This window comes from Coffea arabica, chromosome 3e (assembly GCF_036785885.1).
Source record: "Coffea arabica cultivar ET-39 chromosome 3e, Coffea Arabica ET-39 HiFi, whole genome shotgun sequence".
Classification (NCBI taxonomy): Eukaryota; Viridiplantae; Streptophyta; class Magnoliopsida; order Gentianales; family Rubiaceae; genus Coffea; species Coffea arabica.
In genome coordinates this window covers 11,745,651-11,866,700 of record NC_092315.1, presented here as the reverse complement: position 1 = coordinate 11,866,700, position 121,050 = coordinate 11,745,651, and the positions used below count along the sequence as shown (strand labels likewise).

The following is a 121,050-nucleotide window of genomic DNA, read 5'->3' as shown; positions in this document are numbered from 1 at the left end:
GTTCAGATTCAACTCATTTAATTTGTAACACTTTCAAACTTCGGGTCATGAGGTTCAGGTTAATAAATGTGATGATCATACTCAATTCACAACATATTTCGGTTTTGAGCCTTATTCAGGCGTATTTCAAGCTCAGTTATTGCTCCTCAATTTTCTTATATAATTACTATAACTATTGAGTTGTAAAGCTAATTTAATATTGACAAGATTACCACATTAAAACTAAACATGAACAAGTAATAGTTCTTAAAAAGCACATAAATCAAGAATTTTTTAACAATATTTATATCTAATTCGTTCAAAATACATGAAAAATAGTAATAAAACATGCGGTCATAAGCCAATACATTTTCAAAAGTTGAAACTTCGTCATACCTTTGTGACTTGAATCCAAACATGCTTGATGATTTATATTTCTAGACCAAAAAGAAATCAACCAAAAAATTTGCTCAACCAATAAGAAAAGTTAGAATTTCAATTATGCAATATCAATATTGGCTCTCAAGAAAGTTAGTAGATAAGTCTTCAAATGTATTTTTGTGTTTTGAAATTTGTATATATTTAATATTTAGTAATAATATATTCGAATGTATAATTAGATTACATACATATCCTTATATATATAGCTAATTTAAGGGTTGGGCCTATATAGAGTTTGAACTTAATGAGGTCCAAACTCGACTCATATTTAATTCGGACATAATTTTTAGACTCAAAATCATATCGGCTTAGTGAAAGGTTGGGCTCATCGGATTTTTTTTGGGCAGAACGAGCCAAGCTCGGGTGGCTTGGCTCCGGTGACAATCCTAATCATAATAAATATAAACACTAAGATAATAAACATAAAGAGTAAAATGATAACGTTCAAAATTAATGAGTGCATTAATGTTACCAATATACAATGGTCAAAGAAAATGATTAAATTAAAGAAGTAAAAAATTCTACTAATTAGCAGCAGTACTTTTTTCAAGAGTCAGGACATAAATCCATACTAATTATTTATACTAATTTATCTATGTATCATAGATATATTTTTCAATTATCTTTTTATCTCATATATATTATATCAAAAAAATTGAGAAAATATTTTTAAAAAAAATCATCCGAGATAATCTCCTATCTAGACGCAAGTATATGCCCATTTTAGTGTTACTTGGGCCATTGGAAATTAATTGAAAGTCTTCTCATTAGTATTTCTTCAACATTGAGGGTGTCCATTTGGAAAATTAGAGAGAAGGGGACTGGCTGCTCTTCGGGTCAAACACGACCAGAGAACCCTCCCTTTCCTTGCTTTTTAACACAGGGTTCATGGCTAAGGCATACTCATATTTTTAAATGTTTGATATCAATTCTTCTTATTTACGTAGAAAACTTCCACGAGTTGACTGAGAATTAGGTCCTATTTGATAATTCAATTCAATTCAATACTTAAATTTAATAGATTCAGATTTTAACATGTTTAAACATATTTAATAATAAAAAATTAAACATTTGAATTAATTAAGCAGTACTATATTTTTTTTGGCAAAATATATACTAGAAAATAAGTGATAAGTTATTCACTTATCACTTAATATGACATACATTCAAATGTATTAGATTTAATACTTAATAATCACTTATCACTTAATATGACATACATTCAAATGTATTAGATTTAATACTTAATAATTTAATAATTTTAAAATTTCAATTTCAATTTTATCAAATGCATCTTGTGTCATAGTCTCAAGAGTCAGAACTTAAATGCACGCTAATACTGCTTTTGTTTGGATACCAAATTTTTTTAAATAATATTTCACTTCCATTACAAACATATTTTCAACTCATCTTTTTATATTTTCAACCACCTTTTCATCTCACATACATCACATCGTAAAAAATGCTACATTAATTATTCCAAATAATATTTTAAATAACACTCTATTCAAACAAACCCAGCTCTATTAGAAATCAATTCAACTCTTAATATTAGTCTTTCTTCCACATTCGGCGGGTCCATGTGCAGAATTCGATAGATTGAATGAGACCGGATACAACCACAGAGCTCTAGCTCAGTGGCCACCACTGGCCACCACCACTCTTGGTGGGGTGGGAGGTCAGGGGTTCAATCCTTGCCTCCCACCAAATTGCCACTTTAGGTGGCAGCTTTAATTAGTTTTTTTCGATGGAGTCTCTACTCACATCGAATCCCCCTCCCCTTTCCCCTAAATTAGGATAGATTAGGTTATAGAAATTCTACCGTTTCGACAAAAAAAAAAAAGAAAAAAGAAGGAGACCGGATAGTGTTCTGGTCAAGAATGGCCACTGGACGGTCCCTTTTCCTATTCCTTAATTGAAGCTTTAGCCTTTAAGGGGCAATGTTTTAGACGGGAGAAGATTTCATTCACAATGTGTAACCGATCTCTAGCCTTGTGATTCTAACCTGCTCCATTTTTTATATGTGAGCAACTATATTCAGGTTTTCGGGGACCTGAACAATTTTGGGCTAATTGATATATGTCACAAGAACATTTTCATATTCTCTTGTGGTTAAATTTAATAATATTATAGACAGCTAATGAGTTGATAAGACTTTTATAGTGCTATATTTATCTCTTAGATAGGACTACAAACGAATCTTGCAAGCCAGCTTTTTAGCAACGAAACTGCTTCAATATTGGTTGACTGAGCTCAAGCAGTTAGATCAAAGTATCAAATCAAGTAGTTTGATTAAGAAAACACTCCTAAACTTCATGATATGTAGACATTCTTTTTAACATTAACACTGATCATCTATTTTAAATTCCTTCAAGGAAAATATTATAATTAATACCTACTTACATATGAGCTCAATTAGATCAGATCTATGCAAGTGGAGGTCATCTCCATCTCTTATAATGCAAGGCACTTCCTCAATTTCACTCTCAAATTTTTAGTGTAGCACAAGGAGAAATATTAACAAATGTCGCATTCTCCAGAACTAGCAAGTATTTCTCTTGTGGAATATTCAATTATTCAACAAACAAACGGAGCAAGAAAGAAAAGGTTAACAAATAACAACGTAGCAGTGACAATTAATGTTGGAATCACGAGCAAGTCGCATCTCGGTTTGGAAAAGCAAAGAATTTTTTTTATTCATTACTTTATGGTTTTTGAATGAATTATTTCCCTCTCATTTTGCAGCTAAGAAGCACCAGCGTCGGCATTGTCCACTAAGAAAGGGACATACACCTAGACCTTTTTTTTAATTTAAAAGATTTTCGCTTTCCATAAGGAAAGACTTTCTTGGAATTTTCGAGAGAAAAAGAGCATATAAGGGGCCAAAAAAAAAGAAAGGAAAAAATTAAAGTCGAACAGAAATTTTTATTATCACGAAAATAGTTTCTTTCATTTTCAAGTGCAAGGGAAAAAGAGAATGATAATTTATAATTAGTGATCTATGTTAGCTTTACTTCGCTTTTTTTTCTTTTCATTGAAAATTCAAGCATTGTTGTTCAATATGCATGCTCCAAAAATCAATCCTATAATCCAAAAAGCAATACTTAGTTTTTATTTTCAAAAGAAAAAGGTAAAATGACTTCAATAGAGATTTTATTTCGATGGAATCAATAGAGTTTATACAATTACTAACAAGGGCTTTAAGCCATGAACAAAGAGTAAAGAGTAGTCGTCGTGTACCTGATAGACGACAGATTGTTTTTTAATTTTTTTTTAAAAGCAAGTGAAAAGGGTTGCAACTTAGGACTTGGACAGTAATTTTAAAATTTAATAGTGTACCTACCTTTTAACTTTTCGTGTGCTTTTAAGGTATCATATGGGGAAAAAAAACCAACACCATATAACTTCAAATGCAAGAAGGTATGGAATTTGTCAATATGTCAATGTCAATATACATTGATATGTAAAAAGTGCACAGTTTATCACAAAGATATTTATCCTAATATTGAGTCATTTTTTCGAGAATTCAACTTGTTCATGCAAACATGTAATCAATATGCATGAATAAATAACATTAGATGAATTTAAACCAAGTAGCCTTCAAATTTAAAATATTTGATTTCATAAATGTGCATTTGCAATTTAGAAAAGATACTTTTCAAATGGCAAATCCAGAGAGTAACAAATACTCCTACTTTATTTTGATTTCAAATCTTCTTTTGACTTATCAAAAAAGTGAAAACATGAAACTAATAATGGGTCAGATGGAGAGGAGTATTAGAAATTTGTTTTCCAAATACTTTGTTCACCCAGTTTTTTCAACGGGTCAATTTCAACCATTATGACAGTCTTGTAAATGTAGGTTTACCAGGCTTTGTAGTCCACAACATGGATTGGATATGTCGATTAGCTCACACCTTGCTATTATTATTATTGTTGTTGTTGTTGTTAATCAACAATATCTATTATACTCCTACTTCAACTCCTATTTTAGCCTATTCTAGGGAAAGGGGAGGTTCAACTGGACCAATTAGAAAATTGACTGTGACTGAATCACTATTGGACCAGACTGGTGCATTACGCACATGTATGAATTTTGGAGAAGTTACATACAGTGGTACAATGATGGAGGTAAGATTTGAATCTTGACCTCGTATTCCACTAAGATCTGAAATCTTTAGTGGTGGCCAACCGCCCAAAGAGTTGTTGGTTAGCTCCCACCCTATTAGGAACTAGAGGTTTTCGACCTTCTAAAAAAAAAAAAGTGTTTTTGTTTTTTGTTTGGGAAAATCGCCAATTTCGTCCCTAAATTTTTTTTTTCTGTCGATTTAGTCCCGATACATTATTTATAGCCAATTTAATCCCTAAACTTATATTTCGCTTCCAATCAAGGAGCTTAGCGGCGGAGCCACCGCACAATTTCCTTCAAGCTCCCAATTGAGCAACCCAGAAGGGGTATTTTAGGAACTTCCATTTCGGAGCCATTAACCAAAATTAACCGAAACAAAAGTTGCATAAGAAATACCCACTCAAAACCCAAAATGAAAACAAAAGAATTTCTTGCTCAGCTCTCATAGAAGAGGGGTGGCGGCCTTCAAGCCTGGCTCTTTCTTCGCCGTCTGGTTCTCCCTCATCGCTGCTCAGATCGCCTTCTTCTTCAGCTCCTCCCTCCTGCTCTCCACCTTCAATTCCGTCTCCCTCGGTCTCCTCGCCTCCTTCGCCTGCGCCCTTACCAATTTCTTGATAGGGGTCTTGGTCTCCCTCCAATTCAAGTGGATCCAAATCGAGTATCCCACCATCGTCCTGGCCTTGGAGCACCTCCTGTTCGCGTGCGTTCCCATCATGGCTTCCTCCATCTTCACTTGGGCCACAGTCTCGGCTGTCGGAATGGTCAACGCCTTGCGTTTTCTACTGGATTTTCTCCATCCCCCGTGTGTCGTCGTTCAAGATGAAGCAGGAGGTCAGCTACCATGGAACTGTAGACACCGGCTGGAGCCGTGGGTGGACCCGCTCTACTTCGGTAACTTGATCCAAAGCATCCCAACCGTGGCTTGAGTGGAGGAGCTGCTGGGCAACGACCCGTCCTGGGGTGCGGATCGGCTGCATCGAAATGTGTTGGCGCATGACGATTCCACGGTGCGACGGGGTGTCGAGGAATGGGAGAGTAATCCAAGGCTGTTTCCGCTGGGGAACTTTGACGGCGCGATGATCATCATGGGAAGCTCCCCAAGCTCCCCAAGGTTTCCAATGTATGATAATGATTTTGGGTGGGGACAACCCATTGCAGTGCGAAGCGGTAGGACCAATAAATTTGACGGCAAGATCTCGGCATTCCCAGGGCGTGAAGGAAATAGGAGCGTCGATCTGGAAGTTGTTTTAGCACCAGAGACTATGGCTGGACTTAAGAAGGATGTGGAATTTATGCAGTATGTATCCTCAATCCTGACCGACTCAATTCTAGTGACTCCTCCAGAGGCGCCTCCTTCTCCGTGCACCTGCATCATGAATATTGGACAAAATTTAAACACCCTTAAACGGATGCAGGATTGCAGCCAAATTTCCTCCTCCAAAACAGAAAAAAAAAAAACCTTAGTCGAGAAGGAGAGAACAAATAAAAGATTTTTTTTTGTTTGAAAAAAAAATTACCGAAGAAAAAGACGTACTATAATATAGGAATAGTAGCATACAATATCTGCAAATGGTTGAGATCTCAAGCGTGGTGCGTTGAAAAGACAAGAACTTTAATTTTTGTTACGGGCCCACCATTGAAATTCCAAAAATACCCCTTCTGGGTTGCTCAATTGGGAGCTTGAAGAAAATTATGTGGTGGCTCCGCCGCTAAGCTCCTTGATTGGAAGCGAAATATAAGTTTAGGGATTAAATTGGCTATAAATAATGTATCGGGATTAAATCGACAGAAAAAAAAAGTTTAGGGACGAAATTGGCGATTTTCCCTTTTTGTTTTTTCAAAAATTATTTTCATCTATCACCAGCAGCCGGCAGCTATTGGTCATTCATCAAAGCATAGATCCGAACAACCCCTCATTCCTTCTAGTATCCTTTTTATGAATTGGATTCATCTATTTACGAGTTATAAAATCACATTTTAAAAGTTCTTTTTTTTGCGAAAGTGTTATTATTCAGGACGTAAATGATAATTTAAAAATTTTAATAGTGGACCTAAAAAAACAACTTTTAAATTTTACATGTGAGCCTGCCTACTTTTAAAATAGAGGGAGAAAAAACCACATAACTTCAAGTCCAATATTATATGCAATTTGTCCAATAAATAGATATTCATAAATCATAATATCATATACATATGTTAACTAGAGGTGTCAATCACAACCTAATCATATTGATCCATTCAAATCTGTTCACTAAAATTGAGTCGGTCAGGATTGAGGACACCTCTAGATTGAGTAATCCAAATTCGGCCATTGACATTAAAGAGTCTAAGTGAATACCTAATTAAACCCATTTAATTGGTTGGGATAATTTCAGAAACCTCCCTTGAGATTTTTAGTAATTTCAGACAGCTCCCCTCATGTTTTGAAAATTACACATATCTCCACTAGAATGTAGGTTGGGTTTCACCTTGATGATGTAAGACAAAAAAGTATAAAAATGCCCAAAATTACCCTCATCTAACTTTCCTCAATATGAATAATCATTAATTTTTTTAAAAAAAATCGAGAATATACTTGTATACTACAAAAATTACGAGTTTTATTGTTTAGTCAATGTCTTGATATTTTTCATCCCCATGATTTTTTACATCCATCCAAACTTTTAAACTCTTATCACTTCTTCTTCTTACGAACAAACTCTTTGTTTTAGATACCAAAATCCACCGTCGTAATTCTTACTTTCACAATCTTTACCACCCTATAGGTTTCTTCCATATATTGCCTACCTAACCATTAGTCATAAAACTCATAATCCTTACCTTTTCCCCACTCAAATGGCCAAGTCCTCAGTTACCAAAATTCTTCTAACCTCTGCTCTCAACATTTGGGTTGGTCATCCTAAATCAGTTACTTTTTTTTTTTTTTAATTGATACAATTTTATTGAGAACAAGTTTGATGTCTATTAAGTGGAGCCAGGCATAACATCAACAAGGTGCAAGTTTGGGGTAGTAGTTTTAGTACAGTTTATCAAATTATACTTTTCCATTAACCAGTAGCTTTTTTGCACTCAATGATATGAACAATTGGGTTGTTGGCAGTGATGATGGCTTCCATCATTATCAACAACAGTAGCATATTTAAGTCATAGAAGAAGGGAGACATCTACCTTGATTAGTATATTTGAGTGATAAAAAGTTACAATTCAATGGTCATGGCTGAAATAGTTTGGCCACAATATATGACCTGGTCAAGAAGAATTGTTTTTCTTTTTTCTGTTTTCTGTTCCCTTTTTTATCAATGGCTTGTCTTTTGAAAAATTATGAAGGTTATTATAGTTATTGTCTATCATCAAGAGAGGTAAGTGTAATATTAAAAACCTCAAAGAAGGTTTAGTGAAATTGTCAGAAACCTCAGGGGAGATTTCTGAAATTATGCCTTTAAATTTTCTTAACAGTTTACAACAAAACTCAGCCACTGTTCCAGCCTCGATAAAGAAGCTTGACAAGAAGTTGCAAAAACTTGATTCGCCACAAGCTTCAGTCATTTAATCAAAGATTTGCCAACCTGAATAGCAAATATCATAACAAAAATAGAAGATAGGAAATTAACACGCTAACCACAAATTGAACTATACCTTCAAAATATAACTGCGTCACACCTTTACAGTGAATTTATCCGCCGTAACTTCAAATAGCGGCGCAGCCTAATAATTGAATGACCATAGACTGTAAAATGAGTGCATTTCTATTTTCTAGTATGATTCTATTTGGCCCAAATTAGGAGAATAAAAAATGATATACAAGCTAATTAATTACAGTCACAAATAATTAATGAATCAATTCAGTTTATTTAGAATTAATTTATAATTATTAGGTTAAATTTCTAATTATTAGGGTACACATATAATTTTATTTATATTTATTTAATTGATGCAAGGGATGGGATGGGATAGGGAATGGGGCGGCGAAGCACCACTGCCCCTGGTGCCATTTAAGACGGGGCACAAAAATCGCCCCGTCCCTACCCTTGCTCCGCTTCATCACCTATCCCCATGCAAAGATCTTAGAGGGAGCCTCCGAGAGAAAATAAGAAACCCCATGTCCCATATAAGCAGGAAAGAAAGGAAAGGTTTATAAGTGGTGATTTTACACAATTTATTTGGACCATGGATTTGGAATTACATCACATCCAGAACTTGGAACATGACTCTATTGTACTTCATGATTACTACAAAATCCAGGACGTAACACTCTTGTACCTCAAGATTACTTCCCAAGACGTCAAAGCTAAAATAAAACAGAAGTCCACGAAATCTCAGACCAAACAACCAAACTTGCATTCAATGTGTTCTTCCAAGCCAAAACTAAAATAAAAGTCCATCAAATATCAAACCAAACTTGCTCTTCATGTGCTCTTCCAGGTTGACAAAGGTGGAGTGTCGGAAGTTTTCCAAGTGTTGGCGTCAGTCGCATATCTATTACCCTTGACAGCGGCTGCAATAGATTCGAGTTCCGCCTTATCCTCTGCGGACAGTTTTACAGACAAAGCTCCTATATTCTGATCGAGGTTCTGAATCTTGGTAGTGCCAGGTATGGGGCAAACATCATTGCCTTGGTGATGGACCCAGGCCAATGCTAGCTGTGATGGAGTACAACCCTTCCTTGACGCAATGGCATTGACCCGCTCATACAAGTTCTTGTTGTGCTCCAAATTCTCTGCCTGAAACCTTGGCTGATACTGCATTGAATGAATTTCAACATTTAAGCAACTGTAATGCCAGAAATTCAAAAGCGAGCAAAGCATGTGTTGTCTACAAAAGAAGACGTTACGAATAACTTCAAGATATTCGATTATATTGTTTGAGGTGCACAAAGTTCCGGGGAAAGAACAATCCTGTAAGGTGGACTGAGAACTCCAAGAAACATCAATTGCGGAAGGTAGATCCTGATGTACATTTCTCATTAAAGAAGGAACTCAAAATAGATATCAAACACATTTTTGAACTATCAGGACAGGATTATCACAGTTAAAGGATGTATAGGAAAGGGAGAATAGCAATTTGAGAGGACAATGCACAACTTTTGTGCCCTAGACCAGACGATGACATTGCAATGTAAGTCCATTTCCCCTCAAAATTGTAAAGAGACTATTACCAAAAAAAAAAAGAGATAGTTTCTTCCTTTTTTCATGTCCAGGATATTTTTGCACCACAAAATAGAACACTCCCACTGCTTGTGATAGTTGACAACGCTAGTGATATCTTTAAATCTAACTAAATACAGAGCACACAATTTCTATCCTGTCTGTACAAAAGGTTCAGTTTCAAACAATGCCAAAAACTGCATTTATTGGAATCCAAGACTACAGGACTTGTCAGATAGAAAAAGCTTGTTGTGTCGCTCTGTTGGATAGAAGTTAATTAAATTAGACAATTTTAGGAAAGCTCAACCAAATTATTGGACATTAAATAGTGCAGCAACATGTAACAGAGAGACAAGAATAGGGATATTGAGCAACAATGCTGCTGAATGTGGTAAAATAGATGACAGAATTTCATACTAACTATACATATACTATACTAGAAACTAATAATCTTTTTGGATATTCACAAACCTTTCGGTAGTCACCTTCAGTCAAATTCTCGATCAGCTTTGGACCTGAAGAGAAGAATCCTTGTCCGAGTGGACTGTATGCAACAATCCCTATGCCAAGCTCTCTAAAAGATTACACCAAAGTGAATTCAAAACATGTTTCTTCTAGACCATGTAGAACTGACGCAGAATAAATGCACTACCTGCAAGTGGGAATGATCTCTTCCTCAACATCTCTGCTCCACAATGACCACTCCAACTGTATAGCTGTTATTGGATGAACAGCATGTGCTCTTCTAATTGTTGAAGCTGAGGCCTCGGAAAGACCTATATACTTTATTTTACCCTCTTCAACCAGTTTCTTAAGTTCTCCTATCTGGGAGAAGGAGAATTTTTAACGGACAAGAAAATTCTAGCTGATTTACTATATTCCATACCAAAGAATAGAATCAAAATTATACATGCATAAACTAAAAGTAGTACTCGTTCTGTGCAGTGGCAAAACTTGGTCAAAGTATACATCAAATTGAAAGCACCATCTTAAAAAAATGGCAACAAGCAGCCATAGTACTTCTCTAGATGACATTGTCATTAACCCCACTTGTTACTTAGCTCTGCTGGACCATGCATAACGTGATGCTCGGCCAATATCTTCTTTTTTTCAATTTTTTTTTAGGAGTGGCATTTAAGAAGAAGGAAGGGAGGAAGGGCTATTAGAACTTGAGAATTGTAAGTCTTGAGGCCTCAACTTTCGCCATTAAACCAAGACCTCCACAGCGCTTGGCTAATATCATTATATGACATTGTTGATTCTTCTAAACAAACTAACGGCAATACATATGAAAAATGTTAGTCATCAATTTTGCTGGATTTCATTCATACTACCGGTATTTTGAGTGATCATAGTGTAAGAAAATTTCTTCCTACCATTCAGGAAAAGTAAAATATTCTCCGCTGACTGCACTAAAAAGACCATACAGAAATCGTTCTACAAAATGTTCAGTGTTATAACAAATGAGCATCATGTACTTAAGATATCAAATAATGAATGCCCATCTGCATTGCTTTTGACACTGACTGAAAAGAAGTGATAAGGTAGATAAATAGCATATCTATACTGAATCAGATAGCCTATCTCAAATGAAAGACAGAATGCACAGGTCTTCTGGTTCTAAAGGAAAGGTATACAATCTATAGTACAATATCCAGCTATATCTCTCTCAGGGCCTCAGCAGGGCTGTCAAGTTAATATAAGACAACTCTTTTGGATGCTTGTAATTTTTGGGATGCCCCAAATTAGCATAGACCATAAGGGCAACAAACTTTTTTCTGCAATTTTTGAAGCAATTGCAAAAGAAATGGAACTCAATTATTCTCCACAAATTTCAACTACTTTGATCAAACTTTCATTTCATCAAGAATGAGGTGCAGCTTAAATTCAGGAAAGGAAACAAGGAGCAAACCGTGACTTCAATGGGCACACGTGTATCAATGCGATGCTGATAATAGAGATCAATGCAGTCCACATCAAGCCGCTTCAAGCTGGCCTCACACGCTGCTCTCACATAGGCTGGATCACCATGTATAATAAAATTCCCATCCTCAAAGCTCAATGCAAATTTTGTTGCTAGCTCCACTTTCTCTCTCAATCCTTCCTTCAAGGCCTAAAACCATGCTTTCATAACATCAATCATCGAGGACATACACATCATTGCATGTTATAGCAAGGCGATTTGTGATCCATGCATGGCACAATCAATCTGAGTTTTTCCATCGTTTTCATTTTTAAGACTAATATACTCCTCCTTCCTTTTGAATATGGCAGCATGCAGAATGAAAATTATGTAATCTATGGACTTTAGAAGTTTGACTCTCTTAAAGAGGCCAATCCCTTTTCATTTTTCTGTTCTTCTTCCTGTTTCTTCCAATACAAATTCACAGTCAACCTCTACCATTGATGAGATTTGATGCAAAACATGAACATATACAGACTCGTATACGTGAACCTCAATACAAAAATAAGAACCTCATACTTAATCAAATTATTAAGGTGGATTGAACAGTGCCCTATTAGGAACCATAAGGGTTCAAGGGAAGGAAAAGGAATGAAAACATCCTAGTGAAAAAGAAAGAAAAGGAGACCAGAGGAGTACAGTTTTCCTATTGTCTTGTTTGGAGTAAGACATGGATGTGATAGAAAACCTAAAGATGTTGTTTGGTTATCTGATAGAAAAGAAAGGAATCAAATCTGAAGCCTAAAATTCGGGTATTCGAGGCATTTTAATAGAAAATCACTAAAAAGAATTCCTTTCCCTCCGTTTCTATCCACTTTTGAATGGAAATGTAATTTTTTCCACATTTGAATGGAAACAAAACTCAAGCAAAACAACCAATCTTGTTCCTTCCTTCCCTTCCCTTATCTCCTCTCCTTTCCCTCCTCAAAATATCAGTCCAAACACACAGACTCTTGGTTAATATTCCATCATAATAAAGATCCAAGCTTTTTGGATTGACAAATGGACTTTAATCGCTGGCAAACAAAATTAAGAGGGACAAAATGATACAAGCTTTTAATTGCCTGGGATTAAGTGTGATTTACCTGAATATAAATTTACAAATATGATCAAGGTTACCTTGCCTATGAGGATTTCGTTGATGTGGGGTCCATAGAAATCGGAGGTGTCAAGATGGGTGATACCTCTGCTAATAGCATGGTGGATGAGTTTGATCATATCAGGCTCGGGCTTTGGCGGCCCGTAGGAGCCTGACATGCCCATGCAGCCCAGCCCTTGAGCTGAAACTTCAAGACCTTGCGAGCCCAGCTTGATTCTTGGTACTTTAACTCGCGCTGCCATTTTCAGACAAGAACACAAGACACAGAGGAAAGAGTTGAGTGCAGCAGAGCTTATTCTTTAGTAGCTGAGGCCTGAAGAAGAAGTATGGACTAGACTGAGGGATCCCTTTATGGAAGGAACGCGTTGACCGTTCCTGTCGTAGATAGCAGTACGAGAGATCGACACGTGTGCTGGACAGAAATGGAGGCCAGTCCACGCGCACGCAAGAAGAACAAAAACGAACATCGCGCGCTATACGACAAAAGTAAAATAAAAAGAAGGGATAATTTCAGAAACCTCTCTTGAGGTTTTTAATAATTCATTTAGCTCCCTCAAGATTTTAAAAATTACACATACATCTCTTTTTATTTAAAATGACAATACTACCCTTCAATATTTTAATAAAATTCCCTTATTTGGCATGCTTATACTTAGAATGACTTTTAAAATTATTTTTTCATTATTTTTTCTCTTATTCCTTTTTTTTTAAAAAAAATTGCCAATAAAACTATAGAATTATCACTATTATCTCTAGTTTCTATTTTAACCAAATATCGAACTAGTGATTTTTTATGATTTAAATTATATGTAATCTAATGTTTTTGCAGATCTTTGTTTTCTATTTTGTGGTATTAAAATTAATAATAAATCAAAAAAAAATTGCCCAAAATCACTACTAAATTATGATAATTTCACTACTCGAAAAATTTATAAACTCTAAATAAATTATTTCAACATTTTTTTTCTATCTTACAAATCTAAATCCATAATAAAATGTCATAAAAAATATTCTATCATAGTGATAAAATTATTATTATAGTTGTTTATCAAACAATAGGTATAGATATTAAAATTTTGGCACATTTTTCTTAAAATTATACTAGATAATCTTATAACTATATAGGAAAATATATTAAAACTCGTTATATAAGAGCATTTTTGGATATTCATTTAAAAATTTGACCAAGTTAATATTATTTTAATATTTTGTTATTAAAACTATCAAATCAAGAGAGGTATGTGTAATTTTTCAAATCTTAGAGGATCTTAGTGAAATTGTTGGAAATCTCCGAGGTGGTTTTTGAAATTATCCCTAAAAAGAATTGTGTTGAGTGAGGGATCGGTTGGGGCAAATACGAAAGAAGGTGGTACGATAGTGAAGTATTTGCACCATCCTTCAGTGAAGTACGGATAATGTGACTAAGCCCCCTTTTAAGGTAGTTGTGTGATTAGCTTGGAAAAACTGTTTTAGTGCTTGCAAGACAACGTTTGATTTTCACATATTCTCAGAACTAGCACTAGAAAATGGGGGTGGTTGAGGATAAATATTTTGTTTGGTTATATCATACTTTGAGAATTCCATAACAATTTGAAGTACATATGATTGCATATAAAAGAAATTGAAATTGTAATCCCAAATTTGTTTTGGATAAATATATTTTTAGATAAAAATAAAGTACGAATGCAAAAAAATAGAATAACACACAAATGGAATGGTAAGCAAAATAGCTGAATGATTGTTTAGTTAGGTTGGAGTGTGATTGTTTAGTGAATATCGTACGATTTATATGGCGGTTCTACTGGACGTGAAAAGGCGTAAGAAGTGTTGGGCGTGTGTGCGTGGCGTTACAATAGAAACGAATTGCTGAATGGGGCTATTTTTTGTTTTGATTAAAAACATAAAAAGATATTTGTAGAATACCTGAATAGGTTTTCGTCAATCCTAAACAACAATCATAAAATGACATACGTATTCATTTTCATGTCATTATTTCGTGTTAAGAAGTTAGAGGTGGCAAAATGGGCGGGATGGGCGGGATTTGCTTGGGTTTGAGATGGAACCGAGTCATATGGGTTTGGGCCCAACCTTACCCATATGTGTTTTGGGACTAACTTGGGCGGGATCATTTTGGGATGGGTTTAGATTGATCCCGCCCAATACCCAAATCCATTTTCTACATATTTTTTTTCCTTTAATTCATTTTTTATTTTTATATAATTTTAATATTTTTGATTTATTAAATTTCTTTTAGTTTTATTAAATAAACATGCAAGTGCTTTATACTCAAGATTCCCACCAAAAATTGGATTAACAAATAAAGGAAAAGATAGATATACAGCCATATTCCAACATATATCAAGATGGCCAAGATCCTGAGGATGTTGAATATTTATCCTTATCATTGTCCAAGGATGACAGGTCTAAACTAACTGAAATGCTGGAAATTCTTGTGGATAATGACTAGGAAGACTACTAGATTATATTCGCTGGTATGACTATAAAAATTGTTAAAGATAATTTTTGAATCTAAGATTCCGTTTGGATTGACTATTTTTTCAAAAAATAAGTTTTTCAAATACAATGTTACAGTAATATACAATAACTCAAGAAACATCCCATCCATATTAATATATCAAATATTTCAAAAAAATTTTATAGTAAAAATTTTTCATATACACTGCTACAATAAAATATTTCCAAAACACCTACCAAAAACAGCTAATCCAAACGGAGCCCTTGCCATTTGAGCCCAATGGGTACCCAAGTATTTCCCATCCTTTCCCATTCATTAATGGGTATAGTTGGGATGTGTCCCAACTTAAACCCAATACCAAATTATAATACCCATCCCGCCCAAAGTTCCTTTGGGCATGGGTAGCCCATTGGGACTTGGGACAAATTGCCAGCTCTATAAGAAGTTTACATTTATATTATGTGTTTTCGCGACTTCTTTCAAAGTTCAAACTTGTCGTAATTACAAATTGTATTATGTGTTTTTTAAAGTTGCAATGTGTAATTACAAAAAATGCGATTTAAAATATTAACTGACAAAGTGTTAATCCCAAACACATGAAATTTGTAGCACATTAGTATTCTGATTATCAATGACAAAGCAATTACAATTGGATTGTAGTTTGTAGAAATGTTTTGTGATTTGTAAGATTATTGGTTTGTATGTCGTTATGCAAAGTATGCCGAACACAAAATTGATAAAGGTTAATAATTTTTTGTAAAGTGGTTATGAATATCGTAGAAGTATATGACAATTAAAAGTAGTGTGGATTTTCTCCGGTTTTCAGTTATACAGAAATATAAGTGATATGAAAAAGTTTGTGATTTGCAAGTAAGTGAATGGTTAATGTGCAGACTTCACACCCAGAGGGACAAGGGGCACAAATGGTTGCAGGTGCAATCGTTTGTGGCAGTTTATACATTTTTCAACAGCGCGTAATATTTTTTGCACGTCGCGTAACTTTCTTTACACACAGAGTAACTTTAGAACAATTTTTTGTGAACCTCACATATGACGTGAAAATCGAATTACATACTGTAATCTGAGCCGCATAAATTTTTGAGACTACATCGTGACCGTGAACCTTCAGGAACGATTGTCTCTGACAACCGTTCCTGCCCCATTTCCCACCCAGAGACACCCAACTTTACAGCCTTTGCTTTTACTACATTAGGCCTCGCATGCCCTCTTTGCCAGGCACGTGGTCGGTGGCTGCTACTCCAAAACCCTTTACCACCACAAGCGATGGCACATTGGACAGAATATGGCGTGTCCATTTGGATTTTTGACACGCACACCCAGCATACGGGAAGGAACGGTCAACTCGTTCCTACCATAAAGGGCTCATATTGTCAAAAGCGTATGCACCCAATCAAAGCTTTGAAAAGAAGACTCGTGAAAAGATTCGCCATTGACGGCTATCATGTCATCTAATGTTATGTCACTGATTACATACTTTCATGAAATTATAAAATTATAATATTTTTGTAATGAAAAAATGATTATAATATTGAGATAAATAAGTACCATTAATAGGTTTGTCTGTATTCAACATTATTTTTCCAATTTTACTTGCTTACATCATCATTACAATTTTTAATACATCTTTTTATTTTTCGAATTACCTTTTTATCTCACATACATCACATCACAAAAAGTGCTACAGTAAAAATATCCCAAATAACTTACAATCCAAACAAACCTGTGATCAATATTTTTGATCACACACAGCCTAAGTATCAATATTTTTGAAATTATCAAATATCTTTGTGATCAATGGTGCACTTGTCACACGTCAATATATATTAACATTAGATGTGTCAAAATGGGTGATCTAGACGGATTTGAGTGGATTTCTATTCGGCAATGAGTATAATTGGATCAATCCATTTATACCTATTTAATAAATGTATATGGGTATACTCAATTACCAATTTATGACTCATTTGAAATTCTATTTATTATTTTTTTTTATTTTTTGTATGTTGTTTGACAAGAGAGAACGATATTTTATTGTTATTAGATTCGTAGGAAATTCAAATTTATCTTTTTAACATTTACTAAAAATTAAGTTTAAATGTATATTTATTTTTAAATGGGTATAAATTGGTGAGTTGAGTCAATCCACTATCCACCAATTAAATGGGTTTAATTAGGTACCACATAGACCTATTTAAAGTTAAAGAGCGGATTTGGGCGAGCAATTAGTAGGCGGATTTGGACAGGTTAATATAATTGGATTGTGATTGACACTTCTAATTAACATGTGTACATGAAATTATGAATTATGAATATCTATTTATTGGACAAACTGCATACAATCTTGGACTTGAAGTTATGTGGTGTTTTTTTTACAATCCTAATTCAAAACCAATAAAAAAAATAGTCAAGAACGTATTCAATTGGCCTAATTTAATTGACAAAAAAAAAAGAGCATTTAGGACTCTTCTGGTCAACAAGTAGGGAGTTTTTAGCTCCAATCGGCATAATAATCATAATTAGCTTACAATACATAGCACATCACCACCTAATACACCTCACAAATAAAGGTAGGTCCTCATCACCCGTTAAATATTAGACATAGAAGACACACCTGGCATTGTCACATAACGACACCTTAATTAGTTATATTTATCCCTAACTCTTTTCTTTATCACAACTAAACATTGTGGTAGTTGTTAGCATCCTTACAAGGTAACGCGTAGGGTCATAGACCTTTCCTTTTGGCACTGCTGAGATGTGTTATTGGTCATTAGGATACATAGGTCTGCTATGTATTAATTGCAGGAGACATTATTGATAAGTCTACAAATCATTCAAAGATGTTATCGATTGAAACAAGTGGATAAATTGAATAAGGAAAAGTAATTGACTTTAAAGGCTCAGTTAGACTTATATGTTCAGGGCTGGAAGATTGGGCACTGACTTGGATGATGTAAGCACAAAGGTAAGCATTTTCCTTTTTTTTTTTTTTTGGTTTCATTTCTGGTATACTCATAAAATTTTTCCAAACTTTTGGATTTTATTCAGTGGTGCATTACCCTTCCATAGACATCGGGGTTGCCAAAGGTGACCGATGCATCTGTTGAATAGCAAAATGGATGGGCCTGATCGTGTCAAATTCGGGCTTGGGTAGCCCGCAGAAGGCTGACAAAACCCTGCAGCCAGAGGCATGTCTACACATAAGGCAGTGGTGCCTGGCCAAAGAAAAGCTTAAACTTTAGGTATATAAATTTCATAATAATTTTGTTTTGACTCTGAAAATCTTTATATGTGCCCCCATTGAGAGAGAAAAAAATGTAGTACGTTTTAAGCAGTAGATTTTTTAAAAAAAAAAAAGAAAAAAAAACTTTCTTTTCACCCCAACAATTCATTGTATGCCAACATATTTGTGTGCAAAAATCCCAGTTTAGTTCACCAATGAGTTATCCAATCTGTCTTTAACTTTGTAACATATTATTGAAAGTCTACTTCCTCTTACTTGATATGTAGATTATATTATCTAATTCTATAAATAGAAGTAAAAGAATCTTATTCAATAGTAAGCAAATTCCTGTTTCTTTTCTAACATAGTTATCATATCGGGTGCTTAATTTTCCAAAAGTATTATTTTTTTTTTTGTAAGCTCTATGACTCCTAAAGAAATTATGACAAGCTTGCGAAATATAAAATTTCAAAGTGAAAAATGAAACAATGACGACAACTGCAACATCAAATGTTAGAAAAGAAACTAAATAGTTTGACAAACAATGAATAATTTCTTTTATATATAAATAGCAGCTAAACTAATTAGCTTACCAGCTTTTGTTGTAGATCCAAATTAACTTGCAACTACAGTTGAAGAAAAAGCTATTGATTTCAGCTCATTGCAGTCAATACTTTGTTGTCCTTTTTTTTTATAATTCAGTTACCTTTTCTTTTTGAAAAAAAACATATGCATAGAAAATGAGAATTATGAACCTTTTTTTGGGACAAATCACACTTTACCCTCTGTAATTTAGTGTTTTTATACATAATTCCCCCTATAGTTTCAAAAGCAATCATAACCTTCTCATGGTTTGGATCAAAGTGTCAAAATGATGAAATTTGCAATCCATAACGAAATCACCTAAAATGTCACAAAATACCCCTATGTAAAGTTGAAAATTATTTATCAACTACAAAAAGGTTTATATGTATATTTTGAAAATCATAAGAAGATTATATGGTAAAGCGTTAAATTATAAGAGAGTAATATGCTAAAATATAAACTCATACAGGGTTACTAATGTGTCATGCATATTATGTTTATATATTTTGATCACTTCAACCATTTTAATTTTTAAATAAGGATAATTTCAACATTTTAATAGGTTTCGTTACTAATGATAATTTCCGTTTGTTTGACATTTTATTCTAAACTATGAGGAGGTTAAGTATAACTTTTGAAACTATAGGGGGTTATGTACAAAAATATTACTAAATTATAGGGGATAATATGTAATTTGCCCAAAAAAATGAAAAAAAGATAACAGAGTCTCTTGCCAGTCAAAAACCAACCATTTTGCGGCCGTACCTTCGTACATTGTCCCTATTTTCCAAGTCCCAATTCAGCAAATTCATACATGTTTGAAAAGAACTAGCACGCAACCATGACTAAATTCAGCAAAACGAAATTACACAAAATACGCCAACAGCAAATTATCTGAATAACCTTTATGCTGCCGTGCAGATTGATCAAACGGTGCACGTTGTACGAATCTCATTAATTGTTTCCGCCATATCTTGATAAGAAAAGAGTCATCGATCCTTTCCAACTTTTACCTCCATCTTCTACAAAAGCACCAAAGAAAGTCAGACCTCACGGATGACCAATTACAATCTCAAGAGGAAAAACTAGCGTAGCACTCCCTGATGATATCATTAAGGAAAAATAGAGCAATAATTAGTTATTTGTTCATCAATTTCAATATGCTCGCGCATGCATTACAAGCAATTGAAGTACAAAAAAAATTACCTGATATTGCACCAGCTGATGCCCTTCAATATTTTTCATAAATGATCTTCAGATTCTCATTCCCATTATATTTCTGTGCTTCTTCAATTTCCCGTACTAAAGATTTGACACCATCTCCGCAAAAATTCACCGTAATTGTTTCAAGAGTAGATATAACCCCTAAACAAGCAGGCATCATTTTCAAATTAGGAATTCCTTCGAGTTTTAATTGCTGAAGGCACGGGAAGTAATCATCACTGTCAGGGTCTGTCTCTATCCACTCAACAATCAGTACATATTCCAAAGTCAAGACCCTGAGTTTAGGGAATCCTCCTTCCATCAGTTCCCACCTTTGGCCCTCCATTGACTGGACTCTTAATTTGAGTACTTCAAGATTGGGTAGTTGTTCAATCAATGACATTTCACTACAGGGAAGACCCAGATTATAAAGACTCAACTTCTTCAAATTCATGGGAAAAGACTCCCGCGAACTTGAGAAGTGGCATAACAAGGTGAGTGACTCCAGGCATGCTAGTCGACTCATGTTGCAGCATACTCTGTTTTGTCCCCCCAAATCGAGAATTTTAAGTCGGCGAACGTTGGGAATCCTTCTCAATATGTTCTCTCCCTCTTCATCAAGATCAAGATGCAGAGTAGAGAGTGTGTCTAAATTGGGTAAAATAGAGAGGTTTTCAACAACGTTGTTGTTGGAAGAGAAAGGAATAACGACGCCATGCCTCACATGTACATGCCTCAACTTCTTCATGTTCCAGATGCTATCTGGCAATGATACCGTCACACCAGAAACGAGACAAAAGGTTTCCAAATGTGAGAGCTTGGCTATAGATGGCGGAATGAATTTCATGTACCAAGCTGTAAGGGCTAAGTACCTCAAACAAAGAAGTGATTCGACTTCAGTTGGAAACTCCTTCAGCCATAGGTTAATGCCCTCTAAATTCAAAACTTTAAGATGTTTGTAGATGCAAAAAAGGAAGGAGATATTAACCAACCGAAACTCATATCCTGGAGTAACATAGAAGAATAGCAGAGTACCTAAATGTGGACAAAATAGCTTTGACTTTATAAAATCTTCTACACTGGAGCGAATGGACAACCGAGGTAGGTTGGGAGGCTCAATAAAGATAGAAAGCTCATCATACCCTTGCAGGACCCGAAGAAATTTCTTTTCTTTCGCCTCGTCCTTACAGAACTCAAATATCAAATCATGAATGTAACAAGTTTTGACTCCACCAATGGATCCGCTTTTACTTACCATAACTAAGTTTCGACCAATAAGGTCCATCAGATATTCTTCTGCAATGACCTCTGATCTCTTTCCTTCAATTTTTTCCACAAACCCTTCTGCAATCCAGAGGCGCATCAAATTCTTGGCACCAATTTTTTCATCTTCTCGAAATGCTGCAAAATACAGCAGGCATGCCTTCAAGTGATATGGTAAATGCTCATAACTGAGCTCCAATGACTTCTTCCACTGGTCTGTACCAGACACCGTGGTCGAACTTAAACTTTCAGCAAATTCTTCCCAAACCAAAATATCATGCTCTATAGTTGCTAGAATTCCAGCAACAACAACAACTGCAAATGGTAATCCCCTGCACTTTTTGGCAATCTCCATTCCGATTCCACGCAATCCTTGAGGACAATCTTCTTTTCCAAAAACCTTCTTCAGCAGTAGTTCAAAACTTTCTTTCTCACTGAGTGGGTGAAGATAGTGAGGTTCTCCACCATATTGAACCTCTGAAGCTACATTAGAAAATCGACTCGTAAAGATGATTCTACTTCCATTCTTGTCATTGGGGAATGCAATTCTCAGCTCATTCCATACCTCAATGTCCCAGACATCATCAAAAACAACAAGATACCGATTCTTCAATAGCCTTTGATAGAGCTTTTCAAGCAACGCATGTTCATCCAGATTTTGAAACTCATCCTTCCTAGAATGTTTGCCATCAGAGCACAAAATTTGAAGCAACACATTTTTCATGTTAAATTCTTGAGAAACAGTACACCAAAGACGAATGTGGAAGTTACAGATTACTGACCTATCATTGTAAACTTTTTTGGCTAAAGTTGTCTTACCAACCCCAGCCATTCCCACAATGGGAACAATTTCCACCTGTTTTGATCCGCTTACAAGTCGTTCAATTACTTTTTCTGCCTCATCATCAAGACCAACCATGACTTCGTGGGTTATTGGCATTTTACCTTTTGATAGCATGCGGCTGGAAGTCTTGCTAACTTCTGGTGCTCTTAAGCTATGAACGGAAGGAATACTTTCAATAATGCTTGAGCCACTGATCTGATCCTTAAAATGCTTGATATGGATGTTGGTATTAGCCAGCATATCATAACAGTCAAGGGCATCTGTGGACTCTGAGAAGCTAACTTCTCCTCCTTTCACTCTGTTTAGAGAAGGCGAGCAAATTATAATGCCTGCCTCACTAAGAAGAGCACCAATTTTTTCGTTTTGTTCATCCATTTTCTCCTGATGCTCCCTTAAAATGCTTCTCAAGAATCTCAGTCCTGCATAGAGTATTCCCATTTCATCTTTCATAGAATCCATAAAACTTGAACTGCAGCAGAACAGCTCCCAGAGACAACCTATAAGAGAATCATTGAAGTTGTTCAATATCTGCTGATCCATCATTCGATAATGCAATGATTTTGAGGATCTTGTAGCTCTAAGAACTTCCATGTAAATCTCATAGACTTGAAAATCAACAGCTCTGATCTTCTGTTGTTGTTCATATATCATGGAGTAGAACTCAGGATTGTGCATTTCCTTTGCATCATCCCAATAAGAAAACATGTAAGAGAGGCGTGCTGCGTTCAAAGCCGCCACTTCAAAGTGCGCCAATAGCAAGGCAGGAATATCTGCAGTTCCTCGCATTTTGGCAAAGGGAATGAAGCTTTTCAAGAACGTCAGCTTTGCTTCAAGGGCTTGGACTTGAGCACTCAAAATATACGATTCACTAATTTCCCAATTCATATAGTAATTTGTCAAATCTGCTAGATCTTGCAGGATGAGGTCTATGAATTCCAACAGTTCATCATCTGTCATACAAGAATTTGATTGCAATGACCTGTTGCTTGCCAAAGCAAAGTAAATTTGGATGATTTTTTGGATGATTTCTTGCTTCAGTGATTTGATCTGTTTCTTAATTTCGAGGAACACTGCAAGATTAACAGTATTTTGGGCATTTTTGTCTGTTTCTAATCTAAGGGAAAGAGAGTGAATATCCTCCTCATATTTGTGAAAGGTATCTTCAATGCAAGATAAGAAAGATGGAAGACTCACCTTCTTCACAACATTGTCAGATTCCAAGTACAAATCATTGCTTTGGCTCCACTTTCTTGCACACATAAGAAATGTTTTGAGAAATTTCATGTGTTTGATTGCAACACGAACATCGTAAGGAACAGTCCAATCAAGTAAGACACGATATATGCTGCAAGTGGAGGCCATCTCCATCTCTTATGCAGGGAATTTCCTCAGTTTCACTCTCAAATTTTAAGGGAGAAACAAATCTCACTAACTGCAGAGCTAGCAAAGTATTTCTTTCCTGAAAATTACTACTTCTTTGCTTTTCTTATTTGTTTCCTTCTGGTGAGTGGGTGGACCCCAGACTGTGATAATCAATTACTCAACTAGGTGGAATTGGAGGAACGTGTTGGATTAAATTGGCTTCACCCAAAATCCAAATTTATCTTGAACTAATTACAAATGGAAATTGATAAAATTAAGTTGACAATCTGTCATCAACATTTTATTAGGGAAATTTGATACGACAATCTCTCATGATCACAGGAAATTGCATTCTTGAAACATTTTCTTTCCAGCAAGTCTTAAATAGGCCAGCAAGTCTTTCTTTCCTCAAATTTACTTTCCTTTTATTTTATTGTGTTTTATTATTATTATTATTATTATTATTATTATTATTATTATTATTATTTTTGGTGGGATAGTGAAGAAGAGAAATCAGATACTCAATTGTTTAACAAACAAACGGAACAAGAAACAGAATATCAGCAAAGTAAAGAGAAAATGCTGGAATTATCATAAAGCCATCTTATGTTTAGAAAAAAAAAAAGTTTTCATTGGCTACTGTATTATTTTTCTACTATTTGATACTCGTATTGTAGTTGAGAAGGACTACTCTGGTATGTTCCATTGGCAAAGGGTCCCTGCACCTATACTACAGAAGCACAAAAATTTAACCATAGCTGCTCAATTCAGACTTGTTTTACTTTAATCTTTAATGGATTGTTTCTTCAAAAAATTTAACCATTGTTGTTGCTCCACATAGTCCCATCATATTATTACATGCATAAATTCTGTGAAGTAACTAGTTTCATTTTAGTTACTATGGAAAAAGTAAAATGACTTTAGAGGTTTTAGTTTAATGAATTCTTTCAGTTGAATGAAAACAATTACAACTGAGCTTGTACAAGCATTGCCTATTTTGCAAGCACAGAGTTGAGTCTTTTAATTCATCCATGTTTAAAATATGTCAATTATAGTTAAGCTATTATCTTATTTAGTGTGGGTATATTGGGAAGAACAAAAAATAAAGAAACATCAAAATATAAATGATCCAAGAGACTTTTATTGGGAGTATAGAGATATAAATACAAATACAGCTTTAGCTGGTTTCTTTTTATTTTTTATTTTAGCATGAATGTTCAATCTAGCTCCCTAATTTTCTTCAATTATTTTCTTTCTTGAGCAAACCACTAAATTTGATCACTTTCTCTTCTAATTCTCTCGTATTAATAATCATGACCATTGATCTTGGAGATTAATAACCATGGCCAACAAAGTAGGGAATGCAGAGAATTGTGGGATTTCTGCAATTACTAGTGTCAATTATATAATAAAATATATCATTACCTTAATAAATGTAAACGCTAAGATAATAAATATAAACAGGAAAATGATAACGTGCAAAATTAATGTTACTAGCGTGCATTAATGTTACCAATATACAATGGTCAAAGAAAATGATTGGATTAAAGAAGAGGAAATTTCTACTAATTAGTTGTAATACGTCTTACAAGAGTCAAGACTTAAATCTAAACTAATTATTTGTACAAATTTATCTTCTTGCATCATAAATATATTTTTTAATCACATATTTTTATTTCACATATATCATATCAAAAGAGTGATATAATTTTATTTTATTTTTTGTAAATTATCCCAAATAATCTCATATCTAAACACAAGTATATGCCCAATTAAGTGTTACGTGGGGCCATTGGAAATTAATTCAAGTCTTCTCACTAGTCTTTCTTCCACATTCGAGGGCAATGTTTTAGATGGGAGAAGATTTCATTCACCGATCTCTGGCCTTGTGATTCTAACCTGTGCCATTTGTTATATGTGAGCAACTATATTCAAGTTTTTGGGACCTGAACAATTTTGGGCTAATTGATATAGGTCGCAAGAACATTTTCATATTCTTTTGTGGTTAAATTTAATAATATTATACACAGCTAATGAATTGATAAGGCTTTTATAGTGTTGTATTTATCTTTTAGATAGAACAACAAACGAATCTCGTAAGCCAGCTTTCTAGCAGCGAAACTGTCTCAAGATTGGCTGGTCGAGCTCAAGTAGTTTGATCAAAGTATCAAATCAAGTAGTTTGATTAAGAAAATACTCTTAAACCTCATGATGTATAGGCATACTTTTTAACATTAGTAATGATCGTCTATTTTAAATTCTTTCAAAAAAATATTATAATTAATACTCCCTCCGTCTCATATATTTAGTCATGTTTGGGGATATGTGTTTTTTATGCATAGTGCATTCTACCAAAAAAAATTTCTTTTGCTCTACTTTTGCCTTTAATCATGTGTTGGTCAAAGTAAAAAGTAGAAAATAATCTCATCACATTTGTTTTTATGTATCATTAATGAAGGGTATAAGAAAAATTTCAGAGTATAAAATAGTGAGAAATGTCAAATGTGATAAATATTTTGTAACAGTCAAAAAAGAAAAATATGATACTTTCGTTGGGACATTGGGACGGAGGAAGTATCTACTTTCATATGAGCTCAATCAGATCGGATCTATCAAGTGGAGGTCATATCCAACTCTTACAGTGCAAGGAACTTCCTCAATTTCACTCTCAAATTTTTGTGTAGCATAAGGAGAAATTAACAAATCTCGCCATCTCCAGATCTAGCAACTATTTATTTTGTGGAACATTTAATTATTCAACAAACAGACGGAGCAAGAAAGAAAAGGTTAACAAATAACAACGTAGTGGTGACAGTGTTGGAATCACGAGAAAATCGGATCTCGATTTGGAAAAGCAAAGAAATTTTTTATTCATTACTTCATGGTTTTTGAATGAATTATTTCAGACACATTTTGCAGCTAAGAAGCACTAGTGTCGGCATTGTCCACTAAGAAAGGGACCCTGCAGCACCTAGACCTTTCCTTTAAAAAAAAAATTACTAAAAGATTTTTGCTTTCAATAAGGTAAGACTTTCTTGGAATTTTCGCCTAGGTTGAAAGAGAGAAAAAGAGCATATAAGGGTCCAAAAAAAAAGAAAGGAAAAAAATTAAAGTTGAACAAAAATTTTTATTATCGCGAAAAGAGTTCCTTTCATTTCAAGTGAAAGGGAAAAAAAGACTGATAACTTTTTATTTCATTGTTTTTTTTTTTCTGTTTGTGGAAAATTCAAGCATTGTTGTTCAATATGCATGCTACAGAAATTAATCTTACGAGATAGCTAGTTCTTATTTTCAAAAGAAAATAGAAAAATGACTTCAATAGAGATTTTAGTTTGATGGAATCTTTGACTAGAGTTTAAATACTAATTACTAACAAGGGCATTAAGCCATGAACAAAGAGTAAAGAGGAGTGAGCATCAGTCCCTAATTACATTTCATCGGTCTGAGTGTCCTTTCCCTCTAATAGCGAATTGCGAGAGGACGTGCTCACTTGTCAATCTGATCTACTATCTGAACCACATATTAAAATCAATTTGGATATCCTAAATTTACGGTTCAGATCGAATCAATGTTTAATATTTTTTGAATTTCTCCAATCAAAATAAACAACCTATGTTACGTAAACTTGCAAATTTTTATTATTGAGGGTCGGTTAACTAGTATCAACATCAATTGGGTAATCATGGTTTCTAGATCCAAACCTCAAGTCTTCCGTTTCTCACTTCCTTTTTGTAAAGTTTAGAGTCCTCTCACTCAATTAATTAATTTTTTTTAAAAAAATGTATCTAAAATGTTGCAAACCAATCAGGATTAGAGTTTTGCCACTAGGCCTTTGGCCCGGTGATCACCACCAATTTTATGGTGTTGGAGATCAATGGTTCAATTTTTGTTTCCCATCAAAATTTATTACAATATGTGGCGGCCTTAATTAGTTTCTTTCGATAGAGTCTGTACTCATATATAATCCCCTTCTCATTCCCCAAGATTAACTTACAGGAATTTTACCGTCACGACAAAAAATCATGATTAGAGTTTTAGATCGTTCAGCATGTAATTGGCATCAAAATGGACCCACGCAACGTTAGACATTGCCAGCGAAGAAGTCACTAGGCAATTATAAAAGCAAAAAAAAGATACTTAAAAGCATCTCAACTGACAGATCGTTAATTTAAAGGTCCCTCACTTCAATGTTAAAAAAAAAAGAAAAAGAAAAAAAGTCCCTCATTTCGATGTCCCAAAAACTGAATAAAAAAGGAAAAAAAAAAGTTAAAGCCGGATGAATTGCACTAAATCCCGCTCCAGAATTTGTGTAACCAAGAATGATGGCCTCCTCTCTATTATATTTGCCTGATACAAAAACTAAATAAAAAATAACGAAAATAACGAAAAAAATTTCCTTACAATCCATCCATTACACAGAGAGGGACTTTGGGTCTGACACAGCGGGATGGCAGGGACAGCCGCGCCTGCAAAAGTTTTCAGAATTTTAAAATCTTTACTATAATTCTAGTTGTCAACTAAAATTATATTATTATTTTGGCTCTCTTAAATATAATTATCAGTAATTTTATTTGTTATTTTGTTTAATTTCTTTTGATAAAGTGTCCTATACCAGACTAACAATTAACTTTCTCAAAAAGTATATGATTGGTACCTACTTACCCTACGATTAGTATTACTTTTGAATAATAATTATAAAAACATTATGTGACGTTTGGATTGCTATTTTTAAGAGTTTTTGTAGAAAAATGTATTGTAACGATTTGATATATGTGAGGTAAAAAGGTGATTAGAAAATGTGTTCATGAAAAACGTAAAAATTTTTCTATGAAAAATCACAATCCCAACTTTTTAAACCAAATTTCTTATAATGAACGAACTCTTAGTTTCTTTGGTTCCTATAACTTTAAAATAGCAATTAAGGTAATATTGTACACTTTACATGGGAAATCAAAGGGAAAAAAAAATTCAACTATCACATAAATTGAAGAAGTTTCAATTATGGTTATGAATGCCTCACATTCATAGTAAATATAACACTATAGAGTCTAATTTTTACATTTTTCTTTATATTTTGTTTTTATGTTTTAAAAATTTCTTACTCCTAATTATAATCTAATGAACTTTCACTTTACATTTAGTATATTTTATTTGCTACCATCACCGCAAAGGGTACTTGGAGGCATATGTAAGTAGGGGGCTCACCGCTTGTGAACAAATTTTTTTTTTTTTTAATAAAATGAAAGAGAGAGCTACATAAATTAAACTACAAATGAGTCAAACACAATCATTTTAAGAAATTTAATGCTTAAATGTGACCAACTGAATTTGGTGGAGTAAAACTCTCCTCCAATCACAAATGATATGAGAAAGTACATGATGGTCAGATGATTAGAAGAAAGCAAATAAATTATAATCCTCGAATCATGTTTGATAAGAAGATGAGTAAATTGGTTTTGAATAGTAATCTACAGTCCATCTCGTCGTCCATGCCTCTTCCATATTTGTTTTGCCTTTACCAATAATGTTACTGCTGAAGCCCATGATCCATTCACTTACAAACTGATATTATTCATGTTTTCTAACTGGCCTCTCAACGCTAGGCCCCAAATGAAGAAATTCAGCAGCAACGCTAACAGAGAAATTAATTAGATTTTTGGGTCTATTATAACTATCAAACAAAAATTAATTTATTCCTATAATTCCATAGAACCCAACAGACAACGGGAAAAAGAGGAAACCAAAGAGCATCAAAGCTGTTAACAGTTGAGAATTTTTTACAACCAAAATTTATCCAACTAATGAAATCTAATTGAGCCACCCAAGGGGAAATGATAGGAAAAGACGTAGACATCCAAAGACAGAGCTTTAGGACACCTCCTAATTATATGTTTAGAATCCTAGCCCGTGAAAAACGCAGGAGCTGTCTTGAATGATATTTCTAATGACAAGGAGTTCTCTCGAGGCAAGTCTGTTTTGAGAACACAACCAAAGAAAATGCTTGCCTAATCTCATCTGAATCATGCGGCGGTGTGGAATTCCAAACAATTGGGCATAAACAAACATTATCTATGGGTATAATTGAATTTGAAACCCATATCTAAAGCTGTAAACCATTTACCAAACACCGCTTAAATATCCATTCAATCATATCACCTTTAAAGCTCCCTGGAGAATCAATTATTTTACTAATTTCCTCTCCAGCAATTAACTCAAGAAACAGAACACCAAGTTGTAGACACCCTTCTCACCCTGTTAGTATGGAGGATTTTTCTACAATGGAGTTTTCTTGAGAACATAGAAAATTGCAACCCAATCCTAGATTTCGTATGTGGTGCTTGTAGTAATTTTTTGATCTTCATTTTTGTGCCCTAAAAAAATCAAGAACAAAAACAAAACTAGGACGCTTTCACAAATAAAATATCTTGTTTTCATATAATATTCATGATTCCGTTCTCGTACTATTAATTTTTAGCCTTGATTAGTTTTCTCTTTATTTACTTTATGCCTCCAATTTATTTATTAAATTATAAACTTACACATTAAACGGATCAGATAGGTCAACCCATGTTTGATCTGATTTGGACTTGTTTGCCGGGTGGTTGTTCAGGTCTAACCTGATTTTGACCCGAACGCATGAAGCGTAAATCCATACGCGCTAATTTTGTATTAGATTGGAGTTATATTTTTGAGTCATGTTGAGAATTGCCATCCTATGATTAATATGTTGATATGCACCACTATATTGGCTTCTCAGTTATGTTGGGGATTTATTTCTTAAGAATTGTAAATAAAATGAGCAAATGCATATCTTTTAGTGCACTTTCATTTGCAATATGAGTTGTTTGGACTTGTAATGGTTGGGGATTTGATGATCCAGCCAAGGAACAGAAAATATGGAAAGGAGGGAATAGAGAGAAAAAATGATAGGAAAAGGGAGACCAGAATGAATGAAAAGAGGCGGGAAGTTGTATTCTTCAATGATCAGATTTTGCATGCCTTCTTTACATCAGTATTCGCCTATTAATAGAAAGTTTCCTCCACTAACTAACAGTAACCGACTTTCTCCAAGTTGTTGCTGTTATAACAAATCCAGCAAGGCAATATCTGGCTAACAAAATTTGGCTAACTATTTTTGTCTTATTTCCTGCGGAATGATTACAATTGCCCCTTCTTGAAACAATCCTCGTCTCTAGGATTGAAGTTAGGGAATTGACTCCTGATGATAGACAAGTCTTCCTACATTGCATCTTTATTTTCAAGTCCTTCCACTGTACCAAAATCTGCTCCACCTTGTGTCCACCCCTATCAATCCATCTACAATCCAGTATAGAGGAAGGAATGATGGAGAAGAAGCCTTCATCACTTGGCTGGGGCAATATTGTACTAGCTGGGGCACCTTTTGTGGATGGTTTCAAAAGCGACACATGAAATATCGGATGAATAGCAGCTCCTGGTGGCAACTTGAGCTTATAGGCTACTGCTCCAACCCTTTTTTCAATCTGATATGGCCCATAATACTTAGCCGCTAGCTTCAAATTTTTTCGAACAGCCATAGTGGTTTGTCTATAAGGCTGCAACTTAAGGTAAACCCAATCCCCTTCAGTAAATGTCCTGTCAGTCTTGTGCTTATCTGCAAATTGTTTCATACGGTTCTGAGCATGCAACAAATTTTCCTTCAGTAGGGAGTTCCAATTCACCCTCTCAGATAACCAATCTTCTACAGCAGCTACTTGGGTGTTGTCTGGTTGTAGGCATAGCTGTTTTGGTTTATACCCTTCAGAGTGCTTGGAAAGGCGTCATCTGTAAACTTGAATGGAAATTAGTGTTGTACCACCACTCAGCTACAGGCAAGCATCTTCTCCAGTGGCCAGACTGTTGCAAACACATAGCCCTCAAGTATGTTTCCACACATCGATTTACTCTCTCAGTCTGTCCATCAGACTGGGGGTGATATGAGGATGAGAAACTAAGGGTAGTTCCCACCTGATGAAAGAACTCTTGCCAAAACAAACTTGTAAAAACCTTCTCCCTATCAGATACAATATCCACTGGCAATCCATGCAGTTTATAAATCTGTTCGAAGAACACTAGTGCAACACTCTTTGCTGTGAAATGAGACCCCATGGATATGAAATGCGCGTATTTAGTATGCCTGTCTACTACGACCATTATGACATCATGTCCCAAAGATTTTGGTAAACTTTCAATGAAATCCATTAAGATATGTTGCCAAGCCTGTTCTGGTATTGTGAGAGGCTGTAGCAAGCCAGGGTAGCTAGCATGCTCACTTTTGCTCCTCTTGCAGATGTTACAAGCTTGTACATATGCTTCCACTTCCTTTTTCATTCCCAGCCAAAAGAAATATCTCTTCAACTTTTGGTAGGTCCCTTGGTTGCCAGAGTGGCCTCCAACTGCCGAATCATGCATACAACTAATAAGTTGCCTCCTAAGTTCAGTGGTAGTTCCAATGTATACCCTCCCCTTGTATCTGATAATCCCTTGATGGTAGGAGTAATCAGGTGTACTAGAGCTGTCTATTGCGAGTGTTGTTAATAATTCTTTGATCTTGTCATCTCCATTGTAGCTCTCTGATACCTTGGACAGCCATAGAGGCTTGATTGCAGATGTAGAATGAACTCCCTTGTCACTTTCCTGATTGCTTCCTCCTGCAGAACCACCTTGCCTCTTAGAAAGAGCATCTGCTACTGTATTATCCTTGCCTATCTTGTATTGGATTTCATAGTCCAGTCCCATCAATTTTGCAAGCCATTTCTATTGGAAGAAAATTGTGATATTTTGTTCTAGCAAGTATTTCAGACTCTCATGGTCTGTTATGATGATGAAATGAGAACCCAATAAGTAATGCCTCCATTTCCTCATAGTAGTGATTAAAGATAACAACTCTTTCTCATAAATGGACAGTGACTGATTTTTTGTCCCAAAGCTTGGCTCATAAATGCTAGTGGTCTCCCTTGCTGATCAGTACTGTCCCCATGGCTGTTTGGCTTGCATCTATTTCTAACATAAAGGGCATAGAGAAGTTGGGCAAAGCTAGTACAGGAGCCTGTGTCATAGCCACCTTGAGCTGCTCAAAGGCAGATGTAGCTACTCCACTCAATACGAAACTGTGCTTTTTAAGCAACTCAGTTAGGGGCTTTGCTATTTTCCCATAGCTCTTAACAAACCTCCTGTAGTACCCTGTTGACAGGTCGTCAGCCTGTGCAATAATAAGTACCTACTCGAGAAAAATACCGATTTTGTATATAGCGGTGAGTAGGGTCGAATCCACAGGGACTGGGGATAATTCGTTTCTTCTAGAGTCCAAGGTATGGGGGGTTTTGGATTAAATGCTAACTAAATAAATTAAATGCAGAAAATAAATAAAAGGAATAATTATTGGAGAAACTCTAGCCAAGGGTACACTTCAGAAATGGTTCAGGCACTGATCATTGATTCACAGATAATTCCACATTTATTAATAGATTAGTTATAGTTGTCATGCACGCGATAAACAACCAACCCTTCCTTAATTTGTCGATAGCCAAGGTACGACCGTTGACTATTTCTCTAATCAGGAAACAACTCTAGGTACGACCGTAGGATTTAATTTTCTAGATTTGCATTAATAATTAGAAATGCCCAATCCTAACTAACAAACACGCTACGAGGGTTTGTTTAAATTAGATCGTATGTTCCCCTGTCATAAACCCAATTACGCCAGTTGCTACTGAGATAGGGATAACGAACAATTACGGATTCAATTACCCCTATTTAGTAAAATAGCCTATATGAATAATTAAATATTGCGCATCTATTCAATCACTCACACGAGCTATAGAAATTAAAAGCAGGAAACATATAAATACCAATAAATTAAGGAAGCAATTAAAATAAATTAGATCTCACAGTAATTGTTGAACCAAATCTTTAGTTGTTCCCTTGACTAGAAAAGCTTAACCATGCCTCATGAGAAAATCTCCCCGTTGGGGAATATTGTCGAGTACCTGGCGTGTGTCAGAGGCCAGTCCAAAGAAAGAAAACTAGAACTAAACTAAAAAACTAAAACTAAAGCCCTAGATATCTTTTGCTTCTGTACGTTGTCCCCTTTTAAATCAACAAAAGAAAGATGACTAAAAGCTATCTAGGTGGTCCCCACACATGTGGACAAGGCCTCCCAAGTACTTCTTGTTCCAAGTCTCGTTGCTTTCTTTGAAGCCCAAATGACCAAATGCCTTTCACTAGCTTGTGGTCCCCCACCAATTCAAGGGCCCAAGGATTGAAGCCCTTAGAAGTCTCCATATTTTTCACAAAGTCACTCCTTTTTGGTAGTTTTCTGCTTCATTCCTGAAATTGATTCCAAATACCAAATATGAGTAAATATCAGCAATTAACACAATATTTGTCAGGGATAGAAGGGAAAATTAATAATAAAAATACTAACAAATTATACCTTATCAATTCCCCCCACACCTGAATCATGCTTGTCCTCAAGCATAAGAACAACAATTGAACACCAAAATTTTGACAATGGCTATTGCTCTAACTATCATATTGCCAAGATACCCAGAAAAACATATATCAAGCATCACAGTTAAGATCCAAGAAAAATCACTCCGGTTAGCTTCTCAACCACCAACTCCTCCAATTTAAAGCAAACTAATCTAAGAAAAAGGAATGGTTGCTCACATTTATCAGCAAATGGTCCAACTATTAACCAAAATCTCGACATTAAGATCACAAACCGGCAAGCTGACTTATTCACATACTAACACAATCTTTATTTTATTATTTTTTGTTTTGTTTTGTTTTTGTTTCTTTTTTTTTTTTTTTTTTTTGAGGAACCAAAGACTTAGTGTATAGCCCTTAGAGCCTTTTGACGCGAACTCCAACATTTGATAGATGGAGGAGCCCGGTTACTCAGCTCCAATCGCTACAGGACCACGCACTCATAGCAACTACTACCTTTTGACGCGAAAATCGACACTTTAGGTGAAGATCCCCGGTTACTCAGTAGTAACTACTAGCAGAGTACAGTCAGCTCTTATTTACAACCATTCAACACAATAACTAAAAAAATAACACAAAAATAACAGCAGCCAACCTCAAATTTCCAAATATGGAGAACTAAAATTAATAACTGGACCAATTCACATGAAAAATGCCAACAATCATTCCCTATGCCTAGAAAAGTTAACCAAAAATTAGAAAAGTTAAGCAATTACCGATATCCACCAGAGAGATGTTCATGAACTCAACCACATTAATTTAATACCCTTTTATTAATAAAACTTGGCAATAGCATAATTAGAGGCAACAATCCAGCATCAAAACTTGGTATTCATTTAAGGACTGACCACTAGAAAGAACAAGAAAATAAAATAAATGAAAGATAGGCAAAAACTAACTAAAAATAAAGGAAAAGCCCCTAGAAATCGAAAACTGGAAATACTAGCACCCAAACTGACCCCCCCACACCTAATTCACACATTGCCCTCAATTTGATAAATAAACAATAATAGTAAGCAAAAGAGCAACGGTACTTCCCTGAAATCACGGGGACCATGATGGGGCCACAGCAGTGAGTGAGGCGGGGAATGGTTGAGTTGGGTTGGAGTAGGCTAAGGTCAAGAGGTTCTGAACCTAGAAGAGAATTTTGATCTCACTATTGCCGCTAACAAGTAACCCAATCAATAGAAACAAAATTGCCAACATATAGAGGAACAAGTAAATGCAGATCAGTAGAAATTCATATCCTCTAATGAAGTCAAAAATCAACCCAATAAGCTCAGGTATCTCCCAATTCAAAAGGGTAGTGCATAATAAATGGCTCACCAAATTAGCAATTTAAAGCCCTGAGCAATTTAAGCCCAACAAGTCAATCAGTACCAGAAAACCACTCCAAACAATGTAACAGTTAAACTCCACAGGCAAAGGACGTCCAACCAATTTCACTCAAGCAAACTAGGAGCAATGCGACTGATTAAACAAAGTAACGAATTTCAGCAAATGGACACATAGCCACCCAAAATTCCAACAAATGCCCCCAAGAATTCAGCAAGTCCAGTAAGAGCAGGTCAGAATATAGGCAATAACAACTTAGTCACAAGCTCTGAGCTTCCAATCAAGCAGCCAACCAAAGAGAATGAATGAATGTTAGGCAAACTACCACAACCAGTACCACTGGTGCACGCACAGAGAAGAATTAAATCAAACGGCAAACTCAATTCACTGAGAAACCCCAAACAATCAACTTAGCAACCAACTTAATTTATGGGAACAATCAGTGTAAAAATTGACAATCTGGCCTCAGCTAAGAAAGTAAAAATCTGTCATCTGCTAAACAAAAATTAAGAATCTGGCCTCAGCTAAGAAAGTAAAAATCTGTCATCTGCTAAACAAAAATTAAAAATCTGGCCTCAGCTAAGTAACAGGAAGTTGAAAAAGAAATCACCAGAGTCTTGGAGGAGGAAAAAGGCACCGCGCGTACGTCGCACGTGCTTGGACAGGCCCGCTGAGCTCCACGTGCTGGGCCGTTGCCTGGCTGCGCGCCTGAGCTGCGCGCACAAAGGGGAAGCTACTGGAGCTCCTGGTGCTGGGCTGACTCGCGTGGACTGGCGAAGTGCGAGGGGGGTCGCGCGAGGGACAGAGGAAAGCTGAGACGGCGCGGGCTGGTGGAGAGTTGGTGGCGCGGCTGGCGAAGTGCGGCGGGCTGGAGGGGGTTGCGCAGGAGAGGCTGCAGCGTTGGGCTTAGGGCGGCGTGCAATGAAGTGAGGTCGAGGTGGAGCTGGGCAGAGAGAAGCCGCGCGCGCAAGGTGGGGCAGATCGGCAGGCGGCTGCGCGCTGGGGTTGCGCGCGCTAGCAGTAGTCGCGCGACTGAGGAGGTTGCGGCCGAAGTTGGCCGCGAGCTGGTGGTGGGGTGGGGTCGATGGTTGCGGTGAAAGAAGCGGCGGCTGAAGCAGGCGTCGTGCGATGGTGGCCTGGTCGCTGGAACTGCGTGGGAGGGGTAGAGATCTGGTGGCGGAAGCACGCGGAGAGAGAGAGAGATGGCGGCGGACAGGTGGGTATGTTGGGTGAATGGGTGAAGAAGAAAAGAAAAGGGGAAAAGAGAAAGCAGCGGGGAAGAAAGAAGAAAGAAAGGAGAAGAAAAAAAAAAAAAAAGAAGAAAAGAAGGAAAGAAAGAAAAAAGAAGAAAAAAAAATGAAAATTTTTTTTTTTTTTCAAAAACTATCCGAACGTAGATCTGAAATCTGAAATTATTTTTTTTTTTGAAAGTAATAATAATAAACAATAATAATAATAATAATAACTTTTTTTTTTTTTTGGATAAAAAACATGGTTTGGGTCGTCCAATACCGCGCGGGCACGCCAAGATTGGTTTTCGTCCTCTGGTCTCAGAAAACGTAAACACCGCGCGGGCACGCCAAGATTTCACTTCCTGGTCACAGTGGAGGTGATATTAGCCTTGATACTACCCAATGGAGAAACGACAAAACGAAAGAAATAAACAACTAAAACCAATAAAATCAATATTCGGGTTGCCTCCCAAACGAGCGCCTTTCTTTAATGTCTTTGGCTAGACATAGCCTGTTTATTCATGGAGGATAAAATCGCGTAGCTCGCTTCAATGCTTCATCTTCAATATGATCCTGGTAACCCTCATAGATGGAGTAATCTTTGAGCACACGAGTTACGGTCTTCCATGGAGTAGTTGAGGGCGCCAAATAAGTCAACAATGATCTGCATTCTCCACTCACTCCTCCATCACACGCATTCATTGGTTCAAGATATTTTGCCATCTCCACTCTTAACTTATTCCTGTCATGAAATTTTAAATTTTCTGGTATAATAAAATCAATTTCAGTAACAGGTGTTGAAGAATAGGAGTCAGGAAAATATTGATTAAGGAGTGGAGAAGATGTCACCGCATTTGGAGATTGTCCACTGGATTCATTCACTTGGATGGGTTGCGGTTGGGGTTCCATTTCTTCATTTTCGACTTCTTTTTCAACTGCATCTGTAGATCTCTTATTTTGACACTCTTGCATCTCCTCATCACTAGTCAAGCAAATTGCACTCTTATTTTCTTCAAAATCAACAATGGTTTTCGAGGGCAATTCTTCAATTTGAGAAGCCACCAATCGATTTATTCTGGATGTCAATAGACATATTTGATCTTCCAGATTACTCATTGCATCCTTCATCATCTCATTTCTCATTCGTGTCTCCTGTTGGAATTGATATGTATTAGTAGCTAATGATTCAACTATTTCTTCAAGAGACATGCCTGACATAGATGATGATTCTTGAGACTCATACTGTTGAGAATTCATTGGCCCTGTTGTATAATCATAACTGGAGTTATCCCACCATCCTTGATCATACTCGTTTGGATTAGGGTTATACCACGTTTGAGACCAGGGTGAAAAATCTCCATAATTATTGAGGGGGACACTCAGATTATCTTGATATTCGGGGCACATACCGGTTGAATGATCCCTGGCATAACAAATTTTACAGGTTGCAGCAGCCATTCTTTCTCTAATAGAGTTTAGTGCCTCTGAATATGCAAACTTAGAAAAGAAACTAGTCTCATCGCCTTTCTCGGAAACAAAATCCAGTCTATCACCAAAATACGGAGTGTTAGAAGCCATAAACTATATAAAAATTAAGAGAAAAATAAATAAAAAAAAAATAAAAACAAGATGAACTCAAAAAGAAACAAATTAATCTGGCACCAGTCCCCGGCAACGGCGCCAAAAATTGACAGGTCGTCAGCCTGTACAATAATAAGTACCTACTCGAGAAAAATACCGATTTTGTATATAGCGGTGAGTAGGGTCGAATCCACAGGGATTGGGGATAATTCGTTTCTTCTAGAGTCCAAGGTATGGGGGGTTTTGGATTAAATGCTAACTAAATAAATTAAATGCAGAAAATAAATAAAAGGAATAATTATTGGAGAAACTCTAGCCAAGGGTACACTTCAGAAATGGTTCAGGCACTGATCATTGATTCACAGATAATTCCACATTTATTAATAGATTAGTTATAGTTGTCATGCACGCGATAAACAACCAACCCTTCCTTAATTTGTCGATAGCCAAGGTACGACCGTTGACTATTTCTCTAATCAGGAAACAACTCTAGGTACGACCGTAGGATTTAATTTTCTAGATTTGCATTAATAATTAGAAAGGCCCAATCCTAACTAACAAACACGCTACGAGGGTTTGTTTAAATTAGATCGTATGTTCCCCTGTCATAAACCCAATTACGCCAGTTGCTACTGAGATAGGGATAACGAACAATTATGGATTCAATTACCCCTATTTAGCAAAATAGCCTATATGAATAATTAAATATTACGCATCTATTCAATCACTCACACGAGCTATAGCAATTAAAAGCAGGAAACATATAAATACCAATAAATTAAGGAAGCAATTAAAATAAATTAGATCTCACAGTAATTGTTGAACCAAATCTTTAGTTGTTCCCTTGACTAGAAAAGCTTAACCACGCCTCATGAGAAAATCTCCCCGTTGGGGAATATTGTCGAATACCTGGCGTGTGTCAGAGGCCAGTCCAAAGAAAGAAAACTAGAACTAAACTAAAAAACTAAAACTAAAGCCCTAGATATCTTTTGCTTCTGTACGTTGTCCCCTTTTAAATCAACAAAAGAAAGATGACTAAAAGCTATCTAGGTGGTCCCCACACATGTGGACAAGGCCTCCCAAGTATTTCTTGTTCCAAGTCTCGTTGCTTTCTTTGAAGCCCAAATGACCAAATGCCTTTCACTAGCTTGTGGTCCCCCACCAATTCAAGGGCCCAAGGATTGAAGCCCTTAGAAGTCTCCATATTTTTCACAAAGTCCCTCCTTTTTGGTAGTTTTCTGCTTCATTCCTGAAATTGATTCCAAATACCAAATATGAGTAAATATCAGCAATTAACACAATATTTGTCAGGGATAGAAGGAAAAATTAATAATAAAAATACTAACAAATTATACCCTATCACCTGTCATTCCCAGGAAACCTCTAAGAGCCTTAATGTTATCAGGAACTGGCCAGGACAACATTGCCTCTACCTTTGCAGGGTCAGCAGAAACACCTTCAACAATAACTACATGTCCCAAATACTCAATTTTGTCTTGACCAAAGGAACATTTAGACATCTTAGCATATAATGAATGGGTTCTCAAGATGTTAAGGACAAGGGATAGGTGTTTAAGATGGCTATTCAGGTCTGAGCTGTAAATAAGAATATCATCAAAAAATACAAACACAAATTTTCTGATGAAAGGTTCAAATATAGAATTCATTAAGGCTTGAAATGTAGCAGGAGCATTTGTGAGGCCAAAAGGCATCACTAGGTATTCATAAAGGGCAGAATGAGTTCTAAAGGCTGTTTTAGGGACATCAGAGGGGTTCATACGAATTTGATGGTAACCTGACCTTAGATCTATTTTAGAAAATATCTTTGCATTATATAGTTCATCAAGCAGGTCATCAATGATAGGAATGGGAAATTTATCCTTGATGGTAAGGTTGTTGAGCTGCCTATAATCAATGCACAACCTCCAGCTTCTATCTTTTTTTTAACTAGGAGAGCTGGGGATGGAAAGGGGCTATTGCTGGGTTGTATGATACCAGATTGCAACAGGTTTTTGACTTGTCTTTCTATCTCTGATTTCTGCAAGTGGGGATATCTGTAGGGATTGATTTTGAAAGGTTTGGCATTAGGTATGAGGGGTATTTAGTGGTCCAATTCTCGGATGGGGGGTAAGGATGTAGGTTCCCTAAAGATGTCTTGATATTGGTCAAGCAATTGAGTAAGTGACTTTGATATAGGAGTTACCTGACTGTTCTGTACTTTGATCATGCAAGAGTGTTGCAAGGAAGTCCTGACTTTATCCCTAATATACCTCTGTGCTGCTGTCCCTTGCCTCATCCTCACTTTGGCCGTATGTGAATCACCTTACAGCAACACAGTTTCACCTTCTTTATCAAAGGACAATGTCAGCTCCTTGAAATCAAAAGTCATTGGACTGTAATGTTTCATCCAATCCACTCCAAGGATTAAGTCATACGGCTCTAAGTCCAACACATATACATCCTGAGTGAAGTTATGTCCCTGCATTTCCCATTTCATATTTGGAATCCACTGATTGCATGTTAACTCCTTTCCATCAGCTATCCTCACCTTGAAAGGCTTATGATCATGTACAGAATCAGGATGTAGTTGAGCAATGGCTGATCTAATAAAACAATCGGTACTCCTCCCATCTAGCAGAATGGATAAATCATGCCCCTTAGTGCCCTATCATTTTAATGGTATTGGAAGACATGTTTCTTGAGACTGAGTGTAGGGAGAAGACTACATCCTTGCCAGACTTATTCCCTTGATACTCAATGATTTCTCCTTCTTCCTCATCTACTTCAGTGTCGAGCAATCCTTCCTCATCTGCAAGTACTAAATGTATCCCTCTATTCTTGTAGATGTGTCCAGGGGAAAATTTTTCCCCACACCTGAAACACAGGTTGTGATCCTTCCTATATTGAAATTCTGTGGGGGAGATTCTCTTATAACTTGGAGGAGAATCCTTCTTAATACTGTTCTCAAACACCTGAGTTGCAGGTTTCTTGTGGCTCAGGTCATTAGGGTGGGTGTGTTTGTTTCCAGAAGAAATTGGTGGAGGTACCTTCATTGGTGCTTTAGTTTGCTTTAAGATGATGCTCAAGTACTGTTCTTGCCATCTAGCCTTTTCGAATGCTACCTGTAAGGTCTGAGGCATGTGTATTTTCACAGCAGGCTTGATCTCCTCCTTCAGTCCACTCAAGAAGCTAGAAACATAATATGATTTAGAGAGGAGGGGGAGTTTTACCATGACAGCAACCCTTAATTCTTCAAACTTCTCTTGATATGCTAAAACTGATAAATCTTGATACAATTTGTTGAACTCCTCTACCACATCTTCTCCCCATATATCCCCAAATCTTATACAAAGTTCTGAGCCAAAATCTACCCATTGCACCACTCCTCTATCCTTCTTAAAGCTTTGATACCATAGATCAACCTTGCCTTCCAAATGCAGTTCAACCACATCCATCTGTTGGCCTTCTGGAATCAGGTATAACTGAAAAAACTTCTCATATTTTCTGATCCATTCTCGTGGATTGGAACCTCCAAAGCTGGGGAATTCCAGTTTGGGAACTCCTATTGGGAAACGACTCTTCTCTCCCAGAAATGGATTGCTCCCTTCTAGACTTCTGAGCATTTGATTCGGATGTCGCTCAGATGAGTTAGGAGATTGGCCTAGAATTCCTTTTTCCCCCTGTAAGTTCCTCATGAAGGTATTGAACTGAGCACTCATCGTGACCATGAAATTCTTCATTTCTTCCTTTAACTCAACGCTGTTTGCTTCTACCAAAGCCTTCATGTCCACGTAGTTAGACTCCATCTTTTCCTCCAAAGCTTGACGTTCGATTGTACTGGATTCGAGGATAGCTTTGATCCTTGCATCTTACTTCTTCAATGACTCCTCAAATTCCTTTCATTTTGGTGCCTTCCGCCATTGTTGCTTAGACTGGAGCTCGCAATTCCAAGGAACGCAAGCTGTGATACCAAATGTAATGGTTGGGGATTTAATGATCTGGCCAAGAAACAGAAAATATGGAAAGAAGGGAATAGAGAGAAAAAATGATAGGAAAAGAGAGAGCAGAATGAATGAAAAGAGGCGGGAAGTTGTATTCTTCAATGATCAGATTTTGCATGCCTTCTTTACATCAGTATTCGCCTATTAATAGAAAGTCTCCTCCACTAACTAACAGTAACCGACTTTCTTCAAGTTGTTGCTGTTATAAAATCCAGCAAGGCAATATCTGACTAACAGAATTTGGCTAACTATTTTTGTCTTATTTCCTACGGAATCATTACCGGACTAATCTGAGACACTTTGACAGATTTTAGGGTCAAAATTAATAAAACAAAAATGAAAGATGCAAAGTGATAATCTATGTAAACTTAAAGCATGGAAGCGGAATTTAATAATATGGGCCTCTGCAAAACTAATAACCTTAGACGTAGGTACAATTGACACCACGAGTCAATCCGAATAAAGTTACCACAGTTTTGGGTTGTTTATTTCATAATTTAAAAAATATGAAATGAATCTGACAGGTGCCGAACCTGTGCAATAATAACAATAAAAATAGAACCTAACCACCACTAAAAGCAGTCAAAAATTAATCCTAGGTACTGGAGCAGGGACTCTAGGTGTGCAATGGGTTACTTGATTCACCCTGTTCCCGAAGAGTTTGCTTAATCCGATATACCAAAATTAATTAATTGACGAAATTTACTAAATAGTAGACAGTGGCAAGTAGGGTCGTCTCCTCAGGGACTGAAGATATTTGTCCCTTTTAAATTCCAATTGGTAAGAGGGATTTTATCGGAGTGAAACTAAAAACAATTAAGCAATCCAACTAAAAATAAATAATTAACTAGCACAAATATAGTAGGAATTAAATCAAGAATAAATAAAGTCTAGCCAAGGATACAACTATTCAGACACAATCCATTTATCCGATCATTGATGCAAGAGAGGCTCACTCAATTTATTAATAGGCTAGTTATAGCCGCCGATGAACTCTAACAACCAATTTTTCCTTAAATTATTGATAACCAAGGTACGACCATTGATCACCCTTAATCAGAAAATACTCTTAGGTACGACCGTAGGAATTAATTTTTCAATTGCATTAGTAACTAGAAAAACCTAACCCTAATCAATAACACGCTACGAGGGTTATTCAAATTAGATTGCATGTTCCCCTAATGTGTAAACACACCAGTTGCCACTAATATTAATCAATCAAACAATTACGGATTTAATTGACTAAATTGGCACGAGATTAATAAATCACATTGAACATCGGGCCCTTGACATCCAATTAATAAAATAATCCCATGAAAATTCAAGCAGACAACGTGCAAATATTAATAAATCAAGGAACGCGCGAAAACTAATTAGATCTCACAGATTTTCGGGACTGCGCCGTCGAGTTGACTCTTGACTAGATGGAAGGCTTAGCCACGCTGCATAATTAAATCACCACACGAATTAATTGATTGCAAAGGCATTGCGCTTTTACTAGGAAGCAAGAAATAAAAGATATTTTTCCCGTTGGGGAATATTGTCAAACACCTGGCGTGTGTCAGAGGCCAGTCTCAGGAAAGAAAGAAAGAAGACTCAAAAAACTGACTAAAACTAAACTAGAGCCGTCTAAAGAGTAAGTCCCCCCTTTTTGCTTCTGTACGTCCCCTCTTAAAGAGCCAAAAGAAAGATGCCTAAAAGCTATCTCCGGTGGTCTCCACACATGTGGACAAAGCCTCCAAAATTATTTCTTGTTCCAAGTCTCTCTACGTTACTTTCTTTGAAGAGCCCAATTGACTAAATGCCTTTCACTAGCTTGTGGTTCCCACCAATTCAAGGGCCCAAGGGTTGAAACCCTTAGAAGTCCCCATTTTCCCATAAAATCCCTCCTTTCTGGTAATTTTCTGCTTCATTCCTGAAATTAAATTCAGATATCAAATATAAGTAGATATCAACAATTAACACAATATCTGGCAGGGATAAAAGGGGAAATTAATAATAAAATTACTAACAAATGATACCCTATCAATTCCCCCCACACCTGAATCATGCTTGCCCTCAAGCATGGAAAAGTGCACAGACACCAAAATTTGATAATGGCCATTGCTCTATCTACCAAACTGCCAAGATATCAAGAAAAATCATATACCAAGCACTAGTGATTAAAATCCGAGAAGCATCCCCCCAGTTTGCCTCTAAACCACAAATTCCTTCAATTTTCAAATTAGCTAATCTAAGAAAAAGGAATGGCGCATAACATTTATCAGCAAACAATCCGAATATCAACCAAAGTCTCCATATTAGGTCCATAAATCGGCAAGCTGACCTCTAACACACTAACACAACCTGCACTATTTTTTCCTTTTTTTTTTCTTTTTTCTTTATTATTTTTATTGTTTTTCCATTATTTTTTTTATAATAATAATAACACAAAAAGACTTAGTCTCTAGCCATTGGAGCCTTTTGACGCGAATTTCAATATTTTTAGATGAAGGAGCCCGGTTACTCAACCCCTACCGCTATACGACCACGTACTCATAGAAAGTACTACTTTTTGACGCGAGAATCGACACTTTTAGGTGCAGATCCCCGGTTACTCAATAGTAACTCATAGCGGAGTACAGTCAAGCTTATTCACAGCTAAAAAAATGCAAGAACGCAAAATAATAGCACTAAAAACCAAAAATAGGAGCAGCTCGCCTCATTTTTGCCAAACATGGAGAACTGGAGTCAATATTGGACCAGTTCACATTAAAACGCCAACAGTCATTCCCTATGGCTAGAAAAGTTAACAAAGAAATCAAGAGAGTCAAACAGTCTGATATTCACCAAGGAGATATCTTGGACCCAACTACATTAACTCGATACACTTTTATTTTAAAAACTTGGCAGAAGTAGAATTAGAGATAATGGTCCAACATCAAATTGGACACATTCAAATGAGAGCCAAACATCAAAAACAAAGAAAGGAAACAAACGAAAGACAGACAAGTAACGAACTAGAAATAAAACTAAAAACAAAACTACTAAAAACTAAAAACTAAAAGAAAAAAAAACATAGGCACCCCCTTAGAGCCCCCCCACACCTATAGGACACATTGTCCTCAATGTGACAAACAAACAACAAAAGTGGGAGAAAGGACAGCAAGACTTTCCTGAAGTCAGGTCAAAGTGGTGGGCGAGGCGGAAATGGAGGAGGGAAACCCGCATGATGCAAAAATTGCGCCAAATTCTGCGTTATGCCGGCTACATTGAGATCGACGTTGAGCATCCGAGCCTCCAAATTCTGAACCTGCTCCCGGAGTTGTTGCCATTCAGGAGCCCCAGGTGGTGGAGGTGGTGGGGCGGTGATAGACGGTCCAGCAGCGTCCTCGGCCGACCCAGGGAATGAAAAGAGCCCCGCCTATGTCGAAGGCTGCGTACCCGGAGCTCGAACTGGTCCCGGAGGGGTGAACTGATGGAAACCATTGGGCAGACGCTCGACTACTCCCAATTTCTCTAAGCAGTCCACGTCTAGGCGCTCCATCTCGAATGCCAAATGGAGGTCGTGGTCATCCAGATTAAGAACTCCCAACTGGGTCGCCAAGTGGGTGATGTAGGACCCAAGAATCAAATGTTTGTTCTTTTTGGTCAAAACAGTCTTGAACTGTGCCGCCAACCAACACCCCAAGTTGACCTTGATATTGTTCTTCTTACTCCAAAAAAAGAAAAACTCAGGTCAAGAGAGTATACCGGAGCTGTCCTTGCGCCCTGAGTAGCTGTAGGCTAAGAATTGCTGAACATATCGGGCACCAGGATCCTTAAGAAATGAGCTCCTAGACCTAGAAGGGTCGTAGCGGTGCCGATCGACTGACATGTCCTCCCACACATCATGGTAGTGGGAGAGAAATGGCTCTACGTAATCACAGGCACTCTCCGCATACTCCCTAGTCTCAGTATACTCTCTAGTAATAAATCTAAAATGCCAGATTGAACTGGGTAATGGAGAAGTTGAACTCCCGACCCATTAGACGGAAATGAATGACATTCGGTGTTTCAACGGTGTATCTCGTAGGCAATTCGAACTCAAAGGTAGAGTAAAACTCCCGAATCAGCTCAACAAAAGCTGGGCAAGAAATATGGAAATACGGGCGCCACCCAATGGCGGTGAACATCTGCTCAACCTCCTCCCGGATACCAAGGGCAGTCAGAGAGAGTCTATCACAAGACTTACAGGATATGATACGCCTCTCACAGATCTTAGCGTATCTCTGCTGATCGGCGGGTCTGGTGAGGGTCAAGTGCCCCCCAAAGTGAGTTGGGGTATCTACCTGAGCCCCCTACCCCTACCCAAGCGGGTTCGAACACTAGAAGAGGAGGGTAGGTTGGTAGGTGTATTCACAGGAATGGAGGCTTGTGGAGGGGGTTGAGACTGAGAGGCCCTAGACCTAGAGGAGGATTTTGGTCTCACCATTTCGTCTAGCAATAAACGCAAACCAACAAGAACCCAAATATAGAGTTGCTAGCACACAAAGCAAGTAGCACAGGCAGGGCAATAGCAAAGCAGTAGTCACTGAATATGTACTCAACCACCAACAAATATGAAAATCCAGTGCCAAACATTGAGTCAATCGGGGCAGCAACTGGCACAATTGAATAGAGCAAAAATACAAATAGAGTCCCTCCAATTCAGAAATTGAACACAGCAACCAAGATGTTATCAAGAGGTCGATAAAACACTACTAATGCCAACAAGGAAGTCAGTTGCCGAATTAACTCAACTAGAATGTCAACAATCACTACCCTGGCCGAGTTGCCATCCAATTATCACCGACACTTGTAAAATCCACCCCACCCAAAAACCAAACAATTTCACCTCAAAAATTGAACAAATGTCCCCAGTAGTGCACCCGTAGCAAGAGCCCTAAGGAGTCAAAAATCTAAGCAAGAATAGTGCAGAAGCCAACAATAACAACTGAATCCCAAGCTTTCAGCTTCCAATCAGTGAGCCCATAGAGTAGATTAAAACCAGCGAAGTCAAAATACCCACAGAGTCGAGGAAACAATTGCAACAGCTGTCCCATAGTAATGAAAATTTCCAACGACGGCAAAGAAAAATAAGGAGTTGGGAAATGAGTGACAAATACCCCACTGTTGAATATTTGAAGAAGGAGGACTGGTGGTAAATCGAAGAGAGGAGAGCTCGCGCGAGGGCTTCGAGTCACGGCCAAGGAGGAACGCTGCGCGCGGGCTGGTCGTCGCTGGTGGGGCTCGGCGCGCGGACAGCGGAGCGGCGTGTGCAGAGCAGTGGCGGCGCGCAACGGCCGGCTGTCGCGTGAGGCTGAGAAGCTGGGTTGGAGGTGGGCTACTCGGACGGAGAGAGAGCGAGCTTCGGAGGAAGAGCAGTGGCGGCGCGCAACGGGCGGCAGCAATCACGGCGTCGGCGTGCTCAAGCTGGTCGTCGCTGGTGGATTTCGCAAGGGAGCTGCGGAGGAGAAACAGAGTGAGGCGCGAGGGGCTAGGGGAGCTGGTGGTCTGGTGTGGGACGGCGACGGAGCGCGCGGGTGGGGCGCGCGATGGTGGAGGCGCTGCGCGAGGTTGGCGTACACTGGAGGTAAGTTGGGGCAGAGGCGGCGGCTTACGGTGATGAATCGAAGAGAGGAGCTGGCGGCGCGCGGTTGGGAGAAGCGGCGGACGAAGGGGAGCCGCGCACTGACAGAGCGCTGGGGTCGCGGGCGGCACGCGATCGGAATGGCGGTGGGTAGCGAACAACGCGAGAGAGAGAGGGAAAGATGCGGCGGCGGGCGAAGCAGAGAAAAACAGAGGAGAAGAAAGAAAGAAAAGAGAAAGAAAGAAGAAGAAAGAAAGAAAAGAAAGAAAAGAAAAGAAGGAAAAAGAAAAAGAAATTCCTTTTGTCGAAAATTTAGGCTACGGTGAAAAGGAATTTTTTTTTTTTACTTAAATTTTTTTTTCTATAACAATTGCAAAAACCCAACCTTTAGCTCTCTGACGAAGGCACAGAATGAAAACGGGGGAGCTCTATAACCTTGAACTCTTCATGGGTCATGATGCGGGCACGTCATGAGGGCAAGAACCCCTTCGAAGGATTCTGATCGTGAGCTCTCTTGACATCATGATGTGGGCACGTCATGGGAGCCGGAACCCCTTCGAAAGATTCTGATCGTGAGCTCTACTGACGTGTCATGACAAAAAGACATCTACAAATCATCAAAAACGAAAATTAAAACCCGAAATCAGTCAAATTCAAGGAAAACATATTTAAACTATCACATGAAATCAAAACAAACAATTAAAAGAAACAATTGGGTTGCCTCCCAAAGAGCGCCTTTCTTTAATGTCTTTGGCTAGACATGGTAAAGTGTCACTGATTAGAACATGGCGGTGCTCCTAGCCTTATCATCTCCACTTCTCCATTTGGAAAACCTTCGTAATAATGCTTGAAACGGTGTCCATTGACCACAAATTTGTTCTCCGTCCTTAGATTCTGGATCTCCACTGCACCATAATCAAAGACATTAGTTACAACAAAGGGACCGATCCAACGAGAATGTAACTTACCTGGAAATAACTTCAATTTCGAGTGATACAGTAGAACTTTTTGCCCACATTCAGACGTCTTCCTAGAGACCTGCTGGTCATGAAATATCTTATTCTTCTCCTTATAAATCACAGTATTCTCGTAGGCTTCATTGTGAATCTCTTCCAATTCTTGTAATTGTAAATTCCTTTGAATTCCGCCCTCTTTGATATCCATATTGCATTGCTTAACCGCCCAAAATGCTCTATGCTCGAACTCGACGGGGAGGTGACATGGCTTCCCAAATACCAAACGATAAGGGGACATGCCGATTGGTGTCTTGTAAACCGTTCTATATGCCTATAAGGCATCTTCACGTCTCATACTCCAATCCTTTCTATCGGGTCGAATCATCTTCTCCAAAATCGACTTGATCTCTCGATTTGATGCTTCAGCCTGGCCGTTTGTCTGAGGATGATAGGAAGTGGAGACTTTGTGCAAGACACCGTACCTCCTGAAAAGTGCAGCAATCGTCTTGTTGCAGAAATGGGTACCCTTATCACTTACAATTGCTCGCGGCATCCCAAAGCGGACAAAAATATTAGATTTGACAAATTCTGCAACCACTTTAGAGTTATTAGTACGGGTGACCCTTGCGTCCACCCATTTCAAAACATAGTTTACGGCAAGCAATATATATAGAAAATCATAAGACGAAGGAAAAGAGCCCATAAAGTCAATACCCCAAACGTCAAAAATCTCAACAAAAATCTTTGGAGTTTGGGTCATTTGATCCCTACGAGAAATATTACCTACTCGTTGACACTTATCACATAACTTACAAAATGAGTAGGCATCCTTAAAGAGGGTCGGCCTATAGAATCCACTCTCTAGAACCTTACGAGCCGTTCTCTTTGGTCCACAGTGACATCCACATGCAAAAGAGTGACAATAAACTAAAATAGATTGGAATTCATTTACACTTACACATTTGCGAATGATTTGGTCGGCACCACGTTTCCAGAGGTAAGGGTTATCCCAGATGTAAGACTTTGCGTCACTGCTTAACTTGTCCAGTTTTGCCTTAGGCCATCCTGCAGGAAACTTGTCAGTAACTAGAAAATTAACAATATCTGCATACCAAGGCAAAGATAAATTAGTAGAAAATAAGTGCTCGTCGGGGAAAGCTTCTCTCAACGGGACGTCGTCCTTGGTGACTTGTACCCGACTCAAGTGATCTGCTACCAAATTTTCTGCCCCTTTCTTATCTCTGATCTCCAGGTCAAACTCCTGTAGCAACAGTATCCACCTTATCAGTCGCAATTTTGCTTCTTTCTTGGTCAACAGATACCGCACGGCTGCATGATCAGAGAAAATAATGACTTTAGCACCAAGTAAATAGGATCAAAATTTCTCTAAAGCAAAAACTACAGCTAAAAGCTCCTTTTCGGTGATCGAATAGTTCAACTGAGCTCCGTTCAAGGCTCGAGATGCGTAGTAGATCGCATGGGTTGCCTTCCCCACTCTTTGACCTAGCATCGCGCCTACTGCGTAATCGCTGGCGTCACACATGATCTCGAATAGCAGGTTCCAGTCGGGCGGTTGGATAATAGGTGAGGAGATCAATACCTCTTTCAACCTATCAAACGCCTTCTTACATGCTCCATTGAACTCGAAGGGCACATCTTTCTGCAAAAGTTGGAACATGGGCGCTCCAATTTTTGAGAAATCTTTGATAAACCTTCTGTAGAAACCTGCGTGAACCAAGAAAGAACGCACTTCCCGCACACTCGCAGGGTAGGGTAAAGTAGATATAACATCTATTTTTGCTTTATCAACCTCAATACCCCTAGACGACACCACATGACCCAAAACTATCCCGTGCTCAACCATGAAATGACATTTTTCCCAATTAAACACGAGATTAGCTTCTATACACCTTATCAAAATTAATTTCAGGTTATCTAAACAATTATCGAAACTTTCCCCATATACACTGAAATTGTCCATAAAAATCTCAACAATCTTCTCAACGTACTCCAAAAAGATACTTACCATGCATTTTTGGAAGGTAGCAGGTGCATTGCATAACCCAAATGGCATCCTCCGATATGCAAATGTTCCAAACGGGCACGTGAAGGTAATCTTCTCCTGGTCCTCGGGGGCGATAGCAATCTGGAAATACCTAAAAATCCATCCAAAAAATAATAGTAAGCTCGACTTGCTAATCGCTCTACCATTTGATCAATGAAAGGAAGGGAAAAATGATCTTTTTTCGTGACGGCGTTCAACTTCCTATAATCTATACACTGCCGCCACCCGATGGACTTTCGAACTGGTACGAGCTCGCCCTCCTGGTTTGACTCTACCATCACCCCCGCCTTCTTTGGAACCACTTGTATTGGACTCACCCAGGGGCTATCTGATATAGCAAAGATGATCCCCACATCCAGCAGTTTCAGGATCTCTTTCTTCACTACTTCCATCATAAGGGGATTCAGTCTCCTTTGAGCCTGCCGAATAGGTTTAGCATCCTCCTCGAGTCGAATCCGATGCATACATACTGCGGGACTAATTCCTTTGATATCGGCGATGGTCCATCCTATCGTGTGCTTATGGTCCCTCAAAATTCGAATCAATTTGTCCTCTTGGACTTTTGATAAACTCGCGGAGATGATTACCAGGAGTGTCTCCCCCTCACCCAAGTATGCATACTTGAGGTGTGTCAGCAGGGGTTTCAACTCTAGAATAGGTGTCTGCACCACAGATGGAAGTAACCTTTGGTGAGATTCAGGTGTAAAAACGGGTGCGAGACCATACCTTATTTTTGTGGTTGGCAACGTCTGCAATGCTCCAATCACACGTTTTAGTTCTTCATTCAACTCTACTCCAGATGTCATCTCTGACTCGAGGTGCCTGGTCAAGACGACTTCCAACTCATCCCTACCTTCAATTTCAAAAACTTCTCGTACAGCAGGGTCAATAACATTTATAGAGAAAATAAAGCCAGCATGTGATTCTGAAGGATATTTCATGGATTCGAAAATATTAAAATGAACAATCTCACCATCAAATTCCGTAGATAGGGTGCCCTTATTTATATCAATTTTAGTTCGACCTGTGCTCAAGAAGAGTCTTCCTAACAGTAAAGGTGATGGGTCGTGAGAGTGTTCATCATCTATGTCAAGCACGTAAAAATCAGCAGGAAAAATCAATTCGTTAATTTTCACCAAAACATGCTCAATCAAGCCGTCAGGGTATGCATTGGTTCGGTCAGCCAGTTGGATTATTATCCCGGTCTCTTTTAAAGGTCCTAAATTCAAAGAAACATATATAGACTTGGGCATCACATTAATCGAAGCTCCTAGATCCAACATGGCCTTCCCAATCAAGGTATTACCTATCCTACAGGGAATGGTGAACATACCTGGATCCCCGCATTTCGATGGAAGTTTCCTTTGTAACATTGCTGACACGTTTTCCCCCACCACCACTCGCTCATCTCCTTTCAACCGCCTTCAGTTGACACACAAGTCTCTCAAAAACTTTGCATATCGAGGTACTTGCTTGATCGCATCCAGTAGGGGAATGTTGATCTCCACCTTGCGAAAGATCTCCATGACTTCTTTCTCCTTGTCCTGCTTCTTTGGTTTTTCTAACCTGCTAGGAAAGAGAGGTGGATTAGTCCTAACTGCAATGATTGGATTCAAGATTACCTTTGGATTTTTGGTATCTCTGCCTTCCTCTTCCAACTCTTTCTCGATTCGTTCCTCATCCTTGTCCTTAGGAGTCACAGGGTCGGGTCCTTGGATTTCCTTCCCGCTCCTTAGGGTCATTGCGCTTACGTTCTTCGGGTTTAATTCAGGCTGAGACGGCAATTTACTTTGGGATTGGGACTCCAAACGGTTGATTGTTGTGGCCATTTGACTCATCTGATTTCTTATGTCCTGCATTTTGGAGTCCGTCCTCTGCTGATTTTGCGTAATGATTGCCAACAGTTGTTTCATCATCTCCTCCAGAGATGGGCCAGAGCTTGGGGGCGGAGGTGGTCGGGGTTGGTACTGTTGCTGGTACCCTGGTTGCTTATTTGACACGAAATTAGACTGCTTGTTCGGTGCAAAGTTGGGCTGCCTATTCCCTCCATAACTGAAATTCGGGTGGTCCTTCCAGCCGGGATTGTACGTATTCGAGTACGGGTCATAGGGCCTTCTTGGCGCGGGCGCGTGACTAGCAATATTCACTTGCTCTGCACTTTCTTCCTGAATCGCTGGGCACATGTCTGTAGAATGACCCATACCAGTGCAAATCCCGCACAACTTGGCCTGAGATGCATTTTCCACAACCAGTTGTCTAACAAACGAGGTCAACTCAGTTAGCTGCTGCTGGATAGAGGATGTCTCAATCTCATTCACCTTGCGTACTGGGACATCCTCCCTCGTACCGAACTGTTGTGAATTCTCTGCCATCCCCCCTATTAACTCCCTTGCTTCCTGAGGGGTTTTGTTCACCAGTGCCCCTCCATTTGCAGCATCAATTATGCTCCTGTCTCTGAAAAGGAGCCCCTCATAAAAATACTGTATGAGCAACTGCTCACTTATTTGGTGCTGGGGGCACTTGTTGCATAACTTCTTGAACCGCTCCCAATACTCATAGAGTGACTACCCTGAGTGCTGCTTAATCCCGCAAATTTCTTTCCTTAGACTTGTAGCCCTGGACGCAGGAAAATATTTATCTAAAAATTTTTTCTTCAATTGTTCCCACGTAGTGATGCTACCTGGTGGCAGGTAGTACAGCCAGTCCTTTGCAGAATCTTTCAAAGAAAAGGGAAATGCCCTCATTTTTATTTGCTCTTCTGTGATTCCCGGGGGTTTCATACTATTGTACACGATATCAAACTCCTGCAGATGCTTATACGGCTCTTCACCTGGTAAACCATGAAAAGAGAGTAAAAGATGAATCAGACCAGATTTTAGTTCAAATGGAGTGTTATCATTTAAGGTAGGGAAAGTAATGCATAAAGGCTGCTGATTTAAATCAGAAGCAGCCAATTCCCTTAATATTCGTGCATTAGCCATGGTTCCTTCCTCCTGGTCAGAGTCACTCGAAGTGTCTCCAAACGAATCTGTTGGTTCAACTCCTGGCTCAGGTCTCTGAGATGCAACACTGGACTGCTCCTCTCTGAGCTGTCTGGTTTCCTTTCTCGTTCTACGCGCGGTTTTCTCTACTTCAGGGTCAAAAATCAAATCACCTGTACGAGAAGACCGAGACATACACTAGAAAAAATACCAGAAAATTAGAACAAAAAATAAATTTAAAAAGAAACAAATAATAACGCCAGTCCCCGGTAACGGCGCCAAAAATTGACAGGTGTCGAACCTGTGCAATAATAATAATAAAAATAGAACCTAACCACCACTAAAAGCAATCAAAAATTAATCCTAGATACTGGAGCAGGGACTCTAGGTGTGCAATGGGTTACTTGATTCACCCTGTTCCCAAAGAGTTTGCTTAATCCGATATACCAAAATTAATTAATTGACGAAATTTACTAAATAGTAGACAGTGGCAAGTAGGATCGTCTCCTCAGGGACTGGAGATATTTGTCCCTTTTAAATTCCAATTGGTAAGAGGGATTTTATCGGAGTGAAACTAAAAATAATTAAGCAATCCAACTAAAAATAAATAATCAACTAGTACAAATATAGCAGGAATTAAATCAAGAATAAATAAAGCTAGCCAAAGATACAACTATTCAGATACAGTCCATTTATCCGATCATTGATGCAAGAGAGGCTCACTCAATTTATTAATAGGCTAGTTATAGCCGCCGATGAATTCTAACAACCAATTTTTTCTTAAATTATTGATAATCAAGGTACGACCATTGATCACCTTTAACCAGAAAATACTCCTAAGTACTACCGTAGGAATTAATTTTTCAATTGCATTAATAACTAGAAACCCTAATCAATAACACGCTACGAGAGTTATTCAAATTAGATTGCACGTTCCCCTAATGTGTAAACACACCAGTTGCCACTAATATTAATCAATCAAACAATTACGAATTTAATTGACTAAATTGGCACGAGATTAATAAATCACATTGAACATCGGGCCCTTGACATCCAATTAATAAAATAATCCCATGAAAATTCAAGCAGACAACGTGCAAATATTAATAAATCAAGGAACGCGCGAAAACTAATTAGATCTCACAGATTTTCGGGACTGCGCCGTCGAGTTGACCCTTGACTAGATGGAAGGTTTAGCCACGCCGCATAATTAAATCACCACATGAATTAATTGATTGCAAAGGCATTGCGTTTTTACTAGGAAGCAAGAAATAAAAGATGTTTTTCCGGTTGGAAAATATTGTCGAACACCTGGCGTGTGTCAGAGGCCAGTCTCAGGAAAGAAAGAAAGAAGACTCAAAAAACTGACTAAAACTAAACTAGAGCCGTCTAAAGAGTAAGTCCCCCCTTTTTGCTTCTGTACGTCCTCTCTTAAAGAGCCAAAAGAAAGATGCCTAAAAGCTATCTCCGGTGGTCCCCACACATGTGGACAAAGCCTTCAAAATTACTTCTTATTCCAAGTCTCTCTACGTTGCTTTCTTTGAAGAGCCCAATTGACTAAATGCCTTTCACTAGCTTGTGGTCCCCACCAATTCAAGGGTCCAAGGGTTGAAGCCCTTAGAAGTCCCCATTTTTCCATAAAGTCCCTCTTTTTTGGTAATTTTCTGCTTCATTCCTGAAATTAAATCCAGATACCAAATATAAATAGATATCAACAATTAACACAATATCTGGCAGGGATAAAAGGGAAAATTAATTACTAAAAAGTCCTAATTATCACCACAAATAATTGTAGAACAAGTCCAAGTACTGGAGTAGGGACCCTAGGTGTGCAATGGGTTACTTGATTCACCCTATTCCCGAAGAGTTTGCTTGATCCGATATACCAGATTAGTCTATAAGAATATTACTTTTGTGTACAATGGCAAGTAGGGTCGATTCCACAGGGAGCGGGTAAAAAATTATTTCTTTCCAAATTAGTAGAATGGAATTGGGGGATTTTCAATGGGAGGCAAACAAATAAAATAAAAATAAGAATAAAAATAAAGCGAACTAAATTCAAAACCAACTCACAAAGCACAATTCACTAAAAATAGCAATTAATAAAATTCTACCCAAAGGATTAACTGCTCAGGCACGGTCCAATCAAATGATTATCGATGCAAAGATATCTCATCCATTCATCACTAGGTTGGTTATAGTTATCAACAAGCTCTGACAACCAGTTCTTCCTTACTTTTTCGACAGTCAAGGTACGACCATTAACTGCTTCCCTAACCAGATAACAACCCTAGGTACGACCGTAGGAATTTAATTACCCAATTGCATTAAAGGTAGAAGAACCCAACCCTAACCAATAAACACGCTAAGAGGGTTTATTTAAGCTAGATCTTACGCTTCCCCATCATAAAGCCAATTATGGTGGTTGCCACGAGGTGTTAACTAAATGAACAATTACGGATTCTATTTAATTAACGTGGCAGTAGGCTATTAAATTAAATCAAATACCCGGTTGTTGATATTCAATTAATAAAATACCCATGAACAATTAATTAAGGAAATGCACGAATAGCAATAAATTGAAAGAAATAATGAAGATTCGATTAGATCTCACAGATATTATGGACCGCGCCCTCGCGTCAACCTTCGGGTAGAGGAGGAAATTAGCCGCTCCTCATCGTATCAACCTCACGTGATTTAATTGAATTCATTCAATTATTTGCCGAAGAATTGGGGTCGCAATCGCAAAGCAGAAAACCAACGCGAATTGTCTCAAGCAAGAGTAACAACTCAGGAGTCAAAGCCGTACAAGGCAAAAGTTAAAGAAAAGAAATACGTCTGACCGAAAGAGAAAAAGAAGAGAACTCAAAGCTAATCTAATTTCGGCCGACCGAGACAAAAGAAAAAGAAAAAACGTCTGACCGATCTTGCAAAAAGGTAAAACTAAGGCTAAAAGTAGTGATCCCTCTGAATCTCGCTTTTTCTTCTTTATAATGCTGCCGCCAGGAGCTCTCAGACGTCTGGCCCAATTCATTGAAACAAAAGCTAGCCTTTTGGAGTTTTTATCCCATGCTTCTCGCGGTTCACGTGGACCGGAGTCCGGCTTTCGGTAACGTCTACCTTTTAAGGCGTGGCCACGCCCTGAAATGAGAAGTCTTCTGGAAATTCACCTCAAGATATCATTTTTAATGCTAACCACCTACAATTCACACAAATATCAAATATGAGTGAAATTCCATTTCTTAGCACCATGAATAGCCAAAATTAGGACAAGATGACAATGCAAAATGTGCCAAATAACTGCTCTATCAGTAGATATCAACAATTAACACAATATCTGGCAGAGATAAAAGGAAAAATTAATAATAAAATTACTAACAAATGATACCCTATCAGAATCCCCAAATCTGAACCACCAGCCTTTGGGCTGGTGGCCACCACCTAATTGAACCCTTGCCTCCCACAAAAAATGCCACATTTAAGTGGTTTGTTTCTAAAAATTTAGGCGGGTATGTTATGCACCCGTTTGGTCTGGTGGTGATTCAGTCCCTTCCGAGTTACCCTTGAGTCGAATGAAACCGGCACCAGAATGGTTTAGAATGATAAAAATCTCTACAGAAAAATCTAGCTGTGCCGATTTCATTTGGCTTTACCCAAGGGTCAACTCTTTATTCCCTCCGTCCCACTTAAAGTGTCATACTTTTCTTTTTTGGTTGTTCCAAAATTTTTGTCATGTTTGATATTTCTAACTACTTTATACTTTGAAATTTCCTTTATACCCTTCATTAATATTGCATAAAGACAAATATGATGGGAATGTTTTTTACTTTTTATTTTGACCATGATAGGGTGTTAATTGTTAGTAATTTTATTGTTAATTTTCCTCTTTGTCCTTGCCAAATATTGTTTTAATTGTTAACATATACTTATATTTGTTGTTTGACCCTAATTACAGGGAGGGGAGCAAACAAGTGCAAAAAAGGAGACTTTCTTGAGAAAAATGCTCCACACGTGGGAAGCTTCTAAAAGATCCACAACCGGGCCCCACATTGTACCACAAACAGATTGCCTTTCCTTTTGCTAATTGGTAGTTGACTAGTAATAGGTAGTTTACTAGCACTAGAATTCCGAGACAGAAGAAACATTTGCGGGCCGGCTTTTGCTCTTGTTATCTTTTTGATTGTGGAGATTAGAGACAGTTTTAGGGCTCCTTTGGTTTTGGGGGCGTCCAATTCCTCTATTTATTTTTTTTCCTTTTTTTCGTCTCTTCTAGGAGGATGACAGGAACATAGCTTGTTTTCGAGAATTACTTTTGCAATTTTGCATGGGATTTCCTCCATGAAGATGAACTAACTCCTTTTTCTAGTCAAGGGTTAATTTGAAAATGCGGTTCCATATATTTGTGAGATCGAATTATTTTACTTATTTCTTTTATTCATTGGTATTCGTACATTTTCTGGTTTAATTGCTTATGATTGTTTTGTTATTTGAATTTCAAGGGTCCGATATTCGATTAATTTAATAATCTACTGTCATATTAATTGATTGAATCCGTAATTGTTCTATTGATTAATACCAGTGGTGACTAGCGTGATTGGTTTCATGTTAGGAAAATGTATGATCTAATTTAAACAAACCCTCATAGCGTGTTTGCTAGTTAGGGTTGGGCTTTTCTAATTTTTAATGCAATCGAGAAATTAAATCCTACGGTTGTACCTAGGGGTATTTCTTGGTTAGAGAAATAGTTAACGGTCGTACCTTGACTATCAAAAAAGTAAGGAAAGGTTGGTTGTTTATCGCGTATATGACAGTTATAACCAATCTAGTAATGAGTAATTGAATAATCTTTGCATCGATGATCAGTTGAATGAACCGTATCTGAAAAGTTGCACCTTTGACTAGAATCGTATTGGCTATTGATTAATCCTTGTTTAATTCTATTAGTAGTTTCATTAGTTAGTTAATTAGTTATTTTATATTCTTCAAAAATCCCCCATACTTTGAATTCTGGAAAAAACGAATTATCCCCATTTCCTGTGGATTCGACCCTACTCACCGCTATATACAAAATTTGTAATTTTCTTGAGTAGGTAATTATTATTGCACAGGTTCGACACCTATCAGACCATCACATAATTAAGGGCAAAAGTGAAACAAAAGAAAAAACCTTTTTATGGAGGGTACTATGTATAAAAAGCATATATCCTCAAATATGACTAAATATCTGGAATGGAGGGAGTATTATTTTGCCTCATGAATAATAGCCAACTCTTTATTATTTTGCCTGAAATTAAAAATAAGGGAAATAGTGGACAAAAAAATTTTTTTTCTTTAAAGCTGAAGGATAGCACTGCATTGTTGACAACGAAACATAATTTAGTTGATAAAACGCTTCACCTTGAGTCACATGCACTATACTGTCAATCTCTCATCGATCCCTTATATAAAGGGCATTTGGAGGCCCATGTAAGTGGTGGGCTGAGTGGTTCAAAACCTCTACAATTGGATCCGGTTCTAGAGAATTAACGCGTGCCCATATTTTTCTTAAGGAGAATTATATACCGGTCATAGACATCCTTCTTAAAGGAACCACGCTCCCATATTTCATTATTTACCGCAATTCTCCTCCTTGAAGAAGTAAAATTGTTTCTGGAAACTTTTGCACTTTCAAAAGTTGGACATCTTGGGGTTAAAAAATATGACAGAGCAATATACATGTTGAACAAATGCTGCGATAGAACTACTCTGATCTGATGAAGCCACGCAAGGACTTTCGCTATCACAATTGCAAACGTTTTTAGATCATGCTATGCCCTTAACCGTTTTGAGCAGAAAAAAGATGATCATATATAGGTTTCCATATGACATGTATTTGTAGATCAAAGGTCTGCTGTTAATCTTCTAGCTGAATCGTGTTAGATTGCTGCGGTCTCACTCTTCCAAGAGCCATGAGATGAGACATAAATTGATCAATCCAAGTAGTGTGATTTATGGAGTTTCTACCTCCTAGAAAAACAAAAGCTCGGAGAGCTACAGGTTTCTTGACGGCAAAAAGCCAACCATTTTGAAGTTTTCCAATGTACATTGTCCCCGTTTTCTAAGTCCCAATTCAGCAGATTGAATGAAACAAGTCTGAAAGAATTAGCACACAACAGTCGCTAAAATAATCAACACAAAATCCATGCACAAATTTGCTTCTTCAGCTGTCTTTTTCTTCACACTAACAGCAAATTGTTTGCTCATCAGGCATAGCTGTTAAACCATCATGCTGCATTGCTGACCAGTAACTTGATAACATGGCGCAGTGTGGAAAGAGCTCACTGATTGTTCTCACCATCTTGCAAATTTCAGTTCCATAGGAACAGCTGTTATTAATCTTGTTGTGGATCAACTGGTGGTCATGTAAGACACAATTAACTCAAGCGGAGAACCAAACCTCATCTTCTGCAGAGCTAGCAAGTTTTTGGTTCCAGATTCTTCTTCTTCTTCTTCTTTTTATCATTATTGTTATTTGGAAAGTGAGGTGGAGAACTGACATATTCAGTTATTCAATACAAAAACAGAGCAAGGAGCAAAGTACAAGACAATTGAGACAATGTTAGAAATGATCGAAATTGGCGTTAACATTTTAAATTTAAAACTCAATTGCTACTCGATTTAGGAAGTAGAGAAATCCACAGGGTGTACACAAACCGATGTGGAACCTGTTGCTGAAATCTGGGCCTCGCGAGATCATTGCAAGGTGAGTTGAGGGCGAGGAGGAGCCTAAATCGTGCAAAAGCTTTAAACGACTATAACTTTCAGTTCCGGAGGAACTTATCGGCTTATGGTATAGCCTTAGGTTCGTCTATGAGAGCCCAGTTTCGGGGTCGAATTCCGCAATTTTTCGAACCCCATTTCCTGTTTGTTTGGTAGTTTCCTTGTTTTAAGCCTGATGTTGGCAACTCTTGAAATGGTGGAATTAGATGGATCTGGCTAATCACGTTATAAAATGTATACACTAACACAATAAATAAAATATAGACAAGCACCTGTTGTTGGTTCTGATTGCATTCTTTTCGAGGCCATATCCAAGTATGTAATCAAGCTTATTATAGAGGGAACAAACACGGTTAAGAAAACTTAGATGGGATTGAAAATGTTTGCTTTGCTTTCTAGAGTGTGAATTAGCGCTTTAAAGTATCCGAATCATACTGTGTAAGCCTGTAAATAAATTGAAGGTGATCCTTGTAGAATAAAGCTACTACAAATTCATCACTCACATAGCAGATGAAGAGTACTACACAAAAAAGTCCTATTAGTTTCCAGATTGACCTCAACTTGCTAAGTGACAATAAAGTTTTTACATTTCAATTCGGTTTCTCAGGCATAAAGCTGAGGAGCATAATTGACCTCAACTTTGGATTCTTAACTGCTAACTTATTGACTTTGATATGTAAATTATTCAAAACTCTCCACCACTAAAAGTATCAACTTAGTTAAACCGTCATCATATAGCATTGTAATTGCATGCATGGAATATTGCCATCTATTTAGTATAGGTTTTTTTTTTTAGCTTAGTACAGCTTGAGAACAAGTGAGGATTTAAAATTATTTGAATCTCAATTTTTTTATTCATTTTATTATTTGTCTAGGTTAATTTTGTTCGAATTTTACTACTCTTACATCTGTTATAAATTGTTGTACTATTAACAATGGAGGAAATTGTTTAAATAATATTATTGTTTAAATGCCATTTCAGTATAAATTAATTAGCAATTCTTAAGTAAGTACTAGTTTTTGTGATTTGGAGTTGTGTATTGTCTCAGATTTGTTCGTTATCCTCTAGTAAGCATTTATAACTCTAGCCAATTATGTCTGTGTGTTTATATTTATATATACACATTAAGTTTTAAGACTTTGTAACTAAAAGTGCAGTGGTCTCCACAAAAATAATGCAAAATGATCATTTACTATGCCCCCGAGAGAGGGGGGGGGTAATCAGTGACGGAGCCAGGATTTTTTCTTTGGGAGGGCCAAAATTTTTTGGAACAAAATTACCTTAATATGTTATGTTCAAAATAATTTTCATTTATTTAAATGTATCAAATATTAATTTTAATTATAAAGGTATGACTATTTCATAAATATGTAACGTAGTCATAACTAAAATTAAGACAAGAAATAACCTTTGATTAAATATCTTGTAACATCACAAACCACCTAGGTTGCACATTATGAGAAGATGCTCCAATATGTCACTTGTGCAAAAACAAAAATTTAACTATGCAATATAAATATAATTATTTTCAATTAATAAAAGATAAAAGTTATGTTAGCATACCTTGAATTTCAACCTCTTTTCTTAAAGTAAACTGAGCTTTACGTTCTTTTATAAAACTAAATTCATCAATAATTGAATCAATACTAAATTTTTGAACAACTTCCTTTTTTTTATGTAAATTGTTAGACAATCATTCAAGAAATTATCTTTTATCTTTATTTTGATTATATTCATAATTGAAAATGTCCGTTCTATAGTTTCAGTTGACATAGGAAGAATGATAACAAATATAATCAATCTGTCAACAACAGGATAGATCACTTAATTTCTTGTTTTCACCAAGCATTCAAGTAATTATTTGTATATTTGTATATGGGTCAACAAGAGTATAGATCACTAATTTTAAATTTTTTATCAATTAGGTTAAGTTGTATATTTGTATATGGACCAATAAAGTAATTATTTTTGTTTTAACCCATTGATAATTATGAATTGAGCCTTTTATTATAATATATCAAATTGGGTCAATTTACTATGGATTATCAAATTATATGTTTAATTTTTTGAATGTTAAATAATTAGCACAATAAAAAATAAATAACTTTTTTTGAAGAAAAAATTAAATCGAAGGTGGCTAATTCATACACACACACACACAGATATATATATATATATAAACTCTCATAATATAAACTAAAATTGTAAAAAATTAGGGGGGGCCAACTTTGTCTTATACATATATTTACATATTATAAATTAAAATTTTCAAAACTTAGGGGGGGCCATGGCCCCCCTCAGCCCCCCTTGGTTCCGTCATTAGGGGTAATTTTGGTATTCAAGTTATTAGAGACCATGGGCTTTGGATCTTTATGTCATCTTTAACCAAAAAAAAAAGGGTGTGCAGTACGTGAAGCTTTTCTGAAGTGCAAATATCATTTCCTTTTTTCCAAATTGACTTCAACTTAGTAATTAAGTGACAATGAAGTTTTTACATTTCAATACGGTTTCTTAAGCAATGCACTGAGTAACATAATTACTTGGGTATATGATGACAAGGAAGCAGAACATAGTTAATTTTTTTTTTCTACTGCAAGATTTAGAGGAAATAAAGTCTACTATTAAACCGAAAGACTACTTGATTGTGTTTGGATATAAATATTTCGTAGTTAAATTAGATAGGAGATTACATAACTACACCTTAATTAGTTATATTTATCCCAAACTCTTTTCTTTATCACAACTAAACATTGTGGTAGTTGGTAGACCTTTCTTTTTGGCACTGCTGAGATGTGTTATTGGTAACTAGGATACATATGTCTGCTATTAATTGCAGGAGACATTAATAAGTCTACAAATCATTCAAAGATGTTATCGATTGAAACAAGTAATTGACTTTAAAGGCTGAGTTAGACTTAGAGGGCTGCAAGATTGGGCTCTGACTTGGATGATGTAAGCACAAAGGTAAGCATTTTCCTTTTTTTTGGTTTCATTTGTCGTATACTCATAAAATTTTTCCAAATATTTGGATTTTATTCAATGGTGCATTACCTTTCCATAAACATCGGAGTTGCCAAAGATGACTGATGCATTTGTTAAATAGCATAATGGATGAGTTTGATTTTGATCACTCCTAAAGAAATTATGACAAGCTTGCGAAATATAAAAATTCAAAGTGAAAAATGAAACAACGACGACAACTGCAACATCAAATGTTAGAGAAGAGACTAAATAGTTTGACAAACAATGAATAATTTCTTTTATATATATAGCAGCTAAACTAATTAGCTTTTGTTGTAGATCCAAATTAACTTGCAACTACAGTTGAAGAAAACGCTGTTGATTTCAGCTCATTGCCGTCAATACTTTGTTGCCCCTTTTTTTTTTTTTTTTTTCATAATTCAATTACCTTTTCTTTTTGAAAAAAACATATGCATAGAAAATGAGAATTATGAACCTTTTTTTAGGGCAAATTACATTTTACCCCCATGTGAGTTAGTGTTTTTATACATAATTCTTCTATAGTTTCAAAAGCTATCATAAACTTCTCATGGTTTAGATTAAAATGTCAAAATGATTTTTTTGCAATTCATAACGAAGTCACCTAAAATGTCAAAAATACCCTATATAAAGTTGAAAATTATTTATTAACCATAGGGAGGGGTTATGTGTATTTTTTAGGGCAAATTACATTTTACCCCCATGTGAGTTATTGTTTTTATACATAATTCTTCTATAGTTTCAAAAGCTATCATAAACTTCTCATGGTTTAGATTAAAATGTCAAAATGATTTTTTTGCAATTCATAACGAAGTCACCTAAAATGTCAAAAATACCCTATATAAAGTTGAAAATTATTTATTAACCATAGGGAGGGGTTATGTGTATTTTTTAGGGCAAATTACATTTTACCCCCATGTGAGTTATTGTTTTTATACATAATTCTTCTATAGTTTCAAAAGCTATCATAAACTTCTCATGGTTTAGATTAAAATGTCAAAATGATTTTTTTGCAATTCATAACGAAGTCACCTAAAATGTCAAAAATACCCTATATAAAGTTAAAAATTATTTATTAACCATAGGGAGGGGTTATGTGTATTTTTTAGGGCAAATTACATTTTACCCCCATGTGAGTTATTGTTTTTATACATAATTCTTCTATAGTTTCAAAAGCTATCATAAACTTCTCATGGTTTAGATTAAAATGTCAAAATGATTTTTTTGCAATTCATAACGAAGTCACCTAAAATGTCAAAAATACCCTATATAAAGTTGAAAATTATTTATTAACCATAGGGAGGGGTTATGTGTATATTTTGAAAATTCTAAGAGGATTATATGATAAAGCATTAAATTATAAGAGAGTTATATGATAAAATATAAACCCATACAGGATTACTAATGTGTCATGTATATTATGTTTATATATTTTGATCACTTCAGCCATTTTAATTTTTAAACAAGAGTAACTTCAACATTTTAATAGGTTTCGTTACTAATGATAATTTCCGTTAGTTTGACACTTTATTCTAAATCATGAGGAGATTATGTATAGCTTTTGAAACTATAGGGGATCATGTACAAAAATATTAAATCATAGGGGGTAAAATGTATTTGCCTAAAAAAATGAAAAAAGATAACAGAGTTTCTTTGCCAGTCCAAAACCAATCATTTTGCGGCAGTACCTTCGTACATTGTCCCTATTTTCCAAGTCCCAATTCAGCAAATTCATACATGTTTGAAAAGAACTAGCACGCAACCATAACTATTTTCAGCAAAACAAAATTACACAAAATACGCCAACAGCAGATTGATAAAACGGTGCACGTTGTACGAATCTCATTCATTGTTTCCACCATATCTTGATAAGAAAAGAGCCATCGATCCTTTCCAACTTTTACCTCCATCTTCTACAAAAGCACCAAAGAAAGCCAGACCACACAGATGACCAATTACAATCTCAAGAGGAAAAACTACCGTAGCACTCCATCAATTTCACTGTGCTCGCGCATGCATTACAGGCAATTGAAGTACAAAAAAATTACCTGATATTGCACCAGCTGGTGCCCTTCAATGTTTTTCATAAATGATCTTCAGATTCTCATTTCCATTATATTTCTGTGCTTCTTCAATTTCCCGTACTAAACATTCGACACCATCTCCGCAAAAATTCACCTTAATCGTTTCAAGAGTAGATATAACCCCTAAACAAGCAGGCATCATTTCCAAATTAGGAATTCCGCGGAGTTTTAATTGCTGAAGGCACGGGAAGTAATCATCACTGTCAGGGTTTGCCTCTGTCCACTCCACAATCCATGCATGTTCCAAAGTCAAGACCCTGAGTTTAGGGAATCCTCCTTCCATCAGCTCCCATTTTTGGCCCTCCATTGACTGGGCTCTTAATTTGAGGACTTCAAGATTGGGTAGTTGTTCGATCAATGACATTTTTCTACCAGGAAGACCCAGATTGATAAGACACAACTTCCTCAAATTCATGGGAAAAGAAAGCTCAACATGTTCCCGTGAACCTAAGAAGTAGTCGTCCCTTAAGGTGAGTGACTCTAGGCATTCTAGTCGACTCATGTTGCAGCATACTCTGTTTTGGTCCCCCAACTGGAAAATTTTAAGCCGGCGAACGTTGGGAATCCTTCTCAATATGTTCTCTCCCTCTTCATCAAGATCAAGATGCAGAGTAGAGAGTGTGTCTAAATTGGGTAAAATAGAGAGGTTTTCAACAACGTTGTTGTTGGAAGGCAGATGAATAACGACGCCACCCCTCAAACATACATGCCTCAAATTCTTCATGTTCCAGATGCTATCTGGCAATGATACCGTCACACCAGAAACGAGACAAAAGGTTTCCAAATGTGAGAGCTTGGCTATAGATGGCGGAATGAATTTCATGTACCAAGCTGTAAGGGCTAAGTACCTCAAACAAAGAAGTGATTCGACTTCAGTTGGAAGCTCCTTCAGCCATAGGTTAATGTTCCCTAAATTCAAAACTTTAAGATGTTTGTAGATGCAAAAAAGGAAGGAGATATTAAGCAACCGACGCCCATATCCATTGGACAAAATAGCTTTGACTTTATAAAATCCTCTCCATTGGAGCAAATGGACAACCGAGGTAGGTTGGGAGGCTCAATAAAGGTAGAAAGCTCATCATATCCTTGCAGGACCCGAAGAAATTTCTCTTCTTTCGCCTCGTCCTTACAGAACTCAAATATCAAATCATGAATGTAACAAGTTTTGACTCCACTAATGGATCTGCTTTTACTTACCATAACTAAGTTTCGACCAATAAGGTCCATCAGATATTCTTCTGCAATGACCTCTGATCTCTTTCGTTCAATTTTTTTCACAAACCCTTCTGCAATCCAGAGGCGCATCAAATTCTTGGCACCAATTTTTTCATCTTCTCGAAATGCTGCAAAATACAGCAGGCATGCCTTCAAGTGATATGGTAAATGCTCATAACTGAGCTCCAATGACTTCTTCCACTGGTCTGTACCAGACACCGTGGTCGAAGTTAAACTTTCAGCAAATTCTTCCCAAACCAAAATATCATGCTCTATAGTTGCTAGAATTCCAGCTACAACAACAACTGCAAATGGTAATCCCCTGCACTTTTTGGCAATCTCCATTCCGGTTCCACGCAATCCTTGAGGACAATCTTCTTTTCCAAAAACCTTCTTCAGCAGTAGTTCAAAACTTTCTTTCTCACTGAGTGGGTGAAGATAGTGAGGTTCTCCACCATATTGAACCTCTGAAGCTACATTAGAAAATCGACTCGTAAAGATGATTCTACTTCCATTCTTGTCATTGGGGAATGCAATTCTCAGCTCATTCCATACCTCAATGTCCCAGACATCATCAAAAACAACAAGATACCGATTCTTCAATAGCCTTTGATAGAGCTTTTCAAGCAACGCATGTTCATCCAGATTTTGAAACTCATCCTTCCTAGAATGTTTGCCATCAGAGCACAAAATTTGAAGCAACGCATTTTTCATGTTAAATTCTTGAGAAACAGTATACCAAAGACGAATGTGGAAGTTACAGATTACTGACCTATCATTGTAAACTTTTTTGGCTAAAGTTGTCTTACCAAGGCCAGCCATTCCCACAATGGGAACAATTTCCACCTGTTTTGATCCGCTTACAAGTCGGTCAATTACTTTTGCTGCCTCATCATCAAGACCAACAATGACTTCATGGGCTATTGGCATTTTACCTTTTGATAGCATGCGGCTGGAAGTCCTGCTAACTTCTGGTGCTCTTAAGCTATGAGAGGAATTAGGAAGACTCTCTATAGTACTTGAGTCACTGATCTGATCCTTAAAATGCTTGATATGGATGTTGGTATTAGCCAGCATATCATAACAGCCAAGGGCATCTGTGGACTCTGAGAAGCTAACTTCTCCTTCTTTCACTCTGTTTACAGAAGGCGAGCAAATTATAATGCCTGCCTCACTAAGAAGAGCACCAATTTTTTCGTTTTGTTCATCCATTTTCTTCTGATGCTCCCTTAAAATGCTTCTCAAGAATCTCAGTCCGGCATAGAGTATTCCCATTTCATCTTTCATAGAATCCATAAAGCTACAGCTGCAGCATAACAGCTCCCAGAGACAACCTATAAGAGAATCATTGAAGTTGTTCAATATCTGCTTATCCTGCACCCTTGGTGTACGTAATGATGCTGGGCAGTATGAAGCTCTAAGTACTTCCATATAAGTCTCGTAGACATGAAAATCAACAGCCCTGATCTTCTGTTGTTGTTCATATATCATGGAGAAGAACTTAGGATTGTGCATTTCCTCAGCATCATCCCAATAAGAACACATGTAACAGAGGCGTGCCGCGTTCAAAGCCACCACTTCGAAGTGCGCCAATAGCAAGGCAGGAATATCTGCAGTTCCTCGCATTTTGGCAAAGGGAATGAAGCTTTTCAAGAATGTCAGCTTTGCTTCAAGGGCTTGGACTTGAGCACTCGAAGCAGGAGAAATATACGATTCACTAATTTTCCGATCCATATAGTAATTTGTCAAATCTGCTAGATTTTGGAGGATGAGGTCTATGAATTCCAACAGCTCATCATCTGTCATACAAGAATTTGACCTGCTGCTTGCCAAAGCAAAGTAAATTTGGATGATTTTTTGCATGATTTCTTGCTTCAGTGATTTGATCTGTTTCTCAATTTCGGGGAACACTCCATGATTAACAGTATAATAGTCATTTTTGTCCGTTTCTAATCTAAGGGAAAGAGAGTACTGAAAGTCCTCCTCATATTTGTGAAAGGTATCTTCAATGCAAGATAAGAAAGATGGAAGACTCACCTTCTTCACAACATTGTCAGATTCCAAGTACAAATCATTGCTTTGGCTCCACTTTCTTGCACACATAAGAAATGTTTTGAGAAATTTCATGTGTTTGATTGCATCACGAACATAGTCAGGAACATCCCGGTCTACATCAAGTAAGACACGATATATGCTGCAAGTGGAGGCCATCTCCATCTCTTATGCAGGGAATTTCCTCAGTTTCACTCTCAAATTTTAAGGGAGAAACAAATCTCACTAACTGCAGAGCTAGCAAAGTAGTTCTTTCCTGAAAATTACTACTTCTTTGCTTTTCTTATTTGTTTCTGGTGAGTGGGTGAAGAAGAGTATTGAGATTATCAAGGTGGACCCACAGAGTGATAATCAATTACTCAACTATGGTTGGGTTAAATTGGCTTCACCCAAAATCCCAAATTTATCTTGAACTAATTACAAATGGAAATTGATAAAATTAAGTTGACAATCTGTCATCATCAACATTTTAATAGGGAAATTGGATACAGAAAAATGCATTCTTGAAACATGTTCTGTTGGGTCATTTCGGTAACCAATGTTGTATTAATTGGAGTTGATAAAAAATTTTGTACGCTTTCAACATGGATGGCCTATTTTAAAACTCTAAAAAATTCAAAAAATCTCATCCTCAAATGCATGCTTGTCTACTCTTATGCAAGGAGTTTCCTCAATATCACTCTCAAATATTAGTATAGAATAAGGAGAAATAAATCTCACCTTCTCCAGGGCCAGCAAGTCTTTCTTTCCTTTTATTTTATTGTGTTTTATTATTATTATTATTATTATTTTTGGTGGGATAGTGAAGAAGAGAAATCAGACACTCAATTGTTTAACAAACAAGAAACAGAATATCAGCAAAGTAAAGAGAAAATGCTGGAATTATCATAAAGTCAACTTTATGTTTAGAAAAATAAAAAATTTTCATTGGCAACTTTATTATTTTTCTACTATTTCATACTCGTATTGTAGTTGAGAAGGCCTACTCTGGTATGGTCCATTGGCAAAGGGTGCCTACACCTATACTACAGAAGCACAAAAATTTAACCATAGCAGCTCAATTCAGACTTGTTTTACTTTAATCTTTACTTGATTGTTTCTTAAAAAAAAATTAACCATTGTTGCTCCACATAGTCCCATCATATTATTACATGCATAAATTCTGTGAAGTAACTAGTTTCCTTTTAGTTAATATGGAAAAAGTAAAATGACTTTAGAGGTTTTAGTTTAATGACTTTAGAGGGCTTCTTTTAAAATTGTGGAAGCACAGAATTTGGGATTTCTGCAATTACTAGTGTCAATTATATCATAAAATATATGCATTACCATAATAAATGTAAACGCTAAGATAATAAATATAAACAGGAAAATGATAACGTGCAATAATGTTATTTGCCAGCGTGCATTAATGTTACCAATATACAATGGTCAAAGAAAATGATTGGATTAAAGAAGAGGAAATTTCTACTAATTAGTTGTAATACTTCTTACAAGAGTCAAGACTTAAATCTAAACTAATTATTTGTACAAATTTATCTTCTTGCATAATAAATATATTTTTTAATCATATTTTTATTTCACATATACCATATCAAAAGAGTGATATAATTTTATTTTATTTTTTGTAAATTATTCTAAATAATCTCATATCCAAACACAAGTATATGCCCATTTCAGTGTTACGTGAGGCCATTGGAAATCAATTCAAGTCTTCTCACTAGTCTTTCTTCCACATTCGGGGGCAATGTTTTAGGTGGGAGAAGATTTCATTCACAATGCGTAACCGATCTCTGGCCTTGTGATTCTAACTTGCTCCATTTTTTATATGTGAGCAACTATATTCAGGTTTTTGGGACCTGAACAATTTTGGGCTAATTGATATATGTCGCAAGAACATTTTCATATTCTCTTGTGGTTAAATTTAATAGTAGTATACACAGCTAATGAATTGATAAGGCTTTTATAGTGTTGTATTTATCTTTTAGGTAGAACTACAAAAGAATCTCGTAAGCCAGCTTTCTAGCAGCGAAACTGCCTCAATATTGGTTGGCTGAGCTCAAGCAGTTTGATCAAAGTATCAAATCAAGTAGTTTGATTAAGAAAATACTCTTAAACCTCATGATATGGAGGCATATTTTTAACATTAGTACTAATCGTCTATTTTAAATTCCTTCAAAAAAATATTATAATTAATACTCCCTCCGTCTCATATATTTAGTCATGTTTGGGGATATGTGCTTTTTATGCATAATACATTCCACCAAAAAAATTTTCTTTTGCTCCACTTTTGCCTTTAATCATGTGTTGGTCAAAGTAAAAAGTTGAAAACAATCCCATTATATTTGTCTTTATACATTATTAATGAAGGGCATAAGGTAAATTTCAGAGTATAAAATAGTTAGAAATGTCAAAATTTGGAACAGCCAAAAAAGAAAAGTATGACACTCTCAATGGGACGAAGGGAGTATGACACTTTTCATTGTTCTTTTTCTTTTTGTTGAAAATTCAAGCATTGTTGTTCAATAAGCATGCTACAAAAATCAATCTTATGAGATAGCTAGTTCTTATTTTCAAAATAAAATAGTAAAATGACTTCAGTCCCTAATTACATTTCATGGGTCGAGCGTCCTTCCCGTCTAATCGCTTTGTAATCCGAACCAGTTCTATTGGTTCGACAAAAAAATTAAATTATAACTGTGTCCCGGAGGTACCGGACTTAGTACCTAAGTTAAAAAAGAAATCATAGTTTTAATTGAGAATTAGAAAATAGTTAAACGTCTAAAAGACTTTATTTAAACGTAATTCATTACTTGTTAAGAAAGATCACATTACCATCAATACTTGCATATTTAAGGTAAATTTTTTTTTAAATATCACTTATTCTCAACAACAAAAGCTAAATATATTATATAATTAGCAAGTTAACACTTTTATATTGTTGAAATAGTAAAGTATGTCATCTCAAATATAAATATTTGATGAAAGATGATTAGATATTCCTCTATTAATTATAGTTTTAATGGACAAAATTATAAGTATACCCTTGTATATGAATTGGGTTGGGTATCTGCGATTTTCAAAGCCTTTGAATTGTGAGAGGACGTGCTCACTTGTCAATCTGATCTACTACCTGAACTACATAATAAAATTTGCGGTTCAGATCGGATCAATGTTTACTATTTTTTTGGATTTATCCGATCAAAATAAACAACCTATGTTACATAAACTTGCAAATCTTTATTATTGAGGACCAGGTTAACTAGTATCAACATTAATTGGGTAATCATGATTTCTAGATCCAAATCTCAAGTCTTCCGTTTCTCACTTCCTTCTTGTAAAGTTTAGAGTCCTCTCGCTCAATTAAAAAATTTTTAAAGAATTTTAGAGCGTTCAGCATGTAATTGGCATCAAAATGGACCCACGCAACGTTAGACCTTGCCAGCGAAGAAGTCAGTAGGCAATTATAAAATTATTTTGTGTCACAAGAACCACCAACACAAGAAGCTGCACCTCAGAAAAGCAAAAAAGTCCCCTTAAGGTTTGTTATCCCACATCGGATGGGGGGGTTGGGTATTTACTTTCCTGGATTGACTTCAAGAGTTATTGGCTTTTGGAGTTCAATTTGGGATTAGGGTTTAAGTAATCAACAAAAGTCTATTAATGGAGTTAGAAAGAAAAAAAAAATACACTTAAAAGCATCTCAACTGACAGATCATTAATTTAAATGTCCCTCATTTCAATGTTAAAAAAAAAAAGAAAAAAAGTCCCTCATTTCAATGTCCCAAAAACTGAATAAAAAAAAGAAAAAAAAAGTTAAAGCCGGATGAATTGCACTAAATCCCGCTCCAGAATTTATGTAACCAAGAATGATGGCCTCCTCTCTATTATATTTGCCTGATACAAAAACTAAATAAAAGAATAATGAAAATAACCAAAAAAATTTCCTTCAATCCATCCATTACACAGAGAGGGACTTTGGGTCTGACACAGCGGGATGGCAGGGACAGCCGCGCCTGCAAAAGTTTTCAGAATTTTAAAATCTTTACTATAATTCTAGTTGTCAACTAAAATTATATTATTATTTTGGCTCTCTTAAATATAATTATCAGTAATTTTATTTGTTATTTTGTTTAATTTCTTTTGATAAAGTGTCCTATACCAGACTAACAATTAACTTTCTCAAAAAGTATACGATTGGTACCTACTTACCCTACGATTAGTATTACTTTTGAATAATAATTATAAAAACATTATGTGCCGTTTGGATTGCTATTTTTAAGAGTTTTTGTAGAAAAATATATTGTAACGATTTGATATATGTGAAGTAAAAAGGTGATTAGAAAATGTGTTCATGAAAAACGTAAAAATTTTTCTATGAAAAATCACAATCCCAACTTTTTAAACCAAATTTCTTATAACGAACGAACTCTTAGTTTCTTTGGTTTCTATAACTTTAAAATAGCAATTAAGGTAATATTGTACACGTTACATAGGAAATCAAAGGGAAAAAAATAATTCAACTATCATATAAATTGAAGAAGTTTCAATTATGGTTATGAATGCCTCACATTCATAGTAAATATAACAGTATAGAGTCTAATTTTTACATTTTTCTTTATATTTTGTTTTTATGTTTTAAAAATTTCTTACTCCTAATTATAATCTAATGAACTTTCACTTTACATTTAGTATATTTTATTTGCTACCGTCACCGCAAAGGGTACCTGGAGGCATATGTAAGTGGGGGGCTCACTGCTCGTGAACAGCTTTTTTTTTTTTAATAAAATGAAAAAGAGAGCTACATAAATTAAACCACAGATGAGTCAAACACAATCATTTTAAGAAACTTAATGCTTAAATGTGACCAACTGAATTTGGTGGAGTAAAACTCTCCTCCAATCACAAATGATATGAGAAAGTACATGATGGTCAGATGATTAGAAGAAAGCAAATAAATTATAATCCTCGAATCATGTTTGATAAGAAGATGAGTAAATTGGTTTTGAATAGTAATCTTCAATCCATCTCTTGTCGTCCATGCCTCTGCCATATTTATTGTGCCTTTACCAACAATGTTCCTGCTGAAGCCCATGGTCCATTCACTTACAAACATTATTCATGTTTACAAACACAAAGAGCTCTAGGACACCTCCTAATTATATGTTTAGAATCCTTGCCCGCAAAAAACGCAGGAGCTGTCTTGAATGGTATTTCTAATGACAAGGAGTTCTCTCGAGGCAAGTCTGTTTTGAGAACAGAACCAAAGAAAATGCTTGGTTCTAGATGAGGCTTTAACTTTCCAAATCCATGCAAGAGGACTCCTAGTAGAATTAAGAATATTGCTACAAGTCAAAGCAAATTTGTATGCTGTAGCAGAACCAATCTTACCAACAGGTGAAAATTACCTTGACTATAACTCTGTTTAGGAATGGCTTGAATCCTTCGCTTGATAAAGTCAGGGAGTACAAATGATAAAATAGAGAAATCCCAAGTGCTAGAACTAGTGTTAGAAAGCACCTCCTTCACTAAAATGTTACCATCTCCTACAGACAAGGTTCATGAATGATGTTTCTAATAGGGTGATAAAAGGTGCTGCAATATGCTACCTGCATTGCTTGGTCTTGAACTAGCGAGAACTTGCAGCAGAATTTGTCGAGTTGGTCCGCCGTGTTGGCTTCATCATCAATATAAGGAAAATTCGCACTACATTCCCTCATGATTCAAGAAAACATCCAATCTTGGGGTTTACTTGGTGGATTTCACAATAGTAATTTGAACATCAACACGAAAATCGTCCAGCTAGCTGAGCCAATTTAAATGCCTGTACCCCTGAATCATTTGCGAGCTCCCTATAATTTTGCTAAACATTTTGTACAATTTTTGCATAGACGGCCGTTTTCTGAATCAACATGAATGCATTCAACTGCAACTTTGTCAAACTCAAGGATCTCATTCTCAAATGCTTGTTTAATCTCATCTGAATCATGCGGCAGTGCGGAATTCCAAACACTTGGGCATAAACAAACATTATCTATGGGTATAATTGAATTTGAAACCCATATCTAAAGCTGTAAATCATTTACCAAACACCTCCTAAATATCCATTCAATCATATCACCTTTAAAGCTCCCCGGGGAATCAATTATTTTACTAATTTCGTTTCCAGCAATTAACTCAAGAAACAGAACACCAAGTTGTAGACACCCTTCTCACCCTATTAGTATGGAGGATTTTTCTACAATGGAGTTTTCTTGAGAATATAGAAAATTGCAACCCAATCCTAGATTTAGTATGTGGTGCTTGTAGTAATTTTTTGATTTTCCTTTTTGTGCCCCAAAAAAATCAAGAACAAAAACAAAACTATGACGCTTTCACAAATAAAATATCTTGTTTTCGCATAATATTCATGATTCTGTTCTCGTACTATTAATTTTTAGCCTTGATTAGTTTTCTCTTTTATTTACTTTATGCCTCCAATTTATTTATTAAATTATAAACTTACACGTTAAACGGATCAGACAGGTCAACCTATGTTTGATCTGATTTGGACCTGTTTGCCAGGTGGATATTCGGGTCTAACTTGATTTTGATCCGAACCCATGAAGAGTAAAACCATATCTACTAATTTTGTATTAGATTCGAGTCATATTTTTGAGTCATGTTGAGAATTGTCACCCTATAATTAATATGTTGATATGCACCATTATATCGGCTTCTCAGTTATGTTGGGGATTTATTTCTTAAGAATTGTAAATAAAATGAGCAAATGCATATCTTTTAGTGCACTTTTATTTGCAATATGAGTTGTTTGGACTGATCTGAGACACTTTGACAGATTTTAGGGTCAAAATTAATAGAACAAAAATAAAAGATGCAAAGTGATAATCTATGTTAACTTAAAGCATGGAAGGGGAATTTAATAATATGGGCCTCAGCAAAACTAAAGACCTTAGACGTAGGGTACAATCGACACCATGAGTCAAGCCGAATAAAGTTACCTCAGTTTCGGGTGGTTCATTTCATCATTTAAAAAATGTGAAATGAATCCCCAAATCTAGCTGTGCCGATTTCATTTGGCTTTACCCAAATGTCAACTCTTTATCCCTCCGTCTTATTTAAAGTGTTATACTTTTTTTTTTGCTGTCCCAAAATGTTTGTCATGTTTGACATTTATAACTATTTTATACTTTGAAATTTCCTTTGTACCCTTCATTAATAATGCATAAAGACAAATATGATGGGAATGCTTTCTACTTTTTATTTTGACCAGCACATAATTAAGGGTAAAAGTGGAACAAAAAGAAAACCCTTTTTATGGAGTGTATTATGTATAAAAAACACATATCCTCAAATATGACTAAATATATAGGGCGGAGGGATTATTATTTTGCTTGAAATTAAAAATAAGGGAAATAGTGGACAAAAAAATTTTCTGTTATGAAACAATTAAATGGGAGTGAATGTCCATTAAACTCTCCTATGTTTATTAAGCTTATTTATTGCTATTGAATCCATCCAAAGATAAAAGAATATGGATGACGGTTTGATCTCCCTATACAATTAATTTATAACCCCTCAGTGTATCTATAAATAGATGTGCATTCTTGATTGTTTTGGTGTGAATAGAAGAAATATAGTTCTCTACTTTTATCGGCTTCTCCTTATTTTATTTTACCCCACATCTTGTTATTTCATTAGTTTTATAATACGTTATCAGTACGAGACTCTATTTCTGAGCAATTGTGAATCACAAGACTGTCGAGATTCTACCAATTTCGAATCAACAATTGGGTATTTTCTCGAACAACTTTTGACTACATATTGAGGTAAATTTCTAACTTATAAATATATTTTAATTTCTTATGACTAATCTTCCAAAACAAGAGTTCGTACCTCTTAATATTTCTGAAAAAAATTATTTATCATAAGTATCAGATGTTGAAATTCATCTTGAGGCAATGGGTCTTGATAATACTATTATTGAAAAAAATGAATCTTCAAACCAAGACCGTGCCAAAGCTATGATTTTCCTTCGTCATCATTTAGATGAAGGATTAAAAATAGAGTATCTTACTGTTAAAGATCCTCTTGTCCTTCGGAGAGATTTGAAAGAAAGATTCGACCACCTGAAGTTGATCGTTCTTCCAAAAGCCCGATATGATTGGCTTCACTTACGGCTACAAGATTTTAAATCTGTCAACGAATATAATTCAGTCATATTCAGAATTACTTCTCAATTATCATTAAGTGGCGAAAAAGTCACTGATGAAGATATGTTAGAGAAGACATTTTCTACTTTTCATGTCTCTAACATGCTCCTGCAGCAGCAATATCGAGAGAAAGGATTTAAAAAATATTCTGAACTTATCGCATGTCTTCTCTTGGTTGAACAAAATAATGAATTATTGTTGAAAAATCATGAGTCCCGACCAACTGGTGCAAGTCCATTCCCTGAAGCGAATGCGACTCAATTTCAAAATTCTGGTCGAGGTCGTGGACGTGGCCGTAGAGGTAGCCGTGGAGGAGGCCGTGGACGTGGTCGTGGCCGTGGACGTGATCGTAGTAGATTTGTGCCCCGTGAAAATTACAACCACGGCAAACAACAAAATATTTCTCAAAAGAGGAATAATAACTACGATCAGAAAAATGGAGAAAAGAAAAATTATGAAGAAAAATGCTATCGGTGTGGCATGGAAGGTCATTGGTCCCGTACCTGTTGTACGGCTGACCACCTTGTTGACCTTTATCAAGCATCTTTGAAAAAGAAAGACAAAAATGTCGAGACAAATGTTATCGACCAAAAGAATGATTATGATGATGGTGATGATGCTGATATGACACACCTCAATGTAGCTGATTTCTTTGAACATCCTGAAGATGTCAACAAATATCCTATGATTGTTTAGATATTTTATGATACTTTATATCTTTCATGTAATTTTCTTTCTATTTAATATTTATTTTCGCATCTTTAGTAATCTTTATTTTTGTTTGAAATTTTCTTCCTGAAAAAGAAATGAATATCAAATATTTGGAATTAAATAATAATGATGATGACATTTGTCACATTGATAGTGCTACCACGCACACTATATTGAAAATTAAAAAATATTTTTTTTATTTGAAAATGGGAGAGACAAATGTTAATACCATCAGTGGTAATGCAAAATTGATTGAAGATTCCGGAAGAGCCATTCTATTTCTCCCTGAAGGAACTAAAATTGTCATAAATAATGCACTACTCTCTCCCAAGTCTCGAAGAAATTTATTGAGTTTTAGAGATATCCGCCAAAATGGATATCACATCGAGACAATAAATGAGACAAATGGTGAAGTTTTATTAATTACAAATACCATTTCTAGGGAGAAATGTGTATTAGAAAAATTACCTTCACTTTCTTCTGATTTATATTATGCACAAATTAGTGCAGTTGAAATTCATCATTTAGTAGACCAGAAGTCTATTCATCCCAATGATTTTATAATTTGGCATGATCGTCTCGGATATCCTGAATCTATAATGATGAGACGAATAATCAAAAATTCGCATGGCCACTCATTGAAAAATCAAAAGATATTAAAAGCAAATGAATTCTCCTATGTTGCTTGCTCCCAAGGAAAATTAATTATTAGAACATCACAAGTTAAAGCTGGGACTGAATCCCCTACATTTCTAGAACGAATTCATGGTGATATATGTGGACCTGTAGATCCACCATGTGGACCATTTTGATATTTTATGGTGCTAATTGATGCATCAACGAGATGGTCACATGTATGTTTATTATCTACTCGCAACCTGGCGTTTGCGAGATTGCTCGCTCAAATAATTAAGTTGCGAGCACAATTTCCAGATTATCCAATAAAGAAAATTCGTCTAGATAATGCTGGTGAATATTCGTCACATGCTTTTGACGAGTATTGCATGTCCATTGGAATAACTGTTGAACATCCTGTAGCCTATGTTCACACACAAAATGATCTAACCGAGTCATTTATTAAAAGGCTTCAATTAATTGCTAGACCATTGTTGATGAGGTCTAAGCTTCATTCATCTGCTTGGGGACATGCTATATTACATGCAGCAACATTTATGAGGATTAGGTCGACAAGTTATCATACTTATTCTCCCCTACAATTGACTTTTGGTTATGAGCCAAATATTTCACATTTACGAATATTTGGTTGTGCAGTTTATGTTCCAATTGCACCACCCCAACATCGCAAATTGGGCCCCAAAGAAAATTGGGGATATATGTCAGATATGAATCACCTTCAATTATTAAGTATATAGAACCATTGACAGGTGATTTATTTACTGCAAGATTTGCAGATTGTCATTTTGATGAATCACATTTCCCGACATTAGGGGGAGGAAAAGATCAACTAAAAAAGAAAATTCCTAAAAAGGAAATCATTTGGAAAATTTCATTAGATTTCCTGGATCCTTGTACAAAAGAATGTGAACTAGAAGCTCAAAGGATCATACATTTGCAAAATATTGCAAATCAATTGCCGGATGCATTTAGTGACTCCAGAAGAGTCACCAAATCACATATTCCTGCTGAAAATGTTTCAATTAAAATAAATGTCCCTGAAAGACAAATCACAAGTGCTAATGTATCTAAAGCACGCCTGAAGCGTGGGAGACCTCTTGGTTCTGACAGGTTGTCGAAGCCTGTGCAATAATAAATATCTGCTCAAACTAAAAGTAATTTCTGTAGATAGTGGTGAGCAGGGTCGAATCCACAGGGATTGGGAGTAATTGTTTCTTTTCAAATTCACAGTGACAAGGGTGTGTTTTTATGCAGAAGGTGACAATAAAAGAAGTTCAAATAAAATCTAAGAAACTACTAAAACTTAAATAACAAATTACTAAAATCAAATGAATGATAATTAAGGATCTAGCCAAGGAATAACTTCAGCAATGGTTCACCTAATTGATCATCGATAAGCAAAGGCAATTCCAATTATTTACTAATAAATAGGTTATAACTGCCAAACAAGCGATGACAGTCAACCCCTCCTTACTGTGTCGATGATTAAGGTACGCCCGTTAATCACTGCTCTAATTGAGAAATAATCCTAGGTACGCCCATAGAATTTAATTCCCTAATTGCCTTACGTATTAAAGGAGCCCTATTCTAATCAAATAACGCACTACCAGGGTTATTTTAGATTAGCTCGCGTGTTCCCCTGACATAAACCCAATCATGCCAGTTGTCACTATTTTAGAGCAATTAAACAATTACGGATTTAATGCCCTAATTGACAATAGATTACCCAATCAACTAATTATCCGGATCCAAGATAATCAATTAATTAAATAACCATAAGCATAGCAATCAAAGAATATGCGAATACCAATAAATAAAAGAAAAAGATAAAATTAAATCGATCTCACAATTTCAGGCAAGCCAAAGCTTCCGTTGTTTCTTGACTAGACAAAGGGATTTAGTTCATCCCTTGTCTACTCCTATCGAAAAGAAAAGAAAAGTAACAACTCCAGATGAAAGGAAAAGTCAAAAGCTCCTCCATCCGAGCAGTGCTCCTGACTTGCGCAGGAGCAACTACTAAAAGACGGAAAACGGCCAAGTCAAAGTGTAAAGCCACCCACCCCTCCAGTAGTGCTCATTCCCTCTTTTTACATACGAGAATTGAAGATTAAGCCAAAAGCCCATAAGAGAAAAGTCAACAAAAGCAATCCAAAAGTGACCCTTCTCTGCGGCGGCCCACCAGCAAGAAGAAAACCCTCCAGCCGTCCTAGCCTTTGCGGTAATTACCAAATTGGGTTGCAGTGTTCCTTTTCCAAAAATGCCCCTGGGATAAGCTCTATTACTTGGACTCTTTTCTTGTTAAATTGGCACTTGTTATCATATTTTCGTTCTACTCCCTGAAATAAATGTAAAATATCAAAAGTGAGTAGAATCTAACAATTAATCCACATTAGGTCAGATAATAGGGAGAATTAATAATAAAATAAATGATAAAATTGCAACCTATCAATTTCCCCCACACCTAAACCATGCTTGTCCTCAAGCATAAGAGTAGTAAACGAACACCAAAATTTGATAATGGCCACTGCTCTATCCACCAAATTGCCAAGATACCAAGAAAAATAATAATCAAGCATCAATGGTCAAGTCCAAGAAACATCACTCCTGGTTAGCTTCTAAACCATAAACTCCTCTAATTTCATGTTAACTAATCTAAGAAGAAGGAATAACGCATAACATTTATCAGCAAATGGTTCAACTATTAACCAAAATCTCAACATTAAATCCATAATTCGGCAAGCTGACTTTCATTACACACTAACACAACCTTCACTTTTTTTTTCACATTTTTTTCTACTTTTCTCTTTCTTCTTTTTTTTTTTGATTCTTTTTTCAATAGTAACAAAAGATTTAGTCGCTAGCCATTTGAGCCTTTTGACGCGAACTCCAACATTGGCCAGATGAAGGAGCCCGGTTACTCAGCTTCTATCGCCACGTGGCTACGTACTCATAAGAACTACTACCTTTTGACGTGAGAATCAACACTTTTAGGTGCAGATCCCCGGTTACTCAGTAGTAACTAATAGCGGAGTACAGTCAAGTTTATTCATAGCTAAAAATCATAAAAACTCAATATAACACAAGAACCAAAAGAAAACTTGCATCAGCTAGCCTCATTTTCAAACATGGAGAACTAAGGTTAATAACCGGACCAATTCACATGAAAATGCCAATAATCATTCCCTATGCCTAGGATAGTTAACCAAAAATTATAAGAGTAAAATAATCATTGATATTCACCAAAGAGATGTTTTTGGATTCAACCACATTAACTTGGTACCCTTTTATTATTAAAACTTGGCAAAAGTAGAAATAGAGGCAATAATCCAACATCAAACCTTGGCATGTACTTACGAGCCAATCACTAAAAAGAAGAAAAAATGAACGAGAGGTGGACAAATAACAAACTAAAAATAAAGAACTAGTATAGCTGTCCCCCCCACACCTAGATCCTACATTGTCCTCAATGGAGGGAATAAAGCAATTAAAGTGAAAAGGACAATGAAACTTCCCTCTCGAGTGGCTAAGGGGTCGGCGGGAACAGCGGAGGGGCACCGATGTGGTGAGACATCAAGTCAACCAGCAAATGCCAAACTCTGTCCACCCAAATCTCAACAAAGTCTCCAATAATGTGCTAAATCCAGCAATATCAGTTCAGGACTTTAGTAATAGCAGCGCAGTCACAAGCCCTTGGCGGTCAATCAGATCTCTAACCAAATAGAGTTAACAAGTACTCGCACCCTTACCATTGGTGCAAATCGCAATTCAAAATCAATGAGATTGCTATAGCAAAGCAGATCAGTAGTAAAGCAATAACCCCAAGTGTTAATCTAGTCACAAGAAAGATTCTAAATCTCTAAAGAAGAGCAACAGGCGACTAGAATTCCAATGAATAGAGCAAGTAGAGGAACCGTAGGTGGGAACCCAGTCCACCGAAGTCAATAAACAAACGCAGGAAACAAATAAGTTCGTAAATGAGTCAACAAACAATATTTCAACTGGCATGCACTGAACTGGAATAAGCAATGTAGAGGGTATAGAAGCCTCCCAATTTAACAAACAATATTTCAGCTCACCCAAATACTCAACAAATGGCTCCAGTTGGCCAGTAGAAGTCGCAACCCAAAATCAGCAATTTCAAAGATAACAGCTCAGGGCTTGGACAATAATCACTTAGCCAACCAAATAGAAGTACCCAATTGAGGTCCAATCACCCCACCAGTACCACTGGGGTAAAACGTAGTCCAAAATCAATGAAATTGCTATAGCAGAGTAGAGCAGTAGTAAAGCAAAAACCCCCAAATAAGTATTCACCCACCAAGAAATACAAATACCCAACTTTCGACAGCCAGACTGCCCCCCCAATAGATCAATTTGAAACTAGCAACAACAGCAAGTAAATCATGTGGCACAGGTCTCCCAACTCAACATACAATTTCCAAATTACTTCAACCGAAATCTCAATAGAAACCTCAGCGAGAGTAACTATTCAAGCAGAATATTCAAGCAATTCACGTAGATGCACCCAACTTGAATAAGCAATGTAAAAGGCATAGAAGCCTCCCAATCAGACAAACGAAAGCAGGAATAGCCCCACTAAAGTGGCAATAGACGATCCAAGCAGACGATACCCAAATTAATCTCCACAACTGACCTCAAGTTACTCAGTAATAAAGCAGCAGAGTGGGTCACAATTGATCACAAAAGTTGTCCACGCACTCGAATTTGCAAAGTCACCAACAAGAGTTTCTGGATACGTTAAAGAGCAGGAGTTAAAGGAATACCTCCACCTTGACAACTATACGGAGCGATGGTGCTGCAAGGGGGAAGGCCGGTGGCGCTGCGGCTTGGTCGCGGACAGGAGCTTCCGACGCACAGGTGGGGAGCGGCGGCAGGCATGTTCTGTGGGAAGAGCTGCAGTGGTGGCGTGCGGAGCTGTGCGTGGCCGTCGCGTGGCTGCCAGCAGTTCGGGCGGCGAGGTGGGAGTTGCGAAGAGAAGAGGGAGGGCGCGAGGGCAGGTTGCGGTCTCCGTGCGGACAATAGGTGAGGTGGAGTGAGGCGTGCGAGGAGCAGAGGAGCGAAGAGGTACAAGACACGCGAGCTCCAGTAGCGGCGGCGCGCGGCTGCTTGGCATGGCTAGGTGGAGGAAGCGGCGGCAGCGTGCGCAGGTGAAGATGCGAGGAGCGAGGAGAGGGAGTGAGCTGGTCGGAGCTCTGGTGTGCGGTGGAGGTGAGCTGGGGCAGAGGTGGCGACGCGCTAGGCGTTGGTCGCGGGTGAAGGAGATGGCGGCGGGCATGAGGTGTGCTCGGCCGACAGAGAGGAAAAAGAAACAGGGGAGAAGAAAGAAAGAAAAGAGAAAGAAGAAGAAAGAAAGAAAAGAAAGAAAGAAGAAAGAAAAAGAAAGGATTTTTTTTTTTGTTTTTACGTTGACAAGTCAAGGACTAGCTACGGTTAAAGAGAAAGAAAAATTCTTCCTTTTGATTCCGTATTACTTCCTCTTTTTTTCTTTTTTATTTTTTTATTTTTTTCAAAATTTTTTTATTTTTATTTTATTTTTTATTTGTTTTCTTTTGTAACAAAAAAGAAAAGAGGTAGCTACGGTTAAAAGAATTTTTTTTTTTGAATCCTTACCTTTCCCGCGAACGTGACGCGGGCGCGTCATGAGGGCAAGAGAGCTCCCAGAAGTTTCTGATTATGAGATTCCTGCACATCACCACGCGGGCGCGTCATGACTGAAGGGCACCTATAAATCAGCAAAAACGAAAATTGAAACCCAAAATCAGTCGAATTCAAGGACAATACATCTAAACTACCACACGAAAATGAACAAACAATTAAAAGGAACAATTGGGTTGCCTCCCAAGGAGCGCCTTTCTTTAATGTCTTTGGCTAGACATTATCATGTTTTGCTCATGGAGGATAAAATCTTGTGGCTCGTCTTACTACTTCATCCTCTATATAGTCCTGATAACCCTCGTAAATAGAATAATCCTTGAGCATACGAGCTACGGGCTTCCATGGACTAGTGAATAGCGCCAAACGAGTCGATGATAATTTACATTCTCCATTCACTCCTCCCTCACTTGCATTCATTGGTTCAAGATATTTTGCCATCTCCACTCTTAACTTATTCCTGTCATGAAATTTTAAATTTTCTGGTATAATAAAGTCAATTTCAATAACAGGAGTTGAAGAATAGGAGTCAGGAAAATATTGATTAAGGAGTGGAGAAGATGTCACCGCATTTGGAGATTGTTCACTGGATTCATTCACTTGAACGAGTTGATCTTGGAGTCTCATTTCTTGCACTTCAGCTTCCTTTTCAACTGCATCTTTAAATCCGTTTTCTTGAAACTCTTGCAGTTCCATGTCATTTGGCCGGACAATTGCACTCTCATCTTCCTCAAGATTGATATTGGTTTGTGCGGGCAATTCTTCCATTTGAGGAGCTAATCGCTCTATCCTGGATGTCAATTGACGCATTTGATCCGCCAGGTCACGAAGGCTCGCTTGTGTCTTCTGATGAAATCGATTTAGCGCTTGTGTCTCCTGATGAAATCGATTTGTATTAGCAATTAGTAATTCCATCATTTCTTCAAGAGACATACCTGACACGGAGGATGATTGCTAAGACTCTTGCTGTTGAAAATCCATTGGCCCCGTCGCATAATCAAAATTGAAATTATCCCACCATCCTTGATCATACCCGTTTGAATAAGGGTCATGCTGCGTTTGATATTGGGGTGAAAAATCTCCAAAAGTATCAATTGGAGCACTTAGATTATCTTGAAATGCGGGGCATGTGTCAGTTGAATAACTTGAGTCAAAATAAGTTTCACAATTTGCAACAGCCCATTGATCATTAGGAAAAATATGAGTCTCATAACCCCATTCAGGAACAAAGTCCAGTCTATCATCAAAATATGGAATGTTAGCAGCCATAAACTATAAAAAAAATATATAAAAAAATAAGAGAAAAATAAATTAAAAATGAGAACAAGGTGAACTCAAAAAGAAACAAATTAATCTGACACCAGTCCCCGGCAACGGCGCCAAAAATTGACAGGTTGTCGAAGCCTGTGCAATAATAAATACCTGCTCAAACTAAAAGTAATTTCTGTAGATAGTGGTGAGCAGGGTCGAATCCACAGGGATTGGGAGTAATTGTTTCTTTTCAAATTCACAGTGACAAGGGGGTGTTTTTATGCAGAAGGTGACAATAAAAGAAGTTCAAATAAAATCTAAGAAACTACTAAAACTTAAATAACAAATTACTAAAATCAAATGAATGATAATTAAGGATCTAGCCAAGGAATAACTTCAGCAATGGTTCACCTAATTGATCATCGATAAGCAAAGGCAATTCCAATTATTTACTAATAAATAGGTTATAACTGCCAAACAAGCGATGACAGTCAACCCCTCCTTACTGTGTCGATAATTAAGGTACGCCCGTTAATCACTGCTCTAATTGAGAAATAATCCTAGGTACGCCCATAGAATTTAATTCTCCAATTGCCTTACGTATTAGAGGAGCCCTATTCTAATCAAATAACGCACTACCAGGGTTATTTTAGATTAGCTCGCGTGTTCCCCTGACACAAACCCAATCATGCCAGTTGTCACTATTTTAGAGCAATTAAACAATTACGGATTTAATGCCCTAATTGACAATAGATTACCCAATCAACTAATTATCCGGATCCAAGACAATCAATTAATTAAATAACCATAAGCATAGCAATCAAAGAATATGCGAATACCAATAAATAAAAGAAAAAGATAAAATTAAATCGATCTCACAATTTCAGGCAAGCCAAAGCCTCCGTTGTTTCTTGACTAGACAAAGGGATTTAGTTCATCCCTTGTCTACTCCTATCGAAAAGAAAAGAAAAGTAACAACTCCAGATGAAAGGAAAAGTCAAAAGCTCCTCCATCCGAGCAGTGCTTCTGACTTGCGCAGGAGCAACTACTAAAAGACGGAAAACGGCCAAGTCAAAGTGTAAAGCCACCCACCCCTCCAGTAGTGCTCATTCCCTCTTTTTACATACGAGAATTGAAGATTAAGCCAAAAGCCCACAAGAGAAAAGTCAACAAAAGCAATCCAAAAGTGACCCTTCTCTGCGGCGGCCCACCAGCAAGAAGAAAACCCTCCAGCCGTCCTAGCCTTTGCGGTAATTACCAAATTGGGTTGCAGTGTTCCTTTTCCAAAAATGCCCCTGGGATAAGCTCTATTACTTGGACTCTTTTCTTGTTAAATTGGCACTTGTTATCATATTTTCGTTCTACTCCCTGAAATAAATGTAAAATATCAAAAGTGAGTAGAATCTAACAATTAATCCACATTAGGTCAGATAATAGGGAGAATTAATAATAAAATAAATGATAAAATTGTAACCTATCAGGTTCCAAAGATAAAAATCCTAGAAAGAAAAGAGAATCAAATGAATTCATAATTAGTGACAAAATTCAACCTCCTGAAGAGGTTGCTCCTGAAGAGCCAACTCTTGAAGAGAATGAAATTATAGAAAATTTAATAAACTTTGTCACTACAAGAAAAAGTTGGAACCGAAGAGAAATAATTATTGATGGTACTTTTGCATATAATGTAGCACTTGATATTATGGTAGAGGACGAGGATCATGAACCTACATCGATTGATGAATGTCGACATAGAAATGATTGATCAAAATGGAAAGATGCAATCTAATCTGAATTGGATTCACTAGCTAAAAGAAAAGTTTTTGGACCTGTAGTCCAAACACCTGAAGGTGTAAAGCCAGTTGGATATAAATGGGTATTTGTGAGAAAAAGAAATGAGAAAAATGAAATTGTGAGGTATAAAGCAAGATTTGTAGCTCAAGGATTTTCACAAAGATCTGAATTTGATTATAATGAAACGTATTCACCTGTAGTGGATGCAATCACATTTAGATATCTTGTGAGTTTTGCAGTGCATGAAAAACTAGAAATGCATCTGATGGACGTTGTCATTGCTTATTTGTATGGAAATCTTGAAAATGATATTTACATGAGAATCCCTGAAGGATTCAACATGCCTGAAGCATGTAAATCAAATCCTAGAGATGTGTATTCTATTAAATTACAAAGGTCTTTGTATGGGTTCAAACAATCTGGGCGTATGTGGTATAACCGCCTCAATGAATGTTTAACTAAAGAAGGTTATATCAATGACCCAATATGTCCATGTGTTTTTATCAAGAGAAATATGTCAAATTTTGTGATAATTGCTATATATGTTGATGACCTAAATTTGATTGGAACTTCTGAAGAGATCCAAAAGGCTATTGACTATTTGAAGAAAGAATTTGAGATCAAAGATTTTGGAAAGACAAAATTCTGCCTTGGTTTGCAAATTGAGCATTTAGAATGTGGAATTTTTGTCCATCAAACTGCTTATACCCAGAAGGTATTAAAGCGATTTTATATGGATAAGGCACATACATTAAGCACTCCAATGGTCGTCAGATCATTAGATCCTAATAAGGATCCTTTTAAACCACGAGAGGAAGATGAAGAGATACTTGGTCTTGAAGTACCATATCTCAGTGCAATTGGTGCGCTAATGTATCTTGCTAATTGTACGAGGCCAGATATATCATTTGCGGTGAATTTATTAGCAAGATTTAGTTCCTCGCCTACAAGACGACATAGGAATGGTATTAAACATATTTTTCGCTATCTCCAAGGAACAATTGATCTTGGTTTGTTTTATTCAAATAAATCCAAACCTGAATTGCTTGGTTATGCTGATGCTGGGTATTTATCTGACTCACATAAAGCACGATCTCAGACTGGCTATCTCTTTACTTGTGGCGGTACAGTCATTTTTTGGCGTTCTACAAAACAATCCTTAACTGCCACTTCATCAAATCATGCTGAAATAATTGCAATTCATGAGGCCAGTCGAGAATGCGTTTGGTTAAGATCAATTACCCACTACATCTGGAAGAGTTGTGGGTTATCCTCCGAAAAGGAAAATCCTCCAACAATTTTATATGAAGATAATGCAGCTTGTATAGCTCAATTAAAAGGAGGATATATTAAAGGAGATAGGACGAAACACATTTCACCAAAATTTTTCTTTACTCATGATTTACAGAAGAATGGTGAGATTGATGTGTTACAAATCCGATCAGATAATAATTTGGCAGATTTGTTTACCAAGGCATTGCTGACTGCTACATTTGAGAAACTGGTAAAGAATATTGGAATGCATCGGCTAAAAGATCTCAAATAATGTTTGCATCAGGGGGAGAAATTATTACACAAGAATAGTGTACTCTTTTTCCTTCACTAGGGATTTTTGTCTCACTGGGTTTTTCCCTAGTAAGGTTTTAACGAGGCATATTGTTTGTGTAATGGACATCCAAGGGGGAGTGTTATGAAACAATTAAATGGGAGTGAATGTCCATTAAACTCTCCTATGTTTATTAAGCTTATTTATTTCTATTGAATCCATCCAAAGATAAAAGAATATGGATGACGGTTTGATCTCCCTATACAATTAATTTATAACCCCTCAGTGTATCTATAAATAGAGGTGCATTCTTGATTGTTTTGGTGTGAATAGAAGAAATATAGTTCTCTACTTTTATCGGCTTCTCCTTATTTTATTTTACCCCACATCTTGTTATTTCATTAGTTTTTAATATTTTCTTCTTAAAAGCCGAGGGATAGCGTGGCATTGTCGACAACGAAACATAGTTGAGTTGATAAGACCCTTCACCTTGAGTCACATGCGCTATATTGTCAATCTCTGATCCATCCCTAATATAAAGGGCATTTGGAGGCCTATGTAAGTGGTGGGCTGAGTGGTTCAAAACCTTTACAATTGAATCCGGTTCCAGAGAATTAATGCGTGCCCATATTTTTCTTAAGGAGAATTATATACCGGTCATAGACATCCTTCTTAAAGGAACCACGCTCCCATGTTTCATTATTTACCGCAATTCTCCTGCTTGAAGAAGTAAAATTGTTTCTGGAAACTTTTGCACTTTCAAAAGTTGGACATCTTGGGGTTCAAAAATATGACAGAGCAATATACATGTTGAACAAATGCTGCGATAGAACTACTCTAATCTGATGAAGCCACGCAAGGACTTTCGCTATCACAATTGCAAACCTTTTTAGATCATGCTATGCCCTTTAACCGTTTTGAGCAGAAAAAAGATGATCATATATAGGTTTCCATATTACCTGTATTTGTAGATCAAAGGTCTGCTGTTAATCTTCTAACTGAATCGTCTTAGATTGTTGCGGTCTCACTCTTCCAAGCATGGTTCAAGGACTTGGCCGAGACCGAGATGACTCGGCTGAGTCGTCACTGTCTCGGGCCCTCCCGATACGATACCGTGATGAAACGATACCGAGATATTTGACTCGGCGAGAAATCGACCGAGACGTCACCGTGACGGGTTGAAATGGCCGAATCATTCCGAGTTATCCCGAGTCAACTTGAATTCAACAAAAAACCCTTAGAAAAAATGGAAAAAAAAGGATTAAAAAACCCGGAGCCATTGGAGTAACAACTACAGCTAGATCCCAACACACGAGAAGGAGAATTCAATATTGAAATCATTCATTGGGAAATAGAAACAAATTTGCCAAAATACTGATCGTGTGAAAAGATGCGGTAATATTATTCCAACTTGGTTCATGTATCAAGTATATGTACCTTCACTTTACTTTTCTTTCAAAGGCTATCACTTCCAACTTTTCTTTTCAAAAGTTATCACTTTACTTTTCTTTCAAAACCGGCAAGCATCCAAGGTGATAGAAAAAGTGAGAGAAGGAGGTTTAGAGGAGAAATGCCCAAAAGTGAACTAGAAGACCATCTCAGTCATAGTACTCTTCTTATGAACTCTTATGCCATGGTGGGATTCGCTTGGAGTTTTGTCTTTCAAATGGGATGTCCATAATGCGATTGCCATTCTTATATTGGCTTTGCTTGGCTTTCTCCTGCAACTTTCTGGAGCTTTGGCACTTGGGTACAAAACTCCTTAAATAAAAGACTAGACTAGTCATTTTATGTGTCGGTGCAAGAGTCCACAGATTTAAAATTTTTATGCTTTCTCTCATCTCTGTTCTTATTTGGACGTTCTTAGGGAAGCGAGATAGTACCTAAAATAGCAGGAATCAACTCGGAGAACTGGGATTTGTAATTACCGATCAAGCTTCTCTTTCCTATCAGAAACAGCTAGTCGTCAACTTTAGTTGCAGCACCGGTCCTTCATTGCTCTCCCTTGGTCTTTCCTTTGAAATAAGGACTTTTCCCGTGGGTTAACAGCTATGAATTTATTTCTTTAAGTTTTCTATACTTATTAGTAAGTGTGAATTAGAAACATATTTGGATTAATTATAGCCCTTATGTAATAGGCCAAGGTTGGATTAATTATGATTGTGTCAAAAATAAAATTTAGAAATTTGGATTTATCTAGCTAATTTGTGTTGTTGGAATTTATTTTGGGCCAAACACAAGTTTAACACTTATCTCACATATAATTCAAAGTACATAATAAATTAGTTCAAATTCATTTGATATTTAGTGAAAATATTAAAATAACTGTTATATCTTTTAATATAAAATTTCTTGCTAGTAATTCATTTTACAAAATAAATATTAGTAGAAGTTTCATCTTTATTGATTTTAGCTATAATAGTAATTAATTATACTTATAATCATAACGATCCAGGTATTTGAATAAATTTCTAAAATGCAGTAATAATTTTAATAAATATTTAAAATTTTGAAGTTCTTTTAATAAATAAAAAAATGATCATTGTAGCAGGTTTACATTATAGATTAGATGTTTAACTTACTAATATAATAGAAATAAATTATTACTATTATAAAATGTTTGAAACTACTTTTTGTATTATTTTCATATATCTTTAATTATTTTGTGATGAATTAATTATTTATATTGATACGTGTAATAGTTACAATGACGAGCAAGGATATTGGTTGGGAATATGGTAAACCCGTGGGTGGGAATAGAAAAATTGTGAGACACAATTATTGTGGAAAAGTAATACATGATGGCATTACAAGGTTGAAAGAACATGTCGATCATGTCACGAGACAAGTTGAACCTTGTTCAAGGGCCCCAAGAGAAGTTTCAGATGTAATAAAAATGCATCTAAGGGCTGGTAAGATTCAAAGAGCTACAATAAAATAGAAAAAAGAAGAAATATTGAACTCTCTGCAATAAGAAAATATGTATAGTAATTTCAACATGGTTGGCGATGAGGAGGACGAAGACATTTTTGAAATTGATGAAGAAAGTAGGATGGCGTTGGGAAAAAAAAGATGAAGCAAGCAATTTTTAGACAAACAATGAAAGCATTCAGTATTTGGGAGTCGATCTTCTATGTTTATGTCAAGTATCATTTGTAAACTAAAATATTATAACAAATTTGATATCATTTTATTAAATATAATTAAATAAAGTTGTAATTTATTTATTCATTTTTTATTTGTTAAACATTGTGAATTCTAGGGAATATGGGTGTTGGCACTTCAAAACCAATGACTTCTGAAAATAGAAGAGGATTGTCACATAATTTTAGTGTCAGACAAGCGGATGAAATGACAAGCAGAGGAATTGACTCACATATGTTTCCTTCGAAACAAAAAAAACACAGTCAAATCAATGTTTGCGGGGGAAAATATAAAAGAGTTGGTAAGGCAATTTCAAAGTTTTTTCATTTCAATGCTATGCCATTTCATGCAGCTGACAATCCTTATTATCAATCGATGATTGATGAAATTGTCAAAGCTGGTTCTGGTATTAAAGGCCCTTCAGCTTATCAAATTGGAAATGAATATTTAGACGAAGAATTTGAAGAGCTTGAGAAATATCTTAGAGATATTTATGATAAATTTTACAACTTTTGGTTGTATACTTATGTGTGATGGGTGGAGCACCCGTACAAAACATCCAATAATAAATTTTATGGTATATTGTGATAGGCACATGATATACTATAGTTCAGTTGATTGTACCAATGTCAAGAAAACTGCTGAATATATTTTCAAGTTAATGGATGAGGTAGTAGAGGCTGTGGGAGAAAAAATGTTGTGCAAGTTGTGACAGATAGTGAATCTAGTATGAAAGCAGCTGGACAACTGTTGATGAAAAAAAGAAAAAATCTATTTTGGTCACCTTCCGCTGCTCACTGTATAGATTTGATGTTGGAGGATATTGGAAAAATAGATAATGTAAAAGAAACTATTACTTAGGGGAAGAAGATAACAAGTTTCATATATAACAACGACAAAGTAGTGAATCTGATGAAGACATATACAAGAAAAAGGGAACTGCTACATCCAGGTATCACTAGATTTACAGCTGAATTCATTTCTATCAAAAGTCTTCTTCGGCATTCTACAGAACTGAAAAAAATGTGCACCTCAGATGAATGGACAAAGTTCAATAACACTACCAAGAGAAAAGCAGAAGCTGTTAAAGTAGCTGAGTTGATATTGTCAGAGAAGTTTTAGTAAAAAGTTAGAAATATGTGTTCAATAATGGAGCCTCTGGTCATAGTTTTAAAAATTATTGATCAAGATAATAAGCCAACATTGCTAATTATTTATGAGGCAATGGATAGAGCAAAAATGGCTATTCAAAAGTCGGTGAAATCTTGGAAAATGATTTGGGAAGTGATTAATAATAGATGGTATAATCAACTTCATCGTGATTTACATACGGCAGGTAATTTAAAATATTACATCCAATTTAAATATGTAATATATATGTATTTATTTATTTTCTAATTTTGTTATTTTATTGTATTTAGCATATTTTTTGATCCCGATCCTTCAATATTTTGGAACTTGTAAGTTTAATCTGGATGAAGTTCGAAAAGGGTTGAAGAAAGTTATTACAGGTTGGAGCCAAATTTAGATGCACAAGTTGATTCAATAAATGAGGTATTCTTTTGATTATTTTATTTATTTATATTGATGAACAAATTTTAAAATTTTAACACCTGTGTATATATCATTTTTGTAGATCAAAATTTTTGTAGACAAAAAAGGAGGATTTGGAAGTGCTATTGCAGCAAGAGCGTTACCAAAATCTTTACCAGGTTTCAACTTAATTCATACTTACATAAACATCTAAATCATATTAATGAAGTTAATATTTTTATAATTTTAAAATAATAATAATAAATTATTATTATTACTTTGTTTGTTTAGCTGAATGGTGGCTTAACTACGGTGAAGATGCGCCAAATTTAAGGAATATTGCAATAAAAATATTGAGTCAAACTTGCACATCCTCTGGTTGCAAGCGAAATTGGAATACATGGTCATTAATTCATACAAAACTATGTAACCGTTTGGCAGTTAAAAAATTGCATAAATTAGTTTTTGTACATTACAATTTGTTATTAAAGGTGAAAAATTTGATGCATCAAAGAGATACTAATGATTTCTACAACCCAATTGACTTGAATAACATTTTTCACCAAGATTATATATTGGATAATTGGACAAGAAAAAATGAACAACCCACATTGTTTGAAGATAATCTGGATTGGTTGGATAAGGGCATTCATCAAACTGAATCAAAAAGTAGTGAATATCAAGAACATGACAATGATGGTTTTGGTAATACATTGTCCCAATATATTACCGAAAAAAAATGAGAAAGGTCTTGCTGAATCATCAAATAGGAAACAAAAAAGTAAGACTAAACAAACCAGTAAGCATACAGTTTCATCATCTTCGAATAAAAGTGACAGCGGTAATGATGACGATGACAATGGTGACAATGGAGAAGGAGGGAACAATTCTATCAAGCGTAGTGGTGGCTACAACCAAGATAGCCAACAAACAGAAGGTATGTCATGGGTTCAAGGACAAGATAATTATTATGCCACTCAAGATACTAATTATGGCTATCGTCCTAGCATAGAAGCAGAATGTCAATTCCTCAATAATTTAACTCAATTTCAAGTGAGAATACTTCTCTCACCATTCAGGGTCACAAAGATATAGAGGAGTCGATGATCAGATGCAAAATTTGGGTATACACCCAACCTATGAGCATGAATCTAGCCAAAACTGCAATACTAGTCAATTGGGATATGGTTATGACCAATCATATGGAATCACTCTTGACTATTACAATGGATATCAGCCATTTGATAAATCTGGACAAGTCGAAAGGTTTATCAGCATTCATGGTAGTGGATACTAAGAAAAAAAATAGATAAATCTCATGATGGTTCTTCTTTTGATTCCAATAACATTGGGTTTTATGGTCATGATTCTTGATAGGTTGCAATTTTATCATTTATTTTATTATTAATTTTCCTTATTACCTGACCTGATGTGAATTAATTGTTAGATTCTACTCACTTTTGGCAATTTGTATTTATTTCAGGGAGTAGAACGAAAATACCATAACAAGTGCCAATTTGGCAATTATCAGGAAAGAGTTCAAGTAGCAGGGGCATTTTTGGAACAAGAAGACGCAAGCCCTTTCTGGTAATTTGGCCGAAGACAAAAGGACGAAAATGTGGAGTTTTCTGAGGGCACGAGCCGCCAGACAGATTAGAGGCAATGAGAATAGGAAATAGCAGAGGCCATTTAGAGAAGAACGATTTTACATAGCAAACATGGAGCACTACTTTGAATTAGCTTTTGACTTTTCTTCCTTTTAGATCTTAGTAGCTTTCTTTTCCTCTATATGTCAGAAAAAGCAAAAACAATCAATTGCCTCCGGTAGCTTGCTTTTCTTATTGAATACAACGAATTGAATTTTCCCAATTCTTGGACACAATGGCTGTAACTTTACGTGGGTTTTTCGCATCAGATATGAATTAATTTCTTCACTCTAGTCAAGGAACAACGGAGGCTTTGGTTCGCCTAAATATTGTGAGATCAATTTAATTTTATCTTTTTCTATTATTTATTGGTATTCGCATATTTCTCTAATTACAGTGCTTATGCTTGTTCGATTAATTGATGGTTGACTGCCATCGTTTGTTTGGCAGTTATAACCTATTTATTAATAAATAATTAGAATTGCTTGTGCATCGATGATCAATTAGGTAAACCATTGCTGAAGTTATTACTTGGCTAGATCTTTAATTTTTATTGCCTTGATTTTAGTGAATTGTCATTTAATTTTTAGTTGGTTATTTTATTTTTAGTTGAATTGTTTTAATTGTCATCCTTTATTTAGAAACGTCCCCTGTGTTATGACAGGGTGTCGAGCCTATGTAATAATAAAAATAGAACCTAATTACCACTAGAAACAATCAATAATTAATCCTAGGTACTGGAGCAGGGACTCTAGGTGTGCAATGGGTTACTTGATTCACCATGTTCCCGAAGAGTTTGCTTAATCCGATATATCAGAATTAATTAGTTGACAAAAATTACTAAATAGTAGACAGTGACAAGCAAGGTCGTCTCCTCAGGGATTGGGGATATTTATCTCTCTGAAAATTCCACTTGAAAAAGGGGGGGTTTTATCAGAATAAAGCTACGAATAATTAAGCAATTCAAATAAAATGAATAATTAACTAACATGAATGTAGACAAGAATTAATTCAAGAATGGATAATTCTAGCCAAGGATACAACTACTCAGACACAGTCCATTTATCCGATCATTGATGCAGGAGAGGTTCACTTAATTTATTAATAGGTTAGTTATAATCGCCGAAGAAGTCTAACGATCAATTTTTTCTTAATTTATTGATAACCAAGGTACGACCATTGATTACCCCTAACCAGAAAATACCCCTAGGTACGACCGTAGGAATTAATTTTCTAATTGCATTAATAACTAGAAAAACCTAACCCCAATCAATAACACGTTACGAGGGTTATTTAAATTAGATTGCACGTTCCTCTAATGTGTAAACACACCATTTGCCACTAATATTAATCAATCAAATAATTACGGATTTAATTGACTAACTTGGCAGGAGATTAATAAATCACATTGAACATCGGGCCCTTGACATCCAATTAATAAAATAATCCCACGAGAATTCAAGCAGACAACGTGCAAATATTAATAAATTGAGAAACGCGTGAAAACTAATTAGATCTCACAGATTTTCGGGACTGCGCCGTTGAGTTGATCCTTGGCTAGGTGGAAGGCTTAGCCACGCTGCATAAATAAATCTCTACGAAAATTAATTGATTGCAAAGGCATTCCATTTTTTACTAGAAAACTAGGAATAAAAGATATTTTCCCCGTTGAAAAATATTGTCGAACAGTTGGCGTGTGCCAGGCAAGGATAAAGAAAGAAAGAAAGAAAGAAAGAAAACTAAAACTAAACTAAAACTATCCTAAAGGCTAAAACTAGAGCTATCTCTTCGGTACGTTTTCTTCCTTTTTAAAGCCAAAAGAAGTAATTGACCAATGCTATCTATCCCGTGGGCCCGCCGAAATTGAGAGTCAAATTACCAGGAGCACTGCCTGCCGAATTGCTTATTGTTTCCTATTCCCAGTAGAGCTTTAATCTCCTAATCAGCAAGCAAATACAGTCCGTCTCTTCCTCTCCTTGTGGGCCAGGTCGATGGAGCCTTCTTGAAGTCTCCCACTTATGGAGCAAGTCCCTCCTTTTTTGTAGTTTCTTGCTCCAATCCCTGAAAGTAAGTCCAAATACCAAATATAAGTAAATATTATTAATTAAAACAATATTTGGTAAGGACAAAGGGAAAAATTAATAATAAAATTACTAACAATTAACACCCTATCATGTTACTTTGGATTTCTAAAGAGACAAATATTCTCAATCTCTGAGGATACTACCCTACTTGCCCTGTCTATAAATTCATAATTATTTGCGAAAAACAACCCCATTCGAGTATATCGGATCAAGCAAACTCTTCGGAAACAGGGTGAATTAAGTAACCCATTGCACACATAGAGTCCTTGCTCCAGTATTTGGAATCGGGTTTTGGTTATTTTAACTGACAATTAGGTTTATTTTTATTATTGTACAGGTTTCGACAACCTGTCAATTTTTTGCGCCGCTGTCGGGGACTGGTGCCAGATTAATTTGTTTCATTTTGAGTTTATCTTTTTTTCATTTTTTTATTTATTTTTCTCTTATTTTTTTATATAGTTTATGGCTGCTAACATTCCGTATTTTGATGATAGACTGAACTTTATTCCTGAATGGGGTTATGAGACTCGTATTTTTTCTAATGATCAATGGGCTGTTGCAAATTGTAGAACTTATTTTGTCTCAGGTTATTCAATCGACACATGCCCCGCATTTCAAGATAATCTAAGTGCTCCAATTGATACTTTTGGAGAATTTTCACCTCGATTTCAAACATGGTATGACCCTTACCCAAACAGGTATGATCAAGGATGGTGGGATAATTTCAATTTTAATTATGCGACCAGACCAATAGATTTTCAACAGCAAAAGTCTCAACAACCATCATCCATGTTAGGTATGTCTCTTGAAAAAATGATTGAATTACTAGCTGCTAATACATATCGATTTCATCAGGAGACACAAACGAGTATTCGTAACATGGCGGATCAAGTGCAACTATTGACATCCGGGATGACAGATCAAGTGCGTCTATTGATATCCAGGATAACGCAATTGGCTTCTCACATTTGTGAAGAATTACCCTCACAGACTAATGTGAGGACCCGTAATTTTCTTAATTTTTAGGTTTTAATTTCTTTTAATTGCACGTTTTTTCACATTTTCTTTATTCAAAAATTTTAAAAATAAATTTTATGAGTAAATATAGTTTTAAAATGATTGTTCTAGTATCGGTTAGTTTTTGAGAAATTAAGAGTGTATACCGGACGTGGGACCCGCTAGTGCGGAAAGTTCGATAAAATTCGGCCAATTAGGTTAAGTGTTGGATACCGAATTTATTTTAGCAGGTGTTAAGAGATAATTAGAAGTTACCTAGATGAATTATTGTTGGAGAGACAAAAGGATAGAGATGTATTAAATGAAGTGACAAGTGTCACTTGGAGATTAATTCTTGCTTTGACCACTATTCACTACTTTACCAATTTAAGCAAAAATGACCCAAAAATCATCCTTAATTTTGCAAGCTTTGGCCGGCCCTCCCTAAGGGAAAAAGAAAAGAAAGCTCTCCAATTTCTTACCTCCAATCTTGTTCAATCTTCAATTCCAACCGATTAATCTTGAATCTTTTCCATAAAACCTCTTAGTTTAGTGATTGTGAGGTGATTAGTGAAGTGGTTTGAAAGGTTAAGGTACTAAGTGGTCTCTTTTCTTGAGTTGCTAAGGTGAGCATCTAAGGAACTCCTCTTTTGTTCTTGATGATGTATAATTAATGGTTTGTGATAGCCTAAGAGGTGTTTTTGTGGGTTATTTCATGATTTTAGTGAGATTGATGACATTTTTCTATTTATTCATGATTTTTCTGTTTTAATATGATTAACATTGTGTGGCCATGTATGATGGTTGGAAATAATCTAGAATGGAGCTGGAATGCATAAATTGTGGTTGTTGCGGAAAATTTCCGCATTTGACGGAAAATTTCAGAAGTTAGGGTTTCATGTAATCACATTCTGTCCAGTACTGTTCCTCATAGTTAGAGGCCGAATTAGTCTTGGGTTAAAACATGAACATTGTAGGGAATGATATTTTATAGTTGGCTGAAAAATTTCAGGCCAATCGGAGCAACGTAGCCTGTGAAAAGACTGAAATACCCCTGCTGCCCTGTTTCAATCCGAATATGCTAATCAGCCTCTGTAATTGGTTGATTTGATTAGGAATACTACTGATTTGATTGTCGATGTCTTCTTAATACTTATATCCCTGTCTCTTAGCTTTCAAATGGCTTTGGAATCACTTGAATTGGAGTTGTATATGCTGAGATATGACTGAATGAATCAGGACTGCCACAGTGAACTTTGAACTGAAAAAATCTGAGGATGTTTTGGTAACTTTGACCTAGTTAGGACGAGAACTAGACTAAGTAGTCTCATCAAAGTTATAGCCCTCTGTCTTAGTTTCGAAACGGTATAACTTTCACTTCAATCCAATATGCGTATGTTCGGTTAGGTCCGATACGCTAAGAAGCGGCAAATCTGCCTTTTTTTTCGTAACTTAGATTTCATTTCCGGAAATGTTTCTAGCTTGATTTTTGTATTTATATGACTTTAAGCCTAGTGAACGACTTTTGGAAATGAGATTATTTTTTATGAGTTGTTGGGACTGATTTGAGGAAATAATGAAGCCATTAATGGCTGGAAAATAGGTAAACACAAGGGATATGCTGCCCGAAATTTTACTTGAAGGTTAGTTGGATTTACTTGTGACTTGAGCGAAGGGTTTTAGGGTTGTTCATGTCTTTGATACCAACCGCTACCTTTTACTCCAAAATCACATTGTTATTTCTTTGCACTGGTAACTAATTTGATCAGGCACACGACTTATAGTTGAGTCTTATTTATGCATTTCGTGTACTGGATTCGTGAAAGTGGGAATCATAATTGTTTCACTTTGATTATTTTAGGGTTTCTTGGTGATTAAAGCTCTATTTTGGGCAAAAACTTTTGAAGTATCTGTACTGAAACCGGTGAGTGTACCACTCCCCTTATTTGTTACTTAACTTGATTTCTGCACTTGCAATCTGTGATCTGAATGATTGTACTATCTGTTTATTCTGTTTGAGACGAGAGTGTATTTTATCACACTCGTTCTCTTGTCTGTCCATATGCCTATTTACTGTGAATAATCTGTTAACTGTATCTAAATTTGTTCGGACGTCGTTTGGAGGCTGGTATCCAACGACCTTTCTGTGACCTTTGAGCTCAACACCTGTGGCTAGGACTCAAGTCGGGCCGGCAAGGGCCTGATCGATTAGATAACGAATCACAGTAGTTTGTTCTGGGAATCTTTGGGTATTGAGACTCTTGATTCCGGTATACTCGAATATTACCATTTCTGTACTGTATGGAGTTTGGGCCCCGTAGGGGTGTGTTTGGTGGACGAAAATTGGTGTAAAGTGGGGTCTACAGATATGTTGGTTCTATCTACGTTGACGGAGAGTCAACGGGTTCGAATCAAGTACTGAAAAATGGAAATCTGACTCTTGAGAGCCACCCGTATCCTTTCCCTTTGAACCACGGTATTTAAATACTTTCCTCTATATCTGGTATATGTATCTGATTGATTCAACGTGAAAGGCCATGATTTTACCCCTATATGTTTGGTACCTCATTGAGCGTAAACTCACCCCTTTCTGTTACCTTTGTTTTCCTTACAGGGAACCACTTTTTGGGAACTGTGATTTTGAAGCATGAGTTGAGCTAGTTTAGATTTTGTATAGCTCCTTAATGGTTGGAAGCCCTAATTGTATTTTGTGTAGTATGAATACCTCGGATTGCACTGTATCTGAATTTGTTCAAGACTCCAATGTAAATATATGTATAAGTGTTTAATCGACGTCCCGTACTTCCGTATGATTTGGTAAGCTCTGTTTAACCCTTGGTGGTCTCCAATTGTTCATTTTCGTTGAGTTCTCACGCGTACTATATAGGGTTTGTGTGAATCGACTCCGTAGTCCTGGCGAGAGTTGGGCAGGCAGTCCTGGCGAGAGTTGGGGCTGTCACACTAACATCAACCTTGAGGAAGATGAGAGTGCAATTATCCGATCAAATGACATGGAACTGCAAGAGTTTCAAGGAAACGAATCTAAAGATGCAGTTGAAAAGGAAGTTAATGTGCAAAAAATGAGTCCCCAATATCAACTCGTCCAAGTGAATGAATCGAGTGAACAACCTCCAAATACGGTGACATCTCCTCCATTCCTTAATCAATATTCTCCTGACTCTTATTCTTCAATTCCTGTTAATGAAATTGGTTTTATTATACCAGAAAATCTTGAATTTCATGACAGGAATAAATTAAGAGTGGCGATGACAAGATATCTTGGACCAATAAATGCATGTGAGGAAGGAGTGAATGGAGAATTCAAATTATTGTTGACTTGTTTGGCGCCATTTACTAGTCCATGGAAGACCGTAACCCGTGTGCTCAAGGATTACTCTATTTACGAGGGTTATCAGGACTATATAGAGGATAAATCATTAAAACGAGTCACAAGATTTTATCCTCCATGAACAAATATGACAATGTCTAACCAAAGACATTAAAGAAAGGTACTCATTGGGAGGCAACCCAATTTCTTTTAGTCATTTATTCATTTTTATTTGTTAGTTTAAATATGTTTTCCTTCAATTTGACTGATTTCTGGTTTCAATTTTCGTTTTTGATGATTCGTAGGTATTTATCTGACATGACGCGCCCGCGTCAATTGGGCGCGTGGCACATTGCGACTTCCTGGTGCTTAGTAAAAAGGGTTTCAATCCCCTTGAAGTACCCGCGTCAAGTCATCCAGAGAGTTTATCATCAAAAGGGATCTGGCCCTCATGGCGCATCCGCGTCAAGTCACCTAGGAAGCTTTTCACTTCGTGCTTTCATGACGTACCCACATCATATTCGCGGGAAAGATAAGTATTCAAATTTCGAGAAAAATTTTGATTTCCTTTTAATCTCTAATGTTGAATTTCAAAAATAAATTTTGTTAATGATAATACAAAAAAAATAATAAATAAAAAATAAAAATTTTTTAAAAAAATTATTTAAAAAAAAGAAAAAATTTTCTGTTTAACCGTAGCTTCTGATTTTCAAATTACAACTTTTTAACTTTACAAAAAAAAAAAACCAAAAACTATTTCTTTCTTTTTCTTTTCTTTTCTTCTTCTCCGCTGTTTCTCCTCTCCTCTTTCGACCGAAGCTTCCGCCGCCTCCCTCTCCCTCTCTATCTCTCGTGCGCCGCGCCACCACCTCGCTCTCCCTCTCTCTCCTTGTCACAACCATCCATAGCCCGCCACCGCCCTCCCCAATCACGCGCGCCTCGTCTCCCTTGCATCCCCCTCTTTCACACAACGGTGGAGATATTGACTCTTCTTAACTCCCACCTGATTAATTGGAGCACAAGTTGCTGGGTTTGATTGTTGGATTCACTCTTCTCTTCGCCTCTCTCTCCACTCGATTTCCATTGCTAATTTCATTGGCGCAATTGTTGAGATTTTGGACTGCATAGATTTTGTTTTTGCTTGATAAATTGGGAGACATTGGTGGCCATTGCTTTGTTATTGCTCTGCTCTGCGAGTTGCTTTGTTTGTTGGAAATTCTATTCCTTAGTTCACCACGTGGGTGAGAGAGTGACGAACATCGCCAATCAGGTGGCTCAAATGTCTCAGGATCTGGCCGCGTACTTCCACCACATTGGCTTCACTCCACCGTTCCCTCCTATTCCTTAGCCACTCGACAGGGAAGTTCCGTTGTCCTCTTTGCTCTCTTTGCTTTATGATCTCCATTGAGGACAATATCGGATTTAGGTGTCGGGGAGAGCTGTGGTACAGCTAGTATTTCTAGTTTTTAGATATTTTTTTCTCTTTATTTTTCTATTTTTCATTTATTTTCTTTTTACTTTTATTCGTGATCATGTCTCCTATGACTGTCAAGATTTGATGATGGTTGTTGACTCTATTTCTACTATTGTCAAGTTTTAATAATAAAAGTGTATCTAGTTAATGTGGTTGAACCCAAGAACATCTCTTTGGTGAATATTGGTGATTATTTGACTCTTCTAATTTTTGGTTAACCTTTCTAGGCATTGGGAATGATTGTTGCCATTTTCATGTGAATTGGTCCAGTGATTAACTTTAGTTCTCTATGTTTGAAAAAAAATGAGGCTAGCTGCTTTTTCTTTGTGATATTGTGAGATATTGTGTTATCTAGTTATGAAATAAAGTTGACTGTACTCCGCTATTTGGTACTACTGAGTAACCGGGGATTTTTACCTAAAGTGTCGATTCTCGAGTCAAAAAGTAGTAATTTCTATGAGTACGTGGTCGTATAGCGATAGGAGTTGAGTAACCGGGTTCCTTCATCTGGCAAATGTTGGAGTTCGCGTCAAAAGGCTCCGATGGCTAGAGACTAAGTCTTTTGTGCTATTGAAAAAAATAATAATAAATAAATAAATAACGAAAAAAAGAAGTGAAAGTTGTGTTAGTGTGTGATAAAGTCAGCTTGCCGATTTGTGGATTTAATATTGAGATTTTGGTTAATAATTGGACCATTTGCTGATAAATGTTGTGTGCCATTCCTTTTTCTTAGATTAGTTAACCTAGAATTGAAGGAGCTTGTGGTTTAGAAGTTAATCGGGGTGATGTTTCTTGGGTATTGATCACTGATGCTTGATATATGTTTTTCTTGGTATCTTGGCAATATGGTAGATGGAGTAATGACCATTGTCAAATATTGGTACTTGTTTGCTGTTCTCGTGCTTGAGGGCAAGCATGGTTTAGGTGTGGGGGGAATTGATAGGTTACAATTTTATCATTTATTTTATTATTAATTTCCCCTATTACCTGATCTGATATGGATTAATTGTTAGATTCTACTCACTTTTGGCAATTTACATTTATTTCAAGGAGTAGAACAAAAATATCATAACAAATGCCAATTTGGCAATCATCAGGAAAGAGTTCAAGTAGCAGGGGCATTTTTGGAACAAGAAAACACAAACCCTTTCTGGTAATTTGGCCGAAGACAAAAGGACGAAAAATGGGAGTCTTCTGAGGGCATGAGCCGCCGGACAGATTAGAGGCAATGAGAATAGGAAATAGCAGAGGCCATTTAGAGAGGAACGATTTTACATAGTAGACATGGAGCACTACTTTGAATTAGCTTTTGACTTTTCTTCCTTTTAGGTCTTAGTAGCTTTCTTTTCCTCCGTATGTCAGAAAAAGCAAAAACAATCAATTACCTCCGGTAGCTTGCTTTTCTTATTGAATAGAACGAATTGAATTTTCCCAATTCTTGGACACGATGGCCGCAACTTTACGTGGGCTTTTCGCATTAGATATGAACTAATTTCTTCACTCTAGTCAAGGAACAACGGAGACTTTGGTTCGCCTAAAAATTGTGAGATTGATTTAATTTTATCTTTTTCTTTTATTTATTGGTATTCATATATTTCTTGTTTGCAGTGCTTGTGATTATTTAATTAATTGATTGTCTTGGATCCGAATAATTAGTTAATTTGGTAATCTATTGTCAATTAGGGCATTAAATTCGTAATTGTTTAATTGCCTTGAAATAGTGACAACTGGCATGATTAGATTTGTGTCAGACGGATACGCGGGCTAATCTAAAATAACCCTGGTAGTGCGTTATTTGGTTAAAATAGGGCTCTTCTAACACGTAAGGCAATTGAGAAATTAAATCTTATGGGCGTACTTAGGATTATTTCTCAATTAGAGCAGTGATTAACGGGCGTACTTTAATCACCGATACAGTAAGGAAGGGTTGACTGTCATCGCTTGTTTGGCAGTTATAATCTATTTATTAATAAATAATTAAAATTGCTCGTGCATCGATGATCAATTAGGTAAGCTATTGCTGAAGTTATTTTTTGGCTAGACCTTTAATTATTATTGCCTTGATTTTAGTGAATTGTCATTTAATTTTTAGTTGGCTATTTTATTTTTAGTTGAATTGTTTTAATTGTCATCCTTTATTCAGAAACACTCCCTGTGTTACTTTGGATTTCTAAAGCGACAAATATCCTCAATCCTTGAGGATACGACCCTACTTGCCCTGTCTATAAATTCATAATTATTTGTGAAAAATAACCCCTCATTTGGGTATATCGGATCAAACAAACTCTTCGGGAACAGGGTGAATCAACTAACCCATTGCATACCTAGAGTCCCTGCTCCAGTACTTGGAATTGGATTTTGGTCATTTTAACTGACAATTAGGTTTATTTTTATTATTGGACAGGTTTCGACAACCTGTCAATTCTACTGCATTATATGGTACTAGCGATAGTGTTAACTATCGAGGGTTTGGATACTACCATCATACTCAGCGATTCATCTCCAATCCAGAAGTTCTTCTGTCTAATGATTATGGAACATCTAGTCAATCCTCACATCCAGTAAATACACCAAATGACTCTTATACACTACCTACTCATCGAGAAATGAGGGTGATTTTGAACCACATCATCGGGCCTGTTTGGAACCTGAGTTTTTTGGGAGTTTATCTAAAACTTTACTGTAGTGCACTGTAGAAGTTTTTGAAAAAATTTTGTAGAAGTTTTTGTAAGGTGAAAAATTTTGTAAAAGTTTTTGTAAGGTGAAAAAAAAAATTTTCTTTTTTTTTCCTTTTCTTTTTTTTCTTGTTTTTTTTTTCTCTTTCCCTTTCTTTTTCTTTTTCTTTCTTTCCTTTTTCTTTTCTTTCCTCTCTTTTTATTCTTCTTCTTCTTCTTCTTCTTCTTCTCCGTTACCTCCGCCACCCCCAGCAGCCTGCCAGCAACCGCCACCCCTCTCCTCCCTTTCCCCTTCTCCTTCCCTCTGCCCCGCCTTCCCCCTCCCCTCCGCCACCCTCTGCCCCTTCCCCCTTTGCCCCACCACCCCCCTCCCCCCGCCGTCCCTCTCTACCCCTTCCCCTCCCCCCGCCACCCCCCTCTGCCCCTTCCCCCTCCCCCCACCTTCCCCCTCCCCTCCGCCACCCCCAGCAGCATTGCCCCTCTGCCCCGCCTTTCCCCTCCCCCTGCCACCCCCCTCTGCCCCGCCACCCTCGCCTCCCCTGTCCCCTTCCCGCTTCTCACCATCTTTCTTTTCTTTCTTTTTTTTTTTTCCACAGAGAGCTGGGAGAGGAATGGCGCCAGACGTAGAGAGAAAAAAAAAGACAAGAGAGGATGATGGCAGGGGAGGAAGAGGGGGAGAGGAAAAAAAGGGGGAAAAAAAAAGGACCGGCACCGGCACCGGAAATTGGCGCGAGAACCGGCGACGGAGCCGGCAATGGAGGTGGTGGTGGGGGAGGAAGAAGAAGAAAAGGAGAAGGGAATTTTTTTTGGGGTGTTTTGGATATTTTAAGTGTGTAGGTTAAAAACTTTGATAAGTTTTTGGGGGTTCCTGTAGCACAAGTTGTTAAAAAACTAGTATAATAAAAACTTGGTAAAAAACAGGGCTTCCAAACAGGCCCATCATTCTACTTGGTATTAATAGGTATGAAAATATAAAGTACTCGTATATCTTTTTACATATTTGCCTTTTATTTAATATGATTTTTTTTTTGGCAGGAGAGTGATCAAAATATTCCAACTTTATGCTATAAATAAATCCTTAGTTTGTATTGTTAATGGTTGATATTACTTTTGCAATTATTAGTTTTAAAATTGTGGTCTATGTTATTTTGATTTTATTTGTGACGCCATTGTCTTAAATAATTAAAAGTACTTATTGTGTTTAATATGTATAAAAATAGTACATTTTACAAATTTTCTTTTGTTTTTTTTATTATTTTTGTTTAGCATACTTTTTTTATATTATTAACGACTTTTAGAATGTTAAATGCTTTAAAATTTGTGTCTCACCGAGACCGCGACTGATATGCCGAAACCAATGTGGAGCGTTCCGGGTCACAATCGCGACTTTGAACCATGCTTCCAAGAGCCATGAGATGTGACATAAATTGATCAATCCAAGTGGTGTGATTTATGGAGTTTCTACATCCTAGATAAACAAAAGCTCAGAGAGCTACAGGTTTCTTGACGGCAAAAAGCCAACCATTTTGAAGTTTTCCAATGTACATTGTCCCCGTTTTCTAAGTCCCAATTCAGCAGATTGAATGAAACAAGTCTGAAAGAATTAGCACACAACAGTCGGTAAAATAATCAACACAAAATTAGGGCTGCAAACGAATCGAGCTGCTCGCGAGCCGCTCGCGAGCGGCTCGAGTCAAGCTCGAGTCGAGTTCGTTATTAATCGAACTCGAGTCGAGCTCGAGCCGGCTCGAGTCAAACTCGAGCTCGAGCTCGAGCTCAGAATATTAAGCTCGTTAGCTCGCGAGCCGGCTCGCGAGCTTGGGTATATATATATATATATATATATTTTTATTTTTATTTAATAATAAAATTACGTATATTATATATATATTTTTTATTTTTTATTTTTATAGTAAAATTACGTATATATCCTTAATATTTTATTATTTATTAAAAAAAATATTATTTTATTTATTTTTTTAAAAATAAAATAATTATTTTTTATTTTTTTTTGAGCTCGAGCTCGAGCTCGAAATTTGCCGGCTCGTCGAGCTCGAGCTCGAGCTCGAGCTTGGTAAAATTTAGTTGAGGCTCGGCTCGATTAGCTCAAAGTTCGACTCGGCTCGACTCGTTTGCAGCCCTACACAAAATCCATGCACAAATTTGCTTCTTCAGCTGTCTTTTTCTTTCACGCTAATAGCAAATTGTTTGCTCTTCAGGCATAGCTGTTAAACCATCATGCTGCATTGCTGACCAGTAACTTGATAACAGGGCGCAGTGTGGAAAGAGCTCACTGATTGTTCTCTCCATCTTGCAAATTTCAGTTTCATTGGAACAGCTGTTATTAATCTTGTTATGGATCAACTCGTGGTCATGTAAGACACAATTAACTCAAGCAGAGAACCAAACCTCATCTTTTGGAGACCTAGCAAGTTTTTGGTTCCAGATTCTTCTTCTTCTTTTTATCATTATTTTTATTTGGAAAGTGAGGTGGAGAACTGACATATTCAGTTATTCAATACAAAAACAGAGCAAGGAGCAAAGCACAAGACAATTGAGACAATGTTTGAAATTATTGAAATTGGCGTTAACATTTTAAATTTAAAACTCAATTGCTACTTGTTACGTACACAAATAATGACCATGGGTATTTTGGGCATTTCTAGTCACTTTGTTATCTTCTTCTGCATTTGTTTTTCTGTTTAGCTGGTATGTAACCGATTAACAAAATTAGAAAGGTCATGCATGGGAAGCCTACGTGCGGAGCACATGCATGGCTCCAAAAATAGCAAGGAATGGCAAATGAAGTTAGTTATAACTAACTCCACTTGCTCTGCCTCTCTACTTGTATAAAGGATCAGTAGTGTTCAGGGAATATCATCAAACAGATTGTAACAAATTCCTTTCCCAAATCTCTTGTCCAAACTCTGATCATCAATAATATTCACTCCCTCGCCACCAAGAGGTGTTCTCCACTATTTTTTCATCTCTTCTGGTAGGGAGTTTTCGGTCCCTCTCTGTCTTCTGTATCAGTGGTATCAGAGTTGGGTCATCCCAGCTCAGTCCAAAATCCAGTGATAATGGCAGAAGGCACTAGGGGCCAAGAGAACAGGAAGTTCGAGGAAACCATCCGGAATCTGCTGAAGGAACAGAGGGAGCAGTTCGAACGAGAGCTGGAAGCAATCAAAAGCCTGGTTTTGGAAGTTTGTAGCCAAAGGAGTTCTGGGCAGCAAGAATCATCACACAATTCTAAGGATGAATATCCAGGAAGCCGCGGAGGCAGCTATCAGACTCCGACCAGATTCTCTCGCATCGAGTTTCCCAAGTTCGGAGGGGTAGACTTCAAGAGCTAGTTATATAAGTGTGACCAATTCTTTGAAATCGATGAAACTCCTTCAGAAACCAAGGTCAGAATAGCTGCGATGCATTTGGAGGATAAGGCTCTGCAGTGGCATCAAGTTTTCATGAAGGCCAGGATCTCTAGAGATCCACCTTCATGGGAAGAGTACGTGAGAGCCTTAGGCGCCAGATTTGGGAATTGCCTTTATGATGATCCCATGGGAGATCTGAAGAGCTTGAAGCAGACCAGGACCGTGAAAGAATACCAGGATTCATTCGAAGAGTTGCTGAATCGAGTAGCTCTTCCTGAGCAGTATGCGGTGAGCTGTTTCATAAGGGGATTGAGGGAAGAAATCCAGTTGTCAGTCAGGATGTTCATGCCTCGTGACCTACAACACGCGGTGGGCCTAGCTAAAATTGAGGAGGCCAAAATTCTGAATACTTGGAAAAACTACAAACACCCAGGACCTTCAAGAATGCCTACCCCTTACTCACCAAATGTTGGCCCGAGTAACAGCTTCGCCAGGCAGAGTAATCTGAACAGCACCCCTATATTACCCAAACCAGGGGAACAAGGGGGGAGAAATGTGGGGGAACAGAGGCGGAACTCCCGGTTCTTGAGCACTGCTGAAATGGATGAAAAGAGAGCTAAGGGGCTATGCTACTGGTGCAATGAACGTTATAGTCCCGGTCATCAGTGCAGGAGGAGGCAGCTTTTCAGGATTGAATGTGTTGAAGAGGAGACTGAGGAACAGGAACCAGAATGCTTGGAGGAGGATGAACAAGAAGAGGTGACAGAAGGTAATCTAGCTCAAATTTCTACTAGTGCCATGTGTAGCTTACTGGTTCCTAATTTCAGGACTATGAGGGTACATGGCCAAGTCGAAAAAAAAAACTTCAGTATCCTTATAGATTGTGGCAGTTCCCACAACTTCCTACATCCCAACATGGTAAGAAAGTTTGGCCTGAAAACAGTGCAAGTTGCTCCTGTTAAAGTAATAGTGGCAGATGGAAACTCTCTCACCACGACCACTCTATGCCCTGGGTTCCAGTGGAGAATGCAAGGTCAAGTATTTGAGGGAGATGTATTGGTCCTACCTGTAGGCGGTTGTGAAGTAGTACTTGGAATGCAGTGGTTATCTACTTTAGGGGATGTCAAGTGGAATTTCTCTGAGCTACGAATGGAGTTTGTTCAGAAGGGCAAGAAGGCGGTATTAAGGGGGATCAAACAACAACCAGTTCAAGTAGTCTCAAAAAAGCAAATGCAGAAGCTCCTGAGCAAACCTGAGCAAATTGAAACAGCTCAGCTGTGCTTGGTGACGGCAGAAAATGACTACAAAGAAGCGGAAGTGATAGCAGACTGTGCTTCCATGGAGCGCGAAGTAAAGGTAACTCCCTACAAACACCAACTTGAGTTACTTTTAGCAAATTACAACAAGGTGTTTGAAGAACCGACGATATTACCCCCTGCTAGAATGCATGACCACAGGATCTATCTCAAGGAGGGCACACAACCAATAAATGTTAGACCTTATAGATACCCTGCATTTCAGAAAGGCGAAATTGAAAGGTTGGTGACTGAAATGTTGGATAATGGTGTTGTTAGACCCAGTAATAGCCCTTATTCCTCTCCCGTAGTCTTGGTAAAAAAGAAAGACGGTACTTGGCGAATGTGTGTGGACTATAGAGAGGTCAACAAGGCTACGGTAAAGGATAAATTCCCTATTCCACTGATCGAAGAGCTCTTTGATGAACTGTTTGGAGCTGTTGTTTTTACTAAGTTAGATCTAAGGTCGGGGTATCACCAGATTCGAATGCATTCGGATGATATTGCTAAAACGGCATTTCGGACTCACGATGGACACTATGAATTTTTAGTTATGCCATTTGGCCTAACCAATGCACCATCAACCTTCCAGAGTTTAATGAATGACATCTTCAGGCCTTTTTTAAGGAAGTTCCTGCTGGTTTTCTTTGACGATATCTTAATATACAGTAAGTCCGGGGATGAGCACTTACAGCACTTGACAACAGTGTTTGAGACGTTGCTCAAACACCAACTCAAGGTCAAGAGGAACAAGTGTTCGTTTGCGGCTGACCAGATTGAATACTTGGGTCATGTGATTTCAGCAGGAGTCAGCGCAGATCCTCAGAAACTTGTAAGCATTCAGCAGTGGCCTACACCTGTTACCATCAAGGAGTTGAGGGGTTTTTTGGGTTTGACAGGCTATTACCGCAGGTTTATTAAAGGATATGGGATGATAGCAAGGCCCTTAACAGATCTGCTCAAGAAAAATGCCTTTGCATGGCATGATGGAGCTACCACAGCATTCGATCAATTGAAGCTTGCTATGACTTCCCCTCCAGTACTAACCTTACCAGATTTTTCCCAGGAGTTTGTAGTAGAAACAGATGCTTCCAACTTGGGCATTGGAGCTGTCTTGCTACAGCAGGGGAGGCCACTAGCATTCTTTAGCAAGGCTTTAGCACCTAAGCACCAGGGCCTGTCAGTCTATGAAAAGGAAATGCTAGCCATTGTGAATGCCATACAGAAATGGAGACCATACCTGTTAGGAGGACATTTCATCATCAAAACTGATCATCAGAGCCTCAAATATCTGATGGAACAAAAAATTTCAACACCAAGCCAGCAGAAGTGGTTATCCAAATTGATGGGGTATGACTATGTGGTGCAGTTCAAGAAGGGTAGTGAAAATGTCACAGCTGATGCTCTATCCAGGATACCTCACGCAACCGCCACCTCTTGGTCAATCCATGGTATTACTACGGATTTGCTATCTGAGATACAGCAATCATGGCAGTCAGATCCTAAGGTACAGGAAACCATTCAGCAGCTGATCTCGGGTGACACTTCCAGGGCCAAGCATTATAGTTGGGACAACCAGGTGTTGAGGAGAAAGGGAAAACTGGTGGTAGGAGCTGACAAAATGCTCAGGGACAAAATAATAAAATTTTGGCACACAAGTTCCTTCGGAGGACACTCTGGGATTCTGGTGACATTCCAGAAGTTAAAGGGGACTTTTTATTGGAAACACATGCATGAGGATGTCTACAAAATCGTTACTGCTTGTGATGTCTGCCAAAGGCATAAGGCAGATTTGGCAGCTTATCCGGGGCTCTTACAGCCGTTGCCAATACCAACAAAAATATGGACAGACGTCTCGATGGATTTTATTGAAGGCCTCCCAAAATCTCAAGGAAGACAAGTCATTATGGTGGTAGTAGATCGTTTGAGCAAATATGCACACTTCTGCGCCTTATCTCACCCTTACACCGCGATGGAGGTTGCTCAATCCTTCATGGATCACATTTTTAAGTTACATGGACTTCCTCAAACCATCGTCAGTGACAGGGATTCGATCTTTCTCAGCCAATTTTGGACAGAACTGTTCAAGCTCTTGAAGGTCCAGCTACACTTTTCTAGTTCTTACCATCCTCAGTCAGACGGGCAAACGGAGGTGGTAAATAGATGCTTGGAAGGGTATCTGCGATGTATGACAAGTGAACAACCTCGTACGTGGTATTCCTGGCTGCCCCTAGCTGAATTCTGGTACAATACGAACTATCACTCAGCTACACAAATCACTCCCTTTCAAGTGGTTTATGGCCAGCTACCCCCTCTCCATGTCCCTTATCTTCCTGGTTCATCTGTAGCAGAGGCTGTGGATAGAAGCTTGGCTGCAAGGGAAAAAGTACTGCACCTCCTTAAGCACAACCTTTAGAAGGCTCAAAATCGCATGAAGCAAATTGCTGATGTCCGTAGGTCTGACCGAGAATTCACAGTTGGGGACATGGTTTATGTCAAATTGCATCCATATAAACAACATTCCCTCAAATCATCCAGCTGTCAGAAGCTTGCTCCAAGGTATTTTGGACCTTTTCCAGTCATAGAAAGAATAGGGAAAGTGGCCTACAAACTGCAACTCCCTGATCATGCACGCATCCATCCAACCTTCCATGTATCACTATTGAAAAAGAAGATAGGATCTCAGCCGGTAGCACCCCATGTACCAGCTGCAATCAACGATCAAGGTCAACTGCTGGTCGAACCAGTTGTAATTTTAGACAGACGCATTGCGAAGAAAGGCAACCAGGCAGCAACTCAGGTTTTGGTCCAATGGAGTAATTCATTTCCAGAGGATGCAACGTGGGAGTTCTTGCACGACTTGAAACAGAAGTTTCCCGCCTTTAGTCCTTGAGGACAATGACTTTCTCCGAGAGGGAGCATCTGTTACGTACACAAATAATGACCATGGGTATTTTGGGCATTTCTAGTCACTTTGTTATCTTCTTCTGCATTTGTTTTTCTGTTTAGCTGGTATGTAACCGATTAACAAAATTAGAAAGGTCATGCATGGGAAGCCTACGTGCGGAGCACATGCATGGCTCCAAAAATAGCAAGGAATGGCAAATGAAGTTAGTTATAACTAACTCCACTTGCTCTGCCTCTCTACTAGTATAAAGGATCAGTAGTGTTCAGGGAATATCATCAAACAGATTGTAACAAATTCCTTTCCCAAATCTCTTGTCCAAACTCTGATCATCAATAATATTCACTCCCTCGCCACCAAGAGGTGTTCTCCACTATTTTTTCATCTCTTCTGGTAGGGAGTTTTCGGTCCCTCTCTGTCTTCTGTATCACTACTCGATTTAGGAAGTAGAGAAATCCACAGGGTGTACACAAACCGATGTGGAACCTGTTGCTGAAATCTGGGCCTCGCGAGATCATTGCAAGGTGAGTTGAGGGCGAGGAGGAGCCTAAATCGTGCAAAAGCTTTAAACGACTATAACTTTCAGTTCCGGAGGAACTTATCGGCTTATGGTATAGCCTTAGGTTCGTCTATGAGAGCCCAGTTTCGGGGTCGAATTCCGCAATTTTTCGAACCCCATTTCCTGTTTGTTTGGTAGTTTCCTTGTTTTAAGCCTGATGTTGGCAACTCTTGAAATGGTGGAATTAGATGGATCTGGCTAATCACGTTATAAAATGTATACACTAACACAATAAATAAAATATAGACAAGCACCTGTTGTTGGTTCTGATTGCATTCTTTTCGAGGCCATATCCAAGTATGTAATCAAGCTTATTATAGAGGGAACAAACACGGTTAAGAAAACTTAGATGGGATTGAAAATGTTTGCTTTGCTTTCTAGAGTGTGAATTAGCGCTTTAAAGTATCCGAATCATACTGTGTAAGCCTGTAAATAAATTGAAGGTGATCCTTGTAGAATAAAGCTACTACAAATTCATCACTCACATAGCAGATGAAGAGTACTACACAAAAAAGTCCTATTAGTTTCCAGATTGACCTCAACTTGCTAAGTGACAATAAAGTTTTTACATTGCAATTCGGTTTCTCAGGCATAAAGCTGAGGAGCATAATTGACCTCAACTTTGGATTCTTAACTGCTAACTTATTGATTGATATGTAAATTATTCAAAACTCTCCACCACTAAAAGTATCAACTTAGTTAAACCGTCATCATATAGCATTGTAATTGCATGCATGGAATATTGCCATCTATTTAGTATAGGTTTTTTTTTTTTAGCTTAGTATAGCTTGAGAACAAGTGAGGATTTAAAATTATTTGAATCTCAATTTTTTTACTCATTTTATTATTTGTATAGGTTAATTTTGTTCGAATTTTACTACTCTTACATCCGTTATAAGTTGTTGTACTATTAACAATGGAGGAAATTGTTTAAATGCCATTTCAGTATAAATTAATTAGCAATTCTTAAGTAAGTACTAGTTTTTGTGATTTGGAGTTGTGTATTGTTTTCAGATTTGTTCGTTATCCTCTAGTAAACATTTATAATTCTAGCAAATTATGTCAGTGTGTTTATATTTATATATACACATTAAGTTTTAAGACTTTGTAATTAAAAGTGCAGTGGTCTCCACAAAAATAATGCAAAATGATCATTTACTATGCCCCCCAAGGGAGGGAGGGGGGGTAATTTTGGTATTCAAGTTATTAGAGACCATAGGCTTTGGATCTTTATGTCATCTTTAACCAAAAAAAAAAAAAAAGGCGTGGAGTACCCGAAGGCTGAAGCTTTTCTGAAGTGCAAATATCATTTCTTTTTTTCCAAATTTACCTCAACTTAGTAATTAAGTGACAATGAACTTTTTACATTTCAATACGGTTTCTTAAGCAATGCGCTGAGTAACATAATTACTTGGGTATATGATGACAAGCAGGCACAGCATATTGCCCTCACGTAGATGTTAATTTTTTTTTCTACTGCAAGATTTAGAGGAAATAAAGTCTTCTATTAAACCGAAAGACTATTTGATTGTGTTTGGATAAAAATATTTCGCAGTTTTGGATGAATTTTCACTTAACTGGGTTATATTTAACCAGTTTAACTTTAGATTTGGTTAATTTTGGGTTGGGTCATCTCAAATTCATGAGCCAAATATGACCAATTTATTAATTTATAGATTTTGATACATAAATTCTTTCAATTATATTTTTACTTACAAAATTTTTTTTCACATACATAAACACATTTTCACACACTAAAACACTTTCACAAATACAAACACACTCATTTCTTAAGTTCTTTAGAAATATATTAGTTTTACACACTAATATACCTTCGCAAATACACACACATAATAACTGTTTAAACTATTTGGATGAACTCACTATTTTTTATACAAGTAAGGATTTTTAAACTGGATGGTGGATGAACTCCTTATTTTTTATACAAATAAGGATTTTGAACTGGATAGTGGATATAGCTTTGGTTCAAACTAAGAGACCGGAGCAACAATTTTGGTCCAAGTTAAATATAGCATGAAAAAATGGTATACCAATATACTTTTTTCCAAGTCTTGTTATTTGATTTAGCATTAGCTGTACCAAATATATTTTTAGTCTCATAAAAGATCCAATCATGCCTTAATTAAATTGAAATTTTGATGAGAGAGATACAATTCTCAACCAATTAGTTCAAGTATCACTATCCAATTCACTGATTACATACTTCCATGAAATTATGAAATTATCAACAATTTTGTAATGAAAAAATGACTATATTATTGAGATAAATAAGTATCAATATCTTTGTGATCAATATTTTTTATCACACACAGCCTAAGTATCAATATTTCTGAAATTATCAATATCTTTGTGATCAATGATGCACTTTTCACATGTCAATATATATTAACATTAGATGTGTTAAAATGGGTGACTTGGATGGATTTCTATTCAATAATAAGTATAATTGGATTAACCCATTTATACCTATTTAATAAATGTATATGGGTATACTCAATTACCAATTTATGACTCATTTGAAATTCTATTTATTATTATTTTTAGTTTTCGCATGTCGTTTGACGAGAGAGAACGATATTTTATTGTTATTAGATTTGTAGGAAATTCAAATTTATCTTCTTAATACTTATTAAAAATTGAGTTTAAATGTATATTTATTTTTAAATGTATATAAATTGGTGAGTCGAGTCAATCCACTATCCACCAATTAAATGGATTTAATTAGGTACTCACATAGACCTATTTAAAGTTAATGAGCGGATTTGGGCGGGTTATTAGAAGGAGGATTTGGAAGAGTTAATATAATTGAGTTGTGATTGACACTTCTAATTAACATGTGTATACGAAATTACGAATTATGCATATCTATTTATTGGACAAACTACATACAATCTTGGACTTGAAGTTATGTGGTGTTTTTTTTCACTCTTTTTTAAATCTGATTTTAGAACACCAAATAGATCAATCCAAATCATAAAAAGGATAAAAGAAAGAATGAGGGGATGGCTGGTGAGGGATTAGTGGTGTCCGGATCTATGCTTTGAAGAATGACCCATGGCGGGCGGCTGCTGGTGATAGACGAAAATAATTTTTGAAAAAACAAAAACACAAAAACAATTTTTTTTGTCTGGAGAAGGTTGAAAACCTTTAGTTCCTAATAGGGTGGGATCTAATCAACAGCCCTTTGGGCTATTAGCCACCATTAAAGACTTTAAATTATGATGGGATGGGAGGTTAAGGATTCAAACTTTGCCTCCCATCATAATGCCACTATATGTAGGTTATCCAAAATCCATACGGTATATAGTGCACTTGTTTGATCTGTTAATGGTTTAGTCTCCATCATCAAATTTCTAAGTAATCCAATTGGACCTCCACTCGCCCTAAAATAAGCTACAACAGGAGTCAAAATACGAGTAGAATAAATGTTATCGATTGACAAAAAAAAAAAAAAAAAAAGGGTGCGAGCTAATCGACATATCCAATCCATGTTGTGGACTACAAAGCCTGGTAGACCAACAATCACAAGACTGTCATAATGGTCGGAATTGACCCATTGAAAAAATTGGGTGACCAAAGAATCTAGAAAACAAATTTCTAATACTCCTCTCCATCTGACCGATTATTAGTTTCATGTTTTCACTTTTTGATAAGTCAAAAGAAGATCTAAAATCAAAATAAAGTAGGAGAATTTGCTGCTCTCTAGATTTGCCATTTGAAAAGTACCTTCTCTAATTGCGAATGCACATTTATGAAATCAAATATTTTAAATTTGAAGGCTACTTGTTTAAATTCATCTAATGTTATCTATTTATGCATATTGATTACATGTTTGCATGAAGAAGTTGAATTCTCGAAAAAATGACTCTAATATTAGGATAAATATCTTTGTGATGAGCGGTGCACTTTTTACATATCAATGTATATTGACATATATGCGTGCAAAAATCCCAGTTTAGTTCACCAATGAGTTTTCCAATATGTCTTAACTTTGTAACATATTAATGAAAGTCTGCTTCCTATTACTTGGTATGTAGATTCTGTTATCTAATTCTATAAATAGAGTTCAAAGAATCTTATTCAATAGTGTGCCCTTAATGAAACAATATCCTCACTCCGTCGAGCTAAAACTTGAAAGCCTTGTGAGCCAAGTTGATTCTTGGGACTTCCACTTCTTCTAATGATGCAATTTTCAGATAAAAACCAGAGAGAGAGGAAACAGTGGACAAATTGCAACAAGTGAACAAATTTAAGTCAAGATAATCAGTACAATAACACACAATTGAAAATAGGATTCTACAACAAATATAAGCTTAATTGACACTTAATTGACATTAAGGCTACAAGGGAAGCAAGCCTGTTTGGTCAAAACTCATTTCGAACTCAAAGTTGCTTGAGTCGAGTCGATTTTGAGCTCGCTTAACAACTCAGGTTATTGGCTCATTGAGTCGATTTGATTTTATGTATTTTTACTTTTTTTCTTTATTTCTAGTGAAATTATATGTATATTCCCTATATTTTTATCATTTATTAGAGAGAGATTTTATCAATTTTTAAAATTTACAAAATTATAATTTATGTTTATTTGAATTAAATAAAGCTCAAATTTGAGCCTGACTCAAATCGAATTTTGTACTAAAAGGTTGATCGAGTTTGAACTCGAATTCGAGCATGGTAAAATAAAGTCAAACTCTGCACAATTAAGTCGAAATTCAATTCGACTCAATTCATTTACAATCCTAATTCACAACCAATAAAAAAAAACAGTCAAGAACGTATTCAAGAACTTTTACCTCCATATTAATGAAAGTCTACTTCCTCTTACTTGCTTCCTCTTACTTGATATGTTGATTATATTATCTAATTCTATAAATAGAATTAAAAGAATCTTATTCAATAGTGTGCCCTTAATGAAACTCCGTCGAGCTAAAACTTCAAAGCCTTGTGAGCCAAGTTGATTCTTGGCACTTCCACATCTTCTAATGATGCAATTTTCAGGGAAAAACCAGACAGAGAGGAAATGGTGGGCAAATTTAATAGACACTAAAGTGTTGGTTAGACTTTCGGACTTGGATGATGTATGCCCACAGGTAAGCAAATTCTGTTTCTTTTCTAACATATAGTTATCATATCGGGTGCTTAATTTTCCAAAAGTATTTTTTTTTGTGAGCTCTATTACTCCTAAAGAAATTATGACAAGCTTGCGAAATATAAAATTTCAAAGTGAAAAATGAAACAATGACGACAACTGCAACATCAAATGTTAGAGAAGAAACTAAATAGTTTGACAAACAATGAATAATTTCTTTAATATACCAGCTTACCAGCTTTTGTTGTAGATCCAAATTAACTTGCAACTACAGTTGAAGAAAAAGCTATTGATTTCAGCTCATTGCAGTCAATACTTTTTTGTCCTTTTTTTTTAATAATTCAGTTATTTTCCTTTTTGAAAAGAACACTTGCGTAGAAAATGAGAATTATGAACCTTTTTTTAGGGCAAATTACACTTTACCCCCGTGTGATTTAGTGTTTTTATATATAATTCCCCTATAGTTTTAAAAGTTATCATAACCTTCTCATGATTTGGATTAAAGTGTCGAAGTAACGAAATTTGCAATCCATAATGAAGTCACCTAAAATGTCAAAAATATCCCTATATAAAATTAAAAATTATTTATTAATCACAGGGAGGGTTATGTGTATATTTTGAAAATCATAAGGAAATTTTATGGTAAAGTATTAAATTATAAGAGAGTTATATGATAAAATATAAACCCATACAGGGTTAGTGTGTCATGTATATTATGTTTATATATTTTGATCACTTCAGCCATTTTAATTTTTAAATAAGGGTAATTTCAACATTTTAATAGGTTTCGTCACTAATGATAATTTCCGTTAGTTTGACACTTAAATCCAAATCATGAGGAGGTTATATATAGCTTTTGAAACCATAGGGGGTTATGTACAAAAACACTAAATCATAGGGGGTAAAATGTAATTTGCCAAAAAAAGAAAAAAAAAAGATAATAGAGTTTCTTGCCAGTCAAAAACCAATCATTTTGTGGCAGTACCTTCGTACATTGTCCCTATTTTCCAAGCCCCAATTCAGCAAATTCATACATGTTTGAAAAGAATTAGCACACAACCATAACTAAATTCAGCAAAACGAAATTACACAAAATACGCCAACAGCAAATTATCTGAATAACCTTTATGCTGCCGTGCAGATTGATAAAACAGTGAACATTGTACGAATCTCATTCATTGTTTCCACCATATCTTGACAAGAAAAGAGTCATCGATTCTTTCCAACTTTTACCTCCATCTTCTACAAAAGTACCAAAGAAAGTCAGACCACACAGGTGACCAATTACAATCTCAAGAGGAAAAACTACCGCAGCACTCCCTGATGATATCATTAAGAAAAAATAGAGCAATAATTAGTTGTTTGTTCATCAATTTCAATGTGCTCGTGCATGCATTACAGGCAACTGAAGTACAAAAAAATTACCCGATATTGCACCAACTGATGCCCTTCAGTCTATATGATGATCTTTAGATTCTCATTTCCATAATATTTCTGTGCTTCTTCAATTTCCCGTACTGAAGATTTGACACCATCTCCGCAACGCGCCACCTGAATTGTTTCAAGAGTAGATATACGCCCTAAACAAGAAGGCATCATTTCCAAATTATAAATTCCGTGGAGTTTTAGTTGCTGAAGGCACGGGAAGTAATCATCACTGTCAGGGTCTGTCTCCGTCCACTCAACAATCTTTGCGAATTCCAAAGTCAAGACCTGAGTTTGGGGAATCCTCCTTCCATCAGCTCCCATTTTTGGCCCTCCATTGACCGCCATCTTAATTTTAGGACTTCAAGATTCGGTAGTTGTTCAATCAATGACATTTTTCTACCGGGAAGACGCAGATTGAAAAGACACAACTTCTTCAAATTCATGGGAAAAGAAAGGTCAACATGTTCCTGCGAACCTGAGAGACTGTAGCCAGCTAAGACGAGTGATTCTAGGCATTCTAGTCGACTCATGTTGCAGCATACTATATTTTGTCCCCCCAGATTGAAAATTTTAAGTCGGCGAACGTTGGGA

General features: G+C 36.7%; 9 protein-coding genes and 1 non-coding gene across 17 annotated transcripts in view; 3 read left to right on the top strand and 7 right to left on the bottom strand.

Annotated features, from left to right (window-relative positions):
• Positions 1 to 8,658: 8,658 nt before the first annotated feature.
• Positions 8,659 to 13,085, bottom strand: LOC113736490 (auxin-induced protein PCNT115-like). The gene is made up of 5 exons (XM_027263509.2): positions 12,776 to 13,085; positions 11,606 to 11,806; positions 10,346 to 10,518; positions 10,165 to 10,267; positions 8,659 to 9,288 (listed from the first exon to the last, which is right to left on the bottom strand). Exons 1-5 carry the CDS (start codon positions 12,995 to 12,997, stop codon positions 8,956 to 8,958), a joined length of 1,032 nt encoding a protein of 343 aa, XP_027119310.1. The 5' UTR covers positions 12,998 to 13,085; the 3' UTR covers positions 8,659 to 8,955.
• Positions 13,086 to 18,095: 5,010 nt separating this feature from the next.
• On the bottom strand, positions 18,096 to 23,845 carry LOC113736483 (putative late blight resistance protein homolog R1A-3). Of its 5 annotated transcripts, none has more exons than XR_003459721.2 (3): positions 20,267 to 23,844; positions 19,964 to 20,082; positions 18,096 to 18,467 (listed from the first exon to the last, which is right to left on the bottom strand). XR_003459721.2 is itself a non-coding variant. In XM_072084735.1 (3 exons), exons 1-2 carry the CDS (start codon positions 23,736 to 23,738, stop codon positions 20,292 to 20,294), a joined length of 3,339 nt encoding a protein of 1,112 aa, XP_071940836.1. In that variant the 5' UTR covers positions 23,739 to 23,845; the 3' UTR covers positions 19,791 to 20,082; positions 20,267 to 20,291. The 5 variants fall into 5 exon arrangements, 4 of the variants coding, with proteins under 4 accessions (XP_071940836.1, XP_027119297.1, XP_027119296.1 ...); XM_072084735.1 differs by lacking the exon at positions 18,096 to 18,467 and having other exon boundaries at positions 19,791 to 20,082; positions 20,267 to 22,200; positions 22,309 to 23,845; XM_027263496.2 differs by lacking the exon at positions 18,096 to 18,467 and having other exon boundaries at positions 19,791 to 20,082; positions 20,267 to 23,320; positions 23,565 to 23,691.
• An 8,849-nt stretch (positions 23,846 to 32,694) lies between these two features.
• On the bottom strand, positions 32,695 to 42,195 carry LOC140038380 (uncharacterized). Its single transcript, XM_072083718.1, has 4 exons — positions 41,116 to 42,195; positions 40,717 to 41,054; positions 39,745 to 39,985; positions 32,695 to 32,952 (listed from the first exon to the last, which is right to left on the bottom strand). Exons 1-4 carry the CDS (start codon positions 42,193 to 42,195, stop codon positions 32,695 to 32,697), a joined length of 1,917 nt encoding a protein of 638 aa, XP_071939819.1.
• Positions 42,196 to 48,751: 6,556 nt separating this feature from the next.
• On the bottom strand, positions 48,752 to 49,234 carry LOC113737359 (uncharacterized). The gene is made up of 2 exons (XM_027264603.2): positions 48,949 to 49,234; positions 48,752 to 48,885 (listed from the first exon to the last, which is right to left on the bottom strand). The coding sequence occupies exons 1-2, from the start codon at positions 49,232 to 49,234 to the stop codon at positions 48,752 to 48,754; spliced, it is 420 nt and encodes a 139-aa protein (XP_027120404.2).
• A 3,191-nt stretch (positions 49,235 to 52,425) lies between these two features.
• On the bottom strand, positions 52,426 to 54,177 carry LOC113737358 (uncharacterized). The gene is made up of 2 exons (XM_027264602.2): positions 53,570 to 54,177; positions 52,426 to 53,455 (listed from the first exon to the last, which is right to left on the bottom strand). The coding sequence occupies exons 1-2, from the start codon at positions 54,175 to 54,177 to the stop codon at positions 52,426 to 52,428; spliced, it is 1,638 nt and encodes a 545-aa protein (XP_027120403.2).
• Positions 53,504 to 53,610, top strand: LOC113738329 (small nucleolar RNA R71). Its single transcript, XR_003460115.2, has one exon. It is a non-coding gene; the product is annotated as a small nucleolar RNA R71 (small nucleolar RNA).
• Positions 54,178 to 65,849: 11,672 nt separating the features above from the next.
• Positions 65,850 to 69,335, bottom strand: LOC113736929 (uncharacterized). Its single transcript, XM_027264150.2, has 2 exons — positions 67,814 to 69,335; positions 65,850 to 67,705 (listed from the first exon to the last, which is right to left on the bottom strand). The coding sequence occupies exons 1-2, from the start codon at positions 69,256 to 69,258 to the stop codon at positions 66,742 to 66,744; spliced, it is 2,409 nt and encodes an 802-aa protein (XP_027119951.1). The 5' UTR covers positions 69,259 to 69,335; the 3' UTR covers positions 65,850 to 66,741.
• A 7,716-nt stretch (positions 69,336 to 77,051) lies between these two features.
• LOC113737357 (uncharacterized) lies at positions 77,052 to 77,999 on the top strand. The gene has a single exon (XM_027264601.2). The coding sequence runs from the start codon at positions 77,052 to 77,054 to the stop codon at positions 77,997 to 77,999; it is 948 nt and encodes a 315-aa protein (XP_027120402.2).
• A 34,889-nt stretch (positions 78,000 to 112,888) lies between these two features.
• Positions 112,889 to 113,350, top strand: LOC140038379 (uncharacterized). The gene has a single exon (XM_072083717.1). It carries the CDS (start codon positions 112,889 to 112,891, stop codon positions 113,348 to 113,350), a length of 462 nt encoding a protein of 153 aa, XP_071939818.1.
• Positions 113,351 to 119,977: 6,627 nt separating this feature from the next.
• LOC113736482 (putative late blight resistance protein homolog R1B-16) overlaps positions 119,978 to 121,050 on the bottom strand; it is a 4,274-nt gene continuing 3,201 nt past the window's right edge. For 3 of the 4 annotated variants that reach the window (XM_072084733.1, XM_027263491.2, XM_072084734.1), the window contains 2 exons: positions 120,457 to 121,050; positions 119,978 to 120,273 (listed from right to left, as the gene is read on the bottom strand). The exon at positions 120,457 to 121,050 is cut by the window's right edge. In XM_072084733.1, the coding sequence (XP_071940834.1) occupies positions 120,738 to 121,050 (313 nt within the window). In that variant the 3' untranslated portion in view covers positions 119,978 to 120,273; positions 120,457 to 120,737. Of the gene's footprint in view, positions 120,352 to 120,456 lie in introns of all 4 variants that reach the window. The other variant, XM_027263490.2, reaches the window with a different exon arrangement.

Coding starts and splice junctions, on each gene's coding strand:
- LOC113736490 (XM_027263509.2), bottom strand. CDS start 12,997: ATGGCAGCGCGAGTTAAAGTACCAAGAATCAAGCTGGGCTCGCAAGGT. Junction 11,807..12,775: donor ACGAAATCCTCATAGGCAAG/GTAACCTTGATC, acceptor GCATGGTTTTAG/GCCTTGAAGGAAGGATTGAG. Junction 10,268..10,345: donor GAGATCATTCCCACTTGCAG/GTAGTGCATTTA, acceptor GTAATCTTTTAG/AGAGCTTGGCATAGGGATTG.
- LOC113736483 (XM_027263495.2), bottom strand. CDS start 23,738: ATGGAGATGGCCTCCACTTGCAGCATATATCGTGTCTTACTTGATTGG.
- LOC140038380 (XM_072083718.1), bottom strand. CDS start 42,195: ATGGAGTCTAACTACGTGGACATGAAGGCTTTGGTAGAAGCAAACAGC. Junction 41,055..41,115: donor GGAATAAGTCTGGCAAGGAT/GTAGTCTTCTCC, acceptor TTAAAATGATAG/GGCACTAAGGGGCATGATTT. Junction 39,986..40,716: donor GAAGGTGAAACTGTGTTGCT/GTAAGGTGATTC, acceptor TCTTATTTACAG/CTCAGACCTGAATAGCCATC.
- LOC113737359 (XM_027264603.2), bottom strand. CDS start 49,234: ATGTCCCCTTATCGTTTGGTATTTGGGAAGCCATGTCACCTCCCCGTC. Junction 48,886..48,948: donor GAAATTGAAGTTATTTCCAG/GTAAGTTACATT, acceptor ATTATGGTGCAG/TGGAGATCCAGAATCTAAGG.
- LOC113737358 (XM_027264602.2), bottom strand. CDS start 54,177: ATGTCTCGGTCTTCTCGTACAGGTGATTTGATTTTTGACCCTGAAGTA. Junction 53,456..53,569: donor GGGATTAAGCAGCACTCAGG/GTAGTCACTCTA, acceptor GCTCCTTTTCAG/AGACAGGAGCATAATTGATG.
- LOC113736929 (XM_027264150.2), bottom strand. CDS start 69,258: ATGGAGATGGCCTCCACTTGCAGCATATATCGTGTCTTACTTGATGTA. Junction 67,706..67,813: donor AAAAAAGTTTACAATGATAG/GTCAGTAATCTG, acceptor CAAACATTCTAG/GAAGGATGAGTTTCAAAATC.
- LOC113737357 (XM_027264601.2), top strand. CDS start 77,052: ATGGGTCTTGATAATACTATTATTGAAAAAAATGAATCTTCAAACCAA.
- LOC140038379 (XM_072083717.1), top strand. CDS start 112,889: ATGAAGCAAATTGCTGATGTCCGTAGGTCTGACCGAGAATTCACAGTT.